This window comes from Carettochelys insculpta, chromosome 1 (assembly GCF_033958435.1).
Source record: "Carettochelys insculpta isolate YL-2023 chromosome 1, ASM3395843v1, whole genome shotgun sequence".
Classification (NCBI taxonomy): Eukaryota; Metazoa; Chordata; order Testudines; family Carettochelyidae; genus Carettochelys; species Carettochelys insculpta.
This window is the reverse complement of record NC_134137.1, coordinates 90941153-91085331: the sequence shown is the minus strand read 5'-3', so window position 1 is coordinate 91085331 and position 144179 is coordinate 90941153. Positions and strand designations below refer to the sequence as shown.

Below are 144179 nucleotides of genomic sequence, written 5' to 3'. Positions count from 1 at the left end.
AATAAGATACTGTACTCACAGAGGATTTTAACTAGGCAGACTTCCAGTAGCACATATACCCAAACGTCCACATAGAAGTTCATTTTATTATGCTGAAAGTAAAGAGGTCATCTTGGCTCTAAGTCGCACTTGCAGGCTGAAGAGTTGTGAATAATGCAGACACATAAAATAGTATAATATCCATAATCAGGAATGCTCTTAATTCATTATTGTTAAGAAAATGGGTCACAGAAAGCAGCAGAGGTATTAGATGTCAGAAAGGCTGACCGTAGAGAATTAAAACATTATACTAATGTATGATGGGAGAAAAACTAAAAATCCATGTGTATGGAGGACAGCTGGAATATTCCATAAGGAACCATAACTAAGACACATTCTTTTGGGGAGAAAAAAAATACTGAAAAACATAGGAAATGGTCACTGCTCCTACAAGAGAGGCTATTCAAAGTTCAGAGATTTAAAAAAATAGATGTAGAGGTCAGGGTGGCTGGAGAAGGCAATTGGACAGGAATTCAAGAGTCAGTTACAGCCTCTCAGAGAAAAAAAATAAGGGCAGCTGAAAGCAGAATAAAGATATGTGAGCTGAAGTGAATAACAAGGACTTCTGGAGCATACCATGTTTGCCTAGACACACCTACTCTGCTAGGTACACAGCAGAGGAAACTGCTCTGCCAAAACCATCAGTAGTGGGTTACAAATCACTCTGGTGTTTGCATGCAGGAGTACCAAAATGTTATTATCCTGATTGCACAAGTAAAGAGGAACAGAACTGCACAAGTAAAGAGGAACAGAACGGTACTTAGCCTGCCCTGACTGAGGGTCACCATAAACTGAACCTCATTCACTGAGCCTGGGGTAGGGACACTAAAATCCCTATAAGGAGGCTTTTCCTAAAGAGCCCTAGGCACCCTTTAATCCTATTCCTAGCCGCTGCTTCCAGACAGAACTAATTAAACACAGTTGAGAGTCATTGTTCTGTTCAGTAATCACTAACGCTGACACCACTGATAACCGGGTTTTGTTGCTGAGCCTAAGATCTGGTGTGGGACACTGCTGTAGCGAGAGACACCCCAGCCTGCAGTAGAGTCCCAACTCCCTGCTGGAACCACTAAGAGCTGTGCAAAGTGGAGGAACCTCAGAATGTGCCACCAGAATGAACAGCAGTGCCAGAGTGAATGGCAGCAACTAGACAGTGGCGCCAATAGCTGCTGTGGACCCCAGGACATGGTCAGAGGCCCAGCTCCATGCCCCAGAAGAGGGCGGGGACAAAGTCAGTCAGTTCTCAGCACCGCCCAGACTGTGGCACTGGCCACAACCCTCTTCTGACAGCCGCACGCAGCCAGAGCAGCACTGGTGTGTAGCCACTGCCAAAGTAGCAGCAGTGGTTAGAGCTCCAGGACTGCTCCCTTTGCCCCACATCCTCCGCTGTGCCTCAAGCCCCCTGCACTCCACCCAACACTTAGGTTTCTTACAGGCACTCTTTCATTGCGCGGGCATGGAGCTGGACCTCTCCCACCTTGCCCTGGGGCCCAGCATGACTCTCAGACCCATCGCCCTCCCCCTCCCAAAACCTGAAATGATGCCCCTGGATTAGACTGGCCAGTTAATAGAGCTGCCCATTGGTGCAGGGCTGGATAACAGCTTTTACTGTACTATGTTTAGGGGTACAAAACTTTGTACGTTCTTTTTACATATACAGGGCTGCGTCAGAGACATGTGATTCCACCATCAATTTCTCCTCCTGACAAGCTATCTGCAAAACCCCATATATGGGCTAACTGCTTGGATCAAAAAGCATAACTCACATATATAAAGTATTAAGCAGGGGATACGAACTCCACCTCTAACTTAGAAATGTGCCAAAAGAGGCAGTATTTGAATTCATATTAGAATTTTGGTCAGTTTTTTTGTTTGTTTTTGTTTTTTGCCTAGTTTAGATTCCAGGTTTCAGACCAAACAATGTTTAGGTCTTAGGTTTGATGGAGCTGCAATCTGACAGGCACAAGAAGTCTCAACAATTCAGCTCAAAATGGAAGAAACTTCACGAAATCATCTGATGATTTTTATTGTCAATATCTTGAATGCTGGCATTTTGTAAGATGAACCAGTGTCATGCTATTTTTTCCCACAACAGACACATTTAAACAGGATCTGTACAATACACTCTTTCTGCTTTTAGAACCGTTTTTGTGGTTGATTCAAATCTAACCACATAATCCCAAAACACAATACAGAACAGTGTTCCCTCTAATTTTTATGTTCATTTGTACATGAACCAATATGGAAACTATGTGTGACACAACGCCTCCATATTGGTGCACATAATAAGGTGCCCACATTGCCTTATGGAAAATATGGGACACCGGCCTTCAGGGATGGGGGCGGGGCTGCTGTCCCATGTCAGGGCTCCTTGATGATGGGTACTGCTGCTCCAGGGTGAGGCACCAGGGATGGGGACTCTGCAGCCTCCAGTGGGGAGGCACCAGGGTTGAAGAGGAGTCAAGGATGGGAGCACCAGATCCCCCTAGTGGGGGGTGGTTCCAAACTCCCAGCAGGGGAGCCAGGGAATGAAGCAGAAGTTGCCCACCTGTGGTGTGGGAGGCCAGGCAACAAGGCCCATGGAGGGCCTCCCTGGCAGTGGGAGCTGCCTCCCCTAAGTGTAGGGCACCAGGGAACGAGGCAGCTGCCACACTGTGGAGTTTATCAGCAGCAGGGGCTGCCACCATGGGTTGCCAGGGAAGGGGGCAGTTGCCACACAGAGGATCTCCCCTGCAACAGGAGCTGCTGCCACAAAATGCAGAGCTCTGGAGAACAGGGCAGCCACCTAGTGGAGGAGCTCTCTGGCAGGAGAGGCTGCCACCCCAAGACACAGGGTGCCAGGCAACAGGAGCCCCCATGAAATACAGGACAATTTGCATATTTTCTTAAAAAGTCGGGACGCCTGTGAGACAGCTTGAATAAGGACCTGTCCCAGTAAAAATGGGAGGGATGGTCACCTTAGCCCATAACAAAATTCATTTGGCACACGGATGATTTGTGGTGGAGGCGTTCAGAGTGCGGAAGGGGATTCACAGCGCAGGGGGATGAGGGCTCTGGCTGGGATTGTGCACCATGGGAGGGGCCGAAGATGAAGTGTTTGCTGTGCAGCAGTGGGCTGCAAGTTGAAGCCATGGACTTTAGAGTGGTGCAAGAGGCTGAGGGCAGGAGGTTGGGATGTGGGAAGGTCTAGGAGGGAGTAAGGGTGATGCAATGGGTTCAGGGTTGGGGGTCTGGCTGGGGGTGCGGGGTATGGGAAGGAGTAAGGGATTTACAATGTGGAAGGGAGCTCAGGACTAGGGCCAGAGACTAGGTTGTGGGGGAGCTTACCTCGGTCAGCTCTGTTTGGAGGAGGGAAACTGGTGACTCCACATGGCCCGTGCTGCCCCAGACAGGCACCGCCCCCCAATAGCTCTCATTGGCTGCACTGCCTGGTCTATGGGAGCTCGGGGGATAGAGTCACTAGTTGAGGGCATCACGGGAACAGTGCTTCCCAGAGCTTGTGGCAATGTGGCTCCATGTGAGGTTGGGGAGGAATGGCAGTGCACTGAGCCACCTCACCCCACCACAAAGGGCTGCCTCAGAACACACAGGCTTTAGTAGCCGCAGCCCAGGGTCCTGGGGTTAGCGCCCCCACCCCCCATTAGCCCTGGGCTCAGCTCTGCAGTCCCTAAAGCCTGAGGGAGCAGCTTAGCCAGGGGAAAGGAGCCTCTCGCCAGGCTGCAGCAGTGCTGTGCATGGCAGCCCTGAGCCCCTGTGTGAAGCTTGCTGGGGAGTGGCATGAACCTTGATAAAGAGGGCTCAGGTTTTTGATTCAGGCCTATCTATGGCACAAGTATATGCAAAAAGGATGTTAACTCCAATGGTGAAATCCTTACACCATGAAGTAAATGGCAAAACTTCCACTGATTTCAATGGGGGCAGGATTTCAGTATTGCCTCTTATCCACACTGGCTCATTTTGTCTTAAGGAACAGACTTTAAATCCAACAATACTCTACCCCCTCTCCCCGCCCCACCCCACAGCCTTGCAGATGCAGGGCAGTGGAGTCATACCTGTTTCCCCTAAGTGGCCATGTTCACTGCTGCTAGCATGCCTCTCCTGGACTTGGGGTCTCCCACTTACCCAAGTGGGTGTCCTAACCACTGAGTGAGAGAGTCATTCTCACACATATTCTCCCTCTCCACGCCACCCCACCCCACCACCAACCCCAATGACTGTTCTGCTGTGAATAAATAATTAACCTTCAATAGGCCAGAGAGAGAACGGCAATGACTTTATAACCTGGTGCTTAGCACACCCACCTAAGAGATCTGAAACCTAGGATCTAGTCTCCCTACTCCACTGATTCATTTGTTATTTGTCCACAACAGAACAGCTTCAGAAGGAGAGATTAAAGCAGGCCCAAGCAGAACTTCCCATAGCTCAGTGATTAGCGCTAAGTACTGAAAGGGGTGGGAGACCACTTTTTCACATCCTCTCTTTCAAGTGCACAGTAAGAAATTAAACCTGAGTCTCTCTCATCGCAGGTTAGCTCTCTGCCTGCCACACTAAGGCTATATGAAAGCATGAACGCTGCTTTGTTGACAGTAGCACTTTGCTGTTGACAAAGCGAAACCGCCACATATGAGGTGGGAGTATTTTGTTGACAAAAGTGCCAACAAACAGCACTCACACATGCTGAATTCTACCCATAGGGCTGTATCGACATAGCCTTGTCAAGAAAAGCAACATAGCATAGACACAACCTAAACGGGGTGAGGTAAGTGGCAGCACTCCTGCCAGCTATTGTGTGTGTGCAGCTAGGCAGCTGCCTCACATTTCCACAAGAAATGCATTAGGCACCTAGACTGCCTTACTCCAGAGGATTTGAAAGAGAAAATAACGATACTGAGATTCATGGAGCTCAGAATATAGTGCAACAGTGTTAAACAGCTATTCAAAAAGTATGACACAAAAAAGCAGCCAAGTAATATATTTATCATACAGCTAATTTTTATGAAAATAAAAAGCACTTCCTTGGCTGAGACTGTGACCACTGAGCATAGTGTCTAACAGTACTTCCTTGGAATAGAAAAGAAAGAAAAGTGGTGAATGATAATGAAACAAAATGGAAGTAATACAACCTATCAAACACCCAGTACCAACTGGGGAGAAGTAACTGTGCCAGTGTGGGGGATAATAGGGGCAATCTTCTTCCCCTGAGAACCTGGAGCAGCCAGAGCTCCTCTACAAAGGTGACAGGGGTCAGGTATCATACCCTAGAGTATGCTTAATTCCCCCAGCATAGCTCTTTAGAGGTGGGAAAAACAGACTCTATGTCGCAGTGGACACTTTCTCCTTATCTCATCATCCCATCCACACATTCATACAGCAGCGTTGTGTGGAGGAACCAACACAGAACTGAGCTCTGCATGGCAAGAGGGTGTAGATACTCCTTCCATCAGCATCCTTCCAGAATCACGTTAGCTTCTCTTCCCAGGGACACCATTTTTTCCCGCATTTGAAGTGAAAACCTAAACATTGAAGGTTCACTTATCAGTCCAAAATAGTTGTAGTATGCTTCTAACTTTGAAGTTTGCCTGTGAGACCAAAGAAATCCAGTACCAAAGGAAACTCTTGCAGCTCTCTAAAAAGCTCTGTTGTATTCATTTCCACTAGTTCTTCCACTGTAACATGACATACACACAAAAAAGTGCTGAGTAACAAACTCTGTTGCGGCCTATTCTCCTTCAGTGTCACCGTGACAAGATTAATTATAAAATGGTGATACTGTGGTTGAGTAAAATTTCTCTTACATTTGGAAATTATAGTTTAGAATGAGATTTCCACACAGAAATGAATAACATCTACAGTCCGATGGTTAAGCAAAATAACTTACAGAGAATAGACTACTGGTCATTAATTAATGCAAACTGCCACTTCTTCAAGGATAACTGGGAAGAAACAAAATATATTTTAGTTAGAAAAGTCAAGAAGAGATATTACTTACTACTAATTAAAAATGAAAAAAAATGTTTTAGTAATAATTTAAGTGACCTTCACAAATGACACCTCAAGGAACTAAAAGTGAGAGGAGAGCAGCACTCAATCAAAGCATCACTTCTAAAGCAGGAGCAGAACAACTCTTCATAGCATTCTTGGCTCTGCAGACTATGACAGACTAGAGAGGTTCATGCTTTGCTGTTTCAGAGTATGTCAAACAATTCAATCCATCTTAGCTGTTCACAAATATTTGATCAATAAGATTGGTCATGTTTTTCCTTTAAAAGCCTTATTTTTTTCAAAGAAACATAGGTGGTACCTTTTCTTCGGGGGCCCGGTTTATGGCTTAACTTGCAAGCCTTCTAAATTAGTGACTATCATTTAATAGTAAAATAACATAAGCTTCTCTGTGTACCAGTATCAGTAAGTCACTGGCAGCAAGCTCTGTTGGTTATCTGCTACTTTACAGCCAGCAGAGGGAGCACAAACCATTGATTTTTGTGGGCTCCAAAACCCAAATGGCTGTTTTTCTTTTCTGTAATAGTTTTTCCAATACCAGCATGGCAAATTTTAAAAACTTTAACTTGACACTTTATGTATAACAAACGCCCTTCTGTCATTCAGGAGTAAAACACCTATTTATAAAATTCCTCTTTTAATAATTACTGGAACAGGAAGGCAAAGTAAGAGATCCCAGTCTTTCCAGAAGTGAGAGAGAATATATCCAGTGCAAGGTGGCTAGATTCTAGCCCCTAAGACACACATTAATATCACCCCCATGTGGAAAAACACCATCCTTTCTAAGTCAAAAAGGTGCTCTATTTTCTGATATGTTTATACTTCTATACGCATCGCCTATGTCTAGATTACAGTGATTTGTCAACAGAAGTTTTTGTCAGAAGATATCTTCTGACAAAAGTTCTGTCCCTAGATCGTGGCCAAACTGCCAAGTGGATTGCAAGAGTGATCCACTCTGTTGACAGAGAGCAGCCAGCCAACCAGAAACACAACAGACAGGACTGCCCAGCATCCCAGAAGCCCTGTCTATTGACAGAGAGGCCCCCAGAACGTCCAGTCCAGCATTCTGTCGACAGATCTCTGTCAACAGAGGTGTTATGCCTCAAGGAGAGCAGCATAGGACTGTCAACAAAAGTGCTGCATTCTGTCTATTTACTGTCGACAGAACACCTGAGGAATCTGGATGCTCCCCGTTTTTTGTCAACAAAACCCTCTAGTGTAGACATAGCCATCCAGCATACCCATGGTATATAACAACAAAAAGGAGTCTTTTCTGTGAAGAGGGGTATTGTGGGATTTAACTAGCTAATGAGCTAAATCATCCTGTCCAATACTCAGGCAAAACTTCTATCACTTTTGAGCATAATGTTTGTGGAGCTTTTGCAGATGTAAAATGCTAATTCACATGCTAAGTGAAATTATTTGTCTGACAGCAAGAAGGAGAGTTTGGTCCCAAATCTCATATACTTGCTTGCACCAAAAAGGAAAAAAAATGCATGAAATAATTCTTACCCAGGACCCTCTTTCGATGTCATCAGTCAAGGCCTGATCTCACATGACTCTCCCTGATGCACCTCTCAGAATTGTACACAACTAACTCAACATGCCTCTAAGGAGACACCACTGGTAGAAGCCAACAGCAGCACTCAACACTTCACAGAATCAGACAGTACATAAAGATCCAAATGGAAAATCCAGCAACCAGAGGCATTATGTGGCTCTGTGACTCACTTCCCTCCCATTCCCCTCTTCCCGCAGGCATCTGGAGCCATAAATCTTACAGGACCAGCTTTTCTTAAGGAAGGGCAAGATCCACTTGCATGCTGAACCCTCCTTTGCATACCCAGCTACTGCAATTGCATATGAACAGGTGGTGTCTGTGCAAGTGAACAGAGCTCATAAGCATATGGGCCAAAGCAGGAATGCAAACCGACATTCAAATGTACCTCCACCTCAGGCCTCACTTTATGTGAAAATCTGCATATAGCAAGGCTTTTTTAACCTTTCTTTTAACACATGTAATGAAATCCTGGCCCCAGTGAAGTCAGTGGGAGTTTTGCCATTGGCTTCAAGAGAGCTACATTTTCACATGTTGCAGCCATATGCTGTTGAACCTGGAGATATCTATGTGATGCTAGGGTGCAAGATGCATTCATAATTTCACTGAGAGCCTCAAGGTTCCCCACTTTAGGTCCCAATCCTGCAAATGTGCACAAACGTAACTGTATACGTGTTACTAATCCCAAGGCAACTGCTGTGTGTGATTATTTTTGTCATGACCCAGCTTCAGTTTGAAGTTGGGAGACACTTAGTTCGAGTGCTTTGTCTGGTGACTTATTGAATAGTGAAAGAGTGAAGAAATAAAATCTGAAAATTCCTGAGTAAACTACGAGAAGTGGGAATATTTTGCTTTTCTTCTTCCTGAAATTACGAGAAAGACTGAAAGTGTTGTGGGAGGGGCATATGGGGCGGCTGAAAAAATAATCCAAAGCCTTCTCCACTGGGAGGTGGACCATTACAAGATGCTGCAGGTTAGATGTATGTCACTATAAATTACTCACTGTCTTTTGTCAGAAGTTATTCTGAAGTATATTTTGTGTTATATGATGTATATCAGGAGTCAGCAACCCCCAGTACAGGTGCCAAGAGTGGCACACAAGCCAATTTTCATCAACACGTAAGGCAGAAGCTCAGCCCCGCCCCTCCTTCTCCATGCAGCTAGGAGCTTGTGAAGTCACGCTGCACGTGGATTAACAAAAGACCAGCTAACACTTCCAACCACCACCTAAACAGTAAAACTCTGCATATTAATTTATTTATGAATGACACTGCTGTAAGTAGGACTATTAGTGACTTTAAAAAGTATCACTGGCACTTGGACCATACCTAGAAGTCAAAAGGTCAAATTTTGGCACTCTGCCTTGGAAAGGTTGCTGAACCCTGATGTATATAGCTCAAATCCTTGGAAGAGATTTTAAAGCAACTTAGTTCCCAGTGTTTTATGCTATATTTTTGTGTGTGTACTTTTCCCACCCCCTGGGCCACCTTCAGCCCTGTGACATCACTGGAATTATGCACTGGAGTGAAATCCTGACACCAATAATGTCAACGGCAAAACTCATATTGACTTCAGTGGGGCCAGGATTTCATTCCTGGTGTTGGAGAAGAGATAAAAATAGCAGAAAAACTGAGGAAAAATTGAGAAGTCTGGTGGAGCTCCTTCTATCTTGTCTCTCTTGCCTCAGACTCACTGTCTCCCCCCTTCTCCTGATGATACCCATCCTCCCCTTGTCTTCAGTCTTCAAACTGCAGGGATTGCACCTTCAGCTTACAACTCCAGCTCATCCATTCAGTCCCAGTGTTATATGCACATCTGCAGTACCTCAAGAAGGTGCTTCCTGACCCCTATTAAAGATGCTCAAGAAATGTGCTCAGAACAGGAACCTCCAAGGGAGGGAACAGTATAGGCAGGACCAGCTGGGACAGTGTCCCCTGTGAGCTTCGAGAGATGCTAGTGGAGGTTTCTATTCTGACCCATCAACATTCTCAAGGGGTGGCTTTTTTATGCCCCCCCCCAAGGGCTGACAAAAGATTCAGTTATAGTGGCACATTGTAAGTCTCCCCTATGTTGTTGGGCATCTTTCTTTACTGGAATGGTGCTCAGATGTCCAATCTGCTCCCTTTGATGTTTATCATTTTGGCTTAGTGCATGTGCTGTCTTTGGACAACAGTGCAGGCCCTGCAGTTAGCCAACACTGCAGACCTTGGAGAACCCCCAAGAACCACAAATCAAGCAAAGTATGAAGGCACTGGAATTAGGTTTATTGTCATTGACATATGGTCTCCAACACCCTCAGGAGTCTCCACTATGACTCAACAGTTTACACTGGTACCTGCACACACCATGACAATGGACGCAAATCAGTTGATGGTAAGGGGGCTCCGTCATCCTCTAGGTCACTGGACACAGCCCCTGTTACACACACTTTTATACACAGATATAAACAAGTTAGGTATACAGGTACAAACCCTTCATCGTAATACATCGACACCCCTCAATGTAACTAGATCTACCCATTAACTTGGGGGATAGTGGTGGTACCATCAAAACAACACTATCCATCATGCTATCATTATGACCTTTCCTGAACTTGGGTCAGAATGTACCTGGTGCTAAGCTGTTATCTATGGGGAGGGCATGAGGAGTGTATGGTGCCAAGCAGGATGTGTTTAGGTTTATGACTGAGTGCTTAGCACTTTGGGGTAATGTTCTGCTCAGCCCTGTCTCTGCAAATTCCTGTGAGCAGAATCTACCTAGCTCACAATTTTTGCTTGAATGCTATGTTACTCTGACTTGAGGCCTTTAGCTTTGCTGTATATTAACAAAGCATTGACTGTTGTTCTAGGCCTTTAGCTTTATGCCAAGCCTCTCACTACTACACCCTACTTCTCTTGTAACAGACTCTTCAAACATTCTGCTAGGTGGAGATCTTTTGTGAGTGAAACTTTTCACCAATCTACTAGTGTCCAGGCAGTGCTGTCACACTACGTGGCAAAGGCTACAGCATTAGCCTTGCCAATACCGATGAGTTTTCAAAACCATTCCCCAGTACCACGAACTGAATGAAAGAGAGACCCAAAAGCAAGTGACTCCTTAGCATGGGCAGGGTTCTAAAGTATTATCAGTTTGATAGTAAAATGTTGCTAAACATATAGGCCAGATACATTATCATTGTTAAATGATATAATGTTACATTGCTATAGGTAATTTGTGACTGTAACAAGCTGAAACAGGATATGGGAAATGTGGTCATCATATATTACATTTCCAGCTAATATGCTGGCATTATCTGGACTCTGCACTGGAAGATCCAAATTCTGTTCTACATAATGCTATTTTATTTGTATGTACAATATACATAATTTCTCATGCAGATTTTGGGTCAAATTCTCCACTAGTCTGGCTCCTTTGAATTCAGTATAAATCAGTGTAATTCCTGTGAATTCTACAGTGAGTCATACCAAGTGGGACTTTGACCCTTTATATAACAGTTCCAATAACAACAAAACTCAATAGGGAAGAATGGATTAGCAGTGTCACCTGGAGAACAACGGAAAACAAAAATATAAAGCAAAAACTCATGAATGCCAAAGACATGAAGAGACAAGCAAGCTGCAATAAGGATATAGAGCTCTAGATAGAGAGGTAAAAACGAGTGCCAGAAAAGATAAAAGGCCATATGTTGACAGAAAATGTCAAGAGGGTGAAGGTGCTAGCCAAAGAGACAACCTTGTGATCTTGTACAAGAGAATCAAACAGCTAACAGGAAACTTTATCAATATTGGAGATCCTATTAAAGATGCAAACAGGGAGTCTCTTAGCACAAAAGATCAAAGGAGAAGATGGGCAGAACAATTTCACAATGTTTTAAAAATAGAGCAAGACCAATCTAACAACTAAATACATGATGCCAACCTACCACTTGAGCTGGATTTATATTTATTACAATGGAAGACTTTAGACAAACCGCCAGTAAACTCAAAATGGGAAAGCAGCTGGAGAGGACAATACTGGAATGACAAAACAGCTCTCGAGACTTTCCTTGGGGTTTTGGATAGAATATGGAATGAAGTAAATAATTCCATCCAGTGGAAGACAGGCCTTACAGTGATATATTGCTGAAGTTGCCCTACTCACTGCAACAGCCAGAAAGGAATCACATTGTTGTCAGTGCCTGGGAAAATCATGGGCATAGAGGCAACACCTGGGGGACATATCACCCCCAGTGCCCCCACTGTCCTGCACTCTCTGTCAGCACCTTACCACTTCTGGTTAGTGTGGGGGCAGTCCTGTCTCTCCCCCAGAGAAGCATGGCCGAAAAGCAGCATGAACTTACTAGCTCACACTACTCTTAGACTGTACCACACTGGGGGGGGGGGCTGCCCCCACACCACTTGAAGCAGTGCTTCCTCACGAAGAGGCAGGAAGGGACAGAGCAGGGATGGGGAGAGGGTGGGACATGGGCATGTGCCCCCTTTCCCCCCAGGTGGAATCCCTGCAATACTTGCCACTGCATATGCTTTATCATCATTCTGGAATGTATCAAAAATCATCAGACCTTCAACTTACAAAGCGACATGCACATTCTAGATCAAGGAGAACATATGCAGACTGTATCACTGTTCTGGGAAGTATCACAGAACAAAGTGTGGAGTGGCAAGCACTGCTTGTGATAAATTTTATGGATTTCCACAAAGCTTTTGATGTGGCACTCAGACAATTTTAAGAAATTATGACCTACTACAGAATATCAGCAAAAATAATTAGAATAATCACAGGTCTCTATGGTAACTTTGAATTTGCACTCAGAAGACGAGACAATATTAGCTGATGTTTGCAGTGACAACTAAAGCAGGGCAAAGGTGTATTATAAGTTATAACCATGCTATTATTTGCACTGGCCACTGACTACTTTGTGAGAAAAGCAGCCACATGAGGCAAACAAGGGATTTTATGAAGAAAAGCGCAATTGAAATAGTTTTTGCTGACATTTTCCTGCTTAGTTCAACAAATCGTTTCTCCAGATCTGAAGAAGTGGGTCTGCCCCATGAAAGCTCATTGCCTAATAAATTATTTTGTTAGTCTTTAAAGTATTACCTGACTGCTTGTAAATTGCTTAATGATAAGAAAGATCCAACTTTTAGGAAATACCACAAAATAAGTTGACTTCTTCATTAACAAGGGTCAGACAAAACACATGGCTATCCCTAAAGCAGCTATGGCTATGTCTACACAGTGGGAGATATTTTGGGATACTGCATTATCCTGAAATAGCTTCCCTGCACCTATGCAATGTGCCTGTCATTTCAAAATGTTATTTGAAATAACCGGCATGGTATTTCAACATCCCTGTACACCTCATAGCAGCAGGAGTAAGGGATGCTTTGAAATATACTTTATTTCAACATGTGTCACCATTCAGATAGCACAACATGCTGAAATAGCCTACAGTAAACTCTTTCTTTTCCAGCAGCCCCAAGACCAGGAGTTTGCCAGATATTCAAATATTCTGGACAACAGGTATACTTAAATGTAAAACATGAAAAAAAAACAAGATTAGATATTAAGAAACAAATAAAAATGTATACAGAGTACTTTATTTACCAACACCAGTAGTACTGTACACTGTAAACTTAGACTGTATTTGCTGCATTTATTTGTATTTACTTTCGCTATACTGTACTTATGAAAATGTAATTAAAATTTACTTATGGTTAAAATGCTGGTTATTTAAGAGTTCTGGATGATAGAATGCTGGATATGAAAGAGTCTACTCTAAATTGACTTAAAATAAGCAATGCAATCTGTATAGCACAAATTCTATAGCTTATTTGGAGTTCAGGCTGTCATGTAGACAGATATAGAGTCATGGAGAGCAGATGAAGGAACACTAAAAGAAGTGAGTCCTTTTACCTATCTGTACAGACAGAGATGCAGTGATGATGATACGATGCTAGATGTTAAGCAATAAATATTAAAAGCAGTAAACAACTTGTGTAAATTTGAAAATGTTTGGAAAAGAAGCACTGACACAAAAATATTCATTTCTAATGCCAGCATAATGTCTGTCCTCCTTTATAAAATTCAGCAAAGTCTAGGAAATCTACAACAGCAGAAGATCTTCAGAATCCACTGAAAAGAGTTTCTGGCAACATCAGCAATTCTAAATAGAGCATGCCAATTTAAAGGAACATGCATGGTAAGAAGACAACTATGGATATACTGGACACACACTTTAAGGATGGCATGTGTGTGACTTCCACAGCAAATGATAATGGGGACACTACCTGGAAAGAAAAAAGAGAGTAACCTGCAGAAACATTACACAAAGCGGAGAAAGAAGGCAAATCCATCAGCTTGACAGTCAGAAGCCTGAACAAATCAGAGCAAGACAAAAAAAAAAAAAAAGGTGAGAACTCTATGCACCTTAGGGTATGGGAAGGCAAAGAAAGAATAACGTATAATAATACTCCCCTGAACATATGCTAGGATCTTTATAAGAAGATAAGGCCCCCATCTGAAAGAATTTAAAGCCTATATGCCGGATCCTGCAACAGCATCTCTTACAAAACACTGAACACCCTCAGTTCCTCTTGGGTTCAAGGAGGTATTTTCAGGGAGACAATAGCGATATGTTGTAAATTGCAGCTTCAAATACTACAAACATCTCACAGCTAAACAGATCTGTTATTCCTTTTAAATACATTTCTAGAAATCCACTGTGGATTGATCATCCAGAACTACACACACGGTAGACAAAAATCTCATTAGCAGAGATAGGCACCATAACATAGGTAGGCTTGCTAACCCTCCAGGACTATCCTGAAGTCTCCTAGAATCCAAGGTGAATCTTGAATTAAAGAATATGTCATGTGACAAAACCTCCAGGAATACATCCAACCCAAACTGGAAACCCTAACCATAGGTATAGGGTGAACAATGACCAGATTTCAAAGATACACAGACATCGAAATCACACCCTTAACTTGATGCAGCCACATGGGGCTGCAGAAACAATCACAGCACTGTCATTATGTAAACCAGGAATGCACAAAGTAGGGGGGTAGACCTACTCAGGGAGGTGTGAAAGTTCATAAGTGGGGCACAGAACGATTGGCTGCTGGATCTCAGGCTCATCCATGTCATTAAAACTGTTGAAATCTGTCACTGTTTTAATGCATGTGTATTCGCATTTTTATACCGATTACTAAAGTTTTTACATTTTACGTACTTATTTTCTTACGCATGCCAAAAGGGGTATTTTTTTTCCTATGAACATAACCAAAATTTCTATCAGTTTGGATTACATCACACAGGTGAGAGGGTAGGGACTGCTAACTGCAGGAATAACAAGTGAGGCCCGACATAAAAAGTTTGCTCACCCCTGGTGTAAACTGTAAGCTTCTTATGCAGCATATAGAGATGAATCAGCTTTCCCCAGCTGTCTTTCCAGGACAACTGACTCTTTCTGTACCTAACGAAGTACATTTTGCTTTATATTTTGTACACAGATGAGTAATGTGAAGAAATGGGAATAAAAATACAATGCAGAGTGAGTAGAGAGGTACTCAAAATCTTGGACTTTAATTAGCAATGTAATGCTAACCTGAGACCAACAAAACTATTTTCTCTTCTTTTTAATTCTGACTTTTGAGCTCAGACCTCCAGGGAAGTTTGCTGTCCTGAAATACCTAATCGCTGCTTTCACCATCAACTTCTTTTAAAAAAGAAATGTTTACATTTCCATCTTTGCGTAATGCTTTAACCATAGCTCATGGACATTAGACATTAGGGTTTCAAAAGCACATTTGAACTCAGCTTTTTGTTTCCTGGGAGTATCACCAATTCTGAAGAGCTGAATGCATTAACAGACCTGAGTTGGACTCGACTAGGTGATACATTAAGAATGTTCAGATTCTAACAGATTTAGAATTTAGCAAGTTTGTAGATAGTAAATGTCTCATGTGATAGCAGAGATTTAAATCTCTGAGACTGAAATCAATGTGGGTGGGCCCCAATAGGGCTGTGTGCAGACATCAATGCTTGCCTTTATGGATCCCATTGCAGGATCAGAGCCTAAGACCCTAAGGTCCTCTCCATAGGAACCTGTAGGGTTTTTTTTTCGTTTGTTTGTTTTGCAACCATAAAATTTCCTTACACATCAGTGGCACTACACAAATATAAAATATTAAGTACATAGTAGGCCTTCAGACATGCCTACACCACATACATGATCTGGATTACTAAAAGAACAGTCCAGCCAAGCTCAATTCACCTGGGACTCCAGAATCTGAGAACTTTTCAAAAGTTCCGCTTGCAAACTACTCAGATCACTTCACTGGCTGTGTGGAAGACAGGAGGCGAGTTAGACTAGCCATGGTGGCAAAGGCACAAGTGATTGAAGTAAAGAGAGAAAAAGTTAAAGCACAAAGTTGGCTAGGGTATAACATTGAAAAGAGAAGTGTTTAAACTGCTAAATCGCCTAAACTGCTTTGCCAAACTTTGACATGCTTGATTTCCTGTGCTTAAATAATTTTTTGACTTTAAAAAAAAGTGAAGAAAAATAACCAGCTGTTCCTTGTATAGTCCAGGAAACAAGTTTGATTTATTGCTTTAAGGTTATTTTTGAAGGGGCTGCTTGTGGCAGCCAGAGTGCCGGAGAAGTCACTGAGGCCTGTCCACTTGAAGGGCTCAAACTGTTTCCTGAACAGCCCTTTTTCACTCGTCACCTCCGACAGCTATTATTGACAACGTGTGACTGGGGCCTTGGAGTATTTTAAAACAGCAGGGGTCCTGGCCAAACAATCAGCCTGTCAATTACCTTTTCCCCTGTTGTGAAAAGGGGGCCCAGGACAATGCAACTTCTCAGCAGGGGGTTGTGCTGCTCCAAGTACGTGACCCACTCTGCACAGTGCAGCATTCAAAACCAAATAAATGCTGGTGCCTGCCCTTTTCTCTGCTTGGATGAGAATTACTGGAAGGTGTAGGTGTCTGCATGGAAAGGTTTATAAGTTCTGCTGAGGCAGAACCAACTGCACATTATTATCTCTCTGTGTTCCCCTTTCTTATGTTAGGAGGGGGAAACATCCTTCCTCCCACTGCCCAAGTAGCCCTGACCGCAGGGGAACGCCCAAGCAGCTCTACCTATATTGTGTCTTTAAAAACTTCCTGTGTGCCTTGATCACTTGCTGAGAGGACTGTCCATCATACAGCTGCTTTGTCTGGCAGTCACTTCCATTTGAATTTGACTGACTGAGGAAGCCTGAGTTATTTGTAATGAACAACAAGGCTTTTCATTCATAATTTCAGTAGGGGGACAGGGTGCTAATGACTGAGCTTGAATAACCAGGGAATGTGGTATTCAAGGCAGGAAGAAGCCCAACTGGCTGCCAAATGAGAGGAAGGGGGAAATGTAGGTGAAAGTGCCCTGTGAGAAGGCAAACAATAAAATTAGAATCACATATGTATACAAATCAGGTTCTTAAAAGGTGAGATAAGCAAATAGATAGAAGCAGAAAAGACAGCTGGGGACAGTCAAACTTTGTATTTCATCTAGCGTCAAATGACATGCCCGATTCATAAACTGTCTGCAAAGGAAGTGATCTTCGCTTTTGTTCTTTTTTATTCTTACTTTAGTGAACTGGCAATGGAAGAAAAGACTTTCACTTTTATGTCATGTTATTACTGTTTTATACAAGCTGTTTTTGAAGTTAGTCTGAATGATGATTCAGACTTTTCTGCTTCAATTCAGTCTTTACTAAAGATCAGAACACAGAGACACTAAAATCCGGGCTCTCTATTCTTTGCAGTCTCTGGCCCACAACATGGAATTGTTACACAGTTTTACATATTTGTTTTTCAGATACATATAAAATATCTAAATAGGTCAAAATCTAACTTGTTCTAAAGGCCACTGGCATTACCTCCACCTGTTGGGTTGAGTTGACTGGGCCATATCAAGCTCTAACTGAAATAAAGTTTGGTGCTCAAAAACATATTATAGAACCAGGCTTTTATTCCTCAATGAAAATCAATTTTATTTCTGAAAAATTTAACAACTTACTTCTTTGCCATACTATAACTGCCACTAATATAAGTTAAATGAGAATACATTTAAAACACTTGTTAGTTTTCCTTATATTATCTTAAAATAATACAGAAGGGGCACTACAAGCTTAAAACTAAAATCACACTCCTAACTGAAAATATTTCACTCCCAAGAAATGGGACAACAGTATTTTCTTCCAGTTATACGGTTTGTTTATTTTGTTAACTACCAGTTTCATTTTTCCCCTTGTATTCAACTAGTTAGGCCACAATCCTGTGGATGATCTGAGAAGCTGGATTCCTGGAACCCATTTCCTTCACTGGAGATACACAAGGTAAGGATGGGCAATAAATTTTGAAGGGGGGCCACTCCAAGATTTTGGTGAGTTGGCAAGCCCTGCAGAAGGTGTGGAGTATGGGATGGAGACTGGGTGCAGAAGGATGCTCAGGATAGGGGACTAGGGTACAGGATAGGGTATGGTGTCTGAGAGGCACCTTGGGTGAAAGAGGGTGTTGTGACCTGGGTGCAGAGTATGAGGGGGGAGAGTGCAAGAGAGGATTCTGGCTTGGGGAGAAATGTCAGAGTTGGAGCAGGGTCTGAAAGGGATTGTGACCTGGGGAGAAGGTGCACAGGGTCTGAGTAGTGACCTGGGGCAGGAGATTGGGGTGCAAGGTCTGCAGGGTGTGGGTGCAGGAGAGGATTCTGGCCTGTGGGAAGGGTGTAGGAGCAGGTGCAGGGTCTGGGCTGGACTTGGGGTGCGGTGCCAGCAGAACCTGAAGCTCTCCCCCACTCTGTAGCTGTAGGGCTGACCACAGGCCAGACGAAAAGGCTTGCTGGGCCCAGTCTGGCTCCCAGGCGGTATATTCCCCACCCCTTCTTTAGAGAGTGTCCTGTTACCCAGAACAACTCCTGGAATGGGGATCTTTGTCAATTTCCACCATCTGTTTCTATGAGACTTTCAAAAGCAACAGAATTGATTAAAAAATGAAAAAAAAATGTGATTCTTAAACTTCAAATAACAGCAGAAAGAACAAAAGCTAGATGTAATACCTGAAACTGCTTTTAAGTATCTCAAGTTTACAATGGCGGGAGTGGATCTCCTTACCCAGACAGCCTCAATAAGATAATCAAGTGCCTTGCCTGCTTCCTTCCAAGTAAGGTAAGTACACCTAGTGAGCTGCACTTTTTGCCTTTAAACAGTTTTTTCATCCTTTAGGCCCTGATCTTGCAATCATATTGTAGACAGACCACTGAGCCCACAAAGAGTCCCGCTGACTTCAATGGACCTCCAAGAGTCCAACTGTGTGAATCTAACTGTGGGACAAGGGTATTTGTCATTAATTATTAAGATTATTATAATTAATTTAATAGAATCAACATATGTATATTACAAAAATGAAAGACAGGATTGGGAGAAGCATTCTTGATATTTCTTATGACTTACAAATCATTCCTCATTAGCAAGGGCCCACTTCTGCAGGCTGTCTACACCATCTCTACTTCTAGGGGTTTTCCCACAAGCCACTTAGAGAAAGGGTAAAAACATTTCACATATGAAGAAAATAGCTCCTAGGCCAGAAGTGAGCAATAATTTTTGATGAAAATTTTGTGGTAAGTGGTCAAGGCTGCACTTTTCTATGTAGGGAGTGCAGGGTCTGGGACGGAGGTTGGGTGCAGAAGGGAGCTTGGGTAGGGGCCTGTGGCGCAGGATAGGGTGAGGGGGTCTGAAAGGGAGGTTGGCTGAAGGAGGGGGTTGTGACCTGGGGGAGTGTATTGTAGTGCAGGATTGGGGGAGGGGCACAGAAGAGGATTCTGACCTGGGGGAGGGATAAAGGAGTGGGTGCAGGGTCTGAGAAGAAGCTGTGACCTGGGGCAGGTGGGAAGAGGGTGCAGAGTATTTGAGTGGGGACCTGTGTCAGGAGATTAGGGTTCCAGGGCCTGGGAGTGGGTATGGGTGCAGGAGAGGTTTCTGGTCTGGGGTAGGGGTGTAGGAGCAGGTGCAGCGTCTGGGAGGAACTTGGGGTGTGGTGCCCGAGGTTGTGGACAGGAGGTGGTTACCTAAGCAGGTCTCAGCCAGCAGCACTCTCAGGCAGGCTACCCTGCCAGCCAGATGCCTCAGTCCACTGGCTATTCCATGAGGCTCTATGCACTGGGGAGGGGGAGGGCATTGTGCGCTGCCCCACCACCAGCCAAATCTTTCTGAACATCGGCCAACAGGAGCTGAGAAATTGCCTTGCACTCCTATCGCCAACAAAACCTCTGAGCTCCTATTGGCTGAACACTAGCCTACGGGAGCTGAGAGATGTTGCTGGGGGTAGAGGCAGCATGCCAAGCTCTCAGTGCTCCACAGCTTTTGGTGTGGGCCACGGGCTGGAATAAAAGGCTTGGTGGGCTGGATCTTGCCCACTCCTCTTCTAGGCCTTGATAGAAATAGGAGAATATTTACCAGTGGTTTAATATGCTTCTTTCAATCTGCAGGAAAACTGCAAGAGGAACCATGTTTTAAACTAACTCACACAGCACCTTACTAATTTACATGCTACATGTCACAAACTGACAGAATTCCAATAACCTTCCTTCGTAGTCCAGCCTCCTGAGTTGTCTCTTTCTCTGTAAAATGGCCCACAATTTCTATTACCTTTCCTGTCTGTCTCCCCTCAGGCTGTGTCTACACTTGCATTCCTCCTTCAAAAGAGGTATGCAAATGAGGGAAATCGAAAATGCAAACACAGTACAAATATGCACATCTGACACCTCATTTGCATATTCTTATTTCGAAATAGCTTCTTTCGAAAGAAGAAAACCAGTGTAGACACTGCTCTTTCAAAAGTAAACCCCATCTTCGAAACAATCCTTCCCATAAAAAAAGCAAGAAGGATTCTCTTGGAGACAGGGTTCACTTTTGAAAGAGCAGTGTCTACAGTGGTTTTCTTCTTTCGAAAGAAGCTATTTCAAAATAAGAATATGCAAATGAGGTGCCAGATATGCAAATTTGTACCTCAATTGCATTTTCAATTTCCCTCATTTGCATACCTCTTTCAAAAGAGGAATGCAAGTGTAAACACAGCCCCAGTGACCTCAGTAGGCTCATCCTAAGAGTAAACCAAAAGCATTTGCATGCTGAAGAAAATGTTTAGGGAAATCTTTTTGAAAACAAGTCTTTAGTCCCAAAAGTGTTAATGATTCAAAGTCACTCAGCAGTCGGTTGTTTCAAAGTAAAACTCCAGTATAACTGAGCCTAATCAGGTCATCTAACTCTGCTCGAAGCAGGTCCTGATAATGCAGCAGATAAAATGCTTGTCTATACCCTCACTCTCAATCCAACTGCTGGCAGTACCATTTGGAAACTGAAGGGCAAAAAAGGCTAGGGCAGGATTTCCCAAGTTGTGGTACATGCACCACTGGCTATACGAAAGCTTGATGCTCCATCCATCCACTTCACAGCCATTTTTTTTAATGAAAGTGGCACATAAACTACTAAAATTAAAAAGCAATTGGGCTAAGGTATCAGAAGTTTAGCCCAGAGATGACAGATTGCTCAGCTTTTGAAGACTATGCTAGTAGACTCCATAAGAAAAGAAAACTGAGTCATGAAATGTATTATGTAAGAGAAAGAGGGATAGCGTGTAACAGTTCAAGTAACTCAGATGATCTTATTAATATAAATATAACCAAATAATTTTAGCACTCCTGTTTCATTAAAACAGTTCCTGTGCACATAATTATGGTGAGTATTTCCACCCTTTATTAGGCTCTGGAAAAAATCAGTTTTGTATAGACACACATTTGATATTCAACTTGAAAATGTTCTATTTGGTATTTGTGCCTAGATACACTGGCCAGACTCTCAACTGGTGTAAAAAGGTTTAGGTTCATGCCTGTTATCTCACCAAAGAACACAGGGACTGTTAGATAGATCTGAGTGATAACGGCCTGATCCTGAAGGGTATTGAGCACCACTAAAATCAGTCTAGTTGCAGGTCATCATTCTGTTTCAGAACTCCTCTCACTGATTTCAGTGGGAGTCAGAGGTCCTCCATGCCGTTTGAGACCAGAACACAGCCAAAATATTACCTTCAGGGCCATCCCTGGGAGGGAGGGGTATGGGGCAGGGAACAAGCCCCTTCTCCTCCCCCACCCCTCTTACAGTCTATCCTTTCCCCAGCCATAGCCAAGACCCCTCCTCTCTCAAGCGACCTATAATGAAAATCATACAACTGAGATGAAAGGTATTTGTATCTGACACAAGCATCTTGCACAAAATCAAATAAGCTATTAGGCTGAGATTTTCAAAGTTGTTTAACAGATACAGTCAGATATCACTCACTCATTCCATTAAAAATTATGGCTATAAATACCCTAAACTGCTCTTAAAATCTCAACTTAATATGTTATCAATGGACAGACCATCTCAGACTAGCCACTCAGAGTAGGCAATTTTACGATAAATAGCTATCTAATGTACATTAGCTTTTCTGCCGCGGCTCAAACATGAAAGACAAAATCAATGAAAGGTTTAGGTTTCTATGGAATTACTATGCAGTAATAGCCGTGTGTCAACATTCACATCCACTGCTTGCTGTACATAGTCAATATCTCCATATTGTCACATTAACGCACATAACAGTAATGTAGAAAATGCTCACAGGAAGCATCAAACTGAGCTGCCATTCTTTTGTCACGAATAACCACTTACAAAGATCTATTTTTGGAAAAGGGAAATATATTACATTTCCCTACTCTGCAGCCAGAACAATGGAAATCAAATAAAAGTATGTAAGATAAATTTTCAATATTTAAATATAGCAGGCATCCTACCACTGCGGTCACCAACCAAGAGATTGCAATTGACTGGTTGATACTGGGGAGTCTCTCAGTCGATTGCAACTGGAAGGTCCCTGCTTGCCCCAGACCCATACTGCCGGCCCATTCCTGGAATCGGGCAGTGTGGTCTGGAGTGGGGAGCAGGGGCAGGAGTGTTGGTGCGTCGATTCTACATGCAAGCACCATCACCCGCAGCTCTCACCTGGCAGGATTGGGGAACTGTGGCCACTGGGAGCTGAGGGGTTGGTGCTGACAAAGAAGACAGGGCATGAAACCATGTATGTCCCACCCCAGCCTCCCACTCCTGGGGCCATAGAGGTGTGTTGGAGCCTTCTGGAAGAAGCATGGAGCCATGACAGACAGGCAGCCTACCTCAGCCTGGAGGCACCGCTAATCAGTAGCCACACATGATAAATGCTGCCCAGCAAAAGGCTGCTCTTCAACCCCCAACCTCCTCCTGGAACCAGCACACCATACCTCCTCTTGTACCTCAACCTTGAGCCTGCTATCAGCCAGCACCCCAAACCCTCTACTGCACCCTAAAACTCTTCCTGTATCCCCGACACCAGCCGTAAGCCCTGTCCAGACCCAGCACTCACACCTCCTCCAGTAGCCTGAATTACCACCTGTACCTCAAACATCTGCCTGAGCCCTGACCCCACTCTCAGTGCCAGCACCTCAAACTCTCACCCCCTGCTCCAGCCCTTTGAAAGGTGGGGGGGCATGGAGTGAACAAGGTGAAGAATTGAAGGAGAGGGGGTGCCTCAGTGAAGCAGAGGGTAGATCTTTGGTTGCTCAAAAGTTTAGAAAGTGATCTTAGGCATAGAGAGGCTGGGGGCTACTGTCCTATCAGGATCTGATTTTGTAGTCTTTATATGGGCAAATCTCTAACTAAAATGACTGGAATTTCTAATGTAACTAAACCCTGGCCACATATATACATTTGCTGCGGTCCTCAGCTGGGAATGAACACAATACCAGGAGCACTGACTTCTTTCTGCTTGAATTAAAATGGAACTTTTGCTGGAAATAATAGTACGCCATCATCAGCACAAGCCACTAGGGGAGACACAATCGCATGCATTAACACCAAGCTAACAAATTTCTCAAGGACTGCAGGCCGGGTGATTTCTGTTTCTGACTATCTGGAAAGAGTCAGCATGCCAAGGGTTAAAATGGCATTTTCCTGTAAACTTTTATTGGTCTAACAGCCCCAACAGTTTGGGAGTATTTGCATATTTTTTCTTAATGGGACACCTTCAGTTTTAAAGTAGTTTGAACTCATTTCAAAAAATCATTTCAAATGTAGTTTCGGTACCTGCCTGGGTCACACTGACAAATGTTGGAATTTTACAGTCATACTTTCCTGTTTGTCAAATGTTTCTTCTCACCTCAGTCGCTCTGTGAAAGTCACAAGAGGGGAAACTGAACCTGGCTTTGATTCTCCAAGGCTCATTGTGCAGATGAACATTAGCCTGTATAGTGTATCACCCAGGAAGTGAAGGACTAGGGCCTCTGTACTGTGACAAGCCCTAACGAACTCACTTGTTTGCGCTAAGCAGTATCTTTGGCCCTAATTTTTAAAGGTATTTAATGCCCACTGTGATTCTTAAATCACCTACGCACCCAACTCCCACTGAGTTCAAAATCTAGCTTGTGGATCCTGAGCCTGTAAAGATTTAAACATAAACCCATCCACTTGCACAAAGCTACACATGTATATAAATCTTTGCAGGACAGACTCTTTCATCTGTAAATTCACCAGGATTAAGGCCAGGTCTAAACTGGAAAATTAGGTAAGCATAACCACATCCAGTGTGTGAAAATCCATACATTCAAGCAGCATAGTTAAGGCAATATAAGTCTGTGCAAAGACAGACTAGGTCAAGGGCACAATTTGCTCATCAGCCTAGCTACTGCCACTTAGAGAAGTGTTTTACCTATGCTGACAGAAAAATTACTCCTGCAAGAAGAGGCTAGTGTCTACAGCGAAGCTTGCACTAGCATTGTGCTGCTGTAGCATTTTAAACACAAACATATCCTAATACATATCAGAGAGATAGCCATGTTAGTCTGTATCTTCGAGAACAACAAGAAGTCCTTTGGTACCTTATAGACTAACAAATATTTTGGCGCATAAGCTTTCACAGGTAAAGACCCACTTCATGCATCTGAAGCGGGTGTTTGCCCATGAAAGCTATGCTCCAAAATATCTGTTAGTCTATAAAGGTACCACACAACTTCTTGATATCCTACTACACCGTCTGTTTAGCTTCTTTCTTCTCTGTGAACCCTTGAGCATGGAAACACCCATATGCTTCCCTTTGGGAATATGAACAATCCCATTGATTTCCTATATGTCACTGAGACTGTACACATGTTAAATACAAGCATGTTTGCAGGCCTGGAGTCTAACGTACTGCTGACTGCCAGAAAACTGTGAACACAATTACATTATAGCTTGTAAACGTAGTATAAAAATTACCTACAAGATCTTGCCATCTCTACAAAAGAATTTTTGTACCTTTCCAACCGAACTACAGTTAACATGATCCTTTCTGATTGTTCCTAGGGTAAGAAGGGGGCTTATTTAGGGTCCTGCCATTTGTGTAAATTGAAGGCTGGCATTTTTCTCTAATTGAAAATTGTGCAGTTCAGAAGTGATTTCATGCCTGCTGTGTTTTCCATGCAATACAATCAGAAGTAGATGTAGATGTGGACCTGCACTGAAGAGCCACATCTGAATTCCTTCATCTTTGCAGCCAAGGAAGGCTCTTTGATCTGAAACCCTGTCCCTAAGGCTATGTCTAAATTGCAGGCTTCTGTGTGGAGGAAGGAGGTCTCCAGACAGAAGTCTGACACTCCAGGAGCCTTCTGCTGACATCCTGGTCATCCTTGTTCCATGAGGAAGAAGCGACGTGTCAGCAGAGGGGGTTTTCCTGACATTTGGCCCCATGTGGATAGGCCAAATGTCAGGAAAGCCTCTTCCAACAGAACAGTCAGCAGGACATATGCAAATACGTTGCACAGTTGGCATCTCCTTTGCCAACAATTCTCAGCAATCTAGACTTAGACTAAGTAGAGAAATGAACGCCCAACCCTGAACTGATCCAAGTCTCAATAGCCATGTTCCTCTGCATCTTCACAAAAAACAAGCAGCCCTGTAGCACCTTAAACATTAACATCAGAGGAGTAGCTGTGTTCGTCTGTATCTGTAAAAACAACAAGAAGTCCTCTGGCACCTCACAGACTAACAAATTTAATGGAGCACAAGCTTTTGCAGGCAAAGACCCGCTTCGTCAGATGCCTGTGCTCCAAAAAACCTTAAAGGCTAACAAAATTATTTATTAGGTGTTGAGCTTTCGTGGAGAAGACCCACTTCAGCTTGGACACCGCAGCCCAGGCCCAGCTGCAGCTTGTAGGCAATTCAGGCAAGAAAACTGCCGAGCCTCACGGGCACTGTAAATCAGAGAAACATTGACTTTGCTGGGATACCGGCTCTGAGGCGCCTCTGGAAGAGGCCAGCAGGTGAGCTAGGGCCTCTTTCCTACGCTCAGCCGGAGAGCAATTCATTCTCCCCTAAAGCGCCGAAGCGGCGGAAAAAGCCAGGGGCGGAGAACTTGTTGCAGCAGAGTCGAGGTGGGGCTTCGAGGGCAGCCACTGAGCGCCGCGGGCGTGGGAAGGCGGGGCTCCTACCTGCTCAGCCTGGGACTGGCTGGCAAGGCGCCTTCCGCGCCGCTCCTTCCCCCGCCGCCGGTGTTATGCAACGACGGGCGCTAGGGCGCCCGCGTTTCCTTCCCGCCCGCTCGCCCTGGAGCTCCGCGCTTCTCCGCAGCGCCCCTCGCAACAGCTGCGCGCCGGGCTCTGCCCTATGGGGCAGGAGGGCGGAGCTGAGCGAGGGCAGGGGAGCCGTGGCTTTTCCTCCCCCGGCAGCGCCTGGCCTTTCCACCGACCCGCGCTGCGCTCCCTCTAGCGGGGAGCTGGCGTGCAGCCGCCGCTCATTCATCAAGACGGCTCAATGGAGCCCAGCCTCTCCGAACTGCGCCGCCCTCCCCCCGGCTTTTTTGTTCTCCGCCAGGGCGGCTCCCGCAGCTCGCACTGGCTCTCTCGCCTGCCTGAAATCACAGGAGGAAGGCGAGAAAATACCGAGCGGCGCTAGGTCTCTCCGGCCCACCTCGCAGCTGGGCAACGGCAGCCCTGCAAGTAAGAGGCCGGGCCCAGAGGGGCCAGCAAGCCTCCAGCCCCAGGATCGAGCTAAGGGACTTTGCCGGGCCAGCCCAAGAGGGCTGGTTGATTTACACCCCCACGCTGCACGAAGAGGCGGGGCAGAGCGCGGCGGTACCAGGCTTGGGGGGCTGTAAGAATGCGCGTGCCAATGGCGGAACGCGCTGCAGGCTTTAGTTGCTTGTGAGCCCTGCACGATACAGCCGAGCAGACTAGCGCGCGCGCCTCCCTGCAGGTCGGCAAAACAGCCCAGGGAGCGTGGCAGCTTTTGAACGCAATTATGTCACCTGGCAGCGGTGCAGAGACGAGGGAGTCGTGCCATGACTGTGCCACACAGCGCTCCTAACCCAAACGTTTGGCGTTGTTTGCAGGCACCGGCCTAGGGGCTAACTAGGCTTCAGTGCAAGCGCTCAGTAGCCACTGAGCTCCGGAGGCGCTCGGAGTTGTACTGCTAGGGAGGCCCGCTGGTACCCGTGCCGCACGGTGCAGGCACAGTCCCAGAGAGAGGCCAGTTTCCCTTCTCCCCGGGTGGGTTTTAGCACACATCGCACCCCCGGCACTCAGCTCGTCCCCCGCCCCGAACAAAACGGAGCGCTGCTCGCTCCAGTGGGCCGAGGACACGTAGGTTCCGCGCGGGGAGCCGGTGTCCCAGGTACACCGTGCCCCCCCTTCCGCCCTGTGCGGCTGCTAATGGGGGGAGAAGGGCTAAGGGGCGGGCTAGTAGTGGAAACTGGTGTGTGCCTGTCCCGAAGAGTGATCCCCCCACACCCCTTCTCCGCCGAGGCGACGGGTTAACTCCAGTGCACACGCGTCTGCCTCCGTTTTGTTTCCTGCTAAAACTCAACATCGGGGGGCTGCCGCGGGGCGGGGGGAGCTCGTGCCACGCCGCCTTTGTTTTGCTGAGCAGGGTCCCGCACGTACTCAGGGCTGTGTTGCTTTGCACCACGGAGCCTCTTCCCCAGCTCAGCGGCCCTGGGAGGGAGCTGCCGCGGCGCTAGGCAGCCCAGTGCCCAGGCCCGGCCCACCGCCGCGATAACGTTTGCAACAGCATTGGAGCAGCCGCGCTGCTCGCAGCGACAGGGCAAGTCGTCCGCCCGCCCGCCCCCCTCCAGCTCGCTCGGTGCCGTTGCCCTTTTGAATGCCTCCTGCGGCTCGCAGCGCTGGCAGGGCGCTGGGAGTGTGAGTGAATGTAGCCCGGCAGGGCCAATGAGCTGGGACCGGATGCGATATATCCTCTGGGACAACAACTGCTCTGTTCCTCCTCAGATCCACATGACGCCATTTACAGCTGCTTTTGCCGAGCGCTCCCCCTGCCTCCTCCGGAAAGGAAAAGAGAGAGAGGGAGCGGGAGCGAGCAGCTAAACGCCCCAGCCCCTGCAGCCCCGAGCTCAAACCGGCCGCCTCCTCCTCCGCCTCCAAACACACAACAGGCACCACCACAAACCCGCTGCGCTTCCAAAACACCCGCCCCCCCTGCAAGCCCCTGCGCTGCCTGCGAGGCTCACACGGTTCCAGAGCGGGCGAGAAAGCTAGAGAGGGGAGCCTCCAGCCGGCAGCTTCTCAGCAGAGCCCCGACTGCTGTTTCGGAGGCGCTCCGAAGAAGAAAGCGCTGGGATTTCATTGGAGAGCCACTTGATTTGCTTTGCTGTGGCTTTCCCCCACCCGGCCGCCCCAGGTTCGTTTGCAGCAGCAACAAGAGTGACTCGGTATTGGCGATTCGGCCTCCTGCCCATTGAGGAGGGGGGGAAAAGAGGAAATAGCGAGTGAGTGATTTCTTTTTAGGGGCAAAGAATCCCCCCCCACCCCCACCCGGAGACCTTTCCAAGAGGTTTATGTTGCTAATCGCTCGGGGGACAGGGAGGTCACGTCGCGCTGGATTTTTGGAGAGACTGATTTGCAAGTCGGACTAGAGCTGAGTTTGGACAAGTTTTTTTTTGTTTGTTTTTTGCTGCAGGCTGGATTTACTTGCCACCCGCAGGAAGAAGAACACACCAGAGAGCGCGTGGGGGTTGCTGCGGTGCCGCGATCACGGTGAGAGCCTTTTCCTTCTTTGCAAAACAAGCTTTGCTCCCAGCCCCGTTTGTGCCGAGGAGCGCGTGGAAATGTCTGGGTAAGGCCGAGCCCTTCCCAAGCCGGGAACAGATCCCATCACCCCGGGCGCTGGCCGTGGAACTTCAGCGAGATTTCTTTCTCGGGGGAGCCTGGCGGGGGAGGGGGAGGCGGGCGGCGTTTGCCCAGAGCTGTGCACGTTTGGTTTCCCTCGAAATGACTTGGCAGCGAGGGCCCCCCTCCAGCCCCGCGCCATGGGGGCGCAGATCATTGCTCAGGTCCGAGCACTTTGCAGGGAGCCGGGGCTGAGAAACACTGCAAGCACGTAACGCAACTCGGGTGACTTCTTTGCACGCTCTAGTCTCCTACGGCCGCAGACGGGGAAGTGCTGGTAAATCCCGGCTCAGAGGATTACACAGCGTTGCGGGGGGAGGGGGGTGTTTGTATCTCTTGGTGCCTGTGCACACTGAAGGTTGGCTCTCAGTGAGACTTGGGCAGTTCGGAAGTGATCTCACGCCTGCTGTGTTTTCCTTGCGATACCAGTCAACAGATTCTCGATGTGACAGGGAGTCCGTCCTCCCCGGGTTGCATTGTGGCGGGGGGAGGGTAGGGCTGAAAGAGTCCGGGGCGGCGGGGAAAGGCTCCCCAGCCGTGGTGCTTTGCTTTGCAACAGTTCCTGGGGCGTGCAGCAAGTTGTGTGTGTGTCAGTTTGCCCCACCCCGATGGAGAAATCCCTTTGCCCTCATCCACAGTCTGATCACACGCTCGGCCCTTGCTGGGGGTTTCAGACACTTCCAAAGCCGAGAAGGTGGCTGGTGGGGGCGCGCTGGGCAGGCTTCCGAGCCCGAACTGAACTCCATGGGCAGAGAACCCTTCCCCCTTAGGCTTCCCTTCTCCCCGCCAACACGGCCTGGGGTTTGCAGAGCCCACAAGGGGCACCGGGCGTTTTAAACTTCCCCAGGCGGGCAGAGGAGACACCTAGCCCCTTTCCCCAGCCCGGGTTAGCAAATCAGGGCAGCTCTGCTCAGCCAGGGAGCGGACTTCGGCTTCTTCGAGCGGTGAATCGCTTTAACTCAGACAAAACCGCGTTTCTCTTGCTCGTCTCCTAGTCGGTAAGGGGGGAGAGGGTGGGTGTGAGGGAAGGGAGCTCTGAGATCAGCCGAGTTTACCCCGGGGGGAGGAAATCGGGTTCCCTGCAACAACTATAGGCAAACAGCCGTGCAAAAATCAGTGTGGCTGCATCTTGCCTGTTAAGGGATCCAGCCAGAGCTCTGAGTGCCATACAACCCAGGGGCTGGCTGTTAGGCTGCAAGCTCCGGCGGTGCCACTTCGTATTTTCTTGTTCGGGGAGCTGGTTGAAATCCACGCGGGGGACAGAAAATGAGCAGACTGGTAGCAGCACTGGCGAGGGGGCCTGCGGCTGACTCCCAAGAGTTGGAACTGGTGCTCGAAGGGGCAGCCTGGGCTTCCCTGAGCTACTTTGGAAGTGTTCGCTCAAACGAGAAGCAGTGAAGGAACTGGAAGCTTTATATAACTCACACGCCTCCGGCATCTCCTTCCCGGGGGTGGGGAGTGGATGCACAATAGTTAAAAGGAAGCATGGGCTTGACTTTACTGATAAGGCAACTGTAGAAGCCGCCTCCCTCTTCCACCCCAGAGGATGTCTCCTGTTTATCTCCAGGTTGTCTGCATTTGTGAGGCTTACTTGATTAGCCAGTCCTGAAAGAAGGAAGGAACTGAAGTGCCCCACCTGCTGAGCACGTTGCTCTGGGCAAAGATGAAGCCTATAAAAGGAAAGGGAGAAAAGAGCAGTATTTTCTTCTGCAGCTTGCCCCTTATTTGAAGGGGTTCAGTTTCCAAGATCCTTCTCTTTTGGAGCCTGCCCGCCAGAGTCTGTGGTAGTTTCAGAGTTAACAGTACTGCAGAGGCAAAACACACCTCTTTGAATTTAAGTCTAGAATTGGAAGAAGAGGGATATGTAATGTTGCAAATTTCTCTCAAGGTAGGGAGACCCTTGATTTAACTTTGTTCTCTTTAAATCATTTCCAGTGAGGGCTTGTGAATGCTGGACGTTGGATTTAAACTTTTCTCTTTGCAAGTGTTTTAATTTGAAGGCAATACTAGAATTTGAGATGTGCGCTGTCGCTTGCTGCGAATCAGGATTTGCAGCAGGTGAAAGCCAGGATTTAACACTATGAACATACCTAATTTTTTTTATTTAATTACATCTTTTTAGAAAAATACTAGCTTGCAAAATAAAATAAAGAGAACTTATTTTGGCTTGAAAAGTAACCAGTGGTTAAGAGGTTAAATGCTTTCCTTTGATTTTAAAATAAAGACAGCTTGGGAGATGTTCACTGTTGAAGTGTCTGTTGGACCATATGTTACAGTACTGTAGTGTGATATTTTTTATTGTTGGTAAGTGATGTATACTGAGAAGCACTATGGTGCCCTTTCTGTATATAACTGAAGACATTGTGTGGCCCTTGCAAGAAACAAGGGCTCATAATTTGTTAAGTTGAAACAAATTGCTTTGGACTTTAAATTTTTGTTGACTTTATTAGTCATTAAAAAATGCCATAATGGTAAATTCTGATGTGCAGATTTATTAATCATGGTACTCAGGATCAGTGTATATTTATTATAAGCTTATGATGTTAATCAGATACTGATTTTCCCTAGTTTTATGTATGTTTCATTGGGTTTCCACTGAATTCCTTAAGCAAGTTCCATTCTTAATTGCTTAGTGATGTATCTTTAGTCAAATAATCTTCTTGGATTCTAGTATTCAGATTGTATTCTAAATATTTTTGTTCCATAAATTCTCTCTTCTGGTCATGCCCAATATTTGAATTATAATCAGTAGCTAAAGTTTAAAAACAATTCAGCAGCAGTGTTTAATAAGAAATAAATTAACTGATATGACGTACACAAGTGACACACGTCACAACCTTGGAAAGATTTTTTACTTCTGCTGTTGAAGTTTTTGGTAGCACTAACTCAGTGTCTCACCTCAAACATTTTATTGCTGTTTAGTGTTTTTCTTGGGGCCATTGGTATTAAACTACAGTTTCCTATTTACATCATGCTAAGTTTAATGTGTAAAGAGACTAGCCTAGCAAAATACTGCCCAGTTTTAAATAGAGCTGAAGAATTAAATGTCTGCTGTCAGCAGGTCTCATACTTTCTAAAATATGTGTAGCTGTCCTTTATGAAAAATGTGTTTTTAATAGTGTTATGTGAAAGGAAGAGTCACTTTAAGTGGTTGTGGTAAAATACATGTTCTAGCCAGAGGATAACTGGGAGGTCTCAGCATCAGGTTTTAAATACCTAGATTTCCTGGAATCACAGGTTAAAGTCCTCCTGGGATCAGCTAAACTCTCTCTCCTTGCATTATTGATAAACTGAGTTCTGTGCAATAGGCAGTCCTGAGGCAGCTTAGAAACTAACAGATGTATTAGGTTATGACCTTTCTTGAGTAAAAACCGTTTCATCAGAAGTTGACTGGATGTGGATCTTCATGATGAGTTCTTATAAACCTGACTGGCATGGCTGCAGAAAAACCTCCCTGTGAGTGTTTAGTAAAAGTAAGAGTCTCTTTAGAAAAATCAGACAGGTACAGAGTAGTTGTACCCAGTCTGGCTTCCTGCTCTTCAGCTCACATGTGGTTCCATTTTAATGGTGGTGTACTTATTTAATTGGTAAAGTGCGCAGGAATCCTTGAGGAGGAAAGACAATTTGCAAATGTGCAATGTGACACAACAGTGAAACTTCTCTTTCTTGCTGCAGGATTTCAGATGTGTTCTAAGCCTGTTGGAGTGACCACTCTTCAGGATACTGATGGAGACAAGAGCTCAGAATGGCAGTGGGTCCCAGTCTTTGCTACCGGTTCGCCGTGACAATGGGAGGCAGCAGGGAGAATCTGACCTGAGAGATGTTTTGACACAACAGGTTCACGTGTTATCACTGGACCAGATCAGGGCCATCCGAAATACAAATGAGTACACAGAAGGACCAACAGTGGCTCCGCGACCAGGGGTTAAGCCTGCCCCTCGTCCAGCAAGCCAGCACAAAAATGAAAGACCCCATGGCTTGCCTGAGCATCGACATCTTGCAAGGGTCCAACACGCGCAGGTACACGCTTCCTCCCGGGCACCCCTGTCCCGGTCCATCAGTACAGTCAGTACAGGTTCACGGAGCAGTACAAGGACAAGTACAAGCAGTAATTCGTCTGAACACAGACTTATAGGGTCATCTTCGGGGCCAGTGGCTGATGGGATAATCAGGGTGCAGCCCAAGTCAGAGTTCAAGTCGAGTGAGCTGAAGCCCCTGAGCAAAGAAGACTTGGGCGTGCATGTCTATCGGTGCGAGGACTGTGGAAAATGTAAGTGTAAGGAGTGCACTTATCCCAGGACCCTGCCATCCTGTTGGATCTGTGACAAGCAGTGTCTTTGCTCAGCCCAGAACGTGGTTGATTATGGGACTTGTGTTTGCTGTGTGAAAGGCCTCTTCTATCACTGCTCTAATGATGATGAGGACAACTGTGCTGATAATCCATGCTCTTGTGGCCAGTCGCACTGCTGCACTAGATGGTCTGCCATGGGTGTTGTGTCCCTCGTTTTGCCTTGTTTGTGGTGTTATCTACCAGCCAAGGGTTGCCTTAAATTGTGCCAGGGGTGTTATGACCGTGTAAACAGGCCTGGATGCCGCTGTAAACATTCAAACACAGTTTGTTGCAAAGTTCCCAGTATTCCCCCCAGGAACTTTGAAAAGCCAACATAGCATCGCTAATTCAGGAATACTAAAGTAATATGGATTCTTTTAACCCGCATATGCAACCATCTAAACAGCTATAACTTTGGCACTGTTAGTAGAAAGGCTAGGGGTTTACTTCGCTGTTTGCAGTGAACTGTTTTTCTGCACGTGTGCCATCTTAACTGATAGGCTTGGTAGAACTGAACTAATGGAGCTCAAATATGGGACGCTGTACATTGTGACCCATATATTGCATAAGCTAAAGCAACACAGACACTCCTAGGTGACTCTATTGTTTGTGAATAATACTTGCAAAATTTGTAAATTAGCAAATGACTCCTTTTTTTTTTTATTGTTTTCTGCCAGAGATAATGTGCTATATTTTTGTATATATGATAATATTTTCAACTGTGAAAAACAAATAGTGTCATAGAACATGGCACAATCACAAAATATTATACTAATATGTTGTACATTCGGAAGAATGTGAATCAATCAGTATGTTTTTAGATTGTATTTTTTGCCTGACAGAAACCCTCTATTTCAAGACTTTGATTTTCCCTTTGGACTTCATGTATATTGTACAGTTTCTGTAAAATTCAGCTTTTATTTTCTAATTTTTTCAACATATTGTTTAGTGTAAAGAATATTTATTTGAAGTTTTATTATTTTATAAAAAAGAAATATTTATTTTAAGAGGCATCTTACAAATGTCACCCCTTCTTATGAGGACGTCATAGTTGCTGCAAATAAGGGGTGACAGATGCATATGTTCACTATAAAATAGAAAATATATTAACGTTTGAAATTAAACTGGGCTGCTTGTCATTTTTTTTTCCCCTTCATTGCTCTGATTTGGAAAATCTCATATGAGGTGTTTGTTTTTTAAAGGGGAAAGTTCAAAGAAACATGCTTATAATGTGGTTAAGATAATAAATTGATTCAAGAGCTTTAGATTAATGAAAACAAAAGCTTTAACTGCAAATAATGCAGTTTTTGTATTCTTACAGAAAGGATATGAATAATACTACTTGCAAATCATAGGAGGAAAATGAGTGCAGGACAATGCATGAACTCATTCCAAGCTAGGAATTATCAACTCTGAAGTCTATCCTGTTAAGTGATGAACTTTTTGTGCTTTAAATTGGAAATAAATAATACTAGTGCACAAAAAAAGTTTACCCTGCACTGTTTCAGTACTCACTGGAAAAATGGACAGTTAATGTGGTTAGCTCAAAGAGTTTGTATCATTATTGGTTAAGAGGAGACAAGGAGTGACAGATCTGAAAGAAGTCCAGCAGTGTGTCAAACATTTGCCTCTCTCTAAAGGAAGTTGCTTAGTTGATTTCTCACGTGTGGCAGTTACCTTCCACTGAGGTCAAAATTCTTTCACTGCCAAGTTTGCCACTGGAAGTTTAGAAAATGATTTACCTTTCTTTATTAACAGTTTCCTGTTCTGAGTGTCTGTCTCCAAGCGTAGGGTCTTAATGATGATTTTACGCTTCTTGTTTTTAGGTTGCCATTTAAGAAAACACACAGTTTGCTCTGAGTCCTCTCCACCAAAGACAAGGATAAAATTAATAAATTAAGAACTTGTTTAGTACAAGTTTACCCTTGGAGTGACAGGAATTTGAAGATTTTTACCCATTACTTTTAACTCTGGTTTCTGACATTTGGAGTGTTTTATGTGGATTTGCAGTGGGGAAAAATCCTTCTGTGTGGAAGTGTGTGCGTGCTGGTTATCAACTGTCAAGTGAATTTAGAAGGTGCAAGCCCTAACTAGTTTGCTAATGAAAAATAGTTGATACACAAGCCTGTCTACCCCCCACCCCCCATGTGAAAGAGCAAGCTAGATTTCTTTATTTCTCAGCACCAAATGACTGACTGACTGACGGGTGTAAAAAGACAAGCTATTTATCTTTACATAGGTGAATGGGATTAGTCAAGTAAATGCTTGCATAGCATAAGAATTCTTTCAAGAGTGCACAAATACTGTTGTGACTATGCTTTTGAGTAGGACTCATACCATATTTGTCAACGGGTTGATCAAATCAATTTGTTTAGAAACAGTGCATTCAGATAGTGAAGGGCTGACTGGTGCTTCATGTATTCACTGCCTCCCAGTTCTTGCAGTGGGTCAAGCCTACCTCAAAGGTGGCATATGCAGTTCTTGCATTTGTACTTCCTGAAAGTAGCCATAGAAATATTCAGATTGCACAGTTGCTTAAAGACTTTACTTCTGAGATTGCATGTTTGGAAATAAAAATACAAATCATAGCATCAAATAACTGAAATTTGTTATCTTGTATTAACGAATTTGGTATTCTGAATATTGAGGGGGTTTTTTTGACTTAGATATCTATTTTTAAAAATATAGTTGAATGCATCATGCTAAAGTTCAAACTGGAATGTGCCCTCGCTATTTTGACAAATTAAAGTTGCACATTAGTGCACATGTACTGACAAGCAAATGCTACTTTTAATTTATATTTGGTGGTTAACTAACTAGGTATCTTGCATGAATAGTTTTTTTTCCTTTCCTCCAGAATCTTACTGTAGTCAAATCTAAATCTGGACTTAACTTAAGAATGATTGCCAACATCAGCTCAGTTCTTAATTAAAGATAACTGGCCAAATTTTGCTGTAAAGTTATATCCATTACTAATCATTGAGAGTAATACGACACTTAAGCGATGTGTGGATTGGGATTTAAGGTGTGTTGCTAATAAATTTTTAGCTAATATGTGCTAACTATGTTGGAAAAGTGTAGGCAATAACTTGAGTGGTTTATCACTTTAAACCTAGTGTCTCCGGTATGTTAGCTAGCATGTTAATGTGTTAACACCATATCTTTAAATCCTAGTTCACACAAAATGTACTAGTTTAGGCCAAGCAGAAACCTAGCTCAGAAGCGTTAGCCTGTGCTTTACTAAAAGCTAAAAAAATCTTTCAGTTGGATTGAGCTAACATGATTGAAAACTGCACCCTTTTTTTACTCAGGAGGATGGAGTCATTGAGAGCAGAATCTGACCCAATACTTAAAGTTAGAAGAAGGTCACTGCTAGTACCTTGCCAAATACATGCCATGGAGAAACCTGCCCTGGTGACTTTTGGCATTCACTGCGAAAGCATGCCTGCCTGTGCGTGAGAGAGGGAAAGAAACAAACCCCACCCGCATAACTCAGTTGGCTACATTGCTGTTTGTGTTCTGATCCTCAGGTAAACTCTGACTTTCATGCAAATTTGGTCTGATGTGGGGACTCAGAATCAGATATTGGTAGATAATACAGTATAATGAATTATTTCACAGTTTACAGTTTCCTTTCCCAGATGGTGTGCAGATTATAGATAATGTGCAAGAACATTGGCAAATAACTCATTGGGTATCGAAATTAATATCATCAAACTCCATTTTACCAGGACAATAATACCTTAAACAGAAATAAAATGTGGTTGATCAGGTGGAAGGTATGGTCTATCCAAATGATGTACTGAAGCATTCATTTTAAGACTACAGTTTTAAAGAGTCAGATTGAGGAAAGTAGTAATAGTTGGGCATTCTTAGAAGATCATGTCATAATTTTTACGGTTTCTCATAAAAAATGCCTACCTCTCTATGCCATGTCTGTTTCTGCCTATTTAAGTCACTTGACAGTAGCAAAAATGTTGGCTATTTTAAAGCAGTGTCCATAATGTACTTGCAACTTTTGTGCCTAATGTTATCAGATGGGATGTTTTCCTGATTTGGAGAATAATTAAAGAATCTTGGTGAAATGAATATGATCCTGCTTTACTGAAACTTATTTCTGCAATCACCTGTGGGCAGAGATCCACAAATACATTTGGCCTAGTCATTTGATATGAGAGTAGGGTTCTTTTGGGTAGCATAGTTTGTGGACATTTTATGTAACCAAAGAGCACCATGGGATGAGAGGAGCTGAAAGCATAATAAGTGATGCACAAATAGTAACATATTATGTCCTCTGTTCTCTCTTAATGGATGAAGTATTGAGGTCTCTTCTTTTCTGTTTTCTTTGCATTACAAAGCTTAGCAACAACTGGAAAATCAGAAATCCAGTGAAAGCTGTCTTTATTGGAAGCAAAAGGGTGCTGTACTGAACTTAAGTGTGCATATGCAAATTTACGTGTGTAGATTTTCTTCTGTCTCAGTTGTCTGATAGCTGTCCAGTTTCTTTACTTTTCTGTATGGATTTTACTAATGGAGGAGATCCTGATGTGTTTGTGATTTGTTCCTTGTACTAGTTTCTTCTTTCAATTCTTAAAAGGTTTATTGCTACTTCTAGTGCAGGGGATGAAAGAAGAGCATGAAACATGCTTTTCTCACGAGCACAATCTGTCTTTGAAGGTTTTATGGTGAGGTCGGGGAAAATGATTACCTTGACATACTTGTGCCACATCTTAGAGAGATTTCAAATGTTTTCCATCTGTCTGTGACCCTGGTCCCCAAGGTTACAGGACATATATTATTTTCATTTGTTTAGTGTGCTTTGGATTATGGGAAAATGAGATTAGACCTTAAGATAGTGTGTTCGTGATTAAATATTTCCCCTAGTTAAATAAAACACTTTAATTTACTGGTGCTGTAGTTAAGTAAACTGTAATCTAGATCACATTAGATTCCAGTAGTAAGGTTTTGTCTAAATTTCTAAAATTAAAGCACAAGCTGCAGCAATTATTTAAAGTGAAAGTATGGCCTCCACATGAAGGCTGGAAGAGAGCTCCACCAGCTCTCTATGTAAAACATATTTGTGAGCGGAGTAGATAACAGCGCTGGGAGCCCATTTATGTTGGCAATTTACAGAGCTGTAGCTTGCTGTGCTGAGGGAGGGGGAAAGGGATCAGGGAATAGTGTTTTTTCACATTCTTGGGCCAGAAAGTTGCAGCACAGTAAAGTGACAGGGTAGACATAGCCTAATACCAGCATGATTTTGCATGATACAGGATTTTGGTTTTTCTATAATGAGAGAAAGGCAACAGATCGTGTGTTGCACAACCTACAAGTTCCCATGGCTGTATTGGTTCTGTTCCAATATATTCTGTAATACTTTAAAGTTTTGTGTATTCTGGCTAGAAATACTCAGGCGAAAAGTGTTCAGACTTTGGGAAGCCTAAAGTTAATTGCAGAAGGAGTTGTGGATAATCGGAAGCCTTTGAAGATCAGGCTGCTCTGATTTAGGTGCTGAAATAACAGGAACCTAACTTTAAATAACCATTTTAAAAAGCTTTGCCCAGTACTATAAACTGTTCTTTAAAAAGTCATGCTATCAGACTAGTTCCTGTTACCCAGGGAATCTACTGTGTGATTGTAGAGTTGCTCTCTGTAGTTGAGCTACGTCAGGAGAAAGAATACCAAATGAAGATCGAGTACGTGCCAGGTAAAAGTCTTAATTTGGAGTGACAGTCTGAGTCTACATAAAACCGTAGGACAGATGGATTATTACACAAGATATATGAGCATAATGTTTTGTGCATGTGAAATTTTTATCATTGTTTTGTGGCCAAAACTTATCCTGGATAATGCATGTGGATTTGTCCATAAATTTTGCATAACTGTCATAGTTGTGAAAGAGGAGAATGGTCCTTTGCTATTTTATGTCATTTCTGTCTCAGAAGAATATCTGACTTGCAAGGCTCTCAGTTCCTGAGAAGTTGAAATATTTATGGTTTCAGGTACTGCCATCTGCCTATTATTTTGTGAAGTTTTGTAATTAGACCGATTTTCATTTTTAAAGTTTTCTTTTTTCCCCTCTCCAGTGTTACTTACTCAGATACCCAGACAAGTAAGGAAAGCTGACAATTCCCAAAGTACAAACAAATGCAAAAAGTAAACAAACTGAAATAATAAACTTTTCATCCAGTCTTTATAAGAGTAGTAGAGAGAGAAAAAAAAATGGTGGATGTACCTGTACTTTTGTTTTAGGCAAGTCATATTTCATGACAAGTATGTCATATGCTTTTTTCTCTGGTGGCTTTCACAAAACAATAAGGTATGCAATAACCCAACCGCATGACCACTCATGAATCTTGTGCATGCACTCTATTTTAGGTGCACTGAATACTATGGGGGGGAGGGTGCATTTTCCTTCTAATATGTTTGAGACCAAGTTTCCATGCAATTTTAATTGTCAGCAGGTTTAATGTCTCCTACTCTGGGTACAGGAAATACCATAAGCTTTCTGTGAATTCATCCAACCCTATTTCAGATCCACCACGTAAGCTTGCAGCCTTAAATCTGACTTTTACCTAACTCTATCATTGCTTTTTCTCTCTGGACCTTTCTGACAGAAGACACCACTCAATAGCTGACTTCATCAGTATTAATTTATTTTGTAAGGATACCTTCAGAATGGACACAATCCTATAGGGAGCAGTCATAACCCTTGGTCCAACCCCAGCACAGAGCCTGAAACTGTGACAAAGTGTCCATGGGGGAAAGGGTCCTTTCCAGATACCTCACCCCAAAGCTGCTTAGGTTTGTTTTAGTCTTGCCCTTTTTGCTCCTAGAAGTGGGAAATATGATTGCACTAAACTACGAACTTCACTTAGTACTTGACATTTCAGCTGTTGCTAACTGACAAATATGATTGCTAATCAATTACACTTTAAAGGTTAAAAACAAAAGAGCTAAGCTGAGAGGGAATTTGTGCCCCAGAAACAGAACAGCTACAGCTGAAGCCCAGTTAGGAAGACCATGTTATTTCAGATTTGATATCCATGCTGAAATTAGTGTTTTTACAAAACTCCTATTCCCTCTGACACTACTATAAAATCTGAATAAACTTTTCCAGTAAGAGGTAAACACATGTGTATGCTTCCTGGGATTATGATTAATAAAATTTCTTTCATACATTTTCTTTTGAATGCAATGTCTGGAAAGCACCATCCTGTCGTCTTTCCTATCCCATGCCCTTACCCCAGATGTAGAGTAAGTTGTTTCAGGAACCTTTACAGTGCAGATTGTTTTTGTAAGTTTCCATTAAGTGGGGCTAAACATAGGGCAATGTATGCTACACTTGAGCTTTGTATGCAAGTGAGTAAGTAGCTCTTGGTACCAGATGTTCAGAGTACAAAAAGGAGAAAAAAAAATATATTAAATGAAAGGATGTAACTGGAGGGAAAAGGACAGTCACAATCCATCCATTACAGCTACTCTTCCTGAACAATAGGACATTTGATACATTTGATTAAAATTAACTAGGCAAAATAGCTGATGTGCAAGCAGCGATACCCCACTCAGTCTATTAAATTTAGCCAGAGTTCATGCTATTTGCGTTATATAGGAGACTGTTTCTAGACTGGGCTAACTTCCACTTTGCGTTGTAAGATAAATAAGGACCTTGGGTGAAGTTCTGGTCCCATTGACATTTGCTGGCAATTCTTCCTGCCAGTGTGGGTCTTTATTCCTGGTTGGGATGAACAGTCCCTTACTTTAAAGACTACCTACCAAGTATAACAGTTGTAACACTGGGAATAGGTCAAGTTGTCTGGAACTTCTCATGCCTAAATGTACCCTTGTAAGGTAATGCATTGAATTGCACTGCTGAGGATTTTGTTATCAAACTGTGGCCCAGATATTCAGTTTGAGTAGATTGATGTAGCACTGGTAAGTTCAGTGAGGTTATGCTGATTTACACCAGCTGAGGATCTGACCCATAAATTATCTCAAAAACGGAGTTGCACAGCAGAATAAGAATGAGCTGTTTCATCAGTGTTTGCGTCTTACTGTGTCTGTTGAACAATAGCCATTGTCCTGCTTCTAGAAAGTTCAGAATTCTTATTTATAATACTTTAAGGGCTATTATTTATTGCATTCCAAATGTTTGTGCAGGAGGAATGCCTTTAACTAAATCACTTTATTTTAGGGTTCTGGGATCATTTGAGACTTCCCAGAGTTGTGAGAAACAACCACGCCATTGTAATTCACACAGATAAATGCAAACCATTTTATTTTATTTTTAATGTTAAAAGTATGCGTGGTGTGGCAGAAGTTTATGCAGAACATTTTTATTGTAGAGTGATTTTTTTTCAAGTATGATTCATAGAGCTTATTTTCGAGCCTGTCTTGAGTTCTGGTCATTTCTACAGATGCTGCAACACATACCTCATTAGTTTACTGGTGGTTTGAACTAACCTCAGCTACCTGTTGTTGGCTGTGAATGGAATAATTTATTTTTAGAGCAAAACCACAATATGAATATTTTCCACTCTGAAAGCATAAAAAAAAACTTACAGAGAACGGGTTTGCTCTTTCTGTCTGTCAGATATAACTGGGTTTGTTTCACAGAAAATACTTTTAAAGGTCTGACTCTCTATTGAAGTTGACAAGAATTTCCTCCACTTAACCCCTTCAGCGCCCTAGGGCTCTCATCATACATCAAACAAAAGGGGGCTTGGCTCGTGTGCCTTGTAGACAGATACGGTGGTAGTCTGACAAACTGAAAATGAAAAGAGACTTGAAATCTGGGCCCTTGGGTAGTCAGAAAGGGGTTCTGTGGGAAGGCCCGTTGCAGGGTACAGGATGGTAATGTTCCCCCTTGCCCCTGCAGCTGTAAGTTTATAAACTGAGTAATAGTTACAGCTGCAATGTTCTGTATGGGGGCCCAGCCTGGTGCTCCTTGTTCTGTTTGTTTTGCTACAGCGTTGGAGGAAGAGAAGTCCTTTGGTGTAGATTCAGTGCAGCACATTTTGGGAAGCTTCATTTGTGTTTCACATGAATGAATGGCTGGATGAATGAATCTATGTAGCAACCAGATAGACGCTATCAGCCATACAGCACAGGATAGGATTCCTGAGTTAATTATTAAGGGCCAGAATGTCAGCTCCTTACACTGGGAAACGCATTGGGTTGCATAACAGCAAACTATTGTGACAAAGCAGGGGGTCATAATCTAGCTGTAAAAATAATGAATTGTTGTGGCGTAAGGAATTGTTGTATGTATAATCTAAGGGCCATATCCCACCATCGAACCATATACAAACTATTTGCTTCAGTCAGAGTACAGGGGATGGGAAAGAAAGACGGTAGCTCTTATGTATCAGTGAGCTCTCACTTTATACATGTGAAATCTTAGATGAGCTTGAACTGCAAAAGTCAAACTGGGTTTGACCCCTCTACAGAGAGTCAATTCTGTGTTTCAATGTTATATTTTCTCGGTTTACCCTCCAGAGTAATACTGTTAACACTGATAAGATAATGGGGAGAACAGGAACAAAGTACAGTTTACAATCCGGACAAAGTTCTTTTACACAAAATCTAAGGTTAGTTCAGTCCATTTTCAGGACAGGGACTGACCGTTTAACTCTGATTTCAATCTGGGTTTCCCCCAAATTATCAGGGACTGTCCTGGTGTTAGCTGAGTTCCATATCTATTTTATTTCACTTCCGGACAGGAAAGGCTAGTGATCTTCCAGTCTGAGCTTGTTGCTATTCCTTACGTTGTCAGGGCTTAATGAAGAATTATGTCATACTTTGTAACAATTTTTGGAAGAGAGTGATTTTGTTCCACCCTCTTTTACAGTTCTCCCTCACCTCCAACCCCAGTTCACATTTTGTTCCTGCCTTCAAAGACCAAAAATAAGTAAATAAAAAGTGTGTTTCCAATCTTGTTAGCTCAATCACCTTTGTCTAACATGCAAGCTTTCTTAAGGCATCTGATGGTAAAGGTTTCTACACAAGCAAAAACCATGGCTTTCTACAACCTGTTCGCTACCACGTGAGAACTGACAGTTGGTGGTGGGGGAAAAATATTTCTTCTAGGTTCTATCTTCACTAGGAAACACTGCTGCAGCTCTTCAGTGGAGAAACTCACTCCTGTGATGGGAGAGTTCCCTGTCACTGTAGACAGTCACATGCACAAGAAGTGGTAGCAAGGTCAACAGTCAACTTGGCACTGTGGGTAGGTAAGTTTAATGCCCTAAACAAAGTAGTTGGGTCAACATAACCCTTTAGTGTAGAAGTAGCCCTCATGCACATACACTACTGTTTAGCATGACTTGCTTCAGCTAAAAAGACAACATCCTGGGGTGGACAAGAGTTACCACATGTTGGTTTCCATATTTTCGCTGAAGTTTGGAGGGGTAGCCATGCTGTAGTGTAGGCCTGTGTCTTAACAAGCACTGAGGGTGCAAAATACAGTGAATAGTTTAAAATTTCCAAGTTCAGAAGTTTGACAACTAGGTTTTAGTGAACATTTTAATGCTCCCCTTGCCTTTCAGAAGCCTGATAGTTTCCATAATTTGGGGATAATTCTAGTAGCCCATTTATATTATCTTATCTTATATTTATATTATCTGAGCAGATCCCATGCTTGATGTAGCATACGCTGTTATGTTGTCATTAAGAAGTTAGTAATACAGCCCTGAGATTCTTCGTGAAGAAAAAAACCAAACATCCTGTCTACAACTGTAACGCAAATGATTGCCTACATAGGACACTTGTCTGCATTTGAAATTGACACTAACTACAACAAAAAAAAGTTATTTTTATTCTAGACAAGTATGTTCACAGTTATACTGTCATAGTTAAACACTGTATAATTATACTGTTCTACAGGGTCCACCAATCACTTTCCCTGTCCAAACTCAAAATATGCTATGACCAAGGTTAATATGCAAACATCCAAAGATGAATCATTACTTCCCAAAACCTTAAATTGTTCTAAATGAGATGCTCTTAGGTGATTATGAGGCCAAGTCTTCTACTGGCTACCTGTGTGTAGTCTTGGCATTAAGCCTATGCCCCTATTTCAGCAGTGGTTTAAGCAGTAAATAAGTTCAGCTAATAGCTATTAGATTGCTGGCTAGGGAGATTAGTCGTGGCATAATTCTAATTAAATAAGCTAACACTGAAGAGAGCCAAAATGTTTTTAGACAAAATTTTTGTCTCCCAAGCCTCATTAAGAATATTAAAATTAGCTTCAACTGTAGACAGGATAACCTGTCAACAGTCTGATCTTTTTAAATATGGAGCAGCTGCATCATTTGCATTTGCTGATATTTCTCTGAATTTTTAATAATTAAATTATTTTAAAAGATGCCACATCACTGCATTTATTTTTGCATTGGTAATAACATCTTCAGGCATTTAGAAACATGAAGACACTATATCCAAGCTATTCTATGCATTTTTATGCCTCACGTGATGCTGGGAGTGTGAGCTCTGCAACTTTCCCCTATGAACTTTCTGTTACTTGTTAGTCTGTGGCCCCCATCCTTTTAGGTATGAGACGTGCACAATATTTTAAATGGGGTTCGTGGAAAAGCTAAAGTAAAACGAGAAGAATGAAAGTAGCCATTTTTTTCAAATTAAACCATTTTAAAAACATCACATTGTTACATGCTGCATAAATATTTAACGAGAAGAGCATTCTAATCATTAGCAAAAGCGTAAGTGTTTTTCAATTCCAATGGCTGTAAGTCTGTTTCTTGATCCTGTGCATAGCAAAATTGGCGTAGTCCATGTGGTTTGCTTGCCTTCAGATCTGGGTCTCTGACCTGGAGGAGTCTTGCACTGTAGCTTAGACAGTAGACTAGTGCCCAGTAGTTGGAGCTTGAAAACCTCCCTAATGAGGGGTGAGTGTGAGGTTTTTCTTCAATGAATGAGAGCCTGAGCCAACCATTTCTGAGGAATTAACTTCACTTATATTAAAGTCTGTAGCCCTTATGGTTTTAAGGCCTTATCTACATGAACAGCTATTGCACTGCAAGCTGGGATGTAAATCTCCTTTATATGCTGCACACTGATTGCCATGTGCACCTTGCTGCCATGCACTAAAAGTTACTTTGACACGCTGTGATCTATCCTGCTTTGAAAGATGAATAAATCAGAGTGTGTTGGGGAGACTTTAATGCGTAGCAACAAGGGCCACAGACAAAGTGGTGCACAGCATATGAGGTAGATTTACACCCTGGTTTGCTGAGCACGAACAAGCCCTGACCTAACTTTCCACATGTCAAGTGAGCATGAGCTGATGCTATGGTATCTTTCTGAGTCTGCTTATAGATTCTCATTCTGCTGCTGCCACCCATAGCTCTGCCAAGAGGAGGAAAACGAACAGGACTGGTCACCTTCATCCTTGCAGTTTAGAATGGGGTAGGAAGTAATAGCATGCAAATAAGTCATACGATCTTCACCACCTTCTGCCTAGCAAATTTGTGAGCAGCAGTCGATACTGGAATTACTCACAGGAGAAGGAAACTCAAAAATGGAGGCTGAGGAAAAGAGATCATCTTTCACAGCACAGAGGGACTGGTGGGTGGGGAGAAGACCCAGAAAACTCCTGCTCCCTTCTAGTAACTAGAGGAGTTTTTCCAAGCATGAATCTTCAAGTTCACCGGAGAGCTATCAGCCAGAGGCTGACATGAACGATGTAGCCCGTCATAGGCTGAAGGGGACTGCACCATCCCATTGCCAGCACGTAGGATGGCGGACAACTGAGCTTGTCCCAGGGCATTGCCTGTGGATACTATCCTACTCCCCAGCCCCCTTTTATCTATTGATAGGTGTGAAAGAGAGTAAATTGAGTTTTATAGCTATTAAATGTTGGACACTTTTGCCTATCATATCTATATCTGTTATAATTTTTACAGAAAACTTTGTCCATTATTCTTCTAAGCCTCTTGCATAGTTTGAGTGTGTTCTTTTCTTAGTGAATTACATCATATGTATCACAGCAAAGCCCAAAAGACTCAGTCAAGATTGTGGTCTCCTTCTACTCAGGGCTGAAAAACACAGACAGAGCGAGAGCATGTGTCTGCTCCAAAGTGTCATGAACAAATCAAGTATCTCCCCATTCCACAAAATACATAGGGTTAGGTTCACCAGATGAGTCCACATTAGTCAGGTTTGCGGCTGCTTTGCATTGCTGGAACAGAACTAAGCAGCAAGGCACACCAGTTTGTTTGGCTTGTTATATTTTGTGCTGTTCTGAATCCTGATACTTGGATCCTTTTGGCTCATATTTTTATCCTGTAAAGAGAGTGAAATCAATGCTTAGAGCTGTCTCCCTTGAATTAATAGTAGCAGTAGTAGTAGCACCTGGCTCAGGTATCTAGGCTGTTGGCTGAGAATTTGCTAAGGTACATTTGCAAAACATGCAGCTACAGGTTTCCCTTTAGGAAGGAGTTAGATGCCACCCCTCTCATTTTACAAGTTAAATCTGGCCTGGGGCAACATCCACCCACACCAAATGGAAAAGCCAAATTTCCTTCCAGTTCCAAAAACATTATAGATATCTGCCAAATGACATTTCTAATTCTTCCCGTAAAAATGGAAAGCTAAATGGAGGCAGGACTCTTTCAATAAATCCCTTCCAAACTCTTCCAGATTCATTCCAGATCCTTCCCATTTGGGTTATACTGTAAAACACCAACCACTGTTTTCCCTCTTGGGCTTACATTTCATATAGGCATTCCTTCAGAATCTTTTTTTTTTTTTTAAATAATCTAGAAACCATAAAAGGGTGCAACTTGATTTGTGATGTGTATGTCACGTATGTCCGGCCCCAGTGACTTCACTGGGACTTGTCAAACCAGAATATGGAGTAAAGTGTTGGGAGTATTTATTTAGGCATCCAGAGACAAATGAAGAGCTCTGAATAAATGTTAGAGCTTCCAACAATTACAACAAAATCCAAGGATCTAAAAGATATATTTTTAAATCAAGAGAGAAATCATTAAAATATGTTTAAAAAATCACAGAAATGTCTAAATAAAGAAAGCCACAAAATCATCTTGTCAAAAGGTCCTTTGAGGACGACCTAGTTGCACCAACAGCTTGCAACAGATGTATCATCTCTGAAATGTAAATAAAGTCTTAACTCATTTTATAGCAGTTAGACTGTTGAAAAGCGTCCAGATTTGTATTACCATGAAGAAAATATGTCTTAAGTGTTATGCCCCTTACATCGTAAAGATGGTGAGAGATGTTTTTAGCCATCACTGTTGTGTTTTTGTTTGTGCAGACTTTGTAAAGGTGATTTTTTTTCCCCTGTCACAGTGAATGGTGAATGTTTGCTGTCAAATACTCATAACAGGATTTAAAGTCCTTAATACTGAGTGTGGGCAAAAGCAGTTCAAATAAAAGAAGAGTTCTCCCATATCTGCTCATAAATTTTTACTTGGCACCTGAGTAGAATTTGGTGGAACCTTTTTGAGGTTGGTAACATTCCATTACTTTTGGGGGTTCATTATTTTCTTGTTTTTGCATGTCCTGGCTCTTCTGAGTTCTTTCCAGAACTGGAGTTGATGTAATAAATGGCCTGACCAAACCCAGGAAATAGTGAATATTTCACAGGGAAGCTAATAGGATTTCCGGCGGAACTTTGTAAACATAAGGGTGCAGGTAAATTTTTGCTAACCCTTTTGCAGTCAAAGGGGTTGCATGAATTCAACTGAACATGGTTGGCCATTAGCATGTTTTTAGTAAAAGCACTAATATAATAAGCTAATTTGCCCTTCAAGTTTATTCCCACTCCTTTGAGTACAGTGACTAGATTAAGACATAAAAGCACTGTACGTTTGGATGGAGCAGGAGGACATATATTTGCTCATTTGGATGCCATTTTGTTGGACATACACATTCCTGCAAAGGTAGTTATGGAGGTTCTCTGACAAGTATCAATAGTAACTTATCATTGTTTGAACGCTCATGTTCATGATTATTCTTTTACATTTGCTTTTATTTTTGGAAGATGGTTCTTTTTTAGTTCTTTAGAAGCTGCATATTTCTGAGTCTGCTGGTAGGACTGCAGTTCTATTTACTGATACTATCATTGTTCAAAATAATGTTAGAGGTCAACTACAAACCCAGGCCACGTTGCTGCTTTAGGTTTCTATGGCTGTGGTCTGTGCAGACCACAGTCCTTTTTTATGGGCTAAATGTGTAGTGCCAACCCAGTCAGAAAATCTGTCAAACTGTTTCAGTGAAAAATGAAAAGACATACCTGTGGAATATCTTCACAAAAGTGCTTTCTACCCAGCTCTAGTAATGTGTGAGGTAAGATGGACCATAACTCACAAGCTTAATTTGTGCCCTGCCTAAACTATGCATGCAAATATGCCAGGAGCCTAGAAACAAAATAATTGTCTTTAATATTTTGAAGATTTTCACAAGTGTTAAATCTTATCATGACTTGGTCATATAATTGGAGCCTATCTTGTAACCTGGTTCAGCAGCATAGCTGGATTTATAGCTCAAATGAAACAAATTTCAATGAGCTCTGCCCATATACGGTTTGAGGTACATTCAGCTGACTGTGTTTCAAACCTGAAACATCCCTTAGTCCGTAAAGATCAGTGACCAATGACCCATGCTAATAAACGTGACAAACCATGGAACCACTAGATGGTTGCATGAGTGGGCGTAATTTCAGATCTGATGATCCAGCTACAGACTTCTGTCCAGCTGCTTTTGATTACATCATTTGTTTTGTTATCTAGAGCAGCTTTGTCACATTAAAAATGATAATTTTAAAATTACACTCTTTTTCCTACAATGATAGTCGTACACCAAGGAGGGAACAAAATCTTCTTCTTCTTCTTCTTGTCATTTTTACATAATTTCTTTTTTCCTAAAGTTTATAATTCCAATTCACTATTATTTTTATGAAGAGCAGCCTCATGAAGTTCACGAAGAGTTAAAGATGTCACTTTAAATGACAAAAGCTGAACACTTTACCCCACTTTCAGTCTCTCATCTATTCATTCTTTTCATTGTGAATTTAGCTATTTCAGCTTTCTAAGCTCTTCTACTACCTGCCCCTAATTTGTATTCCCGGGAAGAGGCCTCGGCTGGTTATTTTGCATTTCTGTGCTAATGGTGATGAGCTTGCTTCTAAGGGTAGACTGGGGAGGGGTGGACAGGAGCCTCCAAAAGGGGTGAAGTGGAGGGGGGTGGGAGGCGAAGGTGCAGGGGAGGTTGTTTGGGGGAGAGTCATGCTGAATTTTAACCTTGAATGCTTTCTTATACAATTTAGCACAAAGCCCTCCTGATTATATGGAAAATGACACCCTGTGAAAGCTTGCCTGCTTATATACACCTTTTAAGCAAATAAGTTAGTCAAGTGCCTGAAAAGTGAGGCTTGGAAAAGATAACAATATTAATAATGTTTTTTAAAAAATGGTCGGAAGACATTGCAAAACATTTTCTCACACTGTCGTGAAAATTATTTAGCATTTTTAGGGGAGCCACAGAACTCTGAGAAAAGTTTACGAGGTGATACAGTCAAGACATCTAAAAAGTGGCAGTGAAAGAAAGCTTTGGTTTGTTTAGTATACCCATTTTCTTGTACAGGGTTATTCTTGTCGCTGCATATTTAGAGGCAATACCAGATAAAATGCCTTTCATTAGGCTAAATGGGCCAATGTTTCAGATGCTTTTTGACTTATTGACTAGTATTTCAAAGCTAAATGCTTCATATGCTAATCATTTTATAACTAATTTAACAGAGTAAAAGAATGCCCTTATGAATAATTGGTGATGGTTAGTAATTTAGTTTCTAATTAACTAGAGATGTGACAGACCATTACCGATGAGAGTACTCATTAGCCATTGGAGCCATGGGTGTTTTACCACTTGCCACAGCTTTTACCTATGTTTAAAATGGCTGTATTTGTGGCTTTTTAATGTAGCGTTTTCATTTCATGTTGATGGGATATCTGGTCACGTGATGTCCCAGAAAAAGGAAAAGAGCATCCAGTGCAACAAAACACCGAGATCAGCAATTTTAATTTTTAATTTCAGTAGCTTTATCGGCATGAAAAAGTCAAGTGATGATTGAAAAAAGAAAATAAATAGACCATGAGATAAATTTTCAAGAGAACTGCCACCTTCCTTTTGCAGCTGTAATTTGCTCTTCCAATTAGAATTTTACACCTGCAATTGCGCATTATCATGCAGAGATAGTGATACAAGCACTCGAATTTGGGCTTGTACAGATTGAACCTCTCTAGTCCAGTATTTTCTTGTTCGGCAACATCCATAATCTGGCATGATGTTAGTTAGTGGGCTGACCACTTATCATCAGTGTGGCCAAGTTTCCTGTGGTCCCATAAAGTTTGTTTACAGCTGTCAGTCCTGGCTCTCAGTATTCTGTGCTGTTATTTAGCTGTAATTCACCCCTAAATGTCTTCTAAGAGCCCCGTAAGGAATGGAAGTGTTGTTAGCGTGCTAGACAATATTGACCTCCTGTGGTCCAGCAGATTCTGTCATTCGGTGCCAGTCAGATCCCCAGGGTGTCAAACTAGAGAGGGTCAACCTGTAATTACTTCTGCGGGCATAAACATTGTTAGTAAAATAGGGAGACTTGGCCTAATTCAAAATTTACCCTCAGCACCTATGTTTGTGACAAGTTTCACGGCATGGCAATGTGATTTTCTGAAAGACCCCTTTCTCCAGTAAGAACATTAAAGGTCTTCTCTGAAGTGTGGATAGTAAGAGTATTGTGGATTTAGTATATCTAGCCTTTCTAGGGGATGGAGAATCACTGGTGTGACTCAAGAGCAAGCAGTCAGGTAAGTAGCAGAACTGACAGGTTTTCAGGGAACTCACTGGGCTAGAGAGAGAAAAATTCTGTTTGCTGATTAGCGGGCACACAACAGGGAGGTGGGAGAGCCAGAATCTGCTATCCCTGCTCTACAGAGTAATTTTTTAACCAGAGTGGAACAGCTTCAACAGGACAGACAGAGGGAGCCCAGAATATCCCACAGTTCGGTGGGTACAACTTGGTTTTGAGAGGTTGGAGAGATGGGCCGTGGTAGATAAGCCCCTGTTTTGGGTAGGCTAGTGAATACTCCCACCCCTTCCACCTGAGGCCCACTGGAGCCACAAACTCACTCATGGTATCCCCCAGCCCTGAGGTCCCCAATCCCCCCACCTACCAGAGCCCCAATTACCCCTGGCCAAACAACCCCAGGCCACTAGCCCCAGTAATGGCTGTGTCTCCTGCCAGCTGGGTCATTCTCCAGCCCCAGCACCAGGTTGTCGGCTGATCTGAGTGCCAGTCCCTGCCACCTCCTGACCTCTGGAGCTGAGCTGCCACCAGCTGGGAGGACAGGGTAACCAGGGTACCTCCCCAGATGCCTAGGGTGGGGCACATTCAGTAGAGAACTGCAGTGGAAAGAAGCAGACTGTTCCACATACAGGCAGCTCCTCCAACATAGCTGTACTGGCCCCAGCCCTTCCACACAGCTGCATTTCCTGAGCTCTGTATGGCCCTTTCAGAGGACAAGGCTATGAGTGATACCAGAACAGCTGCGCTGGAGGAGCTACCAGCATGGGGCCTCCCAGCAGCCCCATGTTCTGCTCCTTTTGCCACTCCAATTCCTGTGCCAGCCTGAACCGCAAGGCTCCTCTGGGAACTACAGCAGAATGAGACTTCCCATGGGAAGAGCAAATGGACAACTTGTGAAGGGTGATGTGGGGACCACCAGCTATGTGACCTTCCCCAAGCTGGGGCAGAGGCTGGGACAACCCTCCTCTGCCCCAGGGCCACATCTTCCTGTCCCTGCTCTGCCTCTTCCCCACCCTTGCTCTGTCCCTGCCATCTCCCCCCTCCCCGCCAAGCAAAGGGGCCGTGAGGCTAGAGGGAAAGGAGGGGTGTTGGTCCGGCTCTCCCACACTCATCAGCAGTAGTGGCGGAAGTGGAGCAACATGACTCCAGCTCACTCGGCTACCCTGGCCACAGGGCTCCACTTCCCATCTACAAGTGCAGGAGTGTTCCCTGCTCCCCCAAATGAAGCCGAGCAGAGTGAGAGTGAGAGCTGAGGACTGAGCAGCGAAATCGAAACTAGCTATTTCGACATGTAGCATCCACACATCCTCCAGGGCTGGTGCTGTTGATGTTCAACGTCAACATAGGAAAGCACTAAATCGAAATAGGCTCCACAGGGGAGCGTCTACACACAAAAGTAGCTCCAATCAGAATAAGGGGGCTAGGAAAGCCTGCAGACAGGCTCACAGGGCAGACTAGCCCTTCCGGAGCAACAGCAAGCCTCTCCTTTAAAGGGCCCCTCCCAGGCACACTTGGCCTGCACAGCACAGGTCCGCAGAGCCCACAACCACTCACAGACCCCATGCATGCAGCATGGACCCCCAGCAGCAGAAGCCAGAAGCCCACACAGCTGCCCTCCCCCGCTCCCAGGGCAGTGGCCACCCTGCTTGGTGCCATGGAGGAGGCCAGCCAGCATCTCTTGGAAGATAAGCTGTCCTCTTCCGGGGCTGAAGGAGCTGCCCCAGAGCACCATGTAGCCCTCCTGGCCTCTCCCTGCCGAGCACGCCACCGGGTATGGAGGTACCCCACCAGCACAGAGTGGTGGGAACGGCTGGTGCTTGGCGAGTGGGATGATGACCGCTGGCTCCGGAATTTCCGGATGAGCCGGCAGACGTTCCTCGAGCTCTGCCAGTGGTTCACCCCTGCCCTGCGGCACCAGGACACCCCCAGGCAGCATGCCCTCACCATTGAAAAATGGGTCGGCATTGCTGTCTGGAAGCTGGCCACTCCAGACAGCTACCGATCTGTAGGACAGCAGTTCGGTGTGGGCAAGGCCACTGTCGGGGCTGTCGTCATGGAGGTAAGGGGACCCTGGGGGGAGGGCCAGGCACACCCTGCACACCCCTCATGGGTTCTTATGTCCTCCCCCCCCGCAGGTGGTCCACACACTGAATGCTGTGTTGCTCCACAGGCTCGTGTGACTCAGGGACTTGGATGCGTCCATAGCGGGGTTTGCCGGCAGGGGGTTCCCTAACTGTTTCAGCACACTGGATGGGATCCACATCCCCATTTGCGCCCTGGAGCACAGCAGAGGATGCTTCCTGAACAGAAAGGGCTTCCACTCGGTGGTCCTCCAGGCCATGGTGGACAGCTGGGGCCACTTCCTGGACATATATGTTGGCTGACCTGGGAGCACCCACGACACCCGGGTTTTTAGGAACTTGGGTCTGTGCCGCCGGCTGGAGGTGGAGACCTACATCCGCCAGCAGGAGATTCCTCTGGGGGACACCACCGTGCCCTTCTGCCTCATGGCGGATGCGGCCCCCCCCCTCCAGCCCTGGCTCATGTGCATCTACACGTGCCACCTCAGCGCCAGCCAGGAGCGGTTCAGCACCCGCCTGAACCATGCACACCAGGTGGTCGAGAGGACTTTCGGTCACCTCAAAGGCCGCTGGAGGTGCCTCCTCACCCACCTGGACATGGGGCTCCCCACCATCCCCCAGGTTGTGGGTGCATGCTGTGCACTCCACAACCTGGTGGAGAGCAAGGGGGAGGCATTCATGCAGGGCTGGGCTGTGGAGGCTGGCACAGCCTACCCCCAGCCACCCACCACCCCGAGTCGCCAAGCCAACCATGAGGGGATCCGGGTCCAGGAGGCCCTGCGGGCCCATTTCGACCAGGCTGCAGGGTGAACGCCGGCAGGGCCACCCTGGTGAGCCACCCACTGCCCACAAAACACTACACTGCGCCCCCCGCCCACACCACAGTGCACCAAAGAGCACACACCACCACAAACAATGAAATGTAACATGAATGGGGGAACTATGTACATTGGGGGGGACAGCTGCTCAAGGGGGGTGGGGCAAGGCAACTATATACAATAATGGGGGGGGAATATGTACAAAAGTGGGGCCTGGGGGGGTCCAGTCCTTGGCTCCCTTCCCCCCCACTGTCCAGCATTTAGCATGGGGGGGCGTGACCCACGTCGGCGCTGGAAGCCCCATCAAGGCTGGGTGGGGGCCGGGAGGACTGGCAGGTATGGCCGGGCTGGCCCCTGAGCCCTGTGGTCCCCCTCCTTGGCAGGTTCCAGGGCAGGTCGAGGGTAGCTGGGAGGGACGGCGGCCGGAGCGGTGGGGGGTTCCATCTGCTCGGCAAGATGCTCAAAGGTCCTCATGAAGGACCCCCCCCAAGCCTCCTGTCACCAGGCCAGCGCTCACTCCTGCAAGTGGAGCCGGTGCTCCTCCATTTGCAGGCGGTGCTCTGAAACTTCCACCTGATGCCGGAGGGTGGCGAGGAGCTGGGGGAGTCAGCAGCCGCTCGCGGCTGGCTCCAGTGGTGGCGGGCTCGTACCGGGGCCAGTCCCTGCTCCGCCGCCTGGATGCAACGTCCCCGCTGGGCTGTCCGGCACAACAGATGCAGTGCCTGTGCTGTCAAGGCCTTCAGATGGTGTGGCTGCAGAATAGAGCTGGGAAGAGCAGAAACGGCCATTAGTCTGGGCCCTGACCCGCGGCCCACATCCCCCCACCCCCCCTGCTGCTGGTTCCCCAGCCCCTGTCCCCCAGGGATGATGATGGGTGTGATCCCCCCCCCCAATGGGTGACCCCATTTGGGAGTTCTGCTCCCCCCTATCCCCAGGGATGGGGTGTGGTGGCATCCTGGGGTGGGGTGGCAGGTGCTGACGGGCTCTGAGGGATGTGCCACTGCTGTCCCGGGGCTGTGGTCTGGCCGGGCCATGGTGGGCCAGGGTCAGCTGTGTGTGTGGAGGGCCCTGGTCATGTCCTTTGCCCCCGCCCCTTAACCCAGGGGTGTGCACCTGGGGTACATACCTGACAGTCTGCTCCCACAGTCGGGGGACACCTGGCAGGCAAACGCCCTGTTGGAGCTGTGGAAGGGGAGATCGATCTGGAGCCTCCTGTCGCTGGAGCCCTCCTCCTCCCCCTCCGCTGTCCCGGGGTGGGGTCCTCTGAAGGCCCCTGGGGTGCAGGGCCAGCCTCTGGGCCGGACTCCAGCTTGAGGGCCTGCTGGGGCTCATCAGCTGAGGTATCAAGGGTGGCTGGGGGGGAGAAGGTATGAGGGGGCCCAGGATCTCCCTGAGCTCCCTGTAAAAGGGGCAAGCAGCAGGGGTAGACCTAGACCGGCTGGCCGTGTCCCAGGACCGGGCATAACCTTGCCACAGCTCCTTGACCTTACTCCTGACATGGTCAGGAGTGCGGACCGCATGACTCTGGGCAGCCAGGCCCTTGGCCAGCTGTGTGAACATGTCTGCATTCTGCCGCTTGCTCACCATTACCTGGAACAACACCTCCTCACCCCAAAGCCCCAGCAGGTCCTGGATCTTGGCATCCGACCAGGAGGGGCCCCGCTGCCTCTTGCCCCCGCCAAGTTGGACGGCTGGGAGCCCTGGGTCCCCTTGGTGGGGGGGTGTCCTGTGGGTTCTCAGGGGGCTGAGTGGCTGCCATGGGTGCTTGGATGGGGGATCGGGGCGTCTGGAGGGTGTGCAAGCTGTGCACATGTCTGTGCTGCTGCCTGTACGCTCTCAGCTTCCTGCCACAGGAAATCAGGGGGCATGGAGCTTTAAGGGGCTGCTGCACGTGGCGACCATAGAGCTCTGGGGCTGGACAGAGCGTCTCTCAACCCCTCAGCTGATGGCCGCCACAGAGGACCCTGCTATTTCGACGTAGCGGAACGCAGATCGTTTGCACGTGCCCTACTTCAACATCGGATGTCGAAATAGGGCGCTATTCCCATCTTCTGATGGAGATAGCAATTTTGACGTCTCACCACCTTACGTCGATGCTGGACGATATTGACCTACTGTGGTCCAGCAAGTTCTCTGGTTGGGCACCCGTCAGGTCCTGAGGGTTCCAAACTAGAGATGTTCAACCTATACTCTTGCTGGAAGGCTGTTCCAGACTCTTTACTTTCTACCTGAAGTAGTTTGCCTGCAAAAAAATGAAAGTAACACATTTCCAAAAAAATACACTTTTACTTTCGCCATGCCCATACATCTGCATAAATATTAGTGGGGTAAGAGAGGGAGCTCTGCCTCAGTCTGTGCATTTTTAGGTTCATTCTTCTACTCAGAATGTGCCAGCTGAGTCACCTCCTAGGATCCTCCTCCCAGCTGTCAGTGCAAGCAGACTGGGCCCCATATTAAGTGGGCTGTAATTGTTCTGTAGTAATTAAGCATTAATAGATTTGTAGGTCAGTTGTATTTAGCACTGTGTGCATATAAATTCATATATCTGCAGAGATGAAATTTTGGACTTAGCTACCCGATTTCATAATGTTAATTGATCTCCAAATAAGTTGCTTTTAAACAAGAAACAAAATTAAATATATTAACTACCATAATCACTTTCATTGTTCCATAATTGAAATGGATTTTTCATGCTTGTTTCAGGTTACTGCCAAATAAAATGTTTTTTGAACTAATTTTTTAATACTAGATGATAGAGTATGTTAACATCCATTATTTTAATTTATAACTGATATGTTTTCTGGGTTTTCTAAGGTATGCTTTGATTCAGATGCATAAAAAAATGAATAAATTAGCTGTAACTGTAGCACCACAATATTATTGTAAACTCAAGGCACAATTGAAATATCAGATTCTGCAAAAAATGCTATAAAAATATCTAAATGGTCCTTTCTTCAGCTGCAATAACACATCAGTTTATATTACCAGATGTTCAAACATTATAGACTACCTGACAGCAAATACTATATCAAATGCAGTTCAAAAGAGAAGCAAAGATGATTTTCATATTTTTAATCATGGTTGCAGATGAGTTTAGGATAATCTGTCAGAGTTCAGCAGTAGAAAAGAAAAGAAACAGGCTTGATGTAACTTGGCTCAGTGATCTGTTTTAGGTATGGTTCAGATACAAATGGGAAAAACAACTTAAGCAGGTCTTCACTTAAAAAAACAGATGCAGCATATGAACTTACCGGTAAAATTTATTTGGTTAATCTGAAAGCCACAAAGGAAAAAGCTTTGAATTTTACAAGGAAATAGCTAGATAATGAATCAAAAGATCCCATTAGAGCACTTTAAAACATTTGTCTATAATGATTTCTTTTTTATTTTTTTTTAAATATATATGTACTGAACTTTTCCCTAACAACACAGCATCAACAAACTTTGGCTTCCTAATTAAATATGCTTCTTTCTGCAGTTATACAGCATACAATATCAATTTGTACAGGAAGGGTAGAAACCTTACTACAGAGGTAGTAGATGCCCACAGTATTAGCAGTTCTGCAATGTGATGCATTACTGTAGCTGTAAGAGACTGGAAGACTATTTAGCGTGCTGATTTTGCATTCATTGGCAGGGAGCACTACACAGACTAAATCCTTTTCAAGGATCTTTAGTTATGTCCAGACTAGAGGGTTTTGTTGACCAGGAAACCCTGTGGCAGGGAGCTGAAAGCATGTGAACAGCACAGCAACATACGTCCTTGTTCCACACCCTCACAGCCACTCCTGAGCAGCCAGCATTCCCTGTGGCTGAGCAGCAGCAGCCTGTGACACCCCGCTCTGCCCCAGGCCCTGGAGGGACCAGTCTGAGGGGTCCCAGCAGTCAGGCAGCAAGAGGCAGACCCCCTCTTGGAGGCCGAGGTCCAGGTCCTCTTGGACCTGTGGATGGAGAAGACCTTCCAAGACCCCAAGCTGACATGCTGCAATGCCTCCATCTACTCCTAGATGGCCACTGCCCTGGCTGAACGGGGCCAAGACCCAATCCCCACCCCCAAATCATGGAGCAGGTGCAGTCCAAGATGAAGGAGCTTTGCCAGGGCTATGTCAGGGCCCTAGATGTTGCCTGACGCTCGGGGCAGGAACTGCCACCTGCCTTTATTCCTGGAACTCCACCCCATCCTGGGGGTGGGGGACATATCCCTATCATGCCACAGCATGGCCACAATATTCAAGGTTCCCCCACCACAGTGGGTGCCCCCAGAGGAGGAGGCCTCCAAGCCCAAACCCTCTCCAGATCCAGAGCCAGACACAGCGTCGGAGGCCAGAAGCAGACTCTTAATTGTCCTGGAGCCAGTCCCTGCCAGCCAGGCCACCTCCCAGGCATCTTTGGAGCTGGGCAAGGGTCCTTCTGGTGAGTACCCCACATGTCACACACCCCAGGGAATGGGAGGTAAGTGCAGATGGGACATGCTGCAAGCATCCTGCATCTGGCTCACGTGGGACCTTGCACTGTGGTTCCAGCACGTGGATGCATGTGCAAGGTAATGTGCAAGGTCGTGTGCTTCACCCTGACCCAGCAGATGACCCCCAGGCACAGACACCAGCCTGCTGCCAGACTCCCGGAAGGCCAGATGAGCCCCAGGCCCCCATGGGGTGAGGGGCTTCCAGTACCTGCCATGGCTGGAAGTAGGCTAGTCACAAGGCTGCCGGCCTGACTCCAGACACACCAAAGAGTGTGACACATGGCATGTGGGCATGCCCGCAGGTGAGGTGCAGCACCCGCTCCCACAGGCAGTGCTGTGAGCTGCAGGTGTGGGGCGGAGGGCAGGGAAGGCCAGGCTGCCCCAGCTCACCCACCACCCATGAGTGGTCTCCTCTAGGGACAGCGCATCCCCCTTGTCTGGTAGCCCATAGAGTGAGAGGGGGGGTGCACTGTGGCCATCCCAGTCCAGGAGGCACCGTGGAGTCCTCGTGTGGCAGGGCCCTTTGTGCAGGCTACACATGGCTTTGCTCCCAAAGCATTCCCATCCATGGCCTAGGGGGTGTTGGATGCTGCTCATGGTGGGGGACAGGCCCGAGGGGCTGCATTGCATGAATGACTCACCATCTCTCCTCCTTGTCTTCCTTACAGCTGCACCTACACCATCCGAGGGCCAGGCCAGCCCCACCTCACCACCAGAGCAAGCCTGCAGCTAGAGGGGCCATAGGCGCGTCCAGGAGGACCCTCCACTGGGACCACAACACTGCCCTCTGGAGGATGACCCGGATTATGGTGCAGGAGCTGCAGGCCCACATGGAGTAGTGGTTGCAGGCCTGGAACAAACTTGTGTCCCACTTTGATCCCACCACCTTTGTCCGGCAGGACATGATGGCCTAGCTGCCCATGTCTGCTTCCATTGACCCCTCAGCCGCCCTCCCTCCCCTGCCGCCACCCTGTCTCAGCTGGCCATCTTGCAAGGCATCCTGGACCTGCGCCAGTGGCTGAGCACCATGCTTGTCCCCCTGCTCCCCCTGCCCACTCAGACACTGCCACAGCCCCACCTCCTCCATACTTCTCGCTGCTCCTGGCACCAACCCAGCCCCAACAGGGGCCCCAGATCTGCAGTGGAAGGGGATGCCAAGGCTGACGCCACTCAGGGTCCCACTCCCCTTTGGGTTCATGACCTCCCCACCCCCTCAGTGTTTTGAGGCCACCCTACCCCCCCGTCCCAAGCCCCCCATCCAAGTCCTGCACCTGCTGTCTCAAGCTCCTCCTCTGCACCATACATAGTTAAAAGATTTTTGCACTTTGCTTTGTTGAAAATAGTTTGTTATGCACCATTTCTGTTTTATACATTTTTCTTTGATTAAGTAAAATACTTATTTATTCAGAACATCTGCTTCCCTCCTTATTGAGCAGAAGTTGGGGAGGTGTGAGGACGTGAAGGAAGGGGTTGTGGTGGGGACAGGGTAGGGCTGTAGGCCCAAGGCTTCCACTGAGGAGATCTGGGGAGGGTTGCTGGGGTCCATGGGAGAAGTTCTCTTCAGGGCCTCAAGGATCCACACGGTACCCTGGTGGGCCTGGCAGATGGGAACTGCATCTGGCTGCTTATATGCATGGCCCTCACAGCCAGTGGCCATCCCGTCGCCAGGAGCAAGGCCTCCCTCTTCCCTGCCACAATGCTGTGCAGGGCACAATACACTGTCACGACTTTGGGAATGTTGTGCTCCCCCACATCCATGCAAATGAGCAGGCACCTAAAACATGTCTTGAGGTGGCCAAAGGTGCACTCGGACTGTGTCCTGGCCTGGTTCAGGCAGGCACTGAAGTGTTCCCTGCTGGGATCCAGGTAGCCAGTGTAAGGCTTCATGAACCACAGCATGATAGGGTAGGCCACATCCCCATAATGTAGAGTGGCATCTGCAAGTCCCCAAACCCCAGCTCACAGCAGGAGATGAATGTGTCCACCTCCATCTTCTGGCACAGGCCAGATTTGCAGAACATGCGTGTGTCATGTGCCCAACCTGACTCATCATCATCAATAACTGTGGGTTCAGCGCCCGTTGGTGTCTGATGCCTCTCTCACTATTTCCTTCCATCTTTCACTATGCTGTGCAGAGTGGCTTCGTTTCTGTAGACTAGCTTCACACCAATCTACTATATCATCTATCCATTCTCTCTGGGGTTTGCCTCTCCTATTCGAACATCCATTATGCCAAATACTAGGGTCTTGATTTTTCCTTCGTCGTTCGTTCTGCAAATATGTCCAAATAGTTGTAGCTTCCATTTTATAACCTTCTGCAGCAGGTTCTCTTTCGGCTGTATCTTCCTGTATAATTCCTCACTGGTGAACTTCCGCATCCATCCTATTCTCAGAATCTTTCGATAACAACTCCTTTCGAACGCATGTCCATAAATTGTCCATGGTGGTCAACCAGGGCCTGCAGCACCATTGAAAAGTATCGCTTGCAGTTGATATACTTGTCCACGCTATGCTCTGGGGCACAGATGGGGACGTGGGTGCCATTGATATTCCCGACACAGTTCAGGCTGCAAATCCAGCCATGACTGCATCCGTGTCTCCCATATGGATGATGCTCCGCAGCAGGATGTTGTTGATGGCTGTCATGACCTGCAGGGGTGGAAGGACCAAACATACACATCATGGACTGAGGAAGGGAGGACCTGGGCCCCAGGGGCATCCAGGCCCCTCCTGTCCCCCCTCTCCCCCTGCGAGCTCTGTGTAAGGCCACGCCCATCCCCCAGCAGCAGTCCCCCGGGGACAGGACTTCCCCCCCCACATCCCTGATCTCTCATCCTGAGGGTCCCCTTTGTGCAGGATGTCCACTCTCCTCCCCATGCAGGGACTGCAGCCTGAGACAGTAGACTTCCCCATGCTGAACTGTTCATCCACTGAGCAGTAGCTGTCAGGGGCTGCAAGCTTCCAGAGGGTGACTGTGACCTGCTTCTCCACGGAGACAGTGAGCTGCAGCTGGGTATCCTGTCTCCAGAGCACAGGGACAAGCCAGGCACAGAGCTCCAGGAAGGTGTTCTTCCACATTCAGAAGTTCTGGAGCCACTGCTGGTCATTCAGCTGCCCCGTGACCAGTCGGTCCCACCAGTCAGAACTGGTGTGGTGCCTGCAGACCCACCTGTGCACCTGGTGGGGGAAGGGTGCCAGTATGACTGTCCTGCAGCAATGGTGATGTCCTTGAAAGTGGTCTTGGGCTCGCCCTCCTTGAGGAAGGGGAAGACCACCATCAGGAGGGGCAGCAGGTTCTGAAGCACCTCTGTGTGGGGCCAGTGCAAGCCCAGCGGCTGCTCTGGCCCCATGGCTCCCTGGAATGAGTTATGTCTCCCAGAAAGCGTCAAAGCCCTGCTTTGGCCGTGCTGTCTCTTGAAGAGGTAGGCATGTCTGCAGGCAGGGAACGGGTGCGTGGGGGGGGTCCCTTTAAGGAAGCACCTCACCGTGGCCCCCAGAAGGCAATGGTGACTGCGACCCCGTCTGCTGTGGTTCTGGGAGTCTGTTTTGCCAGTAGAGTGGCCGGGAAGTCTGGCCACTCTCTGTGAACAGAGTGGATCATTCTTGTGATCCACTGTGTTATTTGGACATGAGCTGTGAACAGAAGTTTTGTCGCAAAATATCTTCTGACACAAACTTCTGTTGACAAATCCTAGACATAGCCTTTGAGATCTAGAAACCCAGTGCGTTCGAATATGTCACTTATGCTTGGCACGTCTGCATATACTCTCCAATGTCTTTGTATCTTTAGCTGCACAATGTTCCTTCTCAGTCTGGCATCATCCTGAATCAAGGAGTGAGACTTAAAAGAGAGAAAAGGGTCAGAATAATAATCCATAATGATAATCAGACATTTCTCTAATAATTATCCAAAACAGTGTTTTAATGTATACCTATTCAAATGTAATCTCCGATTTTTTACCACTCTGTTTTAGACGCTGGCCCTTATTTGACACATTTTATTTCCATTGTCGTCTGTGATACCAAATGCGTGAAAGCTGAAGACTCTGGTGCTTGGAACTGAAGAAAATACTCTCTGCATATTTCATACAAGGTAATTCTTGTACAACTTTCTTCATAGTGTGGTCGTTGCTTTCAAGAGCTTTCCACTCACTGACAGGTGCAGAGGGATTTAAAATGACTAATTCAGCAGTGTGTTTGTTTTGGTCTCAAGATATGAGAGAGATGAGGTGGGTGAGGTAATATCTTTTAGCAGACCAACTTCCGACGGTGAGAGAGACTGGCTTTCAAACTATACAGCGCGCTTCTTCAGGTCCCCTTCAAAGCTCATCTCTCTCACCAACAGAATTAGGTCCAGTAAAATATATTACCTCACCCATCTTGTCTCTCTTTAAATCAGCAGAAGCATTTTAAAAGTCAATGGCAAGGGAGGGGAACAAAAATCTCAGCACAAGCCCAACATCAAAAATCTAGTCCTAGTTCCACATAAACAATAACCTGAAAGTTGACTGTGCCGTTATGCACACCCTCCAGCAATGTCTGGGTTTAGATGGCCCTTCCCCCTCCCCGGATGGTGCCACAGCTCAGTGGCTTGGCTTAGGTGCAGTTGGAAATGCCCTAGAATGGCTCTTTGTTGGTTTTCGCCTGTGCTAGAGCCTAGTGTTGCTGTGAAGCGAAGCTCTATTGAATTTGCTCACTCAGGCAGAACACTCAACAGGAAGGAAGGAAGCAGCCATTCTTTCTGGTCCTATTGTCTGACCACCAGGCTTAAGCAATCAAGCAGCTCTGTGGCCTGAGCTGCGGTGCTTGCAGGCCTGGCAGTTCTGGTGGGCGGGGGGAGGGAGAGTGTGTGGAAACTGGCTTCTCGGGGCTTTTACTTTGTTTTTGATACACTCCAACTGCATCTTTTCACAGCTTCCAGGCTGCCTCAGGTAGCCCTTCACCAGCACTCTGAAAAGTTGGAGATTGAAAGCAGCCCAGGATTGTGCTGATTGTCAGTTCTTCAAGGTGTTCATTAAAAGTCCCACATGAACAAACTGTGAATAAGACTCTTTAAGGACATTTCAGTCTTAGCAAATATTTCTGCTGTATTCAGAGGGACCTTTCCCTGCTTAAAGGCTCTGTGGATCATTTAGCTCTATAGCTCTGACTCGCTTGAAAGCTAGCCTGTTTCACCAACAGAAGTTGCTCCGATAAAAGATATTACCTCACCCACCTTGTATTTCTAATATCTGGGGACCAACACGGCAAGGACAGCACTGCTGAATTAGTCCTTTTAAATCTCTCTTCATCTGTCAGCCAATTTGCTGGAAAGCATTTAAAAGCAATAACTAAACTATGAATCAAGGATGCAGATCGTGGAGCGGTTGTTTGCAAGACCTAAACAGAGGAAATGTTTTCCGAGGCAGTTGTCTCAATATAGGTGCAGATCTGAATCTACAGCCCTGATTCTGCAGTCCTCACTCAGACTAAATGCCTCTTGAAATCAAATCCTTTAATCAGCAAGAGAAAAGCCAAAAGGCAAAAACAACACAATTGGCCTGTACTAAAATAAAAAAAAAGAAATTATAAAATGTTCCTCCTATTTGCCTGTATTTATAAAGCAAAAAGGTGCATCACACACTAGAGAAGAGTTTGTGCTTCAAAGGCTTGAGGGCAAAGTGCAAAAGACACCTGCCCTGTAATAATGTAAAGAGTAGCAATCTGACCACCTTAGAGTTTTATACTGCCACCCATCACTGTCATTTCAGAATATTTTCAACATAAAAGCAATGTAAAAATCTCATGGAGCCTTTTCAGGGTACAATCTCTGTTAACTCTGGTCATATGTCATTGCTTGTTCTTCAGTTGGTTCGTTAGTTAGTTTGATTGTTAAATGTAATTTGATTTGGGTTCAATTTTTGGGGAGGCGGTGCGGGGGCTTATGTGGGTGAGTGGTGGAGGTACAACCTGTTCAGAAATTTACTTTTTTTCTTATGTGAAGTGATCAATTATGCATTAATTTGAAATCCTTTATAACAGAATATGGAGAGATTATGGTAAACACAGGGACTCTACCACAGGTTGAACCTCTCTAATCCAGCACCCTTGGGACCTGACTAGCGCTGGACGAATATTGCAACTACATGTGAATTTCACCTAGAATGTTTGAAGTGATTTGCCATGTTCAGTCATTTCCCAATTCTGATAATGCTGTATTAATTCAAAGGTGAAGTAAGCTCCTGAGAGTTCCATTGCTAGGAAAAGAATTCAGAAATGCATTTTTCCTAACAAGTTGAATATTTATAGTCACGTACATTACTGATGCATGATCAGTGAGATGTACACATTGTATTGATTACACTGATGAAGAAAACATTTTCATATAAATATCTAATAGGATATCTTCAACTTGCTCAAACTGGCATACAAAGCAGACATATCAAGATACAACCAAACTAGCCTTTCTGTTTCAGCATAGGGCAATGGAAATTTGCTTTGTTTACCATAGAACCTGAAGCTAGATATGTTTCTTTCTCTCCCCACCATTTATCCCAACCTCCTTTATTTAAAAGCAAAATAGGAAGAAGGGGCTTTCAAAGTCAGGGTTTCCTTTTAAAAGGCCCCTGGCTGCTCAGGTGGTGTGCATTCCGAAAGCAGCACTTTCAAATCGCACATGGCCACTATTATGCTAATGAGTCACTGCATATTCATGTCAGCACCTCCTTAGCATCTTCTGAACTTCCTCATTAACATGCTCCTTCTGAAAGGGAGGGGTAGTGTAGCCACAGCCTTAGTGCCTATTTCGAAATAATGCCATTGGACGCCTTTATGGTTTATTTCAAAATAGTGCTATTCTGGCTACGTCTACACTAGCCCAAAACTTTGAAATGGCAATGCAAATGGCCATTTCCAAGTTTACTAATGAAGCTCTGAAATACATATTGAGCGCCTCATTAGAATGCCAGCAGTCGCGGCACTTCGAAATTGCTGCGGCGGCTCGCTGCTGCACAGCTCTTCCAGACCAGGCTCCTTTTTGAAAGGACCCTGGCAACTTCAAAATCCCCTTATTCCTATCTGCTGTTAGGAATAAGGAGATTTTGAAGTTGCTGGGGTCCTTTAGAAAAGGAGCCCTGTTTGAACGAGCCGCGTGGTGGTGAGCCGCATCAATTTCGAAGTGCTGCAGCTGCCAGCATTCTAATGAGGCGCTCAATATGTATTTCAGTGGTTCATTAGTAAACTTGGAAATGGCCATTTGCATGGCCATTTCGAAGTTTTGGGCTAGTGTAGACACTGCCTCTGTGTCTTAACCGCGACTATTTCAAAATAGGCATTATTCCTCCTGAAATGAGGTTTTCAAATCCAGAATAATGCACCCACTATTTTTGAAATAATTTTGAAATAGAGTTTGCATAGTGTAGATGCTAGCAAAGGTATTTTGAAATAATAACAGCTGTTATCTCAAAATAACTTTGCTGTGTGGATGTAGCCTTAGTGACTTTAAAAAGTATCACTGGTTCTAAGATCATATGTAGAGGTCAAAAGGTCAAATTTCAGCACTCTTTCTTGGAAAGGTTGCTCACCTCTGCTCTAACTGGTCTGAAGAAGTGGGACTGTCCCAGGAAAGTTCACCTAATAAATGATTTTGTTAGTCTTTAAAGTGCTACTTGACTGCTTTTTTGTTTTGATAATATATAGACTAGCATGGCTCCCTGTCTGTTACTGATCCTCAGTTGTCTGGGCCACAATTTCATGTAACTGTGAAACTGGGCTATGGAAATAATTATTGCAGTTATGATTCAGTCACTTTCATGGCTTGTGAGCATTCAGATGCTGCTTTCAAACACTGTCAGGAAACTTGCATGGGATCATTTTCCCAGAGTGTGTGAGAGAGGAAAAGGACTGCTGTATGGAACCTTTCTGTGCCACTGGCGTACATGGAGCAAAGCAGTAGTCAAAGGGAGTGTGGATAGAAAATAGAAGAGAGTGAAAACTGGGGAGGAAGAGAAGATGAGACAGTTGCACATCTATAATGTACCTACTGCCACTTTCCCAAATCCACTCTCACCACTCATGGCCCCATCGCTCATGGCCCCATCCCAAGAGAAATTGTGACCAGATATAGCCCTGTTTTTCCAAGTTCCAAGAAGATCAAATATCTGATCAACAATACCCAATCAAGTATTTTAAATATTTTTCAGACCTACAGTTGTTTTGTTAATTCTTTTTCTTGTCTACCCTGCCCATCTCCCCTGAATTTCACAGCAGCAACAAAGAGAAACCCGGTGGGTGAAATGATATATTTTATTGGATCACTTTCTGTTGGTGAGAGACAGGCTTCTGAGCTTAAAGGAGCTTGAAAGCTCATACCTCTCTCCAACAGAAGTTGGTCCAATAAAATATACTACCTCACTCTTCTTGTCTTTCTAATATCCCTGAACAACACAGCTCTGACAACAGTGAAAGCAGCAAAAAAGACTGAGCATGTCAAGGGTCTGTTTAAGAACATTATAACAACATTAGAAGTACCTGTATTTGAAAGCTATCTCAACCAAAATATCCTGAAAAGAAAAAGCAACTGTCACTCTTCCACTCATACTGGAGTCCTGATACATTTACATTTATTTTAAAAATTGCAGTGTTGAACTAGACATGAAGAACTACATTTATTCCTGAACCAGCTCTCTGCCTGGCACCAGACAAGTGAGTGATGAATGAGGAAGACAGCTGCAGCTTTTTGTTTTCTGTGGATCAGCCTCATCCCAACTTGGAGAGGCTGCTGGGCTGCTGTTACTGGTATAGACCTGACTCCGTTGGAGACCTGATGTAATAGAGCACACTCTGTCACATCCATTTCCCATCTCAGAGATATTCCCCTGTGCCAGTTCTTCTCTCACAGGAGAATTCTCTGCTGGGCATTTGCAGCCAGTTTTCTGCCCCTTTTTACCACCTGAGGAATGCAAAGGAACCATAACACAATAGATAATCTGGCCTCTTAAACTCTCTTTAGACAAAGGATTTGGTCTTTATTCCAGGATTTTTCAGTGTGTTGAATTTGACATGGCTACATACCTAAAATTTAATAGAAGTGTCTTGTTCCCGATGCCGAGTTCTGTAACATAGATTTCCTCAGCAATGACTTTACGGGTGGATGGTTGGAATGCGTTGCCTAGAGAGGTGGTAGATTCTCCATCCCTCGAGGTTTTTAAATCCCGGCTTGACAAGGTCCTGGCTGGGATAACTTAGTGGGGATTGATCCTGCTTGAAGCAGGGAGCTGGACTAGATGACTTCCTGAGGTCCCTTCCAGCCCTATGGTTCTGTGATTCTGTGACTTTGTAACTGACTTTGATACTAGCTCCAAAGCCATTTCTGGGTGCTGCCTTCCAGTCAGGCTGCATTGCACACACGGGCTGCTTGGTCTGCCTGAAGACATACTCCCCAACTCCCACTTTCCATCCACAATGGATTGTAATGGGTTTGTGGTGTCATGTTTTGAAGTGTTTCAAGTGTTTCCTAATGGCCATACAATTTTTTTGCACATGTCCACCCATTACCAGCAAGACTGTGCTCATATTCTAGCAGATGGAACATTCAGGATGTTTGTAGGTGTCGAAACCCCTGGGGGCCCAGTGAAAGAATACATGCTGTCCTGTTTGACTCTGGGATCTCTGTCAAGACTAGATCCAGCTTCTAAGAAGGCAAGAAGACTATCTGGGAATTTCCATACAAAGAAAAAAAGGACCGCCAAAGCCTTCTCACTGACACATTAACTTATCAACCGGAGAAGTTTTGATTTATGATAGTCTCTGCTGGTTACTGAAAGTCTCCCATTTAAAATTAATTACGTCACAGTTGATGAATGATGAAACAGAACAGGAAGTATGCTGAAGACTGAATAAAAATCATCAGGTGAAAGGGGCACTCTGTGATTATGGAGTAAAAAAAAATCTAGTCATTAGGGCTTTAAAAATATAATCCAGAGTTCCACATCACACTGGTAGTGGTGGCTGTTTTCTTGGAATGGAAAATGACTCCCTCCTGCTGCCCTCTGCCAGGATATGTGGTGCTATAAAAATAATCCCATTCAGAACTTCAAAATCTGCCAACATAATACTTCTCTGAAGAAGAATGAGAAGGTTGGTTTTACAGCAAATTAAGGGGTTGGGGTCAGGAACTTGAAATATACTCATTAGGGTATGGTTTTCTGGTTAAAGAGTCATAAATATACAGTACACATTATTACATAGCTAGTAGAAGAAAAAACATGATAGTTGCCTGAGTGTTGTTTCACAGCAGGTAATATATGTTGAAAGAAGGGAGCCAGTGCACCTTGGCAGTAACTGGTTGTGCTAGATCAGCAGAAAAAGCATCTGTAACCCTTCTGCCGCAAGGAGTTGGCAGGAGCCAGGGCCGGGTTCAACATCTGGGGGTTCCTTTTCATCTATCTCACACAGAACTGGCTCGAGCCCCCACCCAGTAGCCTGGGAACTTCACACGCCCTTGGGCGCCTCGGAGAGGCAATGCTTCCCCGTTTGCAAGCACAGAGTCTGAGTGTAGAAAAGGACTTTTAATAAAAGAGGCAGAAAGGTCAATTAGCATAAGCTTGGGAAAATACCACACCCAGAGCTCATAACCAATCCTCAAGTAACTGTCCCACCTCAAATGCATTGAGCAGTGTCCCTTGCCTCTCAGGCTCACCAGTCCAATACTGTAAATGGCCATTCCACACACGCAACTTTCTCCGTACCCCCAGTTCAAATGCCCCACTTACAACTTGGTCCACTCCATGTGGGCACTAACACCTCATGCTGATGCATTCCCGCATGGAACCTGAGACATTGCCACCTTTGCGCTGGTCTGGCCTTCTGCTTGCTCCTACCATCCATCCGCTGGCTGCCCACCCACTGTTCCTCCTATCAGCCATCCACTGGTCACACCGTCCACCCACCACTGTGGGTCTGGCCTGAGGCAAAACCCTGTGATTTCTTAGGAGCCTTAGCTACCACCCTGTGATTTCAGCTCACAGCATCTACCAAAGTAAAGCATCATACAAGATACAAACACTAGTATCCAGCTCTACCTTTTAACAGGTGGGGAGGGCTAGTTAAACAAGGCTTATAACTATATAGCTAAGACTTAGACAGAGCCATGGCTCTCAGATAACAAGCTAGCCTAGCCTAGCCTAGCCTAGCCTAGCCTAGCCTAGCCTAGCCTAGCCTAGCCTAGCCTAGCCTGCCCTGCTCCGCTCCGCTTCGCTTCCGCTTTACAATGCTTTAAACCAGGAGAGCCCTGTGTAATCCACATCTTATGCAGTTATGATGACCTGGCCTGTCCCCCATGATGACTTGGAGCCCTGGTGAGATTTCACAATTCTTAATACTGAGTGTTAGCATAAATTGTGATTTTACAACAATGCGTTTACAATAGACAAATCTCATTGCTTCCTTGGTACCCATCAGGGTTTGTTTGCAAGGTATCCCATATGCACACCTTTGCATTTTCATGCAAATGATCTCTGGGAGATACGTTCCTCCCAGCCTTCAGCAGCATTGAGTTCCTGCTGCCACATTCTTTACACGTCATTTGGTGTTATCTGTGCATTCCTCTCCCTTCTCTGCAAAAATGGTGACCAAATCCTTTAAAAAATTAGTTTTGCCTCCTCATAACTTTCCTCCAACCTTTCAGAGGATAGAGACAGGTAGTGTTGACTAGCTTGTCTGTCGGAAAGATAGTGCTTTACACAGTCCCTCGCTTCCAAGATCATTGTTCTGATGATTGTCAGACCTGAGGAACTCTTCAAGCTTTCTCCCTTCCTGGATTGCCCTGTTTCTCTATCAAGCCATAGTAGAGTTAATTTAGAAAAGAAAGCAAACAGAAAGACTTGATCTTTGGCAAACTTGGGGCTAGAATGTTCCCATATGCCCATGCATATTTAGAAGAGAAAGGCTGTTTTTCTTAAAAGCAATGATCTTAGTATTCATGATACTTAGTGGTAAACTAGCAAAGCTTTCAAGTAGGCATGAAAACAAGTACCGCAATTTATCTCCGTTCTTCTGTGTTTCATGTTATAAAGGGTGTGCACTTTTTTGTTTTCAATGTTTTTCACATTTTTTGTCTTATTTCCAGTTAACCTCATTTTAGATCTTGTTTTTTCTTTCTTTCCCTTTGGTCCAAGCATTTCTGAATTTCTGCCAAGCAGTTACTATGTAAGCCTGTTGTACTCAAGAGTTGGATTCCTCATGACTAGCAACCCCAAAATAGTGTCTATTCTTTTTTTTTTTAAATGGAAAACGAGAGAGGAAAGAAACATTCAGAACAAACACAGAAGGATAAGGCCAAACAATACAAAGCATCCTGGAAGCCACTAGGGCTATGTTTAGATTAGAGCAATTGGTCGGCAAAAGTTTTTGTCAGAAGATATCTTCTGACAAAACTTCAGTTGACAGATCGCGACCAGATGCAAAGCAGATCACTCTTTCCTTAAAGGAACCTCCCCAGACACCCATTCCCTGCCCATGCTGAGGCATGTCTACCTTCATGAGGGACAGCACAGCTGCTAGAACAGGGCTTCAACACTTTCGGGGAACCAGAGGTCTTTCCAGTGAGCCATGTTGCCAGAGCAGCCCCCAGGCTTGCACTGGCCACATGCAGAGGTGCTTTAACACCTGATGTGCCTCCTAACAGCCGTCCTCCTCTTCCTCCGTGAGGGTGAGCCCAACACCACCTTTGAGGAGCTCATTGTTGTTGCCAGATGGTCATAGCTGCACCACCCACCCTGGGTACACAGGTGGATCTGGAGGCATCGTACCAGTTCTAGCTGGTGGGACCATCTGGTCTTAAGGCAGTGGGACAACCAGCACAGGCTCCAGAATTTACGCATGCAGAAGGCCAGGTTCCTGGAGCTGTGTGCTTGGTTTGCCCCCACCCTCTGGAGACAGGACACCTGGCTGTGGCCTGCCATCCCCATGGAGAAGCAGGTTGCAGTCATCTTGTGGATGTTCACCACCCTCAACATCTACCACTCTGTGGGAAACCAGTTCAGTGTGGGGAAGTCCACCGTCAGGGCCCTCCTCATGGAGGTAAGGCATTCTTGGGCTGCAGTCCCTGCATGGAAGGGGGAGGTGTCCTGGCCAAGGGAACTCTCAAGAAGCAGGGTCGGAGGTGAGAGGGGTGGGGTTAGGGCGGGAGGAAGTACCGTCCACGGAGGACTGTGCTGTCCCACCCTCACACGGCCCTGCTGCTGGGGATTGCCTCATGGGGGAGCTTCTGAAGAGCTCAGGGGGATGGGAGAGGGATGGGGACCTCCCACGGGGGAGCATGTGTATTCAGTCCTCTCCCACTGCATGTCGTGATGGCCTTCAGCACTATCCTGCTGCAGAGGGTCATCTGTATGGCAGACATGGATGCAGTCATGGCCGCATTTGCCACCCTTGCGTTCAAGAACTGCACCAGAGCTATTGGGGGACCACGTGCCGATGTTTGCCCCTGAGCCTAGAAGGGGTATGTATATAAACTGAAAGGGATACTTCCTGATGGTGCTGCAAGCCTGGCTGACCACTGTGGCCAGTTCACAGACATTTAAGTTGGCTGATCAGGCCAGGCACATGAAGCCTGTGTATTCCAAAACTCCATCCTGTGCCAGAGGATGGAGGTGGGCACATGCACCAGGTGGCTGATTTTCTGCCATCTGGAAATGATCTCAGGGGAGGAGTACTTGTGAGGGCATGGGGGACAGCTGTGCTGTTTGTGTGCTCTCGGCTTCCTGCCACCGGGTTTCAGGGGCTCCCTACAGCTTTAAGAGGAGCTGGGGGCAGGGACTATAGAGTGTGATTGCTGTGGATAGAATGTCCCCCAGGGCACCTGTGTCGGATCATGGAGGCCTTTTCTGTTGACAGAAGGACCCCAGAACATCCAGACCTGTGTTTTGTCCACAGGTCTCTATCGACAGAGGCATTTTTCCTCTTGGGGAGCAGGGTACGGCTGTCGACAGAAATGCAACGTTCTGTCAACAGAACACACTTGGTAATCTGGACTCTCCCCAGGTTTTGTTGACAAAACACCAATTTTGTTGACAAATCCCTCTAGCGTAGACATAGCCTAGATATTAGATTGGCCACTGATGGCTCCAATCCACAATGTAGAAAAACCTGCAAATAACATACAGGCCAGTTTTGGTAATTAGTGCTATGGAAACCTACCAGGTTTTGTTTCCGGAATATTTGTTTGCAAATGGACATTTTGTGAGTACTTTTGAGGCATCATAGAACCTTTCTATTTGTGCCAGTTAGCTCAAAATGAAATGTCATCTGAGTTAAATTACAAGCTCGCTGAATGGGACAAATTTCACAATTTGTTCAGGGGAAAAATTGATATTTCCTAGTGAAGCAGTTTTTCCATATGATAGAACTAGCAGATGTACCTGATGTTGCTCTGGACCTTAACTCTGTTTTTTCTTTGTTTTGTTTTGTTTTTGAAAATAAAAGGAAAAAGCACGTTTTATTTAAATGGTTGGGTTTTTTGTTCGTTTTCTTTAAACTGTTATTTTATTAAGTTAGTTTTTATTTTGGATGTCTTAGGAAAGGGATTGTTAATTTTTTCTGTTTTTTTTTTAAATGGGAATTATCATTTGTTGTGTTGTAACAAAAAAAGTATTATAGTCAATTTAGGTTCCAATAATGTTTTCTTCTAGTTTTCAAACCTTAAGCATTGATTTATCTGTGCCAAAACAGAGCATGCCACTGAATGTCTCTGTTATTGAGAAGCAATCCTATTCCAGGTTCATCCTATCTTTTCTGGTTCATCTTGGGTCAGTCCAGGGGTGAACATGACACATTTCTTACAGGTATTGGTGTATCCTCAGGGCAGGATGCTGGGTGAGGTGGGAGTTGTGATTAACACTTGGCTTAAGAAATTTAGCATGAGGTGTAGTGCAAGGGGCTCAAGGTGGGTGCTTGGGGAGTGTGGGGGGTGGCTCAGGCAGGGAGTGAGGATGTGGGAGACTGCAGGTGTCAGGTTTGGGGGGTTAAGAGGGGCTCAGAGCAGGCTGGAGTGTGTGGGGATGCAGAAACAGGGTTGGGTGAGGAGGGGCTCAGGGCAGGGGGCTGGGGGTGTGTAGGGTGCAGAAGTCAGGGCAGGGGACTGGGAGTATGGGTGGCTCAGGGCAGGGTGTTGGTGTGTGTCTGTGTCTGCGTCTGTGTGTAGGGGCTGTGCAGGGAGCTGAAGCTACTGGCTGTTCCCCTTCCTGTCCCTCCCAGGAAGCGAGAAGAAAATGCACAGCTCACCTGCCCCCTGCCCTGCCCAGCCAGAGCGAGGAAAGTAGCCAACTGCTCTTTCCTCTCACTCTCTGACAGTGACAAAGGGGAAGTACAAACAATGTTCCCATACAAATCTGGGGTGTGTGAGTGGGTGGATCTTCACCCCCCCCCAAAAGGTCTTAGACAGATGAGGGGCAGCACCCCCCAGCTAGCCCCTTTTCCTGGCCGGGCTGCTTCTGCTTAACGCGACAGCCTGTAGCAAGCCCTGGGAACTGAGCAGACAGCAAGTACGACCTCCTTCCCAGCCAGCCTGCTCCTTCTTACTGGAGCAGTGCACCAGTTGCCTTTCACCTCTGGTTCAGTCTCTTTCAATATTTGCCCAGTTATGTCAATATTAAGGACTGTGCTTGAATTGGTGATTCTGGCTCTTTTCTGTTTGGTGCTGTGAGAAGCAATCCCATTCCAGGCACATCCCATTTTCCTGGCACAGCCCAACTCTTATGTTATTTTAAGACAGGGGCAGGGAACCCCTGGCCTGAGGTCTGCATCTTGACCACGGCTTACCTGGATTTGGACCCTAAGGCTTGGGGCTTCTCTCCACAGCATCCAACCAGTGGTGGGGTTGGGGGTGTTGAGCCCTGAGCCTCATGGGTGGGATCAGGAAATCCAGGACTGGATCTAGGCCATGGGCTCTGCCGAGGTGTGGGGGATGGAGGGCAGGAAGCAGATTGGCACGGCATTGCTGCCGTTCGCTGCTGTTTCCCCCAGACCAGGGAAAGAGATGGGGAGCAGCAGTGGTCTTGGCAGTGCTGCCCAGAGGCCTCATTTTGATGCTCTGATTGGCCAGAATTCCAGCCAATCAGACATTGTATTTCTATGCCCCTAGCTTCACAATTTATTTGTGCAACATAATAAATAGTACATGGCATAGGCACCTTCAAGAGGTGTTGCATGTTCTGACAGCTAACCTTTAGGCTCTCATTTACAAATAGTCAAACAAGGTTTGGAAAAATCTCTGTAGATACGAGATGAGGAGCCTTTTGCAACAGCAGCTGTAGTGACTCCCTGTTTTGGATGATCAAAATGGTACCTTTTTATCTTTATCTTCCAAAGTTCATTTGTGAGAAACAAGCTAGGGAATTTCACAAGTTTCAAATTCAGACGTGTTTTAGGTTGAACTGAGTGATTTTTGAAACAAGTAAGATTTAGTAAGTGATTAAGAGGAAAAATTAGCCCCTGGTTTCTCTCATGCACTACAAGATTTTGTTTGTAAATAAAAAAGGCCTTGTTTAGGAGTACAAATTTAAGAAAACCGTTCATGCAGATACAAGCTATTATAAAGATTTCTGTAGCAACTAGCACTAATTTTATTCTGAATTTGAAATGCTGTGATCCTCCTTTTTAATCTTAACAGTATGATTCTAAACTTTGCAATAACTATTTTTGATACTCTGAATGCTGGCATCTATGTCGTAATTTTATAACTGTTGGATTATATTAAAAATATTCAAGCTTCCTACCAAATGACTTTGGATGGTCTCAGACTGAAAATCTCATACAAGTTTGGGAATACCTTTGGATTTGATGTTTAAGAGCAAAATCAAACAAAACCCAATTACAAAAGCCTCACACAATCAAAAGAACAAAAAAGAAACAGTGGGAGGCAACTTTTCATGACTGGGAATGGATTAGGTTAGCATAAGTGGAATTTTGTATAACATCAGTTTCTTAGATTTTTCATATTTTTAAAAGGTAAATAATTTATAGTAATAGCCAGAGGCATAGAAATGATGTTCATAGAAGTCTCTGGGATTGGAAGTGTTACAGAAAATAAAAAGAGGAAGTTCTAAGAGCTTTCATATAGCTACTGTTGCTAATGTAGTACCCAGAGGTACTGAGACCTCATCTGGGGGTGAGTGAAGTCTCTGCTCTACAGCCTTGGTTGAGAGCTAGCTGGCCCTTAGCTCATGTGGTAGAGTGCTGGGCTTTAGACCCTATACTCTCAGGTTCTATCCAGCTGTTTCTACACAGGCCACTTTGGAAGTGGCATGCTAATACATGGGGTGAAAGATGCTAATGAGGTTTGGATGCAAATTCCCTGTGCCTCATTAGCATAACTTCACGTAAGAACATAAGAATGGCCATACTGGTTCAGACCAAAGGTCCATCCAGCCCAGTATCCCGTCTGCCGACAGTGGCCAATGCCAGGTGCCCCCGAAAAGAAGAACAGAAGACAATGATCAAGTGATTTATCTCCTGCCATCCATCTCCTGCTCTTGTACTGAAGGCTAGGGCACCATACTTTACCCCTGGCTAATAGCCATTTATGGACCTAACCTGCAAAAATTTATCGAGCTCTTTTTTAAACCCTAATAGAGTCCTGGCCTTCACAGCCTCCTCCGGCAAGGAGTTCCACAGGTTGACTGTGCGCTGTGTGAAGAAAAATTTCCTTTTATTAGTTTTGAACCTACTACCCATCAATTTCATTTGGTGTCCCCTAGTTCTTGTATTATGGGAAAAGGTAAATAATTTTTCTATATTCACTTTCTCCACACCATTCATGATTTTATATACCTCTATCATATCGCCCCTCAATCGCCTCTTTTCCAGACTGAAAAGTCCCAGTCTCTCTAGCCTCTCCCCATATGGGACCCGTTCCAAACCCCTAATCATCTTAGTCGCCCTTTTCTGAACCTTTTCTAATGCCAATATATCTTTTTTGAGGTGAGGAGACCACATCTGCACACAGTACTCAAGATGTGGGTGTACCATAGTTTTATATAGGGGAAGTATGATATCTTTTGTCTTATTATCTATCCCTTTTTTAGTAATTCCTAACATCCTATTTGCTTTACTTACTGCCGCTGCACACTGCGTGGATGTCTTCAGAGAACTATCCACTATAACTCCAAGATCCCTTTCCTGATCTGTCGTAGCTAAATTTGACCCCATCATGTTGTACATGTAATTTGGGTTATTTTTTCCAATGTGCATTACCTTACACTTACCCACATTAAATTTCATTTGCCATTTTGCTGCCCAATCACTCAGTTTGCTGAGATCTTTTCGTAGTTCTTCACAATCCCTTTTGGTTTTGACTGTCCTGAACGACTTGGTGTCATCTGCAACTTTGCCACCTCACTGATTACCTCATTTTCTAGATCATTGATGAACAAGTCGAACAGGATCGGTCCCAGGACTGACCCCTGGGGAACACCACTAGTTCCCCCCCGTCCATTGTGAAAATTCACCATTTATTCCAACCCTTTGTTTTCTGTCTTTTAACCAATTCCCGATCCATGAAAGGATCTTTCCTCCTATCCCATGACCACCTAATTTACATAAAAGCCTTTGGTGTGGGACCGTGTCAAAGGCTTTCTGGAAATCTAGGTATATTATGTCCACTGGGTGACTATTCTTCCAGACTCCAAAATGCTGTGTAGAAGCATGGCCCCAGGGTGGTCTTCTGGAAGGATGTCCTTCTTCTGGCGGTCCCTTCTTCCCAAAAATTCCCAGAAGCCCCCCAGGGCCATGCTTCTACATGGTGTTTTGGAGTCTGGAAGAATGGTCTTCCGGACTCCAAATCATGTGATGTTATGCTAATGAGGCATGGGGAATTTGCATCCACACCTCATTAGCATCTTTTGCTCCGTGTATTAGCATGCCACTTCCTGGCATGTGTAGAAATGGTCTCCCTGGTGCCGGCAACCTGGGTCTGTTGGCGTTACAATTGGTGCATTGGCCAGGAAGAACTGCTGGAAGGTCTCAGAAGCACGGGACGTGCTTCCTCAGCCCAGGGAACCATGTAGTACCCAGAGGTACTGAGACTTTATCTGTGGTGAGTGAAATCTATGCTCTACAGCCTTGGCTGAGAGCCAGCTGTCCTTTAGCTCTTGTGGTAGAGTGCAGGGCTTTAGACCCTATGTTCATGGTTCTATCCCTGGTGCCAGCAACCCAGATCAGTTAGCATTACACTAATGATAATAGATGTCTGGTATTCACATATGTCTCAGTATCTGCTGCACAGAAGACAGTATTATAATAAGATCTACAACAAGCTAAAAAGAGGAGGAAGCATATTTATTTCAGCTGTGGATCAACCGTCAAACCATTTAGGATCCTTACTGATCAGTCAGATAATTATTCTGTGAATTATGAGTTCCAATGTATTTTTTCTTCAGTGTGTATTTGCAGTTGTATGGCAACGGAAAACACTTCTAAAGTGAACTGACTGTAAATCTGAACATAAAAACTGTGCCTACACATGCACGCTACTTCGAAGTAGCGGCACTAACTTCGAAATAGCGCCCGTCGCGGCTACACGCGTCGGGCGCTATTTCGAAGTTAACTTCGACGTTAGGTGGCGAGACGTCGAAGTCGCTAACTTCATGAGGGGATCGGAATAGCGCCCTACTTTGACGTTCAACGTCGAAGTAGGGACCGTGTAGACGATCCGCGTCCTGCAACGTCGAAATTGCCGGGTCCTCCATGGCGGCCATCAGCTGGGGGGTTGAGAGATGCTCTCTCTCCAGCCCCTGAGGGGCTCTATGGTCACCGTGTGCAGCAGCCCTTAGCCCAGGGCTTCTGGCTGCTGCTGCGGCAGCTGGGGATCCATGCTGCAGGCACAGGGTCTGCAACCAGTTGTCGGCTCTGTGGATCTTGTGTTGTTTAGTGCAATTGTGTCTGGGAGGGACCCTTTAAGGGAGCGGCTTGCTGTTGAGTCCTCCCTGTGACCCTGTCTGCAGCTGTGCCTGGCACCCTTATTTCGATGTGTGCTACTTTGGCGTGTAGACGTACCCTCGCAGCGCCTATTTCGATGTGGTGCCGCGCAACGTCGAAGTTGAACATCGATGTTGCCAGCCCTGGAGGACGTGTAGACTTATTTCGATGTTGCTACATTGAAATAAGCTATTTCGATGTTGGCTTCACGTGTAGACGTAGCCAAAGTCTGCAAACAGCCAGGCCAAAATATCATTCCAGGATGGAGACCCATTCAGATGGCTATCCCCTCTGTTCTGGGTTAGATAAGAGACCTTTTAAGACTCAACTATAGACACACTGTTGCTTTCCCTGGTCTGATATCTCCATATCAAAGAAAAAGATTCAACTTAATGGGTTGTTGACTCCCAAGACTAACACTAACAAATGTTATCATTGTTAACTATTTCACTACTGCTCATTCTGGCAAGTACTCTACTCACCAATTTCTGTCACTTGCAGTAGTAGATACTGAGACAAAGAGGTTAGAAAGTTATCCTCAAGAATGTTGGTCTAAGCAATAAGAATTAAGTTCATTCACAAGATGTTAAGTAATATCAGGCCCTTCCTACATGATGGAGAGTTAAAAAAGGAATGTACCCAGAAGCCACCTGCTACAAGACAGGCCCAAAAAGGGAAAACAACAGAACACCACTGGCCACCACATGCAGCCCCCAGCTAAACCCTCTCCAGCGCATCATCAGTGATCTACAACTCATCCTGGAAAATGACTGATCACTCTCACAGACCTTGGGAAGCAGGGCAGTCCTTGCCTACAGACAGCCTGCCAATCTTAAACAAATTCTCACCAGCAACTATCGACCACAACACAGTAACTTTAAACCTGGAACCAGCCCCTGAAACAAGCCTCAGTGTCAACTTTACTCACATATATACACCAGCGACACCATCACAGGACCTAACCACATCAACTACACCATCATGGGCTCTTTCATCTGCACAACTACTTATATAATATATGCCATCATGTATCAGCAATGCCCTACTGCAATATACATTGGCCTAACTGGACAGCCTCAATGTAAAAGAATAAATGGACACAAATCAGGCATCAGGAACGGTAACATACAAAACCTGTAGGAGAAGACTTAAGTCTCCCAGTACACTCAGTAACAGATTTAAAAGTAGCCATCCTACAACACAAAAACTTCAAAAACAGACTCCAAAGAAAAACCGCAGAGCTGCAATTCATTTTACAAATTTGACACCATCAACCAAGGACTGAATAGAGACTACAAGTGGCTGGCCAGTTACAAAAGCAGTTTCTTGGCTCTTGATGTTCACACCTCCACATGAGCTATTGATAATGGGCCACATCCTCCGGACTGAACTGACCTGGTTTCTCCTCTCCTGATGTTCACAGCTCCACATTAACTGCTGCTAATTGACCACATCCTCTGTGACTGAGCTGACCTGGTCAGCTCTGGCCCTCCTCTTGACTGGGACTCCCTCCTTTTCATAAACCCATATATTTAAACCCTCCTCTGGAACCCCCTTCTCAGTCATCTGACAATGCAGGTCTTTGCCCACAAAAGTTTATGCTCCAAAATATCTGTTAGTATATAAGGTGCCACAGGACTTGTTTTTGAAGATACAGACTAACTCAGCTACCCCTCTGATAAAAAAGGAAGGCTATTCTCCCTCACCAGTGACAATAACTCCAACAGTCACCCTCCCACCAGCTCTCAAACCTCCAGATCCCCTTGACAACCTCTACAATACAAAACTCTGCAGCAAGCTGAAAATCTAGATAGGCACAGTAAATTGAATTTACAGTGAACTCTTTCATATCTGGCAGCCCCAGGAATGTAAGGTTACCAGATATTCAAACACTCTGGATAACAGAGAGGGATACCTAGCAATGCATAAGACTAAAGAAAAACAAGATTAACTATTAACAAACAGAAATGTATGCAGGGTACTTTATTTACCAGCAACAGTAATATTGTTCAATGTAAACTTTTCTACATTTGCTGTATTTATTTATATTTACTTTCACCATACTGTACTTATGGAAAATGTAACTAAAATTTACTTATGGTTAAAATGTGGCTTATTTGAGAGTTCCCAATGATAGAATGTTGGATGTGAAAGAGTTTACTTTAATATCAAACTAATTAATAACAAAAATATGCATTGATTTGATTATTCATTTTCATACTTCATTCAACAAAATCCTTTCATACTGAATTTACCTAAAGGTTCAGAGAATTTCCAAGCCGCTATATAATTAAACAAAGGAGTGTTCAGCAATCCAGAGCCTTGCTACAGGATTTGTATTCAGTGTGCTACATGGGACAAACGTAAATAAATGGGACAAACAGATGTATATGCCTATGCCTATAGTATACACATCAGAAACTGGCTGGACTAGTGTCGTAACATTTCAAACAGTGCTCTCATTAATGAAAATGATGTTTGCTTTTGTGGTGACTCAGTAGTGCAGAGGTGCCAAAGAATTTCAGAATAATACCACAATTAATCCTGAACTAACATATGATGAAAACTGCATGCGACATCACTGGCACGATTTTCTTTTTCGAACTGTAGTTAATGGCTTTTAATCTTGTCTACGTAAAGCAGTCCATAAGAATTTCAGACAAGCACCATGAAAATAGGGTGATTCTGTCCTGGCTTAACCTTATTTAAGTCACTGTTCTGAAAAACTCAACCTGAGAGGCAATAAATTATTTGTTCTGACACTTCTTTTCTCACTATCTGCCGAAAAATCTATTCACACTGATGATCTGTAATCACAAAGAACACTAAGGAATTCACTTAATCCAATACACATAGAAGCTCTTTATACATGCAGATGATAAAATACTTCTTTTAAGAGACCTAGACATAGCAGTGCCTGACCTTCTGTAAGACACAGTAATCTCTTCACAACTCTCAGGATTTAATAAAATAAATCGATATGTTTGGAGTCTTGCCCTTATTTGGAGGATACAGTGGATTTCTGAGATCAGAGCAAGATACTGCACCACATGTAGAATGAGTCTTAGTCAAAGCCTTTAGATTCACTGGAAAGAGTCATGTTGACTTCAATGAGCATTGGGTTGGCCCAGCATAAGCTATCTTGAGAGATAACTCACATCCTCATTAAAAGATAACAGTGAAAAATAGTTTTACAGACAAGTAAGACCAAGAATTCTCCACAATCCCATCCTAAGTATTTCATGCACACACATTTAGTTTGTTGACATACTTGATATTTTAGCTCCAAAATTGATAGCACATTCTCCCATCAATGAACACTACATTTCCTTACTGAATCACAGACATTGCTGTTGATCACTAAGCAAGTGAATGTGTGCTGTAGTTGTTCACAGGAATGGCCAAAAGAATGCAGTTTTTAAGAGGAAAAAAGCTGACCTGGAAAAAAAACCCTCTTTACAAGAGAGGTTTTATCTTCTGTGCTTGAAATACAGCCATGTTTTTCTAGAGTCAAAACCGTCATAATTAGTCCTGAGACTCAGGCCTGTTTTCCAGCCCAATAGCAGTCTTGAGTCCAATAACTTAAGACTTGGGGTCCAGGCCTGTGCTTCAGCTTTATAAGGCCCAGGCCCTGGTTCAGGGTGCAGCAACAAACATAGTTCAGAGTTCTCGGCCCCAAGTCCTGGGGCAGGGTGGGACCAACAAACAGAGTGTTCAATAACCAGTGATGAGACTGCCACCCCGGGATTTGGGATGGTGGGGGTGGGGTGTCAGTGGGGATCCGGCCTGCAACACGGTGGTTTACCACAATCCACTTAGCCTGACTCTTGTCCCTGGGACACTTTTGGACTCCCCCCTCAAGTACTGCTGGCTCCCCAGAAAATCCTCAGGGTTTGAACCCTCAGATGAGGCCAGTCTATCTTCCTCCTTTGTCTATTACGGGGCCCGGTGGTCTGGGCCAGTCCTCTGCATCTGCCAGGTCCTGAATAGCCTCCCAGCTTGGGAGTGTGGGGCAGGCATCTGTTTCCTACAGTGGCTAGGGCCTAACTGGGCTTTTATGCAGGTAGTCTTACCCCCTGACTTTCAGTCAGCTGAAGAGGTGAGGGTAGGCTCTGCCCACCAACGCTTAGGGAGGGGCTTGAAAATGGAAGTGATTTGGTGACTGAAAAGGAGCCTGTGTCTTACACTTGTCTCACAGTAATTTCTCTGGAAGGAGTCCTAGAGTTGTGGAGTGTGGGGTGTGAGATGAATGTGGGGATAGACCTCAATGTATAAACAAACTTTCCTATCTGTAAAACTGCCTAATCAAAAACCCTGAGCCTGGTCTACATCACAAACTTCAGTTGGTATAATTACCTCAAAGTGAGTTACGCGAACCTAATCTGCGGTGCAACTGTCACTGTGCCAATAGGAGGGAGGCTGAATACCTATGCTGATGGGAGAAGGCTCTCCTATTGGCGCAAGTAGCGTCTTCCCTAAAAGTTACAGCAGTGCCCCTGCAAAGCTGTAAGTGGACACAAGCCCTTATTCTCAGACGAATTTTTAGTTGCTACCTTGAAAAACCATAGTCCAAATTATAGCAAGAAAATACCGTTAATCTTTGCTATTATTATATAAGGGGATATGTGAGTGAGAAACAGAATAAACTGTATGTAAAAGGCAATATTTTCTCTTGTGTTTCTAATAAAAATGTGAATTAGAAGGTAAAGGACAAATTACACACCAAATTATAAAGTATTATGAATTCTTATTTGTATTAATGCTGGGGGAGGGAGGTGGGGATTTTCAAAAGGCCCAAAGGACAGACAGGCACCAAATTCCCATTGATTTCACTGGATACCTTCTTCCATTTTCAGATCAGATGGCTCCTGTCCTTTGTGCCTTGGAAAATCCATACATATGTAGGTATCTGTTCTTCCAGACAACTTTGACACTTGCATTTACAGCTCTCATATCATTAACGGACCATTGGTGATGGAAGAAACTCTCCAAGGGTTCCCTTTTTTAACAATATATTGCATCATTGTCTTTGGCTGCAGCCCATGGCACTCTAAAATGGAAAACGGAAGCTTCTTCTGCATTCATAGCTACACACATGCTATAGAGCTGATGGACCACATTCATCAGGCTACAACAAGGCCCTGTAGCATGCTTCCTTTGACACCAGCAGTACCCACTGCTGCAGAGGGGAATTCAAATAAGTTTGGCCATCACTGCTCTCCTCTGGAAGTTACACCAGAGGAGGGCAACTGAAATTTCTGCTGAGGACTTCATCAGAGTTTGCTGGTAGAGTCTGCCATACACGTGTCCTGATACTGTACGTTCCCCTGGATGCCTTATCCTGATCTCTTTTCTTGGCACTGACACACAGTTTTTTGGTTTGTGTTTGTCTGGCCAGCAGGGTAGACTTGAGACTTCCTCACACTAATGCAACCTTCTCTACGTCAGAGTTACTGGTGCCAGAGGGTGTGCAGCCGGGTTTATGCCAATAGAAGCCCATCGAAATGATGAGTGACACCTGTGGGGATGCTGGTAACAAACTGAAACTTTACTTCCTGATCCTAGTCATATAATTTCAATAACGGCGACAATGGTCATTATCGTGACTTCCAGGACTACTGCTACAAAATGAATCTGACAATAAATATAATGTTGCTAATTGGACTACTTGTTGTCCTCTCTCCTTCTTAAAAGTCTTCTTGCAGCTTCTAGCTGTGTCTCAATAACAGCCACAATGGCACAAGCCCTGCCTCTCACTCTTTTGATTATATCACAGGAAAAAGGACCAAAGCAAACATTTACAATGTACATATAGGAAGTAAACTGTTATTTGCCCTTTCCCCTCCTGTTGTTTGTTTGTTTGTTTTTCACTCACCCATTTACTGGTTCTAGGATTAGTTATTTAATTTAGAGAATTTGTCAGGAGAGAGACCTTGCTTTCTTGTATGCCTGAAAAGCTCTATGCACAGATCTAATTGCAAGATCAAGTTTTTACTTATTTTCCTGTTGTTTGTATCAACTTTGCGTACGGAGATAGGGAAGAAAAGAACCCTGAAACATTTAGATATTGTAATAACACCGCAGAAAATGGCAGAGGCACTCCGTGACAGATGTAGCCACTGAAACTACTTTTTAAGTTCCCCTTTGAAATTGACTAGTTTTCAATTGGACCTTGTCCTTTTAAAAAGTTGCACGTTATCATTTACCCGTTTGACCATTCAGACAGAACTAAACCAATCTAGAATCTAGAGATGATCTGATTAAAATTAGTTATGTTTTCCTTAGTATATTTTAAAATTGATAACATTTTCTTTTCGGGCTGTTTGTTTTTTTTGTCCCAGACATTGCAAAATTCTGTTTTCAGGAATATTACTTTTACAAAGCATGTGAAAACTAGTGCCATCTGCAACAGCATGTAGTATTTCAGGCAACATATTCTCTCCCTCTTATATTTGCAGATGTGGGGGTTTTTACAAACCTATTTGGCTCACCCCTGCTGACTTGTGCACACAATATGAAAGTGGATTTAATAAATCATTCAGAGCTGGTGCCCAGATCTACAATGCCTACTCAAGTTAACGAGACTTCCGTTTCAGTATAGGGTTGTTTATCGGCTCCCAAAAATAGCATGAATTCATTATTGGCAAGAACAGCTTCTGCAAAGGAATGATTTTAATATGATTTGAGTTATACTGTCAGGCAACAATGTGCTGCTATAAACTAAACCATTCATATGCTCAAAGAAGAACTAGAGATTCTAAACTGTCACCCGGCCAGCATGTTTTCTCTTTCCACATTTATTTCAGTATGTTTGTATTTCGAATAATGCTCAGAGACTTTCTAAAAGTCATTTATTTACAAAAAGAGACACACTGTAAAGTCACACACCATCAAATCCTACACTTTCTTGTCAATTTCAGCACAAAGAACATGGACTGAATGCCCTCAGAAGCGGAATGGCTCCATCACTTTAAGAGGTCACTATTCCTGGACAAAGCTAAGGTGCACCAGCAGGGCTACTTGAACTGCCTCTCTGCGCAATATCGGCTCTGTGGCTAACAGAAGACATCAGTTTCACAGAGGCTGCGCCTACACTTGCATTGTTCTTTTGAAAGAGGCATGCAAATGAGGGGAATCGAAAATGCAAATGAGGTGCAGATTTACATATCTGACACCTCATTTGCATATTCTTTCAAAGAGCTTCTTTCGAAAGAAGAAAAGCAGTGTAGATGCTGCTCTTTCGAGAGTGAACCCCATCCTCAAAAGAATCTTTCTTCCCTTAAAAAAGAGAAGAAGAGTTCTTTTGAAGATGGGGTTTACTTTCGAAAGAGCCCTGTCTACATTTTTCTTTCTTTTTCTTTCTTTCTTTCTTTCTTTTTTTCTTTCTAAAGAAGCTCTTTTGAAAGGAGAATATGCAAATGAGGCACCAAATATGTAAACCAGTGCCCCATTTGCATTTTTGACTTCCTTCATTTGCATGTCTCTTTCAAAAGAGGAATGCAAGTGTAGACACAGCTACTGTGGCGACATCTACACTACAGCAAACCTTCGAAAGAAGTTGTCCTGGAATATCTACTCTTTTGATAGAGAGCATCCACACAGCCCCCACTCTTCTGAGAGAATGGGCCAGAGATTCAAAAATGCAGTGCCATGAGGACTGCTCTTTTGAAAAGAGGGCCCATGTGGCATCGACATACGCTTCTTTCCAAAAGAATCTTTCAGAAAAAGGTGCCCTTCATCATCTGGGAGAGGAAGAGGGCCTCCAGAAAAAGTGCTGCATTTTTCTGATTTAATATCGAAAGAACACATTTTGGCCATTTCTACACATGTGAAAGTGGCATGCTAATAAATGGCCCAAAATATGCTAATGAGGTGTGGATGCAAATTCCCCACACCTCATTAGCATAAGGTCACGTGAATTGGAGTCCGGAAGACGTTCTTCCAGGCTCCAAAACAATGTGTAGAAGCGTGGCCCCTGGGGGGGAGGTCTTCCGGAAGGAAGTCCTTCTTCTGGAGGCCCCTTCTTCCTGAAAATGTTTGGGAAGAAGGGGCCTCCAGAAGGAGGACTTCTTTCCAGGAGAGCCCCCCACGGAGGTTGTGCTTCTACACATTGTTTTGGAGTCCAGAAGAACGTCTTCTGGACTCCAAATCACATGACCTAATGCTAATGAGGCACAGGGAATTTGAATCCATGCCTCATTAGCATATTTTGGGCCATTTATGCCTGTACAGAAATGGCCTTTGTGTGTAGACACTCCATAGGATTTTTCGAAAGAGCCCCAGCTTTTTTAAAAAAACTCTCTAGTGTAGCCGTAGCCTGTATGTTTTGAAATATCAGCTCCTGGTGGACTTTGAAGGCCAGATCTTCAGCTGGTGTACATTAGCCTAGCTCCCAGACTTCCAGCGACCAATATTGATTAACAACAGCTGAGGATTTGGCTGCGAGTCTGAATTTTAAAAGTAATGCTTTCCGGTAGCTTTGGAGGGGACCCCTGAACCCCAAAGATTTCTTTTTTTCAAACAGTAATCACATTTTCAAGGCATTCTTTTGTAATGTTTTGCTTAAGAATGTGTCAAAAATTTGTCACAAACATTTGTGACTTTACCAGTTTATTTTCTTTCATTGCACATTCACACTGGTTTGTTATTGAAAAGTTTTTCATGCCTATTTTCACTGATTATGTTTTTAATCTGCTAAAAAGAAGCATTTTTTGGGTAAAAATCCCATCATGTATAGAATTATATGAAGTGTAGCTTTTCTTTGGAAGTTCTAATGTGACCATGACCCAGAGTATAAATGGGATAGAGACAGGTTGCTAAGAACACTTTAAACTCGGCTTTACCAAAATTGCTGCTCCTCGATGATGGTAGATAACCCCACTTTTTTCAAACCACCTTAAGCACTGCTATCACCATAGGCTCTTAGTGCCAATGGCCAATAAACATAATTACAAAAGGGCATCTGAAATGTTGGGCCTGCCTATCATGACAGGGACCCTTTTAAATAATGTCAAGATTTAAGTTTTCAAACCATTAAGTGTCACTAGCTCTCAGTTTTAGGGCAGTAATTCCTTTAAAGTGCAACACAGACAAGATCTTTCAAGACCTTGGGGCTCTTGTAACATGAGTATCCTGCATATTCCATGGTTTAAGTCTGTATGGATTACCCACTAGGCTCAAACACAGTCTGAGAAAACAGAGAACAAACCATGTATAGTTTGATAGACTTTTCATTCCAAATGAGGAAACTAAGATTTCCTCTTTGAAAACCACATGTGCAGTATTCTGGTTGCCCACCCCTATAAAAGCAGCAGGAGAGTTGGATTACATTTGAATTTGTGAATCAGAAACTAACAGTTTATACTGATTTGATTTTGTGAGTTGAAGTTTCTTCTTCCTGTTTACAAAAGGCAAGAAAATAGCCCTCGTAAATGCCACATGCAACCAGTTTATTAAAAAAAATCAATTAAAATTCAAACCAATCCACCTATAAAAAAAAGTTCTTTCAGAACCATTTGCAATCCTACAGCATCTAATCTTCTCTCAAACTCCAATATCCCATGTTTAAAGGCATGGAGTACTAAAGATGCCTCAACCTGGCAAAAAAGCAAGAATGCAAGTATTTTCCCCTTGCAATTTTCAATGCCACAGGCATAGAAATCATAGCTGTAACAGCTAGAACCTCAGGTATAGTTGTCACTGACTCAGCAAAAGCAAATATACTCTACTCCTCCCAATTCATCAGGAGTAAATACTGCATACAAGACAAACACATAAAGCAAATATCCGGTCAAATGGAGGAGACAGGAATTATTCAAATGCTGGTAACGACCCTGTTATATCTATTGTCATATCTTCTTTGTTTTGGTCTTCACTGAGAAGTCTGATGAAGGAATGCCTAACACAGTGAATGCTAGTAGCAAAGGGGTAGGGTTAGAAGTTGAAATAAAAAAAGAACAAGTTAAAAATTCACTTAGAAAAATTAGATGTGTGCAAGTCACCAGGGCCTGGTGAAATGCATCCTAGAATACTCGAGGAGCTGATAGAGAAGAAATCTGAGCCTTTATCTATCATCTTTGGAAAATCACAGGAGATGAGAGATTCCATAAGACTGGAAAAGGGCAAATATAGTGCCCATCTATAAAACGGGGAATAAGAATAACCCAGGAAACTACAGGCCAGTCAGCTTAACTTCAGTGCCAGGAAAGATAATGGAGCAGGTAATTAAAGAAATCATCTGCAAGCACTTGGAAGGTGGTAAGGTGATAGGGAACAGCCAGCATGGATTTGTAAAGAACAAATCATGTCAAACCAATCTGATAGCTTTCTTTGATAAGGTAACGAGCCTCGTGGATAGGGGAGAAGTGGTAGATGTGGTATACCTAGACTTTAGTAAAGCATTTGATACAGTCTCACATGATATTCTTATAACAAAACCTAGGCAAATACAATTTAGATGAGGCTACTATAAGGTGGGTGCATAACTGGCTGGATAACTGTACTCAGAGAGTAGTTCTTAATGGTTCTCAATCCTGCTTGAAAAGTATAATGAGTGGGGTTCCACAAGAGTCTGTTTTAGGACCGATTCTGTTCAATATCTTCATCAACAATTTAGCTATTGGCATAGAAAGTACGCTTATAATGTTTACAGATGATACCAAGCTGGGAGGGGTTGCAACTGCTTTGGAGGATAGGGTCATAATTCAAAATGATCTGGATAAATTGGAGAAATGGTCTGAGGTATTAATAAGGACAAATGCAAAGTGCTCCACTTGGGAAGGAACAATCAGTTTCACACATATAGAATGGGGAGAGACTGTCTAGGAATGACTACAGCAGAAAGGGATCTAGGGGTTATAGTGGACCGCAAGCTAAATATGAGTCAACAGTGTGATGCTGTTGCAAAAAAAGCAAACATGATTCTGGGATGCATTAACAGGTGCATTGTGAACAAGACACGAGAAGTCATTCTTCCGCTCTACTCTGCGCTGGTTAGGCCTCAGCTGGAGTATTGTGTCCAGTTCTGGGCACCACAGTTCAAGAAAGATGTGGAGAAATTGGAGAGGGTCCAGAAAAGAGCGACAAGAATGATTAAAGGTCTAGAGAATGTGACCTATGAAGAAAGGCTGAAAGAATTGTGCTTGTTTAGTTTGGAAAAGAGAAGATTGAGGGGTGACATGATAGCACTATTCAGGTATCTAAAAGGGTGTCATAAGGAGGAGGGAGAAAACTTGTTCTTTTTGGCCTCTGAGGATAGAACAAGAGGCAATGGAGTTAAACTGCAGCACAGGAGGTTTAAGTTGGACATTAGGAAAAAGTTCCTAACTGTCAGGGTGGTCAAACACTGGAATAAATTGCCAAGGGAGGTTGTGGAATCTCCATTGCTGGAGATATTTAAGAACAGGTTAGATAGACGTCTATCAGGGATGGTTTAGACAGTACATGGTCCTGCCTTTGGGGCAGGGGGCTGCACTCGATGGCCTCTCAAGGTCCCTTCCAGTTCTAGTGTTCTATGATTCTATTGCTAACAGAAGCAAATAAATAAATAAGAAGTTCTGTGAATCAACAGCCTGTTTGAACTAAACTATCAGAGCATGCAGTTTTGCTTGACTTACTTTCTGTAATGACATTAACAAAATGTTACTGGAAGCTTTGATGATGCAAGGTGATGGCTTCAGTCCTGCAAACACTCATGCGTGCGTGCACCTTGATGTATGTGAATAGTTGATGCCGCTGCTCCTGCAATGTGACATACCTGGGCAAGTGTGTGCAAGGCGGGAGCCTCAAAATGTTGACAAAATCCTTACACGCCCGCAGTCCAGTGGTTGAAAAGAAGACACGTTCAGACACACTAACTCATATGTCAAATGTTTCATTCTAAGTGTCATTAATGGGCTGGAAAGGCTAATATTTTGGCCCAGCTTATTTAACACATGGTGGAACAACACAGATTCTGTTATGGTTTCATTTGTTCATTTACATATTTCATGCACGTTCAGAGTTTAAAATGAAAACATGAGAGACCCAAATGGATTTTGTTTCCCAAGTAGGTCACTTTACTATTTTTTAAACAAGCCCCATTCCTGATATAAATCAGGAAATCTCTAGTAACGCTAATGGAATTATGTCAGTTGGTAACCTAGCCCAACATTTTATGTATCTATTTTCACTCTGCTTCATTTGTAATCTCTCTGTAGAAATTTGAAAATAAATAGTTCTGCTTTCTGTAATTTTGTCCTCTTCCAAATGGCAAACGCTACCTATACCCAGCCTATACTTCCCACCCATGACATCAAACCCTGCATCTCACACCTCATGTTCATTGCTAAAAAAGATGTTACTTTGGGGAAAACCAACACTCGTGAAAAAAAAAGAAAAAAAAATGAGGAGTCCTGTAGCACCTTCGAGACTAATGGATTTAATAGGATAGAAGCTTTCACGGGTAAAATCCACTTCATCAGAAGCTTATTCCCTAATAAATCCATTAGTCTCGAAGGTGCTATAGGACTCCTCATTGTTTTTGGAGACTTAAGAGAGATTTGCTGATGTACACCAGCTGAAGGGCTTGTTTAAAAGTAGTACAAATTCCACTTGGGTCCCTCATGTTTAAAATGAAACTTTAAAAGGAAAACTTGATCCATAAAAGATAGCATGTGAGTCAGGGAGCAGCTTCAGGTAGATGATGGGAGAGGTGAATGAGAGGGGTGTGTCTTAGGCCCTGTTCCCTCACAGAGACAGACACCTATGTCTGGGCAACAGAGACTCATCTCTCTCTCTCTGTCTCTGCTCGCCATCCGAAGCCAAGAACCTCTCTCCTGAAGTGGGCAACTTAAGCACCCGAGTCATTTTTTTTGAGAATGAGTGAGTGTTCTGCCTCTCTCCACTCAAACTGGTGAGAGCAGTAGGTGACACTGCCCCCACCATCTAACTTCTCAGTCCAGTGGCTAGAGCAGTCACCTGAACGTGAGAGAATCAGGTTCAGTTCCTTCCTTTAGCCTGAGAAGAAAAATTTTAAACGGGTGTTTCTCACGCCGCTCAGTAAAGCACATTAACTAATGCAATCTGATGTGGGCCTCCCTCAACCACTCTGGTGAAGTCCTCTCCAATGCACATAAATAAAAAAATGTCACTGGAGCAGAAAGACTGGAACCTGCACCTCCCAAATGGGTGTTTTAACCAGTGGGCCTACAGAGTCATTCACTCCCCTGTTCTTTCTGGCCCAGCAGGAGATGTTACTTGTGCCTGTAAACCTAAGGCTGTGCATAGTCCCATATTTGTAATTTATGCCAATTACATAACCATGCTTTCTTATCTTTACTAAAAGCATTTCATAATTTAATTTGAATTATGTGTTTCCCTTGTCTGTTTGTTCCTGTGCCGATTCATAAAAATTTCTAACAGGAACAAATATGATAACACTAATAGCATAAATACAAAATACAGATTCAGTGAGACTTCTTGGCTGCTAGACAATTCCCTTTTGTACCATTCAGCAAGAATTACATTGAGTTTGATTACATTGTTATTCTGGAAGAATAATCTACTGTTATAGATCAAACTTTCTAAAACAGCAAACCTTATATCCACAAACAGGAATAATGGCCTTATTGACTTTAGTATGCTGTAAAGTACCAGCAAGGAAATGCATTAGGCTTGTGAATTGTGATGATGTAAAAAAGGACTAAATTACATATACAGGTATTTGTATTTTAAGGGGTATTTCTTTTGTAGCCTGTGCCCCTTTTGAGAAGGAATGATTTCCAGGAATAACAAGAAGACTGATCTAAAGTCCAGCAAAGTAAATCGAGAGGCTGTGACTGACTTTTTTGCTTTGGATCTGGTCCTGTTATATAACTATGGCTACGTCTACACGTGAAGCCTACATCGAAGTAGCCTATTTTGATGTGGCGACATCGAAATAGGCTATTTCGATGAATAACGTCTACACGTCCTCCAGGGCTGGCAACGTCGATGTTCAACATCGACGTTGCGCAGCACCACATCGAAATAGGCACTGCGAGGGAACGTCTACACACCACAGTAGCACACATAGAAATAAGGGTGCCAGGCACAGCTGCAGACAGGGTCACAGGGCGGACTCAACAGCCAGCTGCTCCCATAAAGGGCCCCTCCCAGACACACTTGCACTAAACAGCACAAGATCCACAGAGCCGACAACGAGTTGCAGACCCTGTGCATGCAGCATGAATCCCCCGCTGCAGCAGCAGCAGCCAGAAGCCCTGGGCTAAAGGCTGCTGCACACGGTGACCATAGAGCCCCGCACGGGCTGGAGAGACAGCGTCTCTCAACCCCCCAGCTGATGGCTGCCATGGAGGACCCCACAATTTCGACGTTGCGGGACGCGGATCGTCTACTCGGTCCCTACTTCGACGTTGAACGTCGAAGTAGGGCGCTGTTCCGATCCCCTCATGAGGTTAGCGACTTCGACGTCTTGCCGCCTAACGTCGAAGTTAACTTCGAAATAGCACCCGACGCGTGTAGCCGCGACGGGTGCTATTTCGAAGTTAGTGCCGCTACTTCGAAGTAGCGTGCATGTGTAGACACAGCTTATATGTCCCTGGGCTACTCTGCGTAGTAAAGATAAGCATGTGAAAATGTCTGTTCAAAACTGGGGTCTAAAACACCCTTTTTTAAAAATCAGAGGTCAATGAATTTAGGTTTTGAAGTCAATGGGACACTCAATCACTCTAAAATGGAAAGTGAATGGGATTTTGCCTTGGGTCTATTGAAACCTGTGGCAAAAAAATCCCTTTGAATTCAGTGCTGCAGTATCTCACCAGTATTGGGTGCTTAATCATGAATTTAGGTTCCTAACTTTTGAAAAAGAGCCCTGTTTTCCAAAATTAGAACACGTGCAGGCTTAATATTCTAAACTCTGTTTTAAGCACAAATGTTTTTAAAATATGCACTAATTCAATATCTCCTTATATGTGTATTTCTTTATTTGGACTCTTTTAATGTGCTCAATGCAAGGAAATATTTTCTGCCCAAAGTAGTTTGCAAACTACTGAAGACAAACCAGAAAGCTCAAATACACATAGAACATTATGCTGGCATGAGCTGGAGATGGTGAAGGACTCGAGAGAGCAAAACAGCATAAAAATGATTCATTACATGTTAGTATTGTATAAAATCCCTTGATTTATCATCCAAGTGCTTCCTTTAAACTACAAATAACTTCTTGCACAACCACTGGCTCTAAGTCCTAGGAATGTGTATATACATGATGAGATAAAAAGAATTATTATGGCATTAACTGCGGGAAATAAAGATCAAAGGTCACTTTCATGAGTCTTCCTGAACTAGATTATGCTGTGCTTCGAAATGTAGTTGATGTCTGCTTTAGCTATCTTGAAAATGAAATGAACAATAATTAAAGCAGTATTTTTGTTGGCACTGATTTCACACTTAATATTTTGGTATAAATGTAAATAGAAAGTTGAAGTTTAAGAATCACCTCCAATAACTGGTAAGACCGCTGTGATAGTTGTACATGAAATACTAAAAATATTAATAATCTGAAACCACAGAATAAAAGTATTTTATGAGTCAAATTCTGCATTCAGTTTTCCCCAAAGCAGTGCATTTCATCTTTTTAATAGCATCCATCACTCCTCCACTTCCTTAGCTTTTCTCTTCCCTGCCCAGAAAAATTATTATTGTTCTTATTCTTCTTCTTCTTATTATTATTATTACATGATAGTTTATAATTATAAACTATAAAATAGTTATGTGGAAGGTGCAATGCCACATCTTGTACTTTTATCATCCACCATCAACTGCTTCAGTTTTTACCTAGACCCAGAGTCTAACCTACTTGCAGTTCCTTCATTCCGCGTTAGTATCTCTGGGCCTTAGTGCTGGTAGGATCAGGACCTCTCTTGTTCTTTTATAGTTTGAAAACTTCAGATTTTGACATGTGGGCTTCATTGATTTAAGTTTTTGTAAGTATTATGTGATATATTTCAATATGGCTACGTCTACACGTGAAGCCAACATCGAAATAGGCTATTTCGATGAGTAACGTCTACACGTCCTCCAGGGCTGGCAACGTCGATGTTCAACTTCGACGTTGCGCGGCACCACATCGAAATAGGCGCTGCGAGGGAACGTCTACACGCCAAAGTAGCACACATCGAAATAAGGGTGCCAGGCACAGCTGCAGACAGGGTCACAGGGCGGACTCAACAGCAAGCCACTCCCATAAAGGGTCCCTCCCAGACACAGTTGCACTAAACAACACAAGATACACAGAGCCGACAACTGGTTGCAGACCCTGTGCCTGCAGCATGGATCCCCAGCTGCCACAGCAGCAGCCAGAAGCCCTGGGCTAAAGGCTGCTGCACACGGTGACCATAGAGCCCCGCAGGGGCTGGAGAGAGAGTGTCTCTCAACCCCTCAGCTGATGGCCACCATGGCGGACCCCGCTATTTCGAAGTTGTGGGACGCGCAACGACTACACGGTCCCTACTTCGATGTTGAACGTCGAAGTAGGGTGCTATTCCTATCCCCTCATGGGGTTAGCGACTTCGATGTCTCGCCGCCTAACGTTGAAGTTAACTTCAAAATAGCGCCCGGCGCGTGTAGCCGTGATGGGCGCTATTTCAAAGTTAGTGCCGCTACTTCGAAGTAGCGTGCACGTGTAGACACGGCTTATGAGAGTTAGTTTATTGTTACTCAAAAATAGAAATGCTTTTAAACACTGCAGTAGATGAAAGTCTTTCACTGTTTTACTTCCATGTTCTACGTTTTTCTCCACTGTCCATCATAATAATTTTCAATCCATTCCATTTCCTGCATTGTACTCAGTACCCTAAAAATTCTTACGTATGTAGGACATTGCATATTCTTTAAGGAAGAAAGTAGGTGTTTTGTTCATTCTTTGTATGGCTGATAATCTGAATTATAAGATGACAACAACAAATGTTGAATAGTTAGACATAACTTTAAGAATTTGCTGGTATTTAAAAATGACCATGCTTGAACTTCTACCCAAAATAAGCGAACTCCTTGTTCTTCATCATCAGAGGGAGGGGGTGAGAACCCTTTAGTTTCTGTGTATTTAAGCATTTTCCCTGTATTTGTTCATTGGTTTGGAGCTCATTTGACTATCATGTTTAATGATAACACTGTGCCAACTGTGAAAATAAGGTATTATGATATGTTAAATGGGTACTGAATTATATTGCCATTGAACCTTGGCCATATGGTACATTCTTGGCTTCCTGCAAAAAATGACGGGGTTAGTGAGTTCATAGAAAACAGCATTTGTGACACTTCACAATAGGTTATATTCAGCCTTCAGGCAGCCTTCAAATTGACCATACAGCAAAACACATCTGTAAAAGGATGGCTTCCCCTAGAGGCTGCAAGGCCTGGAGCCAAGTAGCTCTGATGACTGAAGACCCCCACCTCAGAGAGTTCAGGTGATTTCTCTGCAAAGATCAGCGGAAAGCTGCAGAGCATTTTTTTCAATGGCTAATCTAACTTATTTACAGAGCAAACTGTGAATGGACATTCTTTATGTCTCCAGACACCATTCCTACCCCTGGGAGCCATGACTATGCGATCCCAGACAGGAGATTCCTGGTGTCCCCTGGCTTCACTGTCCCCAATGAAACATTAGAAAACAGAGAAAGAAATGTCAGTGGAATGAAAAAAAATGAAGATTTTTGGTTGATAAATATCCTTTTGTCATCAGGAGTGGGGAAAAATAGTCCCCAAAGGGAATTCTCCAAGTAGCTTGCAAGGAGCTAACTTGCTGCTTCCTACAGGGGCTCAGTGCTAGCCAATACCAGGAAAGGGAAATGCTCGGGGATCAGTGACTACGAGCAGCAAGCGGGCTCTAGCAGAGACTTCTAGGAGATATGTCTGAAGCTTTGTCTGTGTAGGCCAAGGAGTAGCTTTCCAAAGCAGGACAGACTTCAGGCAGGAAGACCGGGCAAAGGAAAAGAAAACTGTGTTTTGTGTGGACTTTTGGACAGGGCTAGGTTGATGGAAGAACTCCACTCAAAGTGCATCATTATTAGTATTAGTATTAGTATTATTATAAATGTTTGGAACCATTAGGAAAGAGCTAGATAATAAGACAGCATATATTACACTGCCTCTGTATAAATCTAAGGTACACCCTCACCTTGAGCACTGCCTCCAGTTCTGATCACCTCCTTTAAAAAAAGACATGAGAAATGGAAAGGGTACAGAGAAGAGCAACAAAAATGATGAAGCTTGAATACAAGTGAATAAAACAATGAGACTGGTAACTTGGAAAAGAGACAACTAAGGTGGGGAGTATGATAGAGGTCTAGAGAAATCATGACTGGTGTAGAGAAAAAGTATTATTTATCCCTTCAAATAAAACGAGAACCACGGGTCACCTAATGAAATCAATAGGCAGCCAGGTTAAGATAAACAAAAGGAAGTATTTCACACAACACACTCTATCTGTGGAACTCATTCTGAGGGGATGTTGTGAAGACCAAAACTATATCTGGGTTCAATAAAGAACTAGATAAGTTCATGGAGGATAGGTCCCTTGATGGTTATTAACCAAGATGGTCAGGGATGCAACCCTGTGCTCTGGCTCTTGCTACACCTCTGACAGCCAGATGCTGGGGCTGGTCAAGAAGGAATGGATCACTGAATGATTGTCCTGTTTTGTTTGTTTCCTCTGAAACATCTTGCACTGGCAATGGTTGGAAGAAAGGATATTGGGCTAGACAGACCACTGGTCTGACCCAGTATGTCCATTCTTATATTACAGTATGTTCTTAATTCTTCCATCAACCTAGCTATCATCCCTCATGGAGATAGATTACCTATGCCAATGGGAGAAACAGACAAGCATTTTAGCACCGGGAATTAAAGGATCGTGGATTTGGGAGATAAAGTGTAGAGTAACTGCACTTGGAGAGAGACAAGGTATTGGCGCAGAAGAAGAGCATAGATTCACTAACGAAGCCACAGTTGTAGCCTTGTCTTTTTATTGTAGAACACCCTGTCCCTGACTGAGTGGGGAAGAATCCTAAGGAGCGTGAGGGTATCCATACGTAATGCCAACAGACCTGGGTCATCAGCAGAAGGGACTGAACCTGTGACCTTAGGGGCTAAAGCCCTGCAGTCTACTCCATGTGCTAAAAGCCAGCTGGCTCTCAGCCAAGGCTGTAGAGCAGAGGCTCCTCTCTCCCTAGTATGTGCTCTCAGTGCCTCTGGGGTTACACACATATTACAATGAATGAGAGGCAGCATAGCAAGTGGTATGCAGCACATAGCTGATTGCTGCCTGCAGAAATGAGCTTGGGCTGGCTGGGTTACTTCACTTGGGGATAAGGTCAAGGAGAACTCAAGAGAGGGAGAATAACAAGAATCCATCAGAGGCAGCGGGATGGATCTGGGAGGGAGAACATCTGAGGAGCCCTCATTTAGCCTTGCTCTGCCCTTGGCCATGATAAAATGTGCTCAGCACAATGATTGTCATTTAATACCTTTTGGACTCATGTAATTTCTCTGGTATTTCAGATTACTGCAGCTGCTACTACACTCTCGTACAAGTAAATTAGCAAATTACGTTTTTATCAGGATCAGACTATCATGAACCCTAATTTATTTGAGTTTAGATATTTCAGAGAAAACATCTTCTTTTGCCTAAATGAGTCTGAACTGAACAGTTTGCCTCGAGGCAAACAAATCTTAAGCCAAAGAAGGATGCACCCTTCATATTCTGCTAATTGATTGAAGGAGCAAATGATCTATACGAAAAGTTGCATCATTAACGTAATTGAGGGCAAAGCCTAATTAGAGGGGAAATGAAGTAGACAGAGCCAGAGACACAGCAGGCCTTCATGTGCGATGTCAACAAACAGACATTGTAACTAAAACCAGACAGAAACGGCAGTGCTTCATTTACATCTTCAATTTCAATGTGAAAACATTTACAGTGATTGTGTTGTGTGAGAGATTTTTTAAAGGGGATGAGGGGGAAGAGGGAATCCAAGGAGTTGACTTACTTTAAACTGAAATCAGTTCATCCAGGGTTGTACCAAATACATAAATAAATCATGTCTCAAGTGTCTAAATCAAACTTATTTGAACTCTTAGTTCCTAAAGAAATTCAACAAGGGTTGTACAATGGATTTTATGGTAAAAAAATAAACAAACTCCAAAGGACATTATTTCTTCAGCTGGATGATAGAGAGGTCATGAATGAAGATATGACCCTTTCCTTCCACTCTTTTGTCCTTTAAACGTTCCACTATATGTGAATTTTTACTGTAACTCTTAACTCCCCAGCACAAGGATCTCCTCTCACAGTCTCAAGCTCTGAATTGTGAATTAGTGGTGTTTCAATTCTAGATGCTCGTTAAGTATGCCAGATGATAGCTTAAATATCTGTACTATAAGAGGCAATAGAGGTCTTTTTAAGAAGATTTTGCACTGGGTTTTAGTTTTAGTGGCTTTTTTGGCACATAGCTCCTTTTTATTTTTTTTCCTTCCTTTAAATCAACTGCAAGAATACTAACAAAAGCTTTTCATAAGAAAAGCCACTTAAGTCAAATGAGGAATGCAAGCAGACATGTTTTAGCTATGGTACTAGTCTTTAAAGTACATAGGTATTATTACAGAATTCACATTGGCATTATGTTTTTCTTGCAAAAACTGGCCCAGTGCCTACATCCTAAAATATATATAGGATTTCTATAAAAATATATTGTGACTTAAAGGGCATGTAGAAACGTTAATCAATAGAAAGAATGAGAGAACTTTGTAGCAAAATGCAATCTTCACAGAGCAATTGGGAAAAAAAAGTTGTTACGCATTAATCACCTAAAACTTTGTTGAGCTGATTATAGTTAGTTTGAACTGTACTCCAGCACAAAAGAAAACAAAACTGCTCTTTTGTATGCTGGGAAAAATTATGATGACATCAGGCATGGAATTTTTAACAGTTTGCATCTGCAGAATCCTCAAATTTATGGCATCAAAACAACTGCTCACCAGAAAACAGTCAATTTTATTTTAGTAACTGAGTTTGAAACAGATACTTCTGTTTTTTATATAAAGTAGGATCCATTTTAGACATATTTATTTTCTCCATCTTCATCCTATTCCTAAACCTCCTATCTAAAATTTTTGTAATTTTGTTTGTTGGAGAGCTTAGACCTGTTGTTGAATTCCTGACACACATAAAACCCCCAATGACTTCAACAGGTGTTTTCACTTGTCCTGGAACCACAATATTGGTTTAAGGCTTTCCAACACCAAAGTTGAAGGGCACCTCCTTAGGACAGGCCTAGTGGGAGTCATTGATCGAACAAAGATAACATACAGTCTCTATTGTAATTCAAAGTGTTGCATGTAAACCTTCAAAACACAGACTTTAGGCAGAGGAAGAAGAGAGAGTCTGCAAAGTACAGTATTAATAATGTGAACATGTGGCCAGGAGCACTAAATACACCTAAAGCCAGCCTAATAAATGCATATTGAACCAGGCTTACGGCTATAAATCTGTAGGGCAAATCTCTTTATGAATACATTAGCTGAGAGCTCATTGCGAGAGAAAAACTGAATTTATAAAGTGATGAGTTTCAAGGTAACAAAAATCATCCCAGCCTGCAAATCACAGTTGTCTCTCTTGTTTCAGCTTTGTAGTCAGGTTGGTTGTAAATGAGGTAAAAAGAGGAAATCCAACTTGGACTGTATTATAGTTCAATACCTGAATGTTAACACATTTATTATCACCCGCCACATCCCTATGAATGCATCACTGTGAGCACATATTTGGATCTAGAACAACATCATTAATCATTGTCTCAGAAAGTGAGGGATTAATTCTTTGTTTCAACATACTGCATTTAAAACATCCTCCTCATTAAATCAATTCTGAAGCAACTTAAGTATTTAAACTGAGCTGTCGAAGAACAGAATATGGTTGCAAAACATAAGCAGAGATAAACAGATAAATCCCTATTTTAACTGCAAGTATAGAAAAGCTTTTTCTGTAGCAACAATTATGTATCTTGAAAATGTCAGACAGCATGCAAAAAATTACAGCTTACCCCTTGAGCATGATACAGTCGAATCATTCTCAGTGAGTTGATCAAAGCAAAAGGAGGACACATGCAGGAGCTCTTCCCTCTCCATGGCCCCACCCTTGCCCCTCTTCATGCCCTGAGATTCTGCCCCCGCTCCTCTTCTTTACTCAAGGTCTCATTCCCAGGCCAGGCCAGGCCAGAAGCCAGAGCAAGAAAGTGGCGAGAGCCACCAAGGAAGCCCTCGATCCTCCACCTGCCCTGTGGGGAAGAGCCCAAGATCAACCACTGGGCTGTGTCCAAGCCCCCTGGGGTATACAGCATATGACTGGTGGAAGGTCCAGGATTCTTCACAGCAGCTCAGGCTCTGTGGGCAGCTCTGGCTTCTGGCCTGGCCGGGGGCAGGGCCTCAGGGGAAGAGGAGAAAGGGGGGTAGGGCCTCTTATCCTCCCCACTGGGAAGAGGCTTGTGCCAACCCTGAGTCTCAGGCAGACAGAGAGAGGTGCCACAGGGAACCCAGGGCAAATGCTGTCCTGAAGTCACCAGGACCAGGACTGGCAGTCTGTATTTCCAGACTATCCTGCCCAATTTGGGATGGGTGATCACCTTATTTCTCAGTCTCATGAGGAGTCCAATTGACTCCAAGCAGCATTTGCCCCACAGGGGTATACTTAGTAATATATTCATATATCATTTCTATGATGATGATGATGATGATTTATATTATGATACCACATAGAGGCCTTAATTTCACATTATTTTGGGATCTACACATATAGGTAGTAACTGATATTTGCTGCCCTGAAGAACTTATAATCTAAATAGCACCAACACACACACAAAGGCCCTGGGGAAAGGAAGTTTTATTATTCCTCACTTTCCCACAATGGGAACTGAAACACAAAGGTGAGCCTGTTGAATGACTTGTCCAAAATCATACATGATATCTGTGACAGAACCAGGAACAGACACTGGATTGCCTGTGCCCTAGCCCTCTGCTTTACGCCCAAGACCAACTTTCTTCTACAAATATTCTGTTAGAAGAATCTGCATTTAATTTTAGGTTTAATGTTTCCTTAGTCCTAACATGTGCCTTTGCTCATTTTCCTATACAGCTATTCATTATTATTTATATAACACTCAGTTCTTCCCTCCTGACTTCTCGTAAGAAGAGGTTTGCTTTGGAGTATTCATGACTGGGACTATCTATAGACTAAGGCCCCAGTCCTGCACAGACTTCAGTACACATGTAACTCTTCCGCCAGGTGGAGCTGGCAGAAACCACAGCCCGGTTCAATATCTGGAGGTTCCTTTTCAACAATACAACACAGAAATGGTTCAAGCCCCTGCCTAGTAACCTGGGGAAACCACTTCTGGGCACCTCTGAGAAGCAACCCTTCCCTCTTGCAAGCACAGAGTCAAAATGTAGAAAAGGAAACATTTAATGAAAGGAGGGAAGTCACCTGGCGTGAATTAGGGAAAATGCCACAAGTAAGATTTATAAGCATAAAATTGTGTCCAGGGCACTAACCCCAGTGTTTGTGGGGTAGTGTCTTCTGCCTAATCTTTTTGAGTTCTACAATCACAAGTTTATTTCTATCAAAACAAAAAGCAGTCAAGTAGCATTTTAAAGACTAGCAAAATAGTTTATTAGGTGAGCTTTCATGGGACAGACCCACTTCTTCAGACCCACGAAAGCTCACCTAATAAAACTATTTTGCTAGTCTTTAAAGTGCTACTTGACTGCTTTTTGTTTTGATAGTGTATAGACTAGCACCGCTTCCTCTCTGTTACTATTCAACATGCAAGTTTATTTCTGTGTCCCTTTCTGCTTCCTCTCCTTACACTTCTCACAGTGGGTGTCCTGGGTCAATGAGGATCCAGAGGTACAGCTGTGTCAGTTCACCTTCTACTCAGGGAAGAAGGCACTTTCCTTGGTCCACCATTTGAGCACTAGCTCTAGCTATCTGCCCTTCCAGCTGTGGTTCCTCACTGCCTTGCCAGTTACTCATTTGCCTGCTGACTATGTCACTTTCTTTCACCTGTCTGTCTGCTGTGACTTGGGCACATCAGTCTCTCAGGGTATGTCTACACTTACTGGAAGATCAACTCCTTCTGGGTCGATCTTCCGGGGTTCGATTTAGCATGCATAGTGGGGACACACTAAATCATACTAGCAGGGCTCTACAGCCAGGAATAAGGAAGGCCGATGGGAGAGTTTCTCCCATCAACCTCCCTCTTTGTGGATAGCCAGACAAATTGGTCTAGGAATAGTCGATTCCAGCTATGCAACTGACATAGCTGGAACTGCGTATCTTAGATCAACTTTTCAGTTTAGTGAAGCTCTAGCCTTAGCAATTTCCAGCTCTTTGCAGGCTTGACAGAAGCAATGCCCCACCTCAAGTGACCTCAGCTCCCATTTAAGCACTTATACACAAAAAAGGCTCCTAATGGATCCTGTTTAACTCTGTCTTTGAATAGTGTGTAAGATCAGGTTAAACCATACAAAACCCATAAGAGGAGTCCTCACCTCCTGGCTGGGAAACTTGTCTGCACCCCTATTACATCCATAGGGGTCTGGAATTTGAGTTCCTGGCTTAGCGAGTTCCTTTCAGTGGAGGATGACCATTCAGTAGGGAGAAGCTCAGCACAGCTCTTCTCCCTGTCAGTCATACAATGAAGATAACATTTCACTGCATTCAATAACTAAAGTGATCTGTAACCCAACACCAGCTGAAACCAATCACTTGGAACTACATAACTCCTGTCTGCTAGATACTTCTGCATAGTATATGTGTTCATGTACATATGGTTTGCAGGCCTGTATACAGGAATTTCTGGGGTGTACATGTGATCTTCTGTAAATGGGGAAACTGCCCCTCACACACTCAGTGGGCCTGTTGTATAAAGCCTCTAATCAGTCCAATACAGTGCAGATGTAAGTCCTGTAACTTCAGTCATCACTGGTGTCAAGCCCTGTAGCTTTCTGTAAACTTTGTAACAGTAGCCTTGTTTTGTAGATTTAGCTTTGTTGTAGATATATTTTCTTTCATAAGCTTTATTTGTATCAGCTGCTACATCTATATTAAGCAATGTAAGGTAGTAAGGAATTGTTTATAAATACCATGTCTGTAAGCAATCCTGGCTGTTGGAAAGTTAGGCATGTCTGCAATTGAATTTAGGAGCATGAATGTGGATGTGCGTGTGCAATGGGATCAGTCCCCAAAGCCAGCCTGTCTGGGCGACCAGCTGCCAGCAGCACCTTGATAGCCAGAGAATAATAGGAGCTAAGCCCTTCAAAAGAACCTACCCTAGAAAGAGAAAGAGAAAGAGGCCCCATCAAGAGAAAATGAAAGTCCCATCTGCTGTTAGCTGATGACTTGTGGTCACATAGCATCCTGGGGCAGTGGTGATGACTCACGGTCCTACAGCGTCCTGGAGCAGTGGTACAGGACAAGAGCTGTTGGACTGAAACATATAAAAATGGGTGCAAAACTATCGGACTTATTCTTGCTGTCACCACTCTGCAGGAGTTAGTCTCAGCTGGCTGGGAATCCAGGAAGTGGCCCAAGGAGTGTGGAAAGCTCAGGGCAGATCTAGGGCTGCAGGTGTAGGGCTGCATCAGGGTTGAGGTATATGAGGTTCTCAGGATGTGGGACTGTGGTGTGTAGGGGTACAGAAGTTAGGGCAGGGTGCTGGGGACACGGAGGTTCAGGAATTGGTTAGGGTGCATGCAGGGTTCAGGGCAGGGGGTTGCAATGTGCAGAGGTGCAGAAGTTAGGGCAGGGTGCTGGGGACATCAAGGGTTCAGGAGTAAGTGATGGGGCATGTGACGGGCCTAGAGCAAGGCGCCAGGATTCATGAGGTGCCCCAGACAACGCACTCGTGGTGCAGGGGTACAGGAGGCAGGAAAGGGCAGGGAGCTGGGGTGGGAAACGGTGTGTACAGGGACAACCTTGGGGATGGGTTATTTTACCCCTGACTGACCTTCCCACACACACTCAGCCCGGGAGGAGGAGGATTACCTGGCACAGGGGTAGGCAGTAGGGGCACGCAGCAGCAGCAGCCCCAGGGATTGTCTTTTCCCCTCCCCAGCACTCACCACGTGGCACTCCACCTTGGCCTCCCAGCATGTGGACCCCCACTTCTCCATGGTCAGCTGAGATGCCTCCAGCCACCCGCAGAGATGCAGGGCTCAGCGGTCCCAGAGTATGCAGTGGAACTCTGCGTGGAGGCAGGGAGGCTACGGGGAAGTGATCAGCCCCCTGCCCCAGGTAATCCCTGACCAGTCTGGTCAGGGAGGGCACCAAGGGTCAGGGTGGGGGCAGATGAGGGGAAAGGGTCGGGCGGCCCATGGGGGTACGAATGCACCTCTCCCTCCCACCCCCCCTTGCATACAGGCCTGGTTTGCTCCTGATGTCTTCTCCTGTCCCAAACCAGCCATCGGGGCAGTGGGCTCTGAACTTTTTCTGCACATGCTCCCTGTTTGAATGCAACTGCAACCTGGGGTCTACATCAAACCCAACACCTTTGCCACACCGCCCTCCCCATCCCTTCTCTGAGCAGCCATCCCTGCTCATTCCATCACTCCTCCCTCCCCCCCCACTTTCACCAGGCTGGGGCATGGAGTTACAGTGTCGGTTCTGGTCTTGGTCCGAGGGGTTTGGAGTGCAGGAAGGTCTCCAGGCTGAGCCTGGGACAGAGGATGAGGTGTAGGGGCTCAGGGCTGGGAGAGCGGGTGGGACGCAGGAGCAGGTTCAGGGCAGGAGCAGGGGTTTAGGATGCAGGGTCTGGCTGGGCATGGTTTAAATCAGGCAGCTCACAGGCAGTGCCACAGGGGAGTTAAGGCAGGCTCACTCCCACACTGGCCCTGAACCACTCCCTAAAGAGGACAACATGTCCAGCAGCAACTCCCTGGGAGGATAGGCAGGTGGCTCTGTGTGCTGCCCCGCCCCACCATCTGCGCTCAGCAGCCTCACACCTCCCATTAGCTGTGGTTCCCCTTTCCCAGGCCAATAGGAGTCACGAGGATGGTGCCTGCAGGCCAGGGCAGCAATAGAGACCCTCTGCCCCAGGCTGCAGGTGCACACCAGCTATTTCCAGAAGAGGCGCAGAGCCAGGGCAGTGGGGAGTCTACCTTAGCTTCACTGCACTGCGGGACTGCTAGCAGCCTATCTCCTGCCCCGACTGCAGAAGCCTCCAGGAGACTGAGACGAATTCCAGGAGACTCCCTCCACCCCAAGCCCTGTTATGTCCAGTCTCTCTGTGGAGATGGAATGCCCGGCTGGCAGGAAGGGGACACCTGACATCAGCACATCTCTTCTCTATCTCCTCCACCCTGTACAGGCAGGAGGAGGCTCCCAGAGGGGCAGCTCCAAGGCAGAGGTAAGGAGAAGCATGGCAGTGGGCAGGCAGCACTCGATCATCTCCAGACCAAACCAGTCAAGATCACCAGTCAGAGGCTCCAGAATCTACCCTGCTCTATTGGTTGGGGACCACAGTGTCAGGGGGGTCGTTCCTTCAGCCCTTGCTTCTATCTGCATAAAGGTATGCATGTGAATACTCCCATTGAAACCAGTAGGACCTCTCTTGTGTACAAAGTTACATGAGCTTACATCTGGGTGGAATTAAGTCTTAAAGTTCTACTCACATTTAAGGACAGATATAACGTGCACAATACTGTCCAAGACACAATGGGGCACATTTTTAAAAATGCTGTTTCCTCCACTTCCCATTAGTCTTATTGAAAGCCAGAAAATAGCGGCAGCTAGTGGGCATGGAGCATTTTTGAAAATATGGCCACTTAATTTAGCCGCTGGAACGAGAGCTACACTCTTCTGAAAACCTTGCCCCAGGAGTTACTCTTGTCCAAAATGGTACTAGTCCTGCTCCAAACAGCCTTCAGTCTGAAGTACAGAAACTGAGAAGACATTGCATGTCCACACAAGAAGGCTTACGTGTTTATACCGTTTGTAGGTCTTTTGTCAGTTTACCTCTCGTGGCATCACAGTGAACTGATTCTTTACAAGAGACTGGAATGGAGGGAGATGGCTTGGAAAACTGGAATAGGAGAGCATTGAAGGCATGAGGATAGACCAGAAAACCAAACTCAAAGGCCATGTCTACACATGCACCTCCCTTTCAGAGGGGGCATGTAAATGACAAGGATCAGAACTGGTTAATGAGGCACTGATATGAATATTCAGAGCCTCATTAGCATAATAGCAGCCAGTTGCGCTTCGAAAGTGCCGCTTTCGAAATGCAAATTGGCCATGTAGACGCAGGCAGTTTGAAATAAACCCCAGACTTCGAAATTCCCTTATTCCTCATTTGTTTTGGGAATAAGGGAATTTCGAAGTCTGGGGTTTATTTTGCAGCACCTGCGTCTACATGGCCAGTTTGCATTTTGAAAGCAGCACTTTTGAAGTGTGACTGGCCACCATTATGTTAATGAGGCACTGAATATTCATATCAGTGCCTCATTAACCAGTTCTGATCCTTGTCATTTACATGCCCCTTCCGAAAGGCAGGGGCATGTGTAAACACGGCTAAAACAGCTTATAATATGGCAGCATTTTTATGGGCAATATCATGTAACTTAATGGAGAATTATTTTTCCTCAAATTGTCACAGGGTGACTATGTAGAAGGTTAGCCGGTCTCTGGTCCTTTTCAGTCATTGACTTTCTACTGAGACTATCAATAGGAATACTATTCCCTTCCTTATTCTGGTACCAGTCCACCAAATCATTTCAGTTATACTCTTTAAAAGCCAGTGGAGAACACTGAATTTCAATTGCTGTCAGCATGGGGTTGATCTGAACTTCCAGTCTGGACATGAAAGGTGCTACGGACCCTTGTCAAAAATATGAGCTAGCCAGGGGATCGTTGGTGAGAATGCTACTCAGCTGCTCTCTGAAAAGAATATTTGGGTTTTTTTTGTTATATTTGTTTGTAGACCAATGCACAGGGCCTGATTCTGCTGAAGGTGGAAACAATTTATTGTCGGTGTATTCCTGCAGCAGATTACTCCTCTCTGTGTCCTAGCTCAGCTCCTTGTGTCTTGTCCCACAGAGGCTTGCCTCTAACAGATCTAAGAGGTGCCCATAAAAGGATGCAGCTGACTCTTCTTGACTTTCAACCCCAGAGTCAAGGGTAAATATAAAACTTTTGACTTAAACCTCTGAGTTGTCTCCTTTGGGAGAAAACAAGAAGGCTGCTGAGGGTGTTGAAGAACAATTTCCTTCCATGTGGGACTGGCTCTCATTGTTCTTATTTCACACCTACCTGCATCAAGTGTACTGAGTAAGTTTCCTTCCTGTAAGACAAACTTATTCTGAGCATCATTCTTCAGTGATAAAGTGAAAAGTTGTTGCAGTATTGTTATTCTTCTCTATAGCTAAGGGAAAATTCCCTTACTATGGCAGATCCTGTATGTAAAAACTACCATTTGTCACCTTTGCAATGCATAAATAACACAGGCCAGAATAACACTTCTCTTTTTGATTTTAATCCTGTTTATCTCTCCCCCACCAAAAAAAAAAAATGAAACACCTGAAAATAAATTATTCTTTCTCACAAAATTCTACCCCCTCCCATCCAAGGGGAGGGATTCTTCTGAAACAAAGTTTTTTAATGGAGAGAAAGCTCACTGAAAAAGTAAGTTCTTTTCTATACTGCAAATTAAAAACAAATATTTCCATCTTGTGAAGAGTGTTTTTGAAGGCACTTATATTTTACCTCTTAGGCGCTAGTTATTGTAAACTGCTCCACATGAGCAAATCTCTGTAGCTGGGGGAGTGGCTTTGCTAGACTGAGCCACTAAGGCTGTGGCTACACTAGGCCCCGCCTTTCGAAAGGGAGATGCTAATGAGCCACTTTGGCAGAGGCTAATGGGGTGCCTCCATGAATATGCAGCACCTCATTAGCATAATGGCGACTCCCTGGATTTCAAAAGCCCCTTCTTCCCAAAACCAAAACAGAGACATCCACTACCGTACACATTACAAGGACAATTAACATCCCCCCACCCCTTATCCCCCTCCTATATATTTGATTTGTCAGTTTTTACTGCAATTATTTTTTTGGTCCTTTGTACTTACAAATGTCAGTTTGTATTGGAAATGAAACTGATCTGATGAAGTGGGTCTGTCCCACGAAAGTCCATCACCGAAAAAATCATTTTGTTAGTCTTTAAAGTGCTACATCTCTACTGATTTTTTATGATCTATAAAGGACTCGTTTCATTTGTAATGGCATTGTCAAAAGTCACATTAAGCTACCACAACAAAGTCCAAGTTAAAGATAATCCCAGGCAAAAATAAATTGCGTAGAGGAATAACTGACATTTTGAAGGTTTATTTCCTCCCACTCTCTGCCCCGCTTCTGGTGGCACTAAAATTCATCATTAGTGATTATTTGGAGCTAAAAGATTAATTAGGAACTAAACTTCACTTTGCATAATGGCCAGGACATGTCAATGTCATCTAAAACAACACAAATTGATCTCAGTGCAAATAGTGTGCTGCATTCTGCTGATAACAATAGCAGTGCAACTTTGTGTGCTACCAAATTGTATTTTTCATGGAGCGTACTTGCTTATAGAATGAAATCTTAATAGGAAGAGTGTGTTTCAGAAGTCTACAGTGATCTTCCTCCCACTGATGTTAGCAGGGAATTGTGCCATTGAATTCAATGTGAGGAGGACTGAGCTCAGGAAGTGGAAATGTTTGCTAACATGATGGAGTCAGAGTGGCTTTGTCAGTGGAGTTCTTTCCCAGGAAGTCAAAATCTGATCAGCTCTATGCTCAGCAGGAGATGTCAACAGAGTCTGTAGAAATTCTGATGGGGGCTTCAAATTACATTAAGATCGTGTGACTTTCCCCAAAAGGTCATACCTCATACCTAGTACAGTGCTGGAAAACTAAATTAGTAATTTATCCAAATCAGTTCCTGAGTCTATGAAAGGTGCGTCTAGATGTTTTAGCTACCTGCAAAGAATATTTAAATAAAACAAAAATAACCTAGTATGTAGTGGAAAGTTGAAAGAATTTAAATTTTAAGACATTAAGGAGAAATCCTGCTGCTCCTCCTGCTGCAGTAGAGGGATCTGCCCACAGCATACCCACTAGGGATATTATTTAGGAGACAATTGCCACAGAGGGTCTTTGCTACCACATTGTGGTCGAGGGGAAGAAAAGTCTGGCTCACACTCCACATGTCCCTGAGCAACCCCAGAGACTTGAGGTTTGCTGCAGGGGAGATAGGATGTGCCCCCAGCAGAATGGATGAGTATCCTTATAATTACAAATTAACTATTAATCCAGGTGGAACATATTGGTAGCCAAGTGCTAATAAACTGCAATATCACTGCCTGTTAGCAGTTTGAACTCTTGGCTCCCAGTGCACTTTGCCGAGGGTTGACGAATCTGAACCAGACACTTTGTCTAGGGGGTATCTAATGTTCCGCCAGGTCACCAAATATAGACTAAGCCATCCTGCTGCCTTTCATGCAAAGATTTCGCAGCGTGACTGGTGCTGGGGCACTGCAGCCTTGGGCTTTCAAAGATGAGTGACTCTGAGGTAGCCACTGCTGCTGCTCCTAAGCCTCTTGTCCCTCTCACAGCAGAGGGAGATCTTCCCAAAGTAGTGAGAGATGCTGCCTGCTGGATTCTCCATTCTGTCCTATGCAACAGCACCTCCAGGAACTTCTCTCTTCTAGGGCAGGGGAGAGCATAATGGGGTTGGGCCCCCTCATGGGGGGGAGAAGGGGCTGTGAAATTTCATAAGAGGGGCATAGCACAGTCGGCCACTGGGTCTCAGGCTCTTCCATCTCATTATAAAGTTGAAATCTGTTCCTGTTTTTATGACTGCGTGTTCACATTTCTATACCGATTAATAACGTTTTTACATTCTACGTCCGTATTTTCTTCTTACACGTGCGGAAAGGGTTTTTCCCATATGAACACAACAGACATTTCTGTTGGTTTGGATTACATTAGACGTGGGTGGGAGTGGGGGGGGGGGCTGCTAACTGCAGGGATGGAAAGTGGGCCCTGACATAAAAATTTGCTCACCCCTGTTCTAGGGGATGTGAAAACCAGACTTGCCTGTAGTCCTTCCCAGGGGGACCCCGGTGTGAGGCATCTTGTGATCATCTCCCCTTAGCGTGAGGAAGCCTTGTCCATGCCTGACATAGGTCACCCCCGCTCACTCCCAATCACAGGGAACATGGGCACTCCCCTCTCAGCACTCCCCTCTGCAGGTTAGCGACACGCACACTCTAACCCCTGAGCTCGTTGAGTGCCCTCCCCCTCCCACAGTAGCCAGCCCTTGATCATGGTGTAGTACCCAGAGGTACTAAGACCTCATCTGGGGTGAGTGAAGTCTCTGCACTCCAGCCTTAGCTGAGAGCCAGCTGGCCATTAGCTCATGTGGTAGAGTGGAGGGCTTTAGCCCCTATGCTCACAGGTTCTATCCATAGGGTCAGCAACCCAAGTCTGTCAGTGTTACAATGGGACACTCTCAGACTCCCCAGGCCCATTTCTCCCGAAGGAACAATACACACCAGTTTCACCTCTTCACACACAGCACTTAGACATGTTTATGCTGAGAACAGAATATATCTGTTTAACAAAGACTAGAGATTTGAGAAGAAACAAGTATGAGTAAGGGAAGCAAAAGGGCTACATATAAAATAAAATCACAACACCCATTCTGGGTATATTACACCAATCTTCTGTTCCTCACTGCAAACAGGGTCCCACACACTGTTCACCTCTTCCTAATGATTGTTAACATTTATAGGCAGTGGGTAGGAAGCACTGGAGAGATGGAGGAGGAACTGATCTGCAGGAGGCTGAAGAGCACCTAATATTTTTTTCCCACAGAGGTGATATATGGGGTGCGTACAGGTCACACATAAGCCCCACTGTTGACTTATCCCCACTGATCCCACCCACACTGGAAAAAGCACAGTGCTTCTGCAGGAAGAGGTGGTGGGGATGGAGCAGGGGTGTGGGGGTGATGCATAGGCAGGGAGGGAGTCAGGAGGGGTGTGTTGAGTGTTGGCGAAAAAAAAAGTATTTGTTTAAGCCAGGTAAAATATTTCTTGATTTTGAGTGACTTCAGGTTATAGAAGCTTTCAAGAGCCTCAGAATGGTCTTCTTTGCAGCCTGATTTACATAGGTACCTGTCTTACACAGAGGTCCCTTTTCTATTTTATTTGTATTCACTTTAACAGCCATAGTACCAAAGTTCTGAGATTCTGGAGGGAGGCCTGAGAAATCCCACAAAAACCTAAGCCTCAGACCAAAAGCCTGAAGTTGGGATATTCTGGTATTTCACTTCTCAGCCTGGTACAATTTGAAAGAGCATTAGGCAGAAAACATATCAGGGAGGAGACTATTTCCCTGGCTCCTCCAGTGAAAAATAGCCATATTCTCGTGCCTCTCTGTGGCAGTGGGAAAAGCAATGGTTGAAAAATGATCATTTTTTTGTTTGTTTGTTTGTTTTTGTGCAAAACGACAAACAATCCTAAATCTTTTTGTTGCAATTTCAAAAATTCACCCATTTTCTGATGTCCTACCAGATGAAGGATGGAAATCAGCAGGGAAGCTAGAAAGCAGGGCACATCCTATATAAAAGCAAATAATATTTGCTCCAAATCAGAAGGGCATCACAATTTATCAAGGGTGTAATTTGGATTTTTACCTATAAGTAAAACTTAAAAATGAAAGGGTGTTCCTAAAAACATGAGAGGCTAAATTCTGTCTTAGTTACATGGGGGTAAATCTGTGTAACTCCATAAGTCAGTAAAATAATTATCAATTTGTCTCGGTGTCAATGACAATTGACTTTGAATCTGGCTGTTATAGGTTGTTCTACCTCTTTCCATGTGGATCAATCACTCATATCTGTAGACAGGCCTTAATGCTCTACAGATTCATGTGTGTGTTTAATCCTGTGTTTTGTGAGCTGTTCCACAGCAGCCAAATTCCTGTCTTGGCATCTGGACTTCACTGTGCTGCAGACTTGCAGTAGCACCAATGAAGGCACAGTCCCAATTTCAGACATAATGCAACAAAGGAGGATAGTAAACAGTAGAGGAGGGCCTGAAGGGAATACCGAGTAACACTAGCAAGATCATGTGTGCACATTGCCTAGGTGGGTGTACAACATCTAAGCAGTTCAAACAGAAGTTTTAAAATACTAGCTATCCTTGCAGCCTCTCACCCCAGACATTGGCGAGTTTCTTGTAAATGGCATAGCAGAGGTGGCTTTTAAAAAGGGATTTGAAGGGAGAGGGTGGTGACCTAACAATAATTGGGGGATTATAGTCCATGTAAATGGTGTTAATCATTCACTCATGTGTAGGGCTCTACCAAATTCATGGTCCATTTTGGTCAGTTTCATAGAATCATAGAATCACAGGGCTGGAAGGAACCTCAGGAGGTCACCTAATCCAGCTCCCTGCTTCAAGCAGGATCAACCCCCACTAAGTCACCACAGCCAGGACCTCATCCAGCCAGGATTTAAAAACCTCAAGGGATGGAGAATCCAGCACCTCTCTAGGCAACGCATTCCAATGCTTCACCACCCGCCTGGTGAAGTAGTTTCCAATTTACTCCTCCTCTTCTGTAATTTCAGACCACTGCTCCTTGTTCTGCCATCTGTCACTACTGAGAACAATTTATCTCCATCCTCTTTAGAGCTACCTTTCAGGAAGTTAAAGGCTGTTATTAAATCACCCCTCAGTCTTCTTTTCTGTAAACCAAATAAGCCCAAATCCCTCAGCCTCTCCTCATAGGTCATGTGCTCCAACCTGTTAATCATTTTTGTTGCCCTCTGCTGAACCTGCTCCAGCACATCCACATCCTTTTCATATTGGAGGGCCTAAAACTTGACACAATATTCCAGATGTGGCCTCACCAGTGCTGAATAGAGGGGAACAACTCCTTCTCTAGAGATGCTTGAAATGCTCCCCCCTAATATGCCGTTAGCCTTGTTGGCTACAAGAGCACACTGTTTACTCATATCCAGCCTTTCATCTACCATAACCCCTAGGTCCCTTTCTGCTGTACTGCTGCTTAGCCAGTCAGTTCCCAGCCTATAACAATGCTTGGAATTCTTCAGTCCCAAGTGCAGGGCTCTACACTTCTCCTTGTTGAACCACATCAGATTTCTTTTGGCTCAATACTCCAATTCATCCAGGTCATTCTGGATCCTATCTCTACCCTTCAACATATCTATCTCTCCCCCTAACTTGGCACCATCCAATCCATACTTCCTCAACTTATGGGCAAGAATGTTGTGGGAAACTGTATCAAAAGCTTTGCTGAAGTCATTGTATACCACATCCACTGACTTTCCCATGTCCACAGACCCTGTTACCTCATCATAGAAGTTAATCAGATTGGTCAGGCGCTACTTGCATTTGGTGAATCCATGTTGACTACTCTTATCACATTCCCCTCTTCCAAGTGCTCTAAAATGTATTCTTTGAGAATACCTTCCATTATTTTCCCAGGGATTGAGATAAAGCTGACCAGTCTATAGCTCCCTGGATTGTCTTTCTTTCCTTTTCTACAGATGGGCATTACATTTGCCTTTTTCCAGTCATCCGGGATCTCTCCTGATCTCCAAGAGTCTTCAAAGATAATGGCCTAAGGCTCAGCAATGATGTCCACTAATTCCCTCAGTACCCTTGGGTGCATTAAATCCAGACCCATGGATTTGTTTACATCTAGTTTTTCTAAATAGCTCTTAACTTGTTCCTTCCCCACCGATGGCTGCCCTCCACCTTCCCATACTGCATTGTCTAGCACCGTAGTGTAGGAGCTGTCCTTGTCCATGAAGACTGAGGCAAAAAAAGCATTGAGTACTTCAGCTCTTCTTACATCATGGTCATAGGATTTTAAAAATCGCAAATTTCATGATTTCAGCTACTTAAACCTGGAATTTCACTGTGGTATAATTATTGGGATTCTTCTGACCCACAAAAAAGTGGGTTTTTTGGGGGGTGGGGATTTGCAAGCTTTTCATAGGGGATGGGCTGCAGTACCTTTACTTCTTCCCTGTTGCTTATGACAGTGCTACCTTCAGAGGTGGGCAGCTGGAGAGTGGTGGCTGCTGGCCAGGAGCCAAGTGCTAGAGGCAGAGCCACTGCAGCAGGATGGTATGGTATCATCAACACCACTCCAGCCACAGAGCAACCACCAGCAGCCTTCTATCAGCTCCCCCTCATCCCACAGTGCCACCTATCTGGCAGTGGACCCCACGGATCAGCACCTCCCCCTTCCTCCCTGTGCGTCACACTCACCATAATCAGCTGTTCCAGAGTGTTTGGAAGGCTCAAGGAAGAGAGGAGCCCGGAGGCAGTGTGAGGAGGGGAGGGGAGAGAGTGGGACTGGACAGGAAGAGGTGGGGCATGGGTGGAGCAGAGGCAGGAAAAGGTGGGGCTTTGGTGGAAGTGCAAGACACACCTGGGGCAGAGCTAGGGGTGAAGCAACCCTTGGCACTTTTGAAAGTCAACACCCATGAATGATACAGTATTGCCTCCCTTACCCCTGCAGTGCTGGGCCACCAGTCAGCAGCTGCCACTCTCCAGCTGCCCAGCTGTGGAGCCAGCAGTTTAGAAGTTGGCTTGAAATGATATCACATTGCCAACCTTACTTCTGTGCTGGGCACCTGGCCAACAGCTGCAACTCTCTGGCTGCCAGCTCTGAAGGCAGCACAGAAGTAAGAGTGGCAACACTACAGCGTATGTGTAAATGATATCAGAATGAGGCCCAGCATTCTTTGTTTCCCCACTATTTCACCAGTTCTGTCCTATTTCCATTTATAGACCCTAGTAACATGAGGGAAAGCATTTGGTACCTGGAGACACACATATCTCATAGGGCTGGAAGGGACCTTGAGAGGCCATTGAGTCCAGTCCACTGCATTCACAGCAGGACCTACGACCATCCCTCAGAGATTGTTTCCAAATCTAACCTGCCCCACACCCTTGAAAGGGCCCCTCAAGGATGGAACTCGCAAGCCTGTGTTTACAAGACCAAAGCTTTAACCACTGGTCCATCCCCGCTCCAAAACCAGCCTTAGGGAAACTCTGCTCTCTAGCATAGCAGTGTAAATCTGAATTAATTTTTACTGGTGTATCTAATTTAGATGACTGTATTGGTATTCCAATTGGTAATTTAGATCATTTAGATGACTGTATTGGTATCCCAGAAGCCTGGATTTAACACATTGAACAAGAAAGTAAAGCAAAACTAATAAAATAATTGCCACACAATGCTCAGCAAAGCCTGATCCTGCCATTCTAACTTGAACAATACTCCCCTTAGCCTCAATGAGAGTTTTGCCTAACAAGAGACTTAAGCTATGTCTACACTATGAGGTAATATCAATTTTAAGGCATTTAGCCCAATTTTACCAAGTGTCTGTCTTCACTGTAAATTCCATTAGCTCAATTTATGGAGCACTGAAATCAACATAATATTGTCAGAACCTGACAGGTGTAGCGTTCAGGTTGAATCAAAAATTCCGGATGAAGGGTAGTGAGGAAGCGCCATGTCTTTAAATTGAATTCATTAGCCTCCAGAAATGTCCCGTATGTGTCCCAAAATGCCCCACAGTTCTCCGCTCTGGCCCCTTCCATCACCACTGCTCTCAGGTGTGCAGGAATTAGGCAACAGGAAAACCATTTTAATTCGGCACCCGGAAGCCCATGTGTGTTGGGTCACGCTTGAATGAGAGGCTGAAAATCTTTTTTCTTTCTTTCTTTCTTTCTTTGCTATTGGCATGGCTATGAGGTCTATGGTTCTGTGTCTACATTTGCTAGTGGCCTTTTTTTTGTGCGTTGCCTGGAGCCAGCTGCTGTCCCACCCCCGTACCATATGGCAGCTGGGGTGTGTGTGTGGGGGGGGTGTCGTGCTTGTCTGATAGGACAAGAAACTTCTTTTCAGCCATTTACATTTTGTCCTGCCCCCCACCCCCATCCTCTCCCTTTCCTCTCTGAGAGGCATCACGCAGTCTGGAACTTTCCCACACCTAGCTGCATCACATGGCTTGACCCCAAACCAATAAAAGGAAATGCTGAACATGCTGCCAGGCAGCTTGCGCATAGTAAGGGTCCTGGAGCTGCCTGGGGGAAGTCTCCTTTGGTGGCTAAGATATCTGGGGGCTGACGGCTATTTGGGGGCCTTGCAGCAGCGGCTAAGATTTTCAGGGGCTGGCAGCCACCCATGGGAAATCTCCAGTGGCTGAGATATTCGGGCAGTGGCAGCTATTAGGGAGAAGTCTTTCTCGGCTCCTAATATTCAGGAACTGGCTTAAGAGCATCAAGTGCCCAGTAGCAGGGGCTGGGACCAGACTTGCCCTCCAAAGGAGCATCATTAAAGGATTTAAACTGTACTCAGTCCAATGTGGCAGCCACTTCTCAGGCCTCTTCTCCATAATTAACTCCTGGTTCCCCATTACCTGTAGGCACAGGAAGTGCCATTGAAAGTTGATCGGGTGGACTTTCAGTGTAATGCCGGTGAGTACTTAGATGTACATTTCTAGATTGTGGATTGGGTGCAAGAGTGACAATTATTGCTCTGAGGCTCTTCTTTGCCTGGAGGTCTAAATACAGAGCCAAGACTTTCCTCTGGGCCTGCTGGGCATAGGGACAGGTAGTGGATCCTGCCACAGGGTTTCCTGGGCTCTCAGCAGCTTTACGAAGGGCTAGAGGCAACCACCACAGAGCATTGATTACGGTGGACAGGGTGTCCTCTGTGGCACCTGGAGGCCTTTTCAGTCAACAGAAGAAAAAACTTTGTCAGTAGAGTAACTGTCCTTTGAGACCAAAACTTGATCCAAAGGCCATTGAAGGCAATGTTGTAGCTTTACCATTACCACAATTCCCTAAGTAAGACCAGCCGAGCCATAACAGATTGGATGATCCATTGCATTTTTGGTGTAACACCTGTGTCTACGACTTACACATACATTTCTAGATTTTGGAGTGGCTACAAGGATGAAAATTCTTGTTCTGAGGATCTCCTTTGCCAGGAGGTCTAAATCCAGATTCAAGCCTGGGCCCGCTGGTAATAGGGGCAGGTGGTGGGTCCTGCCCCAGAGTGTCAGCGACCGAGCAAAGCAGCCATAACTGATTCCATGATCCATTGCATTATCAGGGTAACACCTGTGTCTGTTTACACACCTGGAGGCCTTTTTGGTCAACTGAAGAAAAAGCTTTTGTCACTAGTGTGTCTGTCCTTTGAGAACAAAGGAGCCATAATTAATTTAATGATGCATTGCATTTTCAGTGTAATGCCCAGACTTACACAGACATTTCAGGTGCAAATTCTTGTTCTGAGGATCTTTTTTGCCAGCATGTCTAAATCCAGATCCAGGCGGTGAGTCCTGCTCTGGAGTATCAGCCAGCATCCTAGGCCTGGATGTAGCCCTGCTGGAGCTCCTTCACCTTTGCCTGGACTTCCTCCATGTTGCAGTGGAGGGTGGCCTTGTTCTGCCAGGGTGGTGGCCATCTGGCACAGGCTAGGCCATTATGGTGCCTCACTTTGGGGTCTTGGAGTAGCTCCTCCTCACCCTACAGGTCCAGGAGGGTCTGCTCCTTGGGCCCAGTCCAGTAGGGACCCCCCTCTTGGTGTCCTGGGCTGGCTCCTGGGATGCTGGCTAGAAAGAAATGGGTGCAAAAGTGTTTGCACAGCAGCTTATAGCTCTACTTTCATGCACACTCGGAAATTTGTCACTCGAGTGGCTGGCCTTTGAGACAAAATTCTTGATCTGAGGATCTCCTTTGCCAGGAGGTCTAAATCCAGATCCAAGCCTTTCCCCTGGGCCCGTGGTGGCTTTTGGCCCTGCTGATGTTAGGAGTCCTCTCTGTTTATGTGACCCTTCCTCCCCACTTAACATCAAGCATGTGCTTGCATCCCGTTTTGCTTTTGCATCCCGTTTTGAAAACCTGTTGCTTGGGAAGCCCAAAATCTTTTTTCTAACCTTTCCTAACTGCTTTACTGCCCCTCCCTTCCCCTCACTTACAAAAAGCAACATATTCCACCTGGAAAAAGGGATGTTTGGTGAACACAGCAGGGGAATGAGGGAAATTAAATGTAGGAAGATGTCGTCTGATAGCCAAAGCCGCCTGCAGGGAATTTTTTTCCCATGCTGCCCCAGTGAAAATACCCAGAATGCTGCAGGGCTCAGGGAACTATGGGAAGGTTCCCACAAAATACACTACTGCTGCAGTTGATTTTGGTGATGTGTGTGTGTCAGCAATAAGTTTATTTTGTGGGGAGCCTATCGGAAAGTGAGGATGCTCAAAATTGAATTTATAAAACCCAGCGTTAAAAAATAGATTTTAATAAAGTTGATTTTAGCTTGTAGTGTAGACGTAGCCTTAGAATCATAGACTCACAGGGCTGGTAGAGATCTGAGGATCTGGCTTATTTACTTTAATGGGAATACTCTGTGTGTGTGTGTGTGTGTGTGTGTGTGTGTGAGTGATAACGACAGTACCAGGTCCTCCGTTTGCAGGACAGATCATTACTGCTACCTTTCAATATAACAAATGACTGCAGAGATCGTATCTCTCAGTTGTTTTACATTGGTAAACTTGTGTTGCCCAATTTAAAAAATATTAAATTAGAAACCAACTTAGATTAAAATGCAGAAAATTTAAAATGTTCCAAAAATGTGGGGTCAGATTGGGCAATATAGGAAGTTTTTAGTTTGTGCAATAGCTAGTTTCCAATTTTGCATGTCAATAAATGAAATTTATTTTAATTATCCTTCTGACAAAATATAATTAGATTTACAGGTTTGTTAAACACAAAAATTCAGCCATTGAATTATACTCAAGACTCTGAACATGTCTTTTGTTTCCCCTAATGTAGGAGTCTGTAGAGATACCGTGTAATGAGAGAGTCTCAAATATTATTTTTTAAAAAAGAACAAGAAACTAGATGCCTTATTTTTTAAAAAAAAAGCCCTACAGAGTTGTAAGAAAAATAAAAGAGTAAAAGTTCATTTCAACGCTGTGATTTATAGGCAAAGGCTCAACAGCTTACATAAAACCAAAGGGGGAAGTGGTCGAACATTGGGTCAAATCTCCATTCACATGTTTTGTAATAAAAGGCTGACTGTAGCCTTTGAGCCTTGCTTCCAGTCACAGACAATGGCAATTGCAGAGCAAGACTAATAACAGGATTTAGCATAAATCCACCACAGGAAGTGAACAGTTATACTGGCAAATAATTAGCCAGGGAACATTTTATGGCAACATCAGGATGCTCTCAGTGCTTTAAATCCCTGACTGCCCTTGTGATCATGAAAACAAAATGAATTCTCTGAGAGCAGAAATTTTTCACTTCCAGAGTTCCCTTCCTCATTTTAATTCCTTTCTTCTCCCCTTGTTCTAATTTAACAGCAATAGTGACGGTATTGAAGGCTCATTCCAAGGGGTTTTTTTTAGACTGTTCTTTTTTTTCCCCACTGATGTTTTTTTATTGCAAGGTGGATTGTGTTTATTTTGCACAGCTAACAAGTGGTTCAAAGCAACACTTTGATCTTGAACCCCTGCCAGATTCCTAAAGCTGAAAGCCCCCCTGTGCAGTAAAACAGACCTGTACTCACAAAGGCTGGCTAATTTGCAAAGGAATGTCAAAATTACTGCCACAGCTCAGTAGTGTGCTGCAATACAGACTGAAGTTTTTTTCGAATGAACGGAGATCTAATTTTTCCATCAGCTTCATTTGTCATTTCTTAGAGGCAGATTAAATTTAATATTTAAAATGTACACTCTTCCTTTCTTACATGGAGGATTTTAGACGAAACGATATTTTGTAAATATACCGCGGAAAACAACAAGTACTTCAGGGATGTTTTGGCAGTCTGCTTCTAGGTAGAGTAAGTGCGGTTACTATTTATTAATTTGATCTTCAGTCAGTCAGTCAGCAATTCCAATGGTAATACTAAAATCAGTTTTCATAACAACATTATATGTCAGTTCCATATTTATACCCCCTTGGGAGAGGTGAAGTATGTTTTCTGGCCCCATTCCTCCCAGGTAAACTGCTGTCATTAAATGTTTGTTTCTTAGAACAGATCATCTTTGGTGAGGCAAAGAAGCCTCCAGTGAGGGTATGTTTGAAGAAAACTGGCTGTTCTGTATATAAAAATAACTCTGCAGGTTTGTAACTAAAGCAGACTATTTGAGCTTGCACCTTACTTGACTGGGAAAGTTAAAAAAAAGTCACTCATTTATACCTGCTCGTCATACTATTTTTTATTTTGTACTTTCACCATTCCAATTCAGGTTTCTTCTATTATTATTTCTTCTTTTGTATTCTGGTCCCATATGAACTATTTGGGTAAATTTATGTACTCAAGCACTTCCACCAGTTTTTGCAACCAAATTCAAATTGATTTTTCAGAGGCCCAACACAAATATTCACAAACGCATTACTGTCACTTTCCCCCCTGCTGTGTCCCCATTCTCATGAACTTTGCATGTCTCTCTTCCAGCCAGGGCCCAAACCAAATATTTTGAATAAAGGTTGTTTTTGTGGCATAGATATATAGGAAAGAATATACTATGAGAGGCTGGATATTTCAAGAAAGTAAGCCATTGGCCTATTCCAGCCACTTATAATCCAGTTAAATCAGTGAGATTACTTGCATCGGTAAAGGTAAACTACTTCCATAGAGTAGCAGGATTGGACCTCAGTTAGCTGACTCTTCAATTAAAGATGACCTATGTATTATATGTATTGAAACTGAAGCCAAAGTGAATCTTCGGCTGTGTACTTAGCATTGACAGCGCATTTACACTGAAAGGCATAGCTCGGGGTCAGCAATCCCCAGCATGGGTGCCAAGAGTGGCACGTGGGCCAGTTTACATAGGCACGCTGCGTGGGAGCTCAGCCTCACCCCTCCTTCCTCATGCTGCTAGGAGCTTGCTCAAAGCCATGTCATCTGTGGATTAATCAAAGACCAGCTAATGCTACCAATCACCACCTAAACGGGAAAGCTCTGCGTCTTCATTTGTGAATTAACAAAGCTAAGTAGGACTATTTGTGACTTTTAAAAAGTATCACTGGCACTTGGACCCTATATAAAGGTCAAAAGGTCAAATTTTGGCACTCCAACTTCAAATGATTGCTGATGCGTGGCATAACTTGTACACCACCCACCTGGGCATCAGAAGAGAATGTGGATAATGATTAGCTCAGCAACAGAATGTGGTTGGGGACACTTACTGTCCAAAGCCACATCTTAATCAGTTGATCAAGGAACAGTTTGATGTGGCACACCTGTGCACCAAAAGCTTGAAGAGTAGGGAGAGGGCCTCACTACTGACTGAAGAACAGTATACTGACCATGTTAATTACTACACTAGTGCTTAGTGGACCCCTAAAGATCAGAGCCTTATGGTGCTAGACACTGGCTGAAAACACAGCAAGAGACAGTCACTGCCTTTAACCACTTGTAATATGTGATGACAAAACAGAAAATAGACATTTTATCCCCTTTGTACAGATAGGGAATTGAACCACAGAGAAATTATCCAATGTGTCTAGAGCAGAATGGGGTGCTGAGCCTAGGTCTCCCGAATCCCAAGCTCTTGTGTTAAGCACGAGACCATGCTTCTTCTCTGTATTATTTCTTTATTTCACTAATTTCACACCCTATATGCATGCCAAATTTTAAAAACAAACTGTATAACCCTCCACCCTCATATTAATCTGTAAACAGCCTTCCCAAAAGGCATTGGTCCCTAGCACACAGGCTTCCTGTATCGTGCAACTTCCTTTACATAGCAGAGTTTTACACACAAGACTCCATACCAGACTCTGTTACGCCCAGTGGGCCTATCCCAGAATGACCAGGAGGAAAATTAATGCAAGTACAGAGGTGCTTAGAGGCAGTCAGTGGGAGGCAAGAAGTGAGTGCATGGATGTGGAAAAGAGACTGTTTTATATTGCTCCCTTCTGCAAAGTGCCAAGCTGCTCATTTAATAGCACTTTAGGGTCCACTAATCACTTGCAACTTGCTTTCAGTTGTCAAGCTGACTTGAACTGTTCAATATTCCAACATTCTGTTTGCAATAGAAAGTGGATCAACATTTGGGGGATACAAAAAGCTGTAAAGAAAAGCTAGGGTTCGGGGGGGCAGGATAGGAAGAAGGGGAAAAACAAGTGGAAAAATTAAGAACAAATAAAAATGTTTAAAATGACAGAGCAACGAAGGGTCCTGTGGCACCTTATAGACTAACAGAAAAGTTTAGAGCATGAGCTTTCGTGAGCTGCTGCTGCTTGCAGCATCTGAAGAAGTGAGTTAACTCACGAAAGCTCATGCTCTAAACTTTTCTGTTAGTCTATAAGGTGCCACAGGACCCTTCGTTGCTCTACAGATCCAGACTAACACGGCTACCCCTCTGATAAAATGACAGAGAACTCCTTTTCCCTACAAATGTCTTTTATTCTACTTGGAACTATTTTGAATAATGGAAGGATTCATTTTACAGCCCCCCAACTCACTGTCACTATGTGCATAAAACGTTTTGTTCTTGAATAAAATAAAAGGTCTAGATATCATACGCTAAACAACAAGGAACTTCACAAGGTTAATGGTGAACTACTTGAGTGACTAATAAATGAATTTGAATTGTGTGTCAACAACTTAATATATATGCTGAAGTAGCTTGTTGCTGCATTATATCCCTTTCTTCCTGCTGTTAACAGCATTACTGTTGTTTCAATCAATACTCCATAAATGCAAGTACCTCCCATATTCATTCATTATAAACCACATCACGGTACATATCTGTCTCTGCACTGTGAATGTTTGGCAGACCACAGTTCTGAGCAATTTTGTTTTGTTTTGTGGGGCGTTAACATGTCATCCTTCTTAGGTATCTTAAATCCAGTAATACCAAGGAAAGATCTTGTACCTTAGGAAGAGATGCACTCCTCATGTACTAATAGACTACTAGATTGTGCCTGCTCTTCACAGCCCAGAAATGGGAGCAATGCAGAGTCACATCAATCCAGGAGGAACACTGGATGCTTTCTGGCTCCAAAAAGTAAAATATGCACCAGAGGAAGCACAAAAGACCCCTCCCCTTTCAGGATACTTCACTCCCACTGAGCACATGATGGCCAGTTGGGCTGGACATCAAGGGGTGGGTGGAACCCTATTGCCTCTGGGTTGTTCTGTACCCATGGGAGGAGTATCTGTAGCAACTTCGGACTCTGCTGAGTGGAAGGACCATACATCTGGCTGCCCTTATACACTAGGCTATGAAAAAGGGGTGGGGGGATGGGGGGGAGTGCTATGCTCCTTTCCGTCACCCTCAGCTTTACATGCAGGTTATAGCCTGCCAGAATCCAGCCCAGAACAAATGCTACCTACCTATTAGATGCCATCATTTTTCTCCTGAAATATCGTTGGACGGTTTGCTTTTGTTGCTGTTGGTTTGAAAGGAGCTCTCACTTTCAGACAGAATCACCATGCTAGGAATTAATGCAAGGAATTATTATTTCTATTGTGGCACCACCTCAAGGAACCACCAAAGATCCCTTGCTCTGTGCACTGTACAAACACATAGTGGCTACGTCTACACGTGAAGCCTACATCGAAATAGCTTATTTCAATGCAGCAACATCGAAATAGGCTATTTCGATGAGTAACGTCTACACGTCCTCCAAGGCTGGCTACGTCGATGTTCAACTTCGACATTGTGCGGCACCACATCGAAATAGGCGCTGCGAGGGAACGTCTACACGCCAAAGTAGCACACATTGAAATAAGGGTGCCAGGCACAGCTGCAGACAGGGTCACAGAGCGGACTCAACAGCAAGCCGCTCCCTTAAAGGGCCCCTCCCAGACACAGTTGCACTAAACAACACAAGATACACAGAGCCGACAACTGGTTGCAGACCCTGTGCCTGCAGCATGGATCCCCAGGTGCCGCAGCAGCAGCCAGAAGCCCTGGGCTAAGGGCTGCTGCCCAGGGTGACCATAGAGCCCCGCAGGGGCTCGAGAGAGAGCGTCTCTCAACCCCTCAGCTGATGGTCGCCATGGCGGACCCCGCTATTTCGAAGTTGCAGGACGCGCAACGACTACACGGTCCCTACTTCGACGTTCAACGTCGAAGTAGGGCGCTATTCCTATCCCCTCATGGGGTTAGCGGCTTCAACGTCTCGCCGCCTAACGTCGAAGTTAACTTCGAAATAGCGCCCGGCGCATGTAGCCGTGACGGGCGCTATTTCGAAGTTAGTGCCGCTACTTCGAAGTAGCGTGCACGTGTAGACACGGCTAGTGAGAGACAACACTACTCTGGAGAGCTATGAATCGAACAGGCAAGACTGAAAAGGGTGGGCGAAAGGAGGAAGTGTGATTGGCAGGGAACTGAGGCATGGATGGATTAATGAGCAGACCTTCAGATTCTCAGGTGGTGTAAATCAATATAACTTCATTAACTCTGCCATTTTACACCAGTTGTGGCTCTGACCGCAGATTTAGGCATCACTACAACCTACAAAAGCCCTGCTATGCTGCCACCCAACCCTTTACAGTATCTCTGCACAGCAACTAGATACCCACAGCTGGCCCTGGCCAGCTGACCAGGCTCACAAAGCTTGGGCCGTTGGGCTGTTTCTCTCCGGTAGAGACTTCCAAGCATGGACTGGAGCCCAGACTCAAGGGCACTATGAGGTGGCAGGGTGCCAGAGCTCAAGTTGCAGCCCAGAAGTCCACACTGCAGCCAGAGCTCTGGGATGTTCCAAAGCCAAGAAGTCTACACAGCAATGAAACTGCCCCACAGCTCAAGCCCCATGAGCTTGAGTCACGGGCAGAGGCCAGCTATGGGTGTCTAGTGGCTACGTAGAAGAACCCTGGGGCACCTAAACTCACTCAACAAATAAGTTTTCAGGGTAAAAAATCCCCTATGTGCCTAGGTTTCTGCCTGTGGACAGGCACACAGTTGCCTTCCTCTAGCCCTCCAGATGTTTACCTCCCACCTAAGTCCCAGTCATCCACCAACTAGAGAAACAAAGGTGTTAATTTACCTGTCTTTCCTGCATGACATGATGCATGAATTGAAAGTGTTTACTGAATCAAAATTCAGGAGATAGCAGAAGAGATGCATCTCACAAATATTAGTCCAGAGTTTACAGTACTCAGTTAGGATGTAGATGACTCTGGTTCAGTTCCTCTCTCTGATGGGGTGAAAAGATTTCAATGGATATATCTCATCTCTCAGAAGGGTGTTTTCACTGCAAGGCTGTGGGACATTCTAATGTAATACTCCCTTAGTTTCTGCTGTTGAAGCTGTTCCACTTTGGGAAAATAAGTAAGGAACAGGGAGACTAGACCCTGGGCCTGCTACCTCTCTGGTGGATGCCCTAAGTACAAAGCTGTATAATCATTTTCCATTTCTCTCCTCCTACCACCTCCATTTTGTGTGGCATAAGGCAGGTGCCTGCAAGAAATGGCTTAGGCACCTAAATTTCCTGTCCTGAAGGAAGAGGTTCCCACCTGTGGATCATAAGCAGAGATAAGCACCTCCCTGCAATCTGGACTTGGGCACCATGACTCTGTGAGAGAAGTGGGGCTTAGGACAAAGCCTTTTTCTCAAAATCTCCTATTGGCTAGCACAGAGGGCTCCCCATTGGCTACCAATCTCTCCCCACACGTTGTCTACATGCCTACCCCAGACTGTTTGTTTAGTGTGATTTTCTAGATGCCTTAGTTATGTGTTGCAATGCCTAAATGTCTGGATCCACAAAAATACTAATGATGTGCCCAAGGTCATCCAGAAAGACTGCAGCGGAGTTTGGAATTAAACTCATATTTCATCAGGCAATTTCAACGCCTCAGACATAAGAACCATCTTTCCTTTCCTTAGTTCCATGATTCCTTGTTTCCCCTCTGCCTTTAGAAAGAGAGAGAAGAGTGTGCTTAAAGAATGACTTGCCAGGCTGGTAAATCTCTGCCTGTACAAGCTGAGTTCTTCTCGTTTTTAACTATTTCTAATGGTGACTTTGGCATTCTGCCTTGGACTATTCACAAGGGGTTCCCCTGCACTCTTTTGAGGGCTTAGACTGAAACCACAGTATTTATACTGTGGAAATGCTTACAAGGTTCCAGATGGATGAATCATATGTTCTCTTAGCAAACTACTGCATTTTTCAATGTTTTGCCTATAAGACCTATTTGTTTTGTTTTATTTGCATTCTTGTAGACTACAGAATTCTGTTAATGAAACTAGGAACCTTCATTTTGTGTTTAAAATATTTCATGTGGAATAATTAGATCATAACGGGGATCCCATAATAATCCCACTAAGAAAAATCTGCTTTCCACTTCAATCATTGAAATATTACATGCCCATTTAAAATGTATGTGCAAGGCCTAGTATACAAAGTAGAGCAGGAATGGGCAACCCCAAATAGTGGGTAGGTCACATGAGTTGCCCTCCTTCACCTCAGTGGCCACAGGAGCACCTGGACCACTGGACGTTCCACTTATGCCTCCATAGCCCCCTCCATCTCCCACTCCCCACATGCCCCTTGCACACTGGGGAACCGGAGCCCACAATTATCTGCTCTTCCCCATCCCTGCCAGCACTTTCAGAGGGCACAAATTGCCTGATCTGCCTCTGGTCCCCACTCTTCCTCCTCCCTCCCAGAGCTGGAAGGCAGCAAACAGCTGATTCACAGTGTTCCAGTTCTGGGAGGGAAGGGAAGGAACAGGGATGAAGCCACAGTCAGGCAACTTGTGGCTCCTCCAAAAGTGCTAGAAGGGATGGGGAGGAGCAGAAAATGTGGGGCTTCAGTGCCTGAGAGGTGCTTGGGGGTGGCGGGCAGCCAGTGGGTCTGTGGGCTGCAATTGGAGCACCAGTGGCTGATGCAGCCTGCAGGTATATCTGTGGAGAGAGAGAGAGAGAGAGAGAGGGCACTTAAAAGAAGTCAAAGGACCAGATTCCAATGTCAGATAATCAGTGAATATCTGAATCTTAACTAAATGGCTTTATTTAATCATACCTACATTTTAAAAGACAGCTCTGCTCTGACACATGATTATGTAATACATAAACCATTTTCTCAGTCTTTCAGTTCCCTTTGTGTAAATTATGTCATATTTACTTGCTTCAGAGGCAAAAATATTTTAACTAAGTTTAGTAACTACAGAGCCAGCAGAGCTGTATGAGGGAAGAATATGTCAAGCACTGGCATTGCTGCAGAGAAAATATTCAGTAATAAGGTCTTGGGGCTATGAGCAGGGGTATTTTTGGCCCTTCTTGAGCTGCAGTGCAGGGGAGAGGGTGCCCTTCAGGGCTGGAAGAGTCCTGCCCCATAGGGCTGGAGAGCTCAGAGCTTCTGCCCCATGGGTCTCTTGACCCTTTGAAAATGTTTGTCTCATATTGTCTAATTGCACCTGTTCTTAGTCTTGTCTCAGCACTCATTTTACCTCCTTGGCATAGCCTAAAGAATTCTTTTCTCCCCTTGAGGTTTATACTCTACAGACACATGTAGACAGTTCTGTTTAGCTAAGTGGCTGGACATATATAATACCCTACACAACTGGAGCTCAAACTCAGAAGGTGTAGAGTACCCCAAGCTTTTGTTAACTATCACAGAAACTGAAGGTCCACAGATAAGGCCCAGGATTGGTGAAAACACATTTAATAAAATAAATATTTGTGATTCATTTACAATATCCAAATCTATAAGGCTGGTCTCCTTCCAGCAGTCTCACCTTCCAAGAAGACAGAGTTGCTCTTTAGGTAATAATTATGGTAGAATATTTCCTTTCAGGAAGGGCTGTGTCTAAACTGTGTATATTCTGGGAAGAATACAGTTTGTTCTGGGAAGGTATGGCTTTTTAGCATTCTGAAAATAATTATCTTTAATGCTTATGGGCTCAATCTGCCAAGGTGCTGAATACCCTCAGCCTTCTCAAGTCGCCTATGCTTGCTTCCACTGGGAAGAGCTTTCAGACAAACTAGAGAGCTTGACTGTACTCTGATGTTATAGCTGCTTTATAGAATGCCCCTAAATACTAGTGTGTCCTCCATTAAAGTGGGGAGACGCGACTGTTTCTAGTGTTTAGGCATCGAAGTGTTGATGCGGAGAACCCCTGTCCTCTGATGCTCATGTGACTGAAGTGGTAAAAACGTAGGTGTCTTTGCTCTTTGTATGCAGTATGTGCTTGTGCACTGCAAGTATTGTGGGAGCATCTGATTGGAGCACATGGATGGGGGTTATCTAGGCAGGAATAAGGTGATACCATGGGCCCCTCCACTCCTATACATCACACAAACTATAGAGTATAAACCAGAGGTGCACTGATCCCCAAATATATATTGTTGACCAGCTACTCAGTTGATGTAAATCAACACAATTCTTATGAAGTCAAAGTACGTTTCACTGGTGATGGCTCCCGATGTCTGCCTATACAATGGTGAAGGTCCCCAAGGGCAGGTAAGCATCTAATTTTCACTGAAATCATTGGGAGGCACATGCCCAAATAACCTCTGACGATCTGGACCAGTGCCTCCTTTCACTATTGCAGGCATTATTCAGCTCCTCCTCTGCTCCCTGTCCCATCTCAGGTTCCAAGCAGAACACAGCAAACTATGAGTTTGTGTTTAAATAGAAATCTGTGAACACTAAAAGAATTTCTCCTTTTGTTTTGTTCTCTTTCATAGGCCCAAAAGTAAGATTTTCCTGTAAGTTTGTAAAATAGTAATGTTCACTTTAAAACATGCCCCATTTAAAAATGCTATGTGTTTTCAAGACAAAATTTGACTCTGGTCAACAACATTTCAAAATATAAGGGTTTGGCAATATTAAGGACTCTGCTTTAGGTTAGGGACTATTTCTGAGTGGAAAATGAGCCAACCCATAAAATTTTAATGAACCAGGTTTGTTAAATGAAAAGGAAATGTGAAAATTAAAAAAAAAGTCAAAATCTGAGGTTTAGTTGTGAAAACGTTGCATGGCCCTATGTAATAGTAACTGACTTGACACAGTCCAGTTGTTATATTTATTTGAGGCTTCTTTATTACATGCACCTGTTCCAACCAAGTTCTAACTGTTTCTTGTTCTGAAACTTCTGACTGGCCAGTAGCCAGAAAGGCCTGTGTATTCCCACAGTTAATATGAGCTAAATCCTCAGATGGTTCATGGTGATGGGTACAGTATGAAAACCAGACTGATAAAAGCTTTCCTCTTCCCCTCTCTCTGACAACAGCAGATTGATCCATTTACTTATTTTGTTCACACCGCTGAAAAAATAAAATAAAATAAAATAAAATAAAATAAACACCCTCTGTGTAGGCCAAGCTTTAAGTTCACAAGTTCAGGAGAGTTTTGAATGGTTTTCGATTTCATTGCGACCACTTCATACAAATGTGGAGTAATCTTGTTCGTCCAGTTTCATAGTAAAATGTGTGGGCGCTAATAACTCACTATTTTAACAATACATACATTGGGCAGTTTAATTTAAATTTTGGGATGGATTCAACATTTCACTCTGATTGATACTGTTAGGGACTCTGCCGAATACAGTCTTTAATAACTAAGACATATCTACTGCCCTTGGTCCATGAATATGGTGTGAAGTTTCAAGTTTCAGAGTGGTAACTGTGATAGTCTATTTCAGCAAAAGTGAAGGGTCCTGGGGCCCTGTGAAGACTAACAATTTTATTTGACATAAGCTTTCATGGGCTGAAACTCACTTCATCAGATGCATGACGTGGAAACTTCAGTTTGGCAAGTATATACATGCAAAGATTGGTGTGTTACACTCTTATGTGAAGGACCAGTGATACAGAGGTCAATTCAATTAGGATGATGTGGCCCATTCCCAACTGTTGATTATGAGAAAGTATGAATACTAAAAGGGAGAACACTATTGTAATCAGACCGAGGAGCAAGGTGGGAGGGCGACCCAGCTCCACCACCCCCTCAAAACAGGTAGGGCCCAGGGCAGAAGGGGCGGGGCCTAGGGCAGTCAGTCTTTAGCACAGCCCAGATCTGCACTGCCTCCCCCCACATTCATGCAGAGTGGTGGACCAATGCTGTCATGGCGTTTCAAAGGGGCTCAGAGCTCTGGCCACTGCTGCTGCTGCTGTCAAAAGTAGCAGTGGCCATGGCTGGAGTTCCAGACCCTTTTGAAACATTGGGTCCCAGGTCAGCTGCCCCTTTTGCACCCCCCATAAGGGGCCCTACTTCTGCATACCTGTCTGGCTCTGTCAATTTATTTCTTCACTTCCCCAGGTAGGTGCTGTAATTTTTAAGAATGCTTGATAGAGATCCTGTGGGTCAGTGTTTCTCAATTTTTTTAAAAAATAAAGTGCCCCCTTTTTAAATATATATATAAGTATCTCCAGCTTTTCTTGCATATCCCTAAGGGTACATATACCACTGGTTGAGAAACATGGTCCTAAGGAAATCTGAGGTCTTGAAACAAGTGCCATTCAACCTTTCCAGATTACAGTGCTCTTTTCAGGATTTGTTTAGCATACCACCAAGTTACGCCTCACTTAAAACCAACTTACCTACATAAACATGCAAAATTATCACAGACGACTACAACTGAAAAGTTGCTGACTTTCTACCAACGTATCAAATAAATGAATTGGAACAGAAATATTGTATTTACATTTCAGTGTAAGGCATATGAAGCAGTAGAAACAAGTCATTGTCTGAATAAACTTTTAGGTTGTACTGACTTCAACAGTGTTTTTTATGGAGATGGTGTTGTAAAACTAGGCGAATATCTAAATGAGTTGATGTGCTCCTGGAAGACCTCCATGTATCCCCATGGGTACAAGTATCCCTGGTTGAGAAACACTGATGTATGTGATTTTCTGTGTCTGAGGGATTGGAGCAAATGCAATTGTTTCTTATGGGTTGGTGGTAGACAATGGATTATGTTGTGTGTTCTTGCTGAAAGCTGGAGGAATGTAAGTAAGTTTCTCGTATAAGGTGTTTATGTGACCACCACTTATTTGCACTGTAGTTTCCAGGAACTGGCTCTCTTGGGTGCCTGGATCCAGGCTGATGGTGATGGTTGAGGTGGACACTGTGGAAATCCTAGGGGCATTCATCCAGGGCCATCTTCCCGTGGGTCCAGATGATGACGATGTCCTCGATACAGTGTAAGTAGAGGCATTTTAGGATCTGAGTTGACAAAGCACCACGTGAGGTATGCACAGGATCTGGTAACATATGGATCTGAATTGTAGAAGTTAGGGAGAAACACTCAAGTGCAAAATTTTACATATTGGGTTCTATAGCATTCAATGTCCAGATTTTGGACTTTTCTGTTGTCTCACTGTTTCCTCAGCCTTTAAAAATATTTCCATAATGGCATTTCTTTTCATGCAGTTTGTCAGCATTTATCATAGGATTCATCTAACTGGAAAAGGACACCACTTAGTTTATGTGAATGATTAAAAAAGGCAAGCATGTTGCAAGCAGGCAGACCTTAACTGTAAGCACGAAGGGTAGCACTTAATGGGGTATTTTTTCCATTCTGCAGCATTGTGGTTGCATGAAAGCAAAATGTGATACTTGGTGAGATCAGAAAATCAGAACCTGAATCAATAATACTGCAGTCATTTTGGGGAGGGTCATTTTAAAGAAACAGCATCAATTACTATTTAATGGGCTGAAGAAACATTGTTAGAAGGTGAAAGAATTCGCTCTGCACTGGGTTTATGAATAGAATTTCTTTCAATGTTACTAAACATACTTACTGATTCTCTGGTGAAAATAAGACGGATTTTCCTTCTGCCTATTTTTTAATAAATGCTGCAAAAATATGTTCTGGTTAAATAAATTATATAAATACAATTTTTCATATACTCATTGTAGTATTTAGGAAGCATTAAGAAACAGACATGATCAAAAATAGAAAAATATATGATGAACACTATAAAATACCGTGTCCATTTTTGCATCAAAAATTTCAGTTTAGAGTAAATTTCTCTGATCAGCTGTACTCTTAAGCCAGAATGGATGGAAGACAATGTACTCTGAAGTGCATGAGCAGTCCACCTAATCTGAATAGTCTCGGGCTGCTGGAAGCACTTCACTCACTCTCGTCTTAGCTTAGCAGTTTAGCAAATGCATTGAATATTGTTACTCTTCACTCCCCAGGCAAAAGGTTGCAAGGGCGTAACCAAAAGTGCCACATCTCCAGGACCTGTTGACATCCAGTAGCCGTGTGCATCCAAAACAGCGTTGGCCTCTTTTTCATCTCCCTAGCACCTTGGCACTGAATCCACACCATGAGAGAAACAGCCCTTGCCATAACTGCTGTGGAGCACCTGGAGCCGGACAGTTCAGAGGAACAGATAACATAGGCCCCAGGTTTCTGGTTTCTTTGAAGTGTTGTCTTTGGGGTGAAATGGAAAAAAATAATTTTTTTTTCCTTCTCCGGATCCTCTCCCCAGCCCAGGCCCATTTTTAATCAAAACACTTTTCTATCGACTCAGTTTTCACTCACTTCTCTGGACTCCTGAGGAGGTCTCCACAGTGCAGAGAAGAAGGCGTGTGGTTGCCTGGCATGGCATGGCAAAGTATGCTACCGTGGAAGCAGGAAAAAAATCAGGCCTCTCCAAAAACTTCACGTGAAAAATAAGAGAGTATCTGGCTGAGACCTTTATGGAGATCTCCAAAAAGGATAAGTGTTCCATCCCCAGAATGGCCCCAAGCTGTTCTAAGGGGCATAGATCCACCTCACCTAACCCACAACTCGCTTATAGCAGTTCAAAAATATGCTCAACAGAAGTAAACCTGTACCCCAACCCAGTGGCAACCTGCTTGTAGCATTCTAAAAAAAATATACGCACCAGAACAGCCCTCTCCAGAATTGCTGGACCCCAGAGCATCAGGTGGCAAGGAGGGGACTGGCTCGTGAGGAAGAGCTCTGGACTGGCAGGATCAGCTTCTTTGGGCATCTGCTGAGTGGCAGCATCCTCCTTTTCATTAGCCTCCACCTCCTCCTCACCCTCTTGGCTCACACAGAGACCTGAGGATGGTCTCCTGAGGAGTACATGCTACCCTCATGGAGCGTGGTTGTGTCCCTCCCAAGACTGGCATTGAACTTCTCATAAAAGCAGCATGTTTTGGGAGATGTCCCAGATTGCCTGTTGGCTTCTCTCACCTTCTGATAATTCTGCCTGAGAGCCTTGATTTTATCCTAGCATTGCTGAGTGTCCCAGGTCCGCATTTCTTTTGCTAGTTCACAGGTTGCTCAGCACAGATTCATCACCCCACACAGAAGTGAGATCCAGGACCTTATTTTGGTTCCATGCTGGGGTTCCTTTGCAACCCTGAAAACTCAGATCAGAACTAGAACCCTGAGAACTCGTGATGGCAAAGTGTGCTATCCATGCTGGTCACAAAGAAAATTAATTCAAATTCCCAGGCTTCCTGTTGCCTACTTCCTGCGCACCTGGACAGCAGTGGAGGTGAAAGCAGCCAGAACAGACCCATGTGGCATTGTGGGATACCTATGGGATACCTCTGAAGGCCAATAAAATCGACTGAAAGTAATGCTGCTTCCACACTACCATTAATTTAACCTCTTACATTCAAATTTGGTGTTATACCACATTGGAGGAGCAGGGTGACCTTAGCATCCCCTAAAAGTGACTGAATGGTGTTTGCAGTGAAGACAGTCACAGGCTACATCTACACGTGCACGCTACATCGAAATAGCTTATTTCGATGTAGTGACATCGAAATACCCTATTTCGATGAATAACGCCTACACGTCCTCCAAGGCTGGCAACGTCGATGTTCAACTTCGATGTTGGGCAGCACCACATCGAAATAGGCGCTGCGAGGGAACGTCTACACGCCAAAGTAGCACACATCGAAATAAGGGTGCCAGGCACAGCTGCAGACAGGGTCACAGGGCGGACTCAACAGCAAGCTGCTCCCTTAAAGGGCCCATCCCAGACACAGTTGCACTAAACAACACAAGATCCACAGAGCCGACAACTGGTTGCAGACCCTGTGCAAGCAGCATGGATCCCCAGCTGCAGCACCAGCAGCCAGAAGCCCTGGGCTAAGGGCTGCTGCACACGGTGACCATAGAGCCCCACAGGGGCTGGAGAGAGAGCGTCTCTCAACCCCTCAGCTGATGGCCACCATGGTGGACCCCGCTATTTCGATGTTGCGGGACGCGGATTGTCTACACGTGCCCTACTTCGACGTTCAACTTCGAAGTAGGGCGCTATTCCCATCCCCTCATGGGGTTAGCGACTTCGACGTCTCGCTGCCTAACGTCGATTTCAACTTCAAAATAGCGCCCAACATATGTAGCCGTGACGGGCGCTATTTCGAAGTTGGCGCCGCTACTTCGAAGTAGCGTGCACGTGTAGACACGGCCACATTGTAACAATGAGCTAAGTGCCTTAAAATCAACTTAACAATGTAGTGTAGACATAGCCTAAGAATATATCATGATAATGATAGCAAACTATAATTAATGAGACATCCACATGGGCTGAAATTTAAGTTAAATTTTGCTCACACCTGATGAAAAGGCACTTTTTAGAGTACTAAAGATAAGGCACAATCAGAGATTGAGGAGTCATTAAAACAGGTGAATGAACAAACTGATAATTTAAATAGCAATAAATCAGCATGCCAAGGTGTTCTGAAAGAGCTTAAATATGAAGGGGCTGAGTTGTCAACAAAAATCTGCAATCTCTTATTAAAACTGCTATTGCTCCAGAAGATTGAAGAACAGCAAATGTCACACATATATATTTAAAAATGCTCTAGGAATGATCCAGGGATGTACACATTAACTAGCCTTTCACCAGTACTTGGCCAAAATATGAGCTACACCCATGAAATTGGGTATACAGCTTCCTCTTACCCTAACTTAAACCAAGGTCAGAGTTTGTTTGTGCCTGGAAAGTGGGAAGTGACAAAAATCCCATCGTTTTCCAGAACATGGAAAGGGAGGGGTACCAAAGGAAGGGACAACACACACCAGACTCAACACTGGGGGCAGTGACCGCAGGGAACAGCAATAAAACAGAGTGATCACTGGGGGCAGTCACAACAGGAACACAGGGTATGTCTACACAGCAGCTTTATTTAAAAATAAACTATTCTGGAAGAGCTAGAAAAAAAATGGCCATGTCTACACTAGCCCCAAACTTCAAAATGGCCACGCAAATGGCCATTTCGAAGTTTACTAATGAAGCGCTGAAATGCATATTCAGCGCTTCATTAGCATGCGGGCGGCCGCAGTGCTTCGAATTTGATGTGGCTTGCCGCCATGTGGCTCGTCCCCACGGGGCTCCTTTTTGAAAGGACCCCACCTACTTCGCAGTCCCCTTACTCCTATGAGCAGATGGGAATAAGGGGACTTCGAAGTAGGCGGGGTCCTTTTGAAAAGGAGCCCCATCGGGACGAGCCGCGTGGCGGCGACCCGCATCAATTTCGAAGCACCGCAGCCGCCTGCATGCTAATGAAGTGCTGAATATGTATTTCAGCGCTTCATTAGTAAACTTCGAAATGGCCATTTGCGTGGCCATTTCGAAGTTTGGGACTAGTGTAGACGTAGCCAATGTGTTTTGAAATAGCCCTCAGCTTCTTTGAAATAAAGCATCTGCACACAACAGAGCCTATTTCAATTGCATTGCATTGGATACTCTACGGATTATTTGGAAATAGGCTCTATTCCCTGTCCACACAGTCCCTATTTTGAAATAGGTCAAAATAGGTACTATTCCTTGTGGACTGAAGTTTACCTATTTCAAAATAAGACAACAACTATTTTTAAATTATTTTGAAATACCAGTTGCATTGTGTAGATCCAAGCAGTTATTTCAAAATAAGGGCTATTACTTTGAAATAACTTACAGTGGCTATACGGATACAGGGTTCTCCACCCTGCCAGACACCAGAAGGTAAATGTCACCTGGCTCTCGGCCACAGGTCTACACCTTTCCTGGAGCTTAAACTGGGGCCCCGCCTGCTCCTCCAGCTCACCCCAGTGCTGGGCCCAGTTCCACTGCCCCTCCTGGAGCTCACCCAGGGCCAGGGCTATAGCTCCAAGACACTGATGGCTGTCCTGGGTAGGAAGCAGTTTGAGCTGTGGCTCCTGCCTCCTCCTTCTGTCTTTGGAGGCCATAGACCACTTCAGCCCCCACAAGACAGATGGGAGTGTTGAGAGTAATGCCTCAAACTGCTCCCACCAGAAGAGGTGGAAGGGGTCAGGAGTAGCAGCCCGACCTGATCCCCCAACCCAGGAACAAGAAGGTGGGCCTGGGAGCCATGGCCGGACCTGGACCTTCCACCCCCCAGGGATGTCTTGACTGTGTCATATTTCTCCACTGTCAGTGCACCATCGTCCCCCTCCCCCAAGCATCTGGTGGAGCTCCTCGTAGCAGGGACAGGTGGCTGTCCCTGTCCTCACCTGTTGCCTGGCATCTCAGGCCAGCACATAGCCCTGGTGGAGCTCTTTCACCCTGGCCTGCACCTGCTCCATGGTGTGGACTGGGTGGCCACGCCCTGCCAGGGCTTTGGCCAGGTGCACGTACCTGGATAAGTTCCTGAGCTTCGTGCTGAGGTCCAGAAATAGTCGGATTGCCCCATAGGGTGACGAGATCCTGGACCTCAGAGCCTGTCCAGGAGGCAGCCCACTTCTTCGATCCCTGGGGTGGTTCCTGGGACTCTCAGGGGTGGGAGTGTCTTGGGACACCTGGCTCATGCTTGTGGGGCTCAGGGAGTGGCTGGCAATATGTGCAACAGTCAGGGTGTGGCTCTGCTGCATGCACAGGTCAGCTTTCTGCCAAGGGGTTTCTTGGGGCATCTGTCTCTTTAAAAGTGGCCAAAGGCACTAACCATAGAGGTCAGACTGCTGCAAGGAGGGCATCCCGGAACTCCAGCTGACCGACACCATGGAGGACCATACTGATGACAAAACTCACCCTGGGCTGTCTACACATTTGCTTTGTCAATAGGAACAGTCGAAAAAAGCATTATGCCTCGTAACTTTGAGGCAAAAAGCTGCCAGCAAATGTGCTGGGTTTTGAGTGTTGCCGTCAAAACTCCCTTGTGTAACCATCATCAAAAAGTATACCAAAAAACTAGAGGTGGCTCAGAAAGTGTTGAAAGCATTTGAATTTGTATATCTCAGCTGATGAGTCAGACAGGAGACTGTGCAGAAAATCATAAAGTGAATAGATAAGATAGACTGGGGACTTCCATTCTCTCTCACAAGTAAAAGGGTACATCCAGTTAAATAAAATGGTGGCAAATGCCACACAAATAAAATATTTTTTCCACACAATGCTCAGTAACATTGTGGAACTTTACAGAAAAACGAAGCCAATGAAGTCAAGAAGGCTAGATTTGCAGAGCAATATTATTTTGAAATAACAGCCCTTATTTCAAAATAACTTTGCTAGTGTCTACACAACACAACGGCTATTTTGAAATAATTTTATAACAAGCCATCCTCTATTTCAAAATTGATAAACCTCACACCACAAGGAATAGTGCCTATTTTGAAATAGGGGCTGTGCAGACGTGGAATAGAGCCCTATTTCAAAATAAGCCATAGTGACTACGCCGACACAGAGAAAACTTCGAAACAGCCATGCTAATGGCCATGTCGAAGAATACTAATGAGGCACTGAAATGCATATTCAGCACCTCATTAACATACCACCAGCCACGGCTCTTCGAAATTGCCGCTATCTGCTCTTGTGCGGCTTGTCCAGATGGGGGTCCTTTTGAGCCGTGTGGGAGGGAAAAGTGGGAATTTCAAAGTGCTGTGGCCGGTGCATTTCGGAGCCTCATTAGTATTCTTCGAAATGGCCCTTAGCTTGGCTATTTCAAAGTTTTCTCTAAGTGTAGACATGGCCAGTGTGTCCAATGGCTCTATTTCAAAATAGGCTCAGCTGCACCTTCGACACTGGAGTTTGAAATAGCCCTCAGCTATTTCAAAAAGCATTTTGTGTGTAGGACTGTTATTTTGAAATAAGCTGTCCCGGAATAACTCTTCCGGAATATTTTATTTCGAAGTAACACTGCTGTGTAGACATGGCCAAATATAGCACAACTCAAAAACAAAACAGACACTTTATATGGATAACAGGATGACTCAGGATTACAATAACTCATTCTAACAAATTTAGGAAAGAACATTAACCCTCATACTTAAGGTTTTAAGACAATCACTGAATATTAGTGATTATGATGAGCCCTAATGTGGGGGCAGAACAGCCGATCACTTCCTCCTGCTGGGTTCTGTGCTCCTGTAGGGAAACTGTGTTACTTAAATTATGTAGAAATGCTCCTCCCATTCAGGATTTAGGTGCCTCAGCAGGCTCCCTGGAAGAGCTTTTACTGCTGCTGTCCATGATATGCTGATGTTGCGGATACACAGAAGAAGACTTCATTCCCTAGAACTATGGGGCCAGCACCCTTCAGGAGCACTACATTCAGATTAAAAAAATAAATATTGAAATGAAAAGACTGCATTTTCAAATGTGATATTCAATCAGTTAGTGGCCCTCACACTAATAATGCACCACAAGGTACAGTCACACCTGTAACCAGGAAAATAGAATATGTTTGCAAAATTTTTTTTTACCATGGAAAGATGCTGCGCATACACTTTGCTGAAAGTCAGAAAAAAATTAGCTGTCCTTTCTCACTGCAGATTTAAACAATTTATGCAGTAGCAAAAATCAGAAACAATCTGCTAGCCAGTCTCTTGAACCCACTGACATGCTCAGGGATTTCTGTAGCATGCAATATGCATAATTAATCAACAATTGCTTTTCAGAGTACTTTTTCAGCATGTTTGCCAATGGAAATCTGCAACCTGCTACTAAGCTATTTCTCATTGCAAGGTCAGGGATCAAGTAACAGGCTGCTTAAATGATCCAGAAGATAGATTAGATAAAAGGAGGCAGGCCTGCTTCAAATGAACCTGTTTGCCCTATTCTTGGTCCCCCTTTCTTCAATTCTTACCAACAGCTTCCTATCCTTTCACAAAGAGAGATTCAGCATGGCTAGTTAATCAGCTTGAGAGACAGCAGCTGTACTTGAGAAAACAGCCTAAATGTAATGTGCTGATACTTGCTTTTTTCATATGCACTGGAATACTGCTCAGACGGGAAGAGGTGGTCTTCCATTTTAGATGGATATGATCTACTTGTACTCTTGTCATTATATATAATATTTATGTATGCATGCAGACCTGTACCTCAACATGTTTGGTATTTCAGATATGTTTCTAAAAGTCTGAATTATCTCAATGTTTCTGAGGTTTTAGTACTCCAACCCCTATTCTTCCAAAACTTATAAAAAGGGTTTTCCCTCCCAAATAGGGCATTCCCATACTGGCACTTGAATAGGGGCAGGCAGTAAACAGCTCATGAGCTAGATGTGGTTGACCAGGGTTAGCCCCTGACAGGATTCCAGATGTTTCATTTACTGGAGCAGCAGAGTTCCCTGTAAGCTGGGCACTTATGTGGCTGCTCAGGAAAGACTCAAACGCCACCCAGCTGATTAGCAGAGTGCCCAGAGCTAAATTTTTGTTTTGTTTTTTTTCCCTTGGGGGAGCACATTAAAAAATCATTCAGCTCATGGATGGAAAAGGAGTAGAGGGAACTTTGCCCAAGCATCTGCAAGCATGGCTGCTCATAGCTCCCATTGACCACGGTTGACTGTTCCTGGCCAATGGGAGCTGCAGGCAGTGGTGCAGCCTGTTTCCCATAGTTCCCCCTGGCTGGGGACAGCGAACTGTGACCAATGGGAGCTGTGAGCAGCTGTACCTGCAGATGCTCAAGTAGATGAAGCATCTGCTAGCCCACGAGTGACTAACCCCAATGAACCATGCTTGGTCTGCTGGCTGCTTACTGCTCTCCCCGATGCTAGAAGATGAAATTTCCAGCTGCAGCTCCACTTTTCCCGCTAGCACAGCAGCTCAGTCAGAGCTAGCATGGGTATGGCTACTTGCCCTGGAAATTACACCTTCCGGTTCCTGTTTAGCACTGGCCTTAGGGGAGATCTCCATGTTGTTGTTCACACTTAGGCTGTTTTTACAGTAAAAAACTGCAAACCCTATCATCATCAAAAACCTGCACCTGCAAGTTCTGTGGCCACAAAACATTCTCTAGCAGCAAACCTCTTCTCACTCCTACAACCTTCTTTATGGGGACAGTTCTGCATTCCCTTCCTCATCCCGTATTTTCTGTAACACCTGCACATTCTTTCCCTGGAGCAACTTTGGGAGTTTCCCGAGGCAAAATGTTGCCATGTTTTTGGTGCAATGCTGTGTTTTCTGAGACAAAGGGTGAAGTTCTCTACTCAATCAGTCTTGACGATCGTCACAAAACGTAAGGGGAAGGAATGTCTGTGTTGCAGAGGTAATGGGGAGTTTAACGTGGTTGTAGCTGGGAATATCTGCAATTTGACCATTCAGAAATTGCTTATGCAGCAGTCGTCTTTGATCTTCTCTCGTCTGATTAATGTGAGCAAAGGTCCATAAAATGTAACCAAGCTTAGAAACTAAGGCTAAGTTTTGGGTGTGTAGAATTTTAGTCACTCTAATTAAAATCAAAAGTTTTTTCTTGGAACATGTCTCAATCTGGAATGTGCTCAGTGCCTTGGCTGAGATGTTGCATACTCTCAGCCCCCCAATTTTGGAGGTATACATACCTCATAGAACTGGAAGGGACCTCAAGAGGTCATTGAGTCCAGTCCCCTGCACTCATAGCAGGACCTACTGCCATCCCTGACAAATTTTTTTCTTTATATTTATTTGTTCCAGACCCCTGAATGGGGACTGGATACACAACCCTAGGTTTACAGGGCCTATGCTCTGACCACTGAGCTATCCCTGCCCTCACTGAAATTTATGTGAGCTCATAGTGGTGATGGCATCATCCTTGACAGATTTTTATTCTTTACCCCAGATCCCTAAATGGCCCCAGCAGAAATTGAACTGACAACCCTGGGTTTACAAGGTCAATACTTGAACCACTGAGCAACTCCCCCCTGACAAAATATGCATCTCCCATACAACTGGAAGGGCGTCTTGAGAGGTCCTCAAGTCCAGTCCCTTGTGCTCACAACAGATCCTTGCACCATCCCTGACAGATGTATTTTTAAAATGTATCCCCCCAAGGCTTACACTCACACCCCTGGGTTTACAAGGCCAATGCCCCTGAGCCATCCATCCCCCACAATTTTCTCTTTTTTGACTCTCTCAGAAAGCACAAAGCCATCAGCTGTTCATTGCAGGTCCCTTCCTGGAGATAAGCTACTGTCTCATACCCCTGCTCCACACTCAGAGTCACTGGAACAGTTTTTTATTGTGGGAGTGCTGAGAACCATTGAACCACACTGCAAACCCTGCATTTAATAGAAACCAATTCCAGCCCAGGGGTGTGGCAACACCCCTAACTCCAGCACATATGCCCATTTTGGAAGGGTGTCTGAAATAGGAAGGATATCTTGGACACAGGAAGGGATGTAGTGGGAGTTGCAGGCCATGCTACAGTCCAGCCAAACCCAAGCAGCCCATAAATCAACCTGTGCAATACAGTCATTTGTTGGTGGTCTGGGAGGGGAGAGACAACATCAAAATTATCATCGTTTTCTATAGATTTGGCAGTCAAGCCTTAGACATTCTCTTAAAAAAGTTCTTTTGAATCTGGTAATGAGCATTTCTTAGAAATATGTACTAGTTCCCTGGAACAGAGGTATGAATAGCAATAAAAATAGGGTTTGGCAATCTCTTTTGACAGCTCTGCAGCCCCCACCCTACCACTGGTTTGAGACTGGAAGTAAAAGAAGCTTGTGGAATAACCTTTTTTTTTTTGTTTGGCTATTAGATTTAGCATAGTATATTTTCTGCCAAACATTTCCACATATGGAATTCATGTTAAAAAGTTTATGATCTTCATTACATTCTACTCTGGATTATGTAAAGCAAAAGAATAATTCTTAGAGAGACTGTTAGTTACAAACATTCATTAGACTGTAACTTTAACTTACAACCATTATAATGTATTTCTCCTCACTAAATAAAAAAAAAAAAGTCAGAGAAACTTCTCTAATCTTTTAGATGGACATACAAAATCTTGAGTTCATTCATAAATGAAAAAAAACAAATCAAATGGATATGGGAAGAAAGTTTAGCTTGTTGTCATGCAGTTATCTTTTGTAAAATGAAAAGTTTCCCTGGCTTGCACCTGTCAGGCAAATGCGTTTCATTTTGTTGCCTTCACCCAAGCCATTTTGCAGTTGGGCGTGGAAAAAAACAGCTCTGTCATCACTATTGTTTATACAATAACATATTTATAATTTTTCTACATTTAAAAGGCCCCCTTTCATATTTTGTGTGTGTTTCTGAAATGCTGTAGAAGTGGATAACTCTTTGTAGTGGAGGGAGGTAGGCCAAAAGGATACTAGTCTCAGAGGGGTAGCCATGTGAGTCTGTAGCTTCACAAATAACAAGCAGTGCTGTAGCACCTTAGAGATTAATGAATGTATAAGGTTATTAGCTTTGGAGGGTAAAACCCCCTGTGCAAATCAAAAATGGAGAGAAAAAACAAAATCAGGAGATTATATGCAGTGGAGAGGGGAAGGGGGAAAAAAAAGTTAGCTGTCACAAGTAGGAGCAATTAATGAAGCAAATTAAGTAGGATGTGTCCTGTTCCTATGAAAGAGATACTGTAATGTATCTCCCCATGTAATGGCCAAAATACTGATCTCTCTGCTCTAGTGAATTGTTCTACTGAAGTCAGCAGGACAATTTGTGGATCAGGTCCCAAATGCCAACAAATCATGCAGAAATGTATTGTCAGCTGCTGAAAAATCAACAGTTCCACAGACTGATGTGTGTTACCCATTTGGTGAGCAATGCCAGATGTCAAGGCCTGGAAGGTCAGTTTTCTATTGGAGTTGAAATCAATGGAAATGGTGTGGGCCTTTCCTGCGCCCCCTTTGGAGCAGGTGTGGCATTGCAGGTGAACTCCCACTTTACTTTCCCCAGCTGGGGCTTTGATGTGTACCCTTGGACTAGAGGAGCCAAAACAAACTGAAAAACTCTGATGGAAGGAGCATTTGTAACCACAGTTCAGAGGACCTTACCTCTCAGTGATGGCTGAGAGCATTTAAATTCCAAGTCCTTATACAAAGGCTTTGCCTCATCTCCTGCAGCCTAAAATCTGCTGCTGGCCCAAGGCATCTGACTCATGCTAGTGGGATTATTTCAATGCAGTGAAGACTTCCCAGCTTGAATTGGAATCTAGGATCCTCTGAGATTGGGGGTGGGTTCCCACAGCCTGGCTTGGTCCGAAGACCAAGAAATCTGCTCTGCAATCAAACAGCCCCACAGCCTGAACCCTATGACCCAGAGTCAGCAGGCATGGGCCAGCTGCAGGTGCCTAACTGCAGTGTATACATCCTATCAGACAGCAATTGCTACCCACGCAATCCGCATGGCTTCTAATTCCCATTTTTGGATCTAGCCATTTTCAATCCCTTTCTTATTTAGATATATGTACCAGTCCTGGAACAGAGATGATCAAACAGCGTGTAAGTAATCAATTATTTCAGCGATCTCAAGATATAAACACCACTGCCCCATTCCCAGGGAATAATCCTGCCTGAAATTAGAGAGATTAAGGTAGATAGCAATTTTCCTTGTCATGTGTACTGTTTCCCACATAGAAACTGAATCTGAAAAGAATACCACTGCATTA

General features: G+C 44.5%; 1 protein-coding gene across 5 annotated transcripts; it reads left to right on the top strand.

Moving 5' to 3' along the window:
- The first annotated feature begins 27823 nt into the window (after positions 1 to 27823).
- On the top strand, positions 27824 to 83296 carry SPRY2 (sprouty RTK signaling antagonist 2). Of its 5 annotated transcripts, none has more exons than XR_012644870.1 (3): positions 27824 to 28727; positions 32535 to 36719; positions 83205 to 83296. XR_012644870.1 is itself a non-coding variant. In XM_074989144.1 (3 exons), exon 3 carries the CDS (start codon positions 32586 to 32588, stop codon positions 33525 to 33527), a length of 942 nt encoding a protein of 313 aa, XP_074845245.1. In that variant the 5' UTR covers positions 27824 to 28371; positions 28651 to 28727; positions 32535 to 32585; the 3' UTR covers positions 33528 to 37386. The 5 variants fall into 5 exon arrangements, 4 of the variants coding, with proteins under 4 accessions (XP_074845245.1, XP_074845238.1, XP_074845248.1 ...); XM_074989144.1 differs by lacking the exon at positions 83205 to 83296 and having other exon boundaries at positions 27824 to 28371; positions 28651 to 28727; positions 32535 to 37386; XM_074989137.1 differs by lacking the exon at positions 83205 to 83296 and having other exon boundaries at positions 27824 to 28459; positions 28651 to 28727; positions 32535 to 37386.
- The last annotated feature ends 60883 nt before the right edge of the window (positions 83297 to 144179 follow it).

Bases quoted from the DNA above. Each gene is read 5' to 3' on its own strand.
- SPRY2 (XM_074989147.1), top strand. From the start codon at position 32,586: ATGGAGACAAGAGCTCAGAATGGCAGTGGGTCCCAGTCTTTGCTACCG.